Source organism: Nilaparvata lugens, chromosome 1 (assembly GCF_014356525.2).
Source record: "Nilaparvata lugens isolate BPH chromosome 1, ASM1435652v1, whole genome shotgun sequence".
Classification (NCBI taxonomy): domain Eukaryota; kingdom Metazoa; phylum Arthropoda; class Insecta; order Hemiptera; family Delphacidae; genus Nilaparvata; species Nilaparvata lugens.
In genome coordinates, this window is record NC_052504.1 from 70,112,345 (window position 1) to 70,256,523 (window position 144,179).

The 144,179-nt window shown below is 33.3% G+C and overlaps 5 protein-coding genes across 6 annotated transcripts; 3 read left to right on the plus strand and 2 right to left on the minus strand.

Annotated features, from left to right (window-relative positions):
• Positions 1 to 2,966: 2,966 nt before the first annotated feature.
• LOC111052642 (post-GPI attachment to proteins factor 3) lies at positions 2,967 to 24,314 on the plus strand. The gene is made up of 7 exons (XM_039441653.1): positions 2,967 to 2,988; positions 9,747 to 9,901; positions 10,641 to 10,793; positions 19,237 to 19,361; positions 21,132 to 21,268; positions 22,785 to 22,989; positions 23,937 to 24,314. The coding sequence occupies exons 2-7, from the start codon at positions 9,839 to 9,841 to the stop codon at positions 23,989 to 23,991; spliced, it is 738 nt and encodes a 245-aa protein (XP_039297587.1). The 5' UTR covers positions 2,967 to 2,988; positions 9,747 to 9,838; the 3' UTR covers positions 23,992 to 24,314.
• A 3,668-nt stretch (positions 24,315 to 27,982) lies between these two features.
• LOC120354461 (ADAM DEC1-like) lies at positions 27,983 to 87,545 on the plus strand. Its single transcript, XM_039441667.1, has 7 exons — positions 27,983 to 28,237; positions 43,951 to 44,045; positions 57,849 to 57,931; positions 69,290 to 69,365; positions 74,234 to 74,316; positions 86,659 to 86,804; positions 87,376 to 87,545. The coding sequence occupies exons 1-7, from the start codon at positions 28,144 to 28,146 to the stop codon at positions 87,528 to 87,530; spliced, it is 732 nt and encodes a 243-aa protein (XP_039297601.1). The 5' UTR covers positions 27,983 to 28,143; the 3' UTR covers positions 87,531 to 87,545.
• Positions 87,546 to 88,419: 874 nt separating this feature from the next.
• LOC111052645 lies at positions 88,420 to 118,400 on the plus strand. Its single transcript, XM_039438192.1, has 11 exons — positions 88,420 to 88,619; positions 89,280 to 89,495; positions 93,012 to 93,110; positions 94,317 to 94,476; positions 104,855 to 105,027; positions 106,162 to 106,366; positions 108,187 to 108,388; positions 109,295 to 109,380; positions 109,843 to 110,044; positions 112,617 to 112,755; positions 115,922 to 118,400. The coding sequence occupies exons 1-11, from the start codon at positions 88,456 to 88,458 to the stop codon at positions 118,398 to 118,400; spliced, it is 4,125 nt and encodes a 1,374-aa protein (XP_039294126.1). The 5' UTR covers positions 88,420 to 88,455.
• On the minus strand, positions 98,185 to 102,639 carry LOC120354457 (uncharacterized protein MAL13P1.304-like). Its single transcript, XM_039441662.1, has 2 exons — positions 100,205 to 102,639; positions 98,185 to 98,756 (listed from the first exon to the last, which is right to left on the minus strand). The coding sequence occupies exon 1, from the start codon at positions 101,837 to 101,839 to the stop codon at positions 100,253 to 100,255; it is 1,587 nt and encodes a 528-aa protein (XP_039297596.1). The 5' UTR covers positions 101,840 to 102,639; the 3' UTR covers positions 98,185 to 98,756; positions 100,205 to 100,252.
• Positions 118,401 to 128,854: 10,454 nt separating the features above from the next.
• LOC111052644 (laccase-2) lies at positions 128,855 to 143,990 on the minus strand. 2 transcript variants are annotated; one of them, XM_039441674.1, is made up of 12 exons: positions 143,767 to 143,990; positions 141,459 to 141,489; positions 140,591 to 140,811; positions 138,628 to 138,838; positions 137,237 to 137,364; positions 135,480 to 135,632; positions 135,149 to 135,272; positions 134,207 to 134,421; positions 132,711 to 132,861; positions 131,507 to 131,725; positions 129,668 to 129,886; positions 128,855 to 129,259 (listed from the first exon to the last, which is right to left on the minus strand). In XM_039441674.1, the coding sequence occupies exons 1-12, from the start codon at positions 143,851 to 143,853 to the stop codon at positions 129,027 to 129,029; spliced, it is 1,992 nt and encodes a 663-aa protein (XP_039297608.1). In that variant the 5' UTR covers positions 143,854 to 143,990; the 3' UTR covers positions 128,855 to 129,026. The 2 variants fall into 2 exon arrangements, with proteins under 2 accessions (XP_039297608.1, XP_039297614.1); XM_039441680.1 differs by lacking the exon at positions 135,480 to 135,632 and having other exon boundaries at positions 143,767 to 143,956.
• Positions 143,991 to 144,179: the final 189 nt, after the last annotated feature.

The window sequence follows — 144,179 nt, forward strand, 5'->3', positions numbered from 1 at the left end:
CAATGAAATAATATTTAAAACATTACCGTATGAGAAATACAAATTAAAATACCTGAAATGACATTTTAAAAGTTGATAACTAACCATCCTAGACTTCATCCATGCTTCAGTTAGCCCACCCGTATAGGTTAGACCTACTCGTACCGGTATAAATAATATTAAAATTTAAAAAGTCATTTCAGAACTAATCCATTGAAATTACTTATTTTTGAATAGGATTTCTATTATTTTTGAAAGAAATTGGAATAGAATACCTACCAGATAACTTAATTTCTATTGTTTTGAAATTCAGATTGTTGTATCACAGCTTTTCAAATTAGCCGCCATTCCAAGTTTGTATAAAAATCTGATCTCAGTTATGAGAGCAAATATTTGAATCAAATTATGAAAAATTATATTTTCTTGATTAATTTGACATTAAATTGATTATTTTATCAAGGAAATGATAATTATTATTAGATTGAATCTAATGGGATGAATTGAGTAATAGCTGTGTACAGTCAGTGGCAAAATGGAGAGACTTGGCAACGTTTTTCTCCTATCTTTCTTTACTGCCATTATAACGTGGACCCCACTATAATAAAACCAAAGGTATCGCTCAATACAATCATATCAAGTGATTATCATGTTTGAACTTGGTATTAGCAATACCTACTATTACTTGGGTAATAGTATAGTGTGGTCCACGTTATAATGACAGTATTTGATCAACTTTGGTTTTGCTATCCTTGTCTATCATTCTACAAAGCCGGTGGTACTATCCTTCTCTAGGTCCACAACAATGCCAATTATGTTTTTGACAGTGTAGAAATATAATTAATTAATGCGGAGAATCGGCATCGTTATTCTTCTATCTTCATCCTCTGCCATTATAACGTGGACCTCACTATAGGTATTGGTATTAGACGATAATAGTTCTATGACAATCATGAAAAAATGATTTCGTACAACTTATTTCATATGATCTGTATATGACAGAAATATTACCATCTAATACCGGCCTTTGTTTGTTATTTTTTTGACTATCATACTTTGCCTTCTTGTTTTGAACTTGGAGATATGTAGATAAGTACCTTAAGCTGGTATCAAAGAAACATCTTTCTGGAAAAAAACATCTAGTTTTCCGAATTCCTTACTTAAAATAATCCAATCTCTAAAATCATAATTTTTCAGTTAGGGTATGACATTTCAACTTAGTAGAGCCAAAGACGTTAAAGAGGTACCATCTTAAAGGTCTTTGAGTAGAGCACTTGTACGGCTAGAGCCTTCTACTGTTAAGCAGTACCGGCACAGAATAGGTACAGAATGGAAACTGTCAATAAAATGCCTATTTAACCAATGCTTTTAACCAATGACATGTCACGTGACCTTGGGAAGTTCCAATCCTGGTCTTCTGATTGGCTCGTGGCAGTGAATGAGATCAATTGATCCAGATCATTAAAGTGATCCGAACCTACCATCAATCTATTACAATGCGGAGCTTCCTAAGAAGATGGCGGATTTTTGCGACAGGCCACAAAGTAGAAGGAATTCTACTTTCTTCTCTGTGCGACAAGGTACTATAGTGAGGTCCACGTTATAATGGCAGTGGATGAAGATAGAAGAATAGCGATGCCGATTCTCTTCATTAATTAATTATATTTCAACACTGTCAGAAACATAATTGGCATCGTTGTGGACCTAGAAAAGGATAGTACAACCGGCTTTGTTGAATGATAGACAAGGATAGCAAAACCAAAGTTGATCAAATACTGTCATTATAGCGTGGACTTCACTATAGCCAAGTTTTCATACTGTATGTATACTGTGGTACCGGTATTAACACTGTAACTTAAGGCTACATTAATTTCACCAAGGCTCCAAGTGAAGCGATTCAAACAGTTAATTTTATGGATGCATAACAACACTGTAATACATATATTTAAAATGCTCAATAAAAATTCAATGTAGTATTTATTTAATATAACTGATTTGCGCCTTTTTTTTATCCAAGTTCCCATTACCATATATCAATAGGGCCATTCAAATTTTCCGCCGCTTCTTGCCTCTCTCTGTCATGGTTGCCCATGTTCAATTCAAAGACCTTAAGAGATAAGGATCCATCTTTGGTTCATGCTTGGTCTTTGGTTCAATTCATAACAGGAATAGCCAAGGAAGATCCTCCTTGAGAATAGCGGCTATTCCAAAGACCTTAGAGAGATATAGACCCACAATGCCTATGCCTTCCCAATGATAGCTCTTACTTGAAATTGATGGCCGTCATTGGGGTATTTTAGCACGAGTATTATATCTATATATATTTGTAATACAATAGATCACAAAGGCATTGGTATTGGTGGCATATGGGTTGCCCCCTCAATGGCGGATTTCAATTCCAAGTACGATACTAGCGCTGTATGTGAGTCTATGCATCTTTAAGGTCTTTGGGCTATTCAGCCACTCTACTATATTTTAGCTCATTGGTGTATTCAGTGAACGGACTGTCTTTTGTCGTTTGAACTAATCCCTGAACAAGAGCAAGCTTCAACTCATTCATGAAAATAATCAAAATATTCAATTGGTTCATACTCAAAGGCCCATAAATTAAACGAAATGTTCAAATAGATCAAAATGAATTGAATCAAACATATACTGATATTAATCATTAGAATGTTTCATTATTTATATAAAATTAATCTTTTTTATGTAATCTTACATTTGTTTACTTATGGATTCAATGTTGATTTAGTCAATGGTTCATTGGGAGATAGTTTTCCATCATACAAATTATGTGTTAAAACCTGCAAAGATAAATCATGTGATAAAGGTGAGTGGCCAAAATCAGGAATATCTGCATGTACTCTTAATATTTTTGGTTGTAATCTAGTTTTGAATACTGTGCCAGTTCATAGGGTGAATAGGTTATTCGGGGCTTTGGGCCTTACTATTTTGTATAGGTCTGCAGATTCCCTGGTCAGCAGACTGCGGGGAAGACGACAGAAGTAACAAGTAAGGTCTAAGCTTTAGTGACCTTAAATATCTAGATGAAACCACTTTGTTATTTATTAATCACGGTAACCATTTCTCATTACAAACAAAAAAGTACCTATATTTCAGTTCTACCGGTAACTATTCAAGGTAAAAACAACATAACTTACATTATAACTTAGAATATAACAATTCTACAATAAGCTTCACAGTTATAAATATGGTTTTAAAATATAAATTTGTTTAACCAACTACGAATGCCTGGCTATGTTATTATTTCTTATAGCCTAGCCTTTCAGAAAGATATTCCTGAAAGTTGATTTTCCTTCTTCAGCTTTTATTAGAGTAGCCTATATTACTTGTGCAATGCAAAACTCACAACTTTTGGGCCCGTATTACATTAGAAAACTAAGCTGGGTTGCCAGTGGGACAACAGTTGTATCCGTGTAGGTATGTAGCTAGCTTGTACATTATAAGTGAAACTACAAAAAAGTGGAGACCGGTCTGGTGATCCAAATTGGACATCAGCCGGTCTTCATGATCTGGTGTTCCTAGTGCCTAGTGTAATAAACGCAATAAGGACGCTCTTCTCTTCATCAGCCACGGCAGTTTAGCCTACTGTAGTTGAGTAGGCCTGACATTCTTTTGAATTTCGGATAATGTCCACATAAGTAAGTTGCTAGAGCATGTGTAACGGTAAGCTATGAGATGATCAAACGTCCAAGCCTACTGGTGGGATTCGAACCCACAACCAGGCAGGATGGTACTTGGTTGCAACCTGTTTAGTTAGTTCACTCAACCAAACCACCCTGCTCGGCTGAAGTGAATATCTGAGCAAGTGGAGAATAGGTATCATTGTCACCATAAGGTAAGTCAGTTCTTGATAAGAAGATGGAAATTGACGATTTATTTCAATTTGAAGGTTTTATTACACAAACATTTATTCTTGAAGGAAAATCTTGAACAATCATGTAAGAAGAAAATGCAATGTCATCAGAATTTATGGGTGAGCAATTCCATAATTCTTTAGAACAAACTAGACGCTCAATATTAAAGTACAATTATAGTACCCACTTATAACATCAGACAATACAACTGTAGTAAACACATCATAAGTACAGACTTTCTAATGGCATATAGGATAGGTAAGTTATGGCTCCCTGGGTAATATTCACGGCTTTGCAAAAACATTAGGCTTCAGAGTCGCTAGATCCCTAGATGCAGGAAGCTCCCTACAGAGCTTCCTTGAAGGAAACTCCCTACACAGAGATTCTTCATGAATGAGAGAGTTGCAACGTATCACCAACAATGGAAAGAGCACGTTGAACGAATGTCAGCTGTGTTGTGCTGAAAGCTACAGGACCCGGACTGTAAAGCTGCGTTTACACCAAAGCTATTATATTAACAATAGTATATTTCGCACCTAGAGCAGAAAATGAGATTTTTCCAGCTCGAAATAGGTTTTCAAGTCCGAGGCCGTAGGCCGAGGACTAGAAAAGATTGAGAGCTGGAAAAACATTTTTGCCCGTGGTGCGAACGATATTTTTCGCCACACTACAGGTATTGCTGACAAAATAAATAGTCTAAAGAATACAAAATAAAGAATACTCGTTAAGCTATCGTACCTATCTCTTGATTTTAGTGGTAGAAGGTGATTTGCAGTCATTTGGTGAAGGTAAGATTTGCAGTCAGGATTTCAGATTCTTTTAAAATTTCACTTGGAATACCACAGTCATCTTCAAGCATTTTTGAAAATTCGGAATGCACTAATCAACAATAAATAATTGAATAAAACTGGTTGCGAAGCGAATTAGTTTGATTCGAAACTGGAACTGAAATCATGGCGACTTTAGCTGATGATGAAAGTGGCCACTCGCCCGATCTAGCGGATGACTTATTAACTACTTCCATGAGCGGCTGGAAAGAGACAACTTTCTGGCCTAGCCCGGAAAAGAAACCCTTTTCTGACGTCGTCTGCAAACAAGGTCTTTCAGATCTACGTAGGGACTGGAAAACAGCTGCTTTCTGTGCAGTGTGGCGAAATAGTTATTTGTGCAACTAGTGCGCAAAGTGACAGTTTGCTGCACTGAAAGAAAAGGCGAGGGCGGAATGGCTTCTTGAGAGCAGCAGAGGAACTTTGCGCACGTATTTCACATTTAATTTTTCCTACAGTTACCATTGAATATGAGAAGTGGTTGATTGAATGATTATGGGTAAAATGATGGCTGAAATCCATCAAATGTTTGTGTGTGTGTGATGCTGTCATTAATAGCAACTTCAATTCATTTAAAAATTAATAATCCAATTGAAGTTGAAAATTCTCAGCCAAAGTTCTCATTTTCATTCATTCAAGAATCAGGAAAAATACAGATGGAACAAAAACTTCACATTCAAAATACACGCCAACAAGCTGGCTGAACCGAGATGCAAGATGGCTGAACCGACAAGCGCGCGACCTAGCGGGAAGAATCGTACCTAAGTTTGTTTCATCCAGCTAAAAATTACTGAAACACGATTCAGAAAATTAGACTTTTGCTCAAATTAACGAAAAAAATGCTCAAAGTAAACTGAAAAATATTTATAAAAATAACATAGACAACAGAGAATATTTATTGTAGTATTGTTATGTTTTTTATTATTTTTATTTATATGAATATCGAACGGTAATCATTTAACCTCAAAATTCGAATTTTGTAATGTATATTTGCTACTTTTCTCATTTCTTGGAGTTGAAATAATAATTATCAATAGAAAAGAACTATTATTTATTATTTCATGATGAGAATTCGTAAATGATGATTATTTAATTATGATTTGGATGAACATTATTCTTGTTTTGGATTTCTAGATTGGGATTTTATCATAAATGTAGAGTAGCCATTGAAATGATTCTTATCTAAATCTAACCACAGTCATTTTTACCAACTCAATTTTTGTTTTCGTGCACTAATCCTCCATATAACCCACCAACTATTTGTGTTGCCATGTTGCAAATCTGGAGTGCAGAAAAATTTTTTCCCGCACTAGAGCGGAAAAGTGATTCTTTGCGTTCTGTAATCAGTGCAGGAATAGTCACTTTTCAAGGTAACTGTAGGAAAAATATTTTTCCGTCCTTATAGATTCTATTACATTGAAAACAGAACTTGACAAACACATATGTTCATCATGTGTATGATAAGTTATGTTCAATCTAATAGAATCTATAAGGACGGAAAAATAAACATTTTCTTAATTACTTTGGTGTAAACGCAGCTTTAGTACTATAGATGTTATTATGAGTAGGTACTAAATAAATAAAATTCGAGCCTCAAATTTTGACATTCAATAACTTTTTACTTTCCTTGCCCTACTACCATAGGTAAGGAAAGTATTGCTTTCCAAAAAAAATTAAGGTACCCTAATTTCAAGTTTTCTATACGTTTCAAGGTCCCCTGAGTCCAAAAACATGATTTTTGGGTGTTGGTCTGTGTGTGTGTGTGTGTATGTCTGTGAACACGATAACTCCATTCCTAATTAACCGATTGACTTGAAATTTTAAACTTAAGGTCCTTATAGCATGAGGATCCGACAATAAGAAATTCAATTCAAGATGGCGGAAAAAAATGGTGGATAATTACTAAAAAACCATGTTTTTCTCGAAAACGGCTCTAACGATTTTCTTCAAATTTATACCATGGATAGCTATTCACAAGCCCTATCAACTGGCATGAGTCTTATTTCCGGGAAAATTTTAGGAGCTCCGTAATATTCTTGAGAAAAATGGCGGATAATGACTAAAAACCATGTTTTTCACGATTTTCTCGAAAACGGCTCTAACGATTTTTTTTTCAAATTCATACCCTGTATAGTTATTTATCAGCTCTATCAATTGGCATGAGTCTTTTTCCTGGGAAACTAATGGGGGGGTCCACCCCATCCTTGAGAAATAGACTTTGTAACCTGCTTCTCGTGCATGAGGTAGGTAGAGCAGTTTATAAAAAGAACACAGTCATAGTCAAGATATTTCATCTGTAGAACAGCTGTTTTGACGACTTTTAAAAAAAATCATCGAATTTCACAATTTTATTTACACAAAGGAAAAAGTACTCTGAAAACAATAATTATAATATACACATATACAGTAGTCTGATCGTAGTTGCAAATATGTTGCCGCCAATCGTCATTATGTTATTCCCCTAAATTATTCTCGTTTGAGAATGAGGCTTGCAATTCAATGAGCAAGGAAAGTTTTGTGAGTGTACCACACCAGATTTTTTATTTGTGCACCGAATTTGATGATTTTTTTTTCTTAGTTGTGTTTGTTATGTTCAGGACCAGGTTTATGGCCTAACAAATTTATAATCCGACTTCAGGACTCTTTTCTACGGCCCTTTAAAGTTTACATATAATCCTTATGGGAGAAGATTTGTGAGCTGGCCACACACATAAATAAAAATAAGCTGTTATAATCTTTTGCATCATCCAACAGCCGTCGATAGATCTGTTTTCCAATTTTATTTCTACTGATTCACAAAATTTTTATTTGAATAATGCCACGGTGCGAACGACGTCCAAACTTCGGTCGTAGAACTCAAAATGCTGTAAATTTAGAATATGCACGGGAAAATCAGCAGCAAGGAGATATACCATTCAATTCCCAGCAAGCTGCATTTAACTATAACTAAAAATACAAACTGCTGCACAAACTAACTAAGCACATAAGAAGTCCATATTGAGATATAAATACTGATTGTTGGATAATTTTAAATATAGTGCATCAGATGGAAAATATAGTGCTAAGGCAGGACTTCCTTTATACCGGACCTGTGCCTACAAAAAAAAATGGCCGCCGTAGGTGGTGGCCGGCATTGATATTTTAAACGGGAACTTAGAAGAACTGAGATTTCGACAAACTGAGACGCTCTCTAACAGCTGATTAGTGATTTTTTTCTCAGTAGGAATTTCTATAAGACCACCACATACGGCGGCCATTTTTTTCTAGGCTCAGCTCGGCTGGTATAGGAGGTGAAGACCACATACGCCGGCCATTTTTACTTTCCTTGCCCTACTACCATAGGTAAGGGAAGTATTGCTTTCCAAAAAAATTAATGTACACCAATTTCAAGTTTTCTATACGTTTCAAGGTCCCCTGAGTCCAAAAACATAATTTTTGGGTGTTGGTCTGTGTGTGTGTATGTCTGTGAACACGATAACTCCATTCCTAATTAACTGATTGACTTGAAATTTTAAACTTAAGGTCCTTATACCATGAGGACCCGACAATAAGAAATTCAATAAAATTCAATTCAAGATGGCGGATAATTTCTAGAAAAACCATGTTTTTCAAGGTTTTATCGATAACGGCTTTAACGATTTTCTTCAAAATTATACCATGGATAGCTATTTATAAGCCCTATCAACTGACATGAATCTCATTTCTGGGAAAATTTCAGGAGCTCCGTAATATTCTTGAGAAATATGGCGGATAATTACTAAAAAAACCTGTTTTTCACGGTTTTCTCGAAAACGGCTCTAACAATTTTCTTCAAATTTATACCATGGATAGCTATTCATAAGCCCTATCAACTGACATGAATCTCATTTCTGGGAAAATTGCAGGAGCTCCGTAATATTCTTGAGAAAAATGGCGGATAATTACTAAAAAAACATGTTTTTCACGGTTTTCTCGAAAACGGCTCTAACAATTTTCTTCAAATTTATACCATGGATAGCTATTTATAAGCCCTATCAACTGACATGAGTCTCATTTCTGGGAAAATTGCAGGAGCTCCATAATATTCTTGAGAAAAATGGCGGATGATTACTAAAAAACCATGTTTTTCACGATTTTCTCAAAAATGACTTGACTGATTTATTTCAAATTCATACCCTGTATAGTTATCTATCAGCTCTATCAACTGGCATGAGTCTTTTTCCTTGGAAACTAATGGGGTCCACCCCATCCTTGAGAAACGGACTTTGTAAACTCCTTCTCGTGCATGAGGTAGGTAGGTAGAGCAGTTTATAAAAAGAACACATAGTCGAGATTTTCATCTGTAGAACAGCTGTTTTGACGACTTTAAAAGAAACATCTAATTTCACAATTTACACGAAGGAAAACAATTATTATATATACACATATACAGTAGTCTGATCGTAGTATCAAATATGTTGCCGCCAATCGTCATTATGTTATTCCTTTAAATTATTCTCGTTTAAGAATGAGGCTCGCAGTTCAATGAGCAAGGAAAGTTGTGTGAGTGTACCACATCAGATTTTTTTCCAAGTCCTGGCTAAGGCTAAGCTCACCTGAGGAAGCGCGGCTTGTTGATACTAAGTGGTGATCTTTTGGAGATTGCCTTATCACACCGTTCCACGCCATGCCCGATTCAGTGTGTGTGAGTTCTTCCGCTCAAACCAATAAGCAAGAAGCACCTGGATGCAGAATGCCTCATCGCGCCTCCTCAGGTGTGCATCCAGCTAAAAATTGTCACGAGATGCATGAAATATTTGGCGGTACGAAGTTTGCCGGGTCAGCTAGTTGTACAATAATATTGATCTTATATTTCTTGCTTACAAATCCTCATACCATTGATAGTATTTTGATATCTATTATAGTATGCTTCTTATTTTCAACTATAAATGAGTTGTTTTGAACCGATTGAAAAACTGTGTTTTGCTTGACGTTTAAGGGTGGAGTGTTTAGATGTCTCAGTTTCCTATGGGAACTAATTTGTTCACCTTATTTTGGGTATAACATAAAATCAATAACTAATTACTTACTATTAAATTTATTACAGATGGATATAATTTTAAACGGGAAAACAGCACATTTCCAATCAACATATTCGATCTGCGGTGGCGTTGTTCAGATGATTGCCAATATGATTGTATGTGGTATGTAGTCGACAGCTTTGCTGCTAAAGGATGGCCTCCTCCGCAATTCCATGGAAAGGCAAGTAGTAATAATTCATGTGAAATTAATTATATTCTAGACACCAAACAGTTTATTGTACTAGATTTTAGAACAAGTCTAGGGCTTTGGCGCTTCTCCTCTCTACAATCCTCTCGCAATCCCCTTTCATCTTCACAAGCCCTAATTAAATCATGGTAAGGTTGATTTTCCATTTTCCAACAGACATTGTTAAAGCAAAGGTGACTGGTCAGTGGTCAAGTCACATCAGTTGAAGTGTTGTCGAGAATAATTTAATTCGTGTGACCAGTCACCTTTGTTTTATGAATGTCTATTGGGAAAACCATACCATGATGTGATTATGAAAATAAAGGGGTAGAAACTCATCAATTTCAATTTATATCTAAATCGATTATTGTCAAACAAGTCAACCTTATCGCGGGTTCTATCAATAGGTTTCACATTGTTATTTTACACAATTTTAATTTATTAGCATTCAATTCATTTTATTATATACTAGCAGGTAATCCGTCCTCCGAAAGGGTCTGATTGAAGACTTGACAAACTGAAAACTCGACCTACTAAAATCTTGAAGAATTTGAAATAGGCCTGCTCGGTAAATTAAGAATCTATATGCAAAATTTCAAGTTAATCAGTCCAGTAGTTGGTTCATATGTGATGATGCGTCATTCTTGATTTTCCTATTCCGTACGTATAGGTGTATGAGCCAGTTCTTTCCTTTATTATATCATAGATATATTATTCAACTTAATTTTTGCAGTGGCCGTTTGTGCGATGGCTTGGCCTCCAAGAGCCGGCTTCTGTGATATTTTCGCTGATGAATCTCGCCGTTCACCTCGTGATGCTGCACCAATTCCGTAGTCGAGTGCGACCTGGGGGACCAATGTACAAATTGTGGTATTTCTATTTTGTTGTAAGTAATTCATCTTTGACAATATGTTATAATAATCTAAGGCGCACCGCAAAGTAAACCCACGCCGTGGGATGTTTTGTAAACCATTGCTAGGCTTCTCTAGACATCTGTGTAATATATGCAATGAATAATCCACTTTTCAGCTGATTGATTATGAACAATTCTATAGCAATGGTTTACAAAACATCCCACGGCGTGAGTTGCTTTTCGTGGATTAGCGTGGGTCTACTTTGCGGCGGGCCTAAGGGCCGATTTCCGAGCTCGGGTTTTAGCTAAATTCTAGATTTTAAACAGCTGTAGTCAGAAAATTGGCTTTTCGAAACAGGGCGTAGTCGAAGACCAGTTTAAATTCTCTGGTTACACCACAACACAGGACAGTGATTTACAATAGATCATTTTTGGTGAAGGCAGTTAGATTGTGGAATGCATTGCCGGACAATATTAAGTTGTTGGGTGGTGGGGCTCGGTTCGCGCCTGCAGTTGTTGGTTGACAGTTGGGTGGCGGTGGGCTTCTTTGAGTCGGTAGAAGGGGCTTGATCTTGCTATCATTAAAGTTATCAGTATCCTCATAGGATGCTTACGAGTGTGAATGTAGAATGTCTGGTGTGTGCTTGTCCTTTAAATTTATTATTTAAAGGACCTTAAATTAAATTTATTATTTAATGTCCTTTAATCTATTATTTTTGCTTTGCAGTTTTTTCCTTGAATATATAAAACATTTTATTCTGCAAAACGTATTGCATTGCAATTCTGTATCTATTACAATTCTCAAAAATATGTATTGGTTAAGTGGTAGAGTGGACATTATTGTCCAAACTTCGCCACGTCAACAAAAATGAACAAATCATTCATTTAGTCACATACAATTATTTTTACAGTTATATGAGAAGGCACATCAGGCTTATACCCAAATCTGTCCCTTTTCAAATTTATACTAATACAGTCCAAATCAAAATCTAGGTTAAGCTATCACTCATTAAAATAACAATTTATTCACACTTCAGAAAACAAACACATCATCAATTACAAATAGATATACTATGAATTCGATTTAGAATGATATACATTAGGGGTATTCACAATGTTGGAGTTAGCAGGCTAAGTCGAGCTATTCGCTATATCCAGCTATTTGCTAAGTCTGTGTTAACTCAATGCTATAGTGGTACGTTAGAAAAAATTAACAGACGAGATAGCAGATAGCGCAGGTTTGAGTCCGCCAACTCTAGCTATCTCTTTTAAAACGGCAGCCATATGTTTATAATCTTACTTTTTCAAACCTTAGACCAGTTATAGAATAGACACGCCCCATTTTATATTCATACTGAAAGTCGATGAAGCCAACATCTACTGCCATATCGCTCCATCGTGACGTCAGCATCGGATAGAAAACTTTTCTGTAGAGTTTGTTTACATTGTTTTCCATAGCAGATTGCGTGGGAGCGCAGCGGGAGTTTACCATTTTTATAAATAATAATTTACTTTCATCTGAAATAGACACAATCTAAGAGTTTTCTATGCGATGATGACGTCACGATAGGGCGATATGGCAGTAGATGTTGGCTTCAGAGGCTAGACTTCCCAGCGTGTCTATTCTATAACTGGTCTAAGTTTCAAACTAACTTTGAGTTACACAAATTATCCGCTTGGATCGCTACTGCAGTTAGCTAATAGCAGATGGTTTTAGATGGGGCGTTCACAATCCAGAGATATCAAATAGCACTTTAGCTGGCTAAAACAACATTGTGAATACCCCTAATGTTTGCTACAATATTTGTTAATATATACTATGTACTATTCTACACTGACAGCATCTAGTTACTTTTTTGGACTTTCTGAAGTAAACATGTCTTCTAAAAAAAGATAAATAAACGAAAATAAGTTTTTTTTGCTGAATTTTTCTTCTCGTGAGATCAGCTGAATGCACTCACACATGCACTCGTTCACTCACTTCCATTACGGTATCGACAGACGACAAAATTTCCAGCTGTTTTTCCAAAGTCCTTCAGTGAGTTATCCCAGGGCCCAGGGTAACAAACAATACAATACAAAATATGCAGAGGTAACAAAAAATTGAAGCAAGAAATGACAATAAAATGTAATAAATACAAGAGATCAATATTGAATAATAAAAGTCTTTAAAAAATAAGTGTTTTTCAATAAACTCAATCACTTCACTGCTGAGAGAAAAAGCAAAAAATAAATTAAAACGAAATAATAGACAAGCTACTGAAGAAAATTAATACAGTAAGAATTGTAATCAAAGATGAATTTGTTGATTTTATGTATAGTGGATATGAGGAAAAAGAACCTGAGTAGGCCTAACAGTATTCAATACGTGGAAAATAAAATAAAGAAATGTGGGGAAAATCAGATAGCAAATAAGAAGATTTCTAATAGGAAAAATTTTGAAAAGAAAGAGGATAAGATTTAGTTACCTAATCAATACATATTTTTGAGAATTGAAATAGATACAGAATTGCAATCCAATACGTTTTGCAGAATAAAATGTTTTATAGACAAGGAAAAGAAACTGCAAAGCGAAAAAAATAGAAATTTAAAGGACAAGCACACACCAGACATTCAACATTCACACTCGTAAGCATCCTATGAGGATACTGATAAATGAATAAATATAAACTATAAATATGTTATAATTTCATCTTTCGTTATAAATTTTTTATGCCTTTGTACTCCAGAGCGAAGCTCGGTCCCCGATATTGAAGATTATCATAAAAACTACGACTGCGCCCCATTTCGGAAAGCCGATTTTCCGACTCCAGCTGTTTTAAGTCACAGCCTATTCAAATCAAAGTAAGTAGACAGTATGTACATTATATTAAATCAATACCATGCAAAACAGAAATGAAATAAATAAGTGGTTTGATTAATACTGTGAATATCTCCGATATTGTAAGATATTCACATTATTAATCAATACAATTTAAAAAAAATTATTCACGCTAAATAATTCAAAAAAACTTGTGATTATTTCGAGCCTGAAAATCTCTTTTGACTTTTTGACGGATGGAAGCAAGCTCAAATGAAAAATACAGGCGAGCATGCTGATCCTATTCTCGGATGATCCAGCCGGGGATTCAGGGGGTGGAGCCCCCTGGCTAGACAGATGAAGCGAGCATGCCGGCTAGTGATTGACATTTCTCAAATGAATAGTTCAAATGAAGTAACAAATGTATTAAACCAATATTTTTGCTTAGTTGCATAAGATTTAAGGGGAAATGTTATTGGAGATAACGCTAACATGAATATCAATTTCAGACTTACAATGTAATATTTTTACGATACATTGTTGGAGAGTTTCTGAAACATCAAAAAATAGGATTGAAAGCTGTTATTTCAACAATTTTACACATTTAAGAGCGTATATCTCGAAAACTGTTGAAGATATCACAAATCACCACAAAACAAATATTGTAGAAAATTTATCAAGCTTCATTTCTGAATATTAGTCTTGTCGGTTGAACGCATTTTACCCCTTTAGCACAAGGGGTAGGGATGAGGACTTATAATATGTTCACCCCCTAAATGGTCTCAATAAAGCTGTGAAGTCAAAAATTGTGTTCAAAACATTCTCTCCAAATTCCTTTGTCAATTGGTCTATTTTTGCATAACTGAAGATCTCACACTCAACACTTAAGCTGCTGCAACAGTCGTGGGGATGTGCGTAAACTTGTGAAATTATACTTCAAATTGAAGAGAATTTGACGTTCTATAAGCTCATGATCAGCATGGATTTTTCCCATCGATATATATTAAAAAAGTTATAAGAGCAAAAATAACAAAAAATTGAGGGGAAAATGTGTTTTTTCAAAAATTTCACATCTTTTAGAGCGGATATCTCGAAAAGTAAAACAGATATAGAAAAAGTTGTTTGTTTAATCAATATTGTAGGAAATTATGTAAGCTTTAATTTCTTATAGAATAGTCATGTCTGTAAAATACATAATTTTCGAGTTATATGCGAGAAACCAAAAAATGGTACCTTTGAACCACCCCCACCCCCTTAGCACAGGAGGTAGGGGTGGGGACTTTTGATATGTTTACCTCCTCACTACCCTAAATAGAACTGCAAGGTCAAAAATTGTCTTCCAAACTTATCCCTCTATACCCTTTTTTGAGCATTCATTGCCTTGACTATATATGTTATGTTCGTTATGATATTTGAAATAATTTTGGAGTTCCTTGTACTAAGCGTTGATCCATTCAAAAATGTTATATGGGATGGAAGTATGGGGAGGCACATATTTCAAAACCACAGCCCAACAATTTTTTTTCAAAAATCATTCATCAGAATAATTTCAAATAAAAGAAAAATGGAGCATACTTTGCCTCTGTTTAGAAGTCTAAATATTTTGCCAGTAAGAAATTCATATATTTATAAAACTTCATAAATAATCTTCGATAGAAGTAAAGAAAAAAAATACATTTTGAGGGTGATAGAGTTTCTAGAAATAAATTGAATGTTGTGGTCCCAAGACCCAACTTAACAGCCTTAACATCTCTTTTTTGCCTCAATGTTCTATAAACATTTACTAGCAGAAATAAAGGAATGCCAGGATAAGTAAAAGTTTATGAAACAACTTCGCAGTCATCTGGTAATTGAGGATGATATTGATAAGGGGTAGCCGTCTAGTTGTCACCCCGACTACTTGACACCTGGTCATTTTGGCCATAGGCGACTACTTGTACCCTCGTAAAAATATGCCATTGCGATCAAGTTGTCCCCCCGACTACTTGACACCTACTGGACCAAAGGTGCCAACTAGTCATGACCGTAAACGACAACTTGACACCTCGCACCCTCGCGTCAGGTTGTCCCCTCGACTAGTTGGCACCTCTTTAGAAAGGGGACAAGTAGACGGGGATGGCTCACGTCTACATGACACCTTGCACGCTGGCGTCAAGTTGTCACCCCGACTACTTGTCACCTACAGAGCACCAGTTGGCACGACTTACACCCCCGCGGCGTAGTGAGGAGGGATCAAGCAATTTTTACTTTCCTTGCCCTATTACCATAGGTAAGGAAAGTATTGCTTTCCAACAAAATTTAAGGTACCCTAATTTCATGTTTTCTATACGTTTCAAGGTCCCCTGAGTCCAAAAACAAGATTTTTGGGTTTTGGTCTGTGTGTGTGTGTGTGTATGTCTGTGAACACGATAACTCCATTCCTAATTAACCGATTGACTTGAAATTTTAAACTTAAGGTCCTTATACCATGAGGATCCGACAATAAGAAATTCAATAAAATTCAATTCAAAATGGCGAATAATGGCTAAAAAACCATATTTTTCACGGTTTTCTCGAAAACGGCTCTAACGATTTTCTTCAAATTTATACCATGGATAGCTATTCATAAGCCCTATCAACTGGCATGAGTCTCATTTCTGGGAAAATTTCAGGAGCTCCGTAGTATTCATGAGAAATAGATAGCTATTTATAAGTCCTATCAACTGACATGAGTCTCATTTCTGAGAAAATTGCAGGAGCTCCGTAATATTCCTGAGAAGAATAAATTTTGTTGAAATTTTGTTAAATTTCTATCACGATTTTCTCAAAAATGACTTGACCGATTTTTTTCAAATTCATACCCTGTATAGTTAGTTATTTATCAGCTCTATTAACTGGCATGAGTCTCCTCCCTGGGAAACTAACAGGGGGTCCACCCCATCCCTGAGAAATTTACTTTGTAACCTCCTTCTCGTGCATGAGGTAGGTAGGTAGGTAGAGCAGTTTATTCAAAAGAACACATGTCGATATTTTATTTGTAGAACAGCTGTTTTGACAACTTTTAAAAAATCCTCAAATTCCATAATTCAAACAAAGGAAAATGTACTCTGAAAACAATAACAATAGTATAATCATAGTTTTAATTATTTAGCCGCCAATCGGCATAATGTTATTCCCTGAAATTATCCTCTTTTAAGAATGAGGCTTATAGATCAATGAGCAAGGAAAGTTGTGTGAGTGTACCACACCAGATTTTTATTACTGGTTATGATGTAGAATTGAATTCTTAGCACTTTTGGTTCACTAACATTTTCCCGTCAAACCCACGGTTCGGGAGATATTCGCCGTCTTTGCTATTTTTAGGACAATTTTTTCCGAGTTGGTTGAAAACAGAAAAAAATGAATAATAAGCCCTTTTGAACCAGATGTAGAACACAAATCTAAACACATTTTGTTCAGTTATATTTTCCCGTCAGACGCACCGTTTACGAGTAAATTGAGCCTAATGCTAGGACAGTCAAATTTTCATCCATCAATGATATGGCAGATGAAGCTATCAGTCTGGTTATCAACTGAGGTATTTAATGAAGTCTGGTAATTAATATAAGGATAAATAATTATTTATACACACTTGCGCTCAGATTGCAATCAGACCATAATAAGGCCAATGAGAATCTTCAAGTTGTGTCTGTGTCTTCTACACTCACAGACACTGTTCAAACAAATTTCATGAGTATGATTATTAAGAAGAGTAGCGTGTTGCCATATCTGTCACTGCAAATATTGAAAGAAAGAAATTATTTCTCGAATTCCTGGGCATATTATATGAGAGGCAATGAGAGTAAATATGAGATTGAAATTGAGGCAAACAAATGAGACAAGAAATTTATTTTTTAAATATTCAAGATAATTTATTGATGAAAAATTAACTTTGATGAAATAAATACAAATAATATAATATTAGAAGAAAAAGAAATAATATTATGATAGTTTGGCTTCATTTTCCAACTTCCAAATGAAGAGCCAGCCGGAATGGTGATTTCTAGTGGAGTGGAGTGGTTGTCGTGACCGTAGACGACTACTTGTACCCTCGTAAAAATATGCCATTGCCGTCAAGTTGTCCCCCCGACTACTTGACACCTACTGGACCGGAGGTGTCAACTAGTCCCGACCGTAAACGACAACTTGACACCTCGCACCCTCACGACAGGGTGTCCCCTCGACTAGTTGTCACCTCCTCATAAAGGATACAACTAGACGGGTATGGCTCACGTCCACTTGTCCCCTAAAAACCGGGTTTAAAAGGGGACAACTAGTCGGGGTGGCACCTAGTCGCGTACTCTTGATAAGTATTTTAATTTTCTTATGTAGATAGTCCTATGTCAAGAATGTGTACACGTACAAATAATATAAAAATAGAAAATATTATTTTTTATGTTCTGAGAATAGAATGTGTAACTCATGTATGTTGTGTATCATATAGATTTTTTATTATTAATGGTGGATTAAAATCCTTTTCATAATATTGTATGATTTAAAATTTGATAGAATTTTTTTTTTGTATTGAGAGATGTTTTAGAAGATAGTTTTTAATTTTTGTTTGTATTTATTTTTAAGGCCGGAAGTTTAAGTTTTCTGAACTATTCTTTTCTTCTAAATTCATTTATTTAGTTTCCCAAACATGTAATATACCTCTCTGGCTTTATTGTTTCTGAAGGATAATATAATTATTTTGTAAATTGTTCATGTATGTAAACTTATGGGACAATAAAGAAGTTTCAAAATCAAATCATTCAACTTAAATATCTGACTCCTGCTTGCCCTCAAGTGATCACTTAATCACTTTGCAAATCAGTATTTTATTCCATTAATATTTTTTGTTTCTATTCTCTTCATTTAATGAAGTAGCTAGCTAATGATAATAGCATTGTGCCTGAAATGATTAATCTATTTTCAAACTATAATAATTATTTCTTAATATTTAATGCTAGCATTTTACTACTTATTGAACGTTTTCTTGTGTTATTGTAGGTTAGTCAACGAACGTGCTATGAAGTAACTATATTTTTTGTGATTTACTGTTTATAGAGACTTCCATTACAGTATTGGTGTAGCAAAAATTTGATTGTAATTTTTGTACAGTACTTCCTATTATCATGTAATTGTTAAAGAGTGTGACTATTGCATTTTATAAGTATTTTGGTGAAATAAACACCTATTCTATTCACTTCTTTCGTTTAAGCTCGTTTCTCAACTTCTTGCTTAATATTATTTTATTGCGTACATAGACAAGGTATGAAATCTATGAGTACTGTGAGTTCATGTCTTTACAAGTCTTCAGAGATTCAATTGCCAAATAATTTGTTGCTATCAACATAGTCTACAGTATTTGTTTAACAAGAAGAAGAGGCAGGCCAAGGAAACGATGGCTACAGGACGTTGATACGGAACTGGTGGGGGCGGCAATGTTAGTGAGAGGCTGGAAGCGAAAAGCAGGGGACGAAAAAGAAGAAGAAGCAGAAAGAGAAGAAGATGAAAAAAAAACATTAGAAGAAGAAAAAGTAGAATAAGATCCATAGAATTTAAGTGCCTATTTTCTTTATCAATTGTCTTTGATCATATTTTTTCACATCAAAGTAAATAGTTCAGAAATATTCATTTTCAGAAAATTGATTGATATTTCTGTGATTGTTGCAGGTGTGTGCTAATGCATGGATTTGGTCAGCAATTTTCCATAGTCGAGACTTGCCATTCACAGAATGCATGGACTACTTATCGGCTTTCTGTATGGTGTTCTATTCTTTGTATGGTATGTTAATGAGGTAAGCTTTATGATACTCTCAACAATGTTTTCAAAGTGCTATTGTCATCTGTGTTGATAAAACTGGTTCAGTTAAACAATCTCTCAAAGTGAGCTATTGGGCAAAAATTGGCATGTTTTTACAAACTTGTTCCATATCAATATCACTATAACTTAAGTTCTGGTCGTTTATAAATAATAAAACATTCTAAAAGGATTCAAGGATACTTCATTCGAGCAAACCCAAAGAAAAGAACTATGTACAATAATGTTGTTCGTCTGTATTTATCAGTGGCGGCTCCTCTTAAGGTTGCAAGGTTGCACAACCCCCAACAAATCAGGCAATAAAAAGAGACTGTCCCTTTTTAAAACGTCCTAATAACACTGCAATTTGATGATCATATTATTGAAAATTATTTTCTCAATTCTGACAAAATTCATACAGCAGAAAGCCAGAACAGATTGTTTCAACATTTTGAATTTGTGCGGTTCGAAGAAGGAACGCATAGCATTTGCAACACCCTATGACGCGTCGCTTATATGGGAGACTAGCATTGGAAGCTATGAAGTACTGGAAAACCAGTTGGTTGCTAAGACAACGGAAGGCGTTTTGATGATCGCATGGTTGCAGCGTTCCTACAACCAGTCATTGTATAGAAACTAACATTACGATACCAACAATATCGATCTTTGAATATGTCTTCGTATCGATAGTCAATAGTATCACACTACAGACGACAGACCAGGTTGAAAAGTTTTGTTTGTTTTGATTTGAGGATTGTAAGTGATGGAGTAGGATAATAAACGAGGATATGTAAGTGATCGTGTAATAAACGAAAGCTATTTTTATTCTATTGAAAATTTATTGGATGATTGGATATTTAGTTTATAGCAATTGAAAATGAAATTGAACTTGATAAGTTTGTAAGACCTTCAAAATTGAGAATTCCACACAAGCTGTAAGGGTTTGCGTGAGCGCGTAAGTACAAGCGGCAGTTGAAAAAATAATTGTGCCATTGTATTTCCAGGCTAATAATATAAGACTGATCTGATGTAAAACAGTTTGGGCTTTCTATTTCTATTTTATTGTTTGAATCTCTCAACTTATTCATATACTCACTTATTGTTATCTCTTACAGTGACTTGGAATTTCGTTGGAAAAAAATGATAGCCTATAATTCAAGTTCTATGTAATGACAATTTAATAATGCCTGTTTATTGCTTTCTTATTTACTGTGAAAGTTAGGATTGGTATCTGCAACCTCCAAACTATATTTACACCAGCCGCCAGTGGTATTCATTATTTTATGCTTATCATACTCATTAATCCTCTCTCCATTCTAGAGTCTGGATCTGAATATTAAAGAATCTTTAATAGAAATGAGCCATAGAATGAATCGAATAAAGAGTCTTTAATCTTCAATACAAAATTTGTTTAAGAGAATCAAGTTCACTTACTCTATCGTTTCCGCTTCGTTTCTAATTCTTCAAATTTCATTTATTGTTTAAATAATTAGCATTTTTGATCTCAACGTCTTAGTTGTTATATGCTGATACCAATATATTTAAATATGTTTCTCTCTAAACTATTGTAACTATTCTGGCATTGATTAAATTTATGAATGAGAAAAAAATAATATTAATTGAATCAACTGCTTCCCACTTCTAGGAAATTGGCTAATCATTTTTGAATACCATCAAATTGAGTGGAAAAAATAATTCAATTATGTTCAAACCCACAAACTTTAAAACTACCTACAAAGTTTGGTACTAATGTTATTTTTGTCTCTAGGATGCTGATTGGTGCACCATTCATGATATCATTGCTTCTGACGTTGGTCTTCTTATCCTTCCTTCTCAATCACGCTGCATATCTCATTTTGGATCAGTTGGATTATCATTACAATATGACTGCCAACATTGTGATAGGCAAGTTCTAATCCTCTCATCTATACCCATTCTGACACAACCGTATTGTATCACGCATAAATTGTCACAAAATTATTTTTGTACTTCAGTTTTTTAATTTTTCATTTACGTTTGTGAGACTTTGCGAAATATCACAGAGAATAACCAATGAAAAGAAATATTTTACTATTGAATCTTATCTTGGTTACATTTTTTCTCAATATTTAGATGCATTATTCAAATAAAAAATCAATTAATGAAGGTTCTATTGATATTATTACTTTATTATAGACTAGCTGGTAACCCGTGCTCCGCAAGGGTCTCTTTTAAAACTTGACGTAATGAAATCTTGAAGAATTGAAAATAGGCATATAACCATCCACGGTTAAATAAGAATCTATATGAGAAATTTCGGGTAAAACCTATCTGGATGGGGGCATGGAACGGTCAAGAGAGAACAATACCCCTCCTTCAACGCCGGTGGAATGGGGAAACAATAACTGTCAACCCATGTCAATGTACTGTCAATATTCAACAATAGATCTCTTTATGCCCCCATTCAGATAAGTTTAGCAACATATAATATATTTTCAAAATTTATTCCAAATGGACACTGGTCCGCAAATTGCAACTCGACATATGTATCGGTTCAAAAATATCAAGTAGTACTAAGAAATTAGTCTTATACATTCAAATGTATAAATTTGTAAGTTCATAATTAATGACGTATTCTCTTCAAGTTTATGGTTTACCATCATAATTTTAATAAACGTAAAAACTAGCATTACTCATTGATATACCCTTATCACTCACATATAATAATTAATTGTAAACGCACTTGTGCTGGGCCACTATGCAGTGATGCTCAAGTCCTATTACAAGTCCTATATTACTCTGGGCCACAAAAAACATTAATTGTTTGACATATATAATAAAACTGCCCAATCAATCCATGGAAACAGCGGCCCAAAGAGCCTTGTCCTCATGTTTTGTTTTTTTTATTCGATGACTATTTTATAAATACTACACTACATACCATACTATAATATACCATACTATACTACTCTACATAGTATAGATATTCTGTTATTAGGTAATAGAATAGTGAAGCTATACTAAAATATTGTTCTTTGATAATATTAGAATTGGCTCAAAATTGTGTTGCATAATGATGAAATTCAACTATTTTTCTAAATAAGCTTTATTTTTCCAAATCCAAGCTAAATCCTAAATGCTAAGTGTCGAATAACGTTACTAAACATAACATATGCTTCATTGCACAAGGGTCGAAAATGTGCTAAATCTACCTGCCAAAGGGTCTCGCAGTTGTATTGTTCTCGCTTGACCGTCCCATGCCCCCATTGAGATAGGTTTTACCCGAAATTTCATGTTAATCAGTACAGTAGTTCAGACGTGATGATGCGTCAAACATAATTTTCCTATCCCGTACGTGTATAAGCCAGCTCTTTCCTTTATTATAGTATAGATTGGGCCTCATTTACAGAAAACTGTTACATAATATTAGTATGATTTGCAGGTTTTATATCTGCCGCCTGCTCAGCTATGTGGTGCATTTTGAATTGGAAGAGACACTCACATAGTCGCAATCTAGCTGTGTGCCTGACATGGGGCATTCTCACCACACTTCTTGAGATATCCGACTTCCCACCTATAGCGTGGACATTTGATGCTCATGCGCTCTGGCATTTATCTACCACTCCAGTTCCATACTTTTTCTGGAGGTAAACATTTTCTCTCAATTATTGTTCTCTTTTATAATGAAGATAGAAATGTCCTCTATAATCAACAACTCATATTTATTTTGTTGGGTACAGTTTATATTCTATATTATCAACAAATTAGTTCAATTGATTAACGAAACAGTGTTTCAGAGGATTAAAATCCATATTTATTCATGTATTATTATTTATTTAATCATTTCATCTACACATCCACATAATCAATATTGTTGGTTATATTACGGTAAGATCCGGATATTCTATTGATTTTCTGGAACTCATGGATTTTTATTGTTGAACAATTCTCAAACAGGGTTTATCGCGTTGCTTCCGATTTTTAAAAAAATGCTTTAATTTCGAGTTGATGTCATAATTATTCTGTAACGACGTTGTGTTCAATCATTTTTATCTATTTATTGCATTTTGTACAGTTGAAACTTTTGAAATGGCACAAGAGGCTTATACCTTTTAGAAAATATAGCATAAGAATCCCATGATATAGGGCGTTCATGTTCCAAATTTTGAACTCGAGCAGATAGTCCTAGTAGTTATTTTTCGTGAAGCTACGTGACGCTGGTAGTCTCTCATAATGTGTCGTTCTTACATTCTCACCCGCCCAAAGCAGTTATAATAGACAGTAGTCGACAGTAATCGGCTTGACCATAGAGTAAAGATAATTTTCAAGTTGTATTATACAACTATGTTGTTATACTGTTTATTTGTATTAGTTGTCACTGGCTGACTTAGCGAAAAATTGGCTTGAAACTTGGAACATAAACTACCTATACCATGGGATATCTTCTCATGCTATCTTTTTTCTATGTTTATACCCATAAATCTTATTTAATTTCCATTCTGTTTTTTCAATTTTCAGCAAAACGTCTTGGTTTTTCAACAAGACAAATTAAAAGTATCGAGGATATGTTAGTACTCTGCTTGTGTTGTTTCAGTTTTGTAATAGAAGACTGCAAGTACCTGCGGAAGACTTACATGAAGGAGAGGTGACCGGGACTGAGCTGGCTGTTCTACCGGGTGGTGCGGCGCCGACCGAGTCGTACGACAGGCAGTCGGTCGCAGACGCATCAGCTGCACCAGCAGACGTGTGCGGTCAGTTAGCTGTTGGTTTGCCAGCGCTGCAGCCTTCTCTGGCCCACCGCCACTGCCACCGGCCAGCGGTATGCCTTGGCACCAGCGGCTGGCTTATGAGCCCAACCAACCCCAATTTGGTTCACTTTTCATGCATCCATCTAGACATTTATAGTGCATTTATAATAAATACCGGGTGAGCATAAATTACCCTATCCACTTCATAGGTGAACAAAGCTATATTTGTGGCTAATACATTCATTAAATTTATTGCCCATAACTTCAAGCTTCAAACATTCAAGAGAAACATTTCTGAGAACAGCAAAATAGTATCCATGAAAGATCTTGATATCGCAAAAATATATAATATTATTTTATTTGTTTCGATACTTGGGAATTACATAATTGGTCGAAATTTGTCGTGTCTTTGAAAAAAGAAAGAACGGTTCTAGTTTATTCAATCAAAAAACTGATGAGTATCCCTGTGATAAACCATTAATAATTATATTCAATATACCGGGTAATCCGTGACCGGACATGATAATTATAATTATAAACCCTTTCTTGATAGGTAAATAAAGCAGTCTCTTCGGCTAGTTTAATACAGTTCAATATTCAAATTATTTTGACACTTAAGAATGACATAATCATCCGAAACTAGTCATGTTTAAAAAAATAAAGAAGTGTTCTAGTCTATTCAATAATAAATTGTATGAGTAACCCTATAAAAATAAACCATGCTCTAACTGAACGAGTAGGATGGTAGACAATGGAGTGTAAAATGAACTTCTCTAGAAAGAAAAGGCTAATGTGTGAGTAAGCGCGTCAATTGGGAGAGAGTGGTGCTACTGTAATAATGAACTTTTTCAGAAAGAGAAGGCTGATGTGTGTGTGAGCGCGTCATTGTAAAATACAAGCAGAGGTAATAGTTATTTGTGCAACTAGTGCGCAAAGTGAAAGTTTGCTGCACCGAAAGAAACGTTTACGCCCGAGCCGTAGGCGAGGGCGGAATGGTTTGTTGAGTGCAGCAGAGGAACTTTGCGCACGTATTTCACATTAAGTTTTTCCTACAGTTACCATTGAATATGAAAAGTGGGTAATTATGGGTAAAATTGCCTGAAATGCATCAAATGTTTTTCTGTGTAATTTTATTATTGATAAAAACCTTAATCCTAAAATCCTAAAGTCCTCGTTGTCGTTGGTTATAATATGAGTATTAATAATTTGCGCGTTGTGCTTCGTTGCACCTCTGCTCACTATGGCAGCCACAGCAGTCACTGTTACCAACTTCATTTTGATTTTGCTGCACTGTTGCTCCATATAACCTACTAAGTATTTTTGCGTTGCCATGTTGCAAATCTGGAGTGCAGAAAAGATTTTTCCCGCACTAGAGCGGAAAAGTGATTCTTTGCGTTCTGTAATCAGTGCAGCAATGGCCACTTTTGAACGTAACTGTAGGAAAATGAATTTGTACATGAGTAGGCTTCCTATTTTCGCACAACAAGATTTCATATCTAACATTTTTCATTTTTCCCTAAGGGTGATGCCCATATCCGCTTCAGGCTTGTGCGTGAGTAATGAGAAGGATGATGATGAAGACGACTGTACCTACATATTTAGGTTGGTTCCGAACCACCGGGAAGCTATTTTTAATCTCTCAAAGGATATTTAGCGGAGTCGGCCCTTCGAGTGGTCACTCGTCCAACGAGAGTAATAGATGCATACATCTCAACTTATCCGAGCAAAAGCTTATCAGAACGACCACGGAGTCAACCGTTTCCCATTCCTGATCACCCTAATCCCCATTGATAGTGATCACCCTAATCCTCCAAATTATAACATTTAACGTTTCTTCAAATTATTGTCCATAATTATCTCTCAATTTTTAGTAGATGAATATAATCTATTATAATATTCCATTTGATATCGAATTTTCAAAAGAGAATCTCTATGATACTCGAAACGAAAATGGCTTTAAATGATAATACAGTAACTAATTACTCTTGTAAAACTGCAAAGATTCAATAATTACCGTACTTAGGTTTCTTGTGCATGGCACGGATGCTCTGCAGTCACCACTCCAGAGCACACTGGGATCAATTGGTGAATTAACTAACATATTCTATTCTATTCAATGTAGTTCATCACAAAATCTAGGACGTACAGATGCTAAGTAGGCCTGCTAAAATAGATGCGCTACCGCTACTGTTACTCCTTTGTTCACCTACGAATTGCCCATAATTCATCCAATAATAATTCATGCTCACTCTATACTAAAACAGAATCTTCATAGTTTGAAATCTATTCAATTCTAGAACCAATTATATTACAGTAACCTCTCAAATTGTCTTTTTTCGTTAGGGCTACCTACTCTAACTATCTTCAAGTGATTCTGATTGAAAATTATAATTGTGATTTGAAATTTGAAAATGAAAAATTCTGACATTTCAATTGTGATATGAATTCTCCTTTCAAAACTCAGTTTTGTTATCATAATTTGAGTTCATGAACAGCCTATTGTGTTCCAATTAGCTATTGATACTGTTGAAAAGTAAATAGTTTAGGACTAATATAGATAATATTAATACATTTTATCACAAGATTGTTTTTTTTTAGTGACACTGTATTATGTTGTATAACTGTGCAAAACTACTTATTCACTATATTATCTAGAATAATATTGTGAAAAACTTTGAATTAAAATAGGAACTGTCATAGTAAATCTTAGTATCGAATATAAATGCATTTTTACATACAGTTGCTTGTATTTTGGAGAAAACTCTTCTTGAATCAAATGGTGAAACAATATTGGAACTGTTGACTATAGTAAACTATTGAAGACTGTAATAATAATATAAATTTCTTTTGTGTACGTTATATTTGTACTCGAATGAAAATAAAAATATTATTAAACCTGCCGTCTTTTTTATCATTCGATAAAAAAAAGTCATCCTCAATAGAAGTCAAGAAGGACTTCATTTTGAAAATGAACCACTTTCCCAAAGCCTGTTTCTATTATTGTTCCGATTATCGACTTTGCTCTTTCGAGCAAGGTGCATTTCATGAGTAGAGAGATATGAGAGCATCCTAAATCAGCCTATGTCTCTATTACAGGCATCTAAATCTTTGGCAATGAACTTCAAATTACTTGGGACTCCAATCCAATTAAAAATAATTGTCTAATCTTTTAAAAAAGGTGCGCATATAATAATGATACTTTGGGACTACCGTATCATTAAGAACTCATGACAGATTATTTCTCCAATAAAATAATAGAAAAATTTATCTTTTGTATTTTTCTGTTATAGTATCTAGAATGTAGAATCACTAATTTACCTGTGTGATGTATCTATTTTCTATTCTACATTGAAACAATATACCGTACCCATCTACTTTACTAGTAGCCTATAAACTTGTATGCTGTCGCTTTATCTATTCTACATTGAAATAATACAATAAATCATCAAGTATCCTTCTATTTTATCATAACACGGACAATTATACTACTTACAGATTATTTTTATTGTGTTCTAATAATATCAGTAGCCTTAGAGAATTCAATATTCAGTGACTAAAGCTGCGTTTACATCAAAGTTACTAACAAATTGTTTATTTTTCCGTCCTTATAGATTCTATTAGATTAAACATTACTTATCATATTTTGCATGATGTTCATATGTGTTTGTCAAGCTCCATTCAATCTAATAGAATCTATAAGGAGGAAAAAATAAACATTTTGTTAATAACTTTGGTGTGAACGCAGCTTTTGTAGCCTGCTTGGAAATGTTTTGTGTTATTTAAGTTTGGCGCCACAAACGCTGTTAGTTCAATTTCGATTTGCTAGAAAGCGCTGTACGCCTCAAGAATTTTATTGTCTGTTTTGTACATCTTCTGGCTGTTTGTCCCCAGAAGCCAGAACAGAGCCACACAGAGCTTTGGCTTTGGGAACACATTGTGCTCAGACTAGCTGCTGTTGTTCAGTTTAGTTTTCGTTTTCATTTAGTAAGTTACGATGTATGTCGATAATATGTTGTGTGGTGATGTGTGAAAATTCATGTTTTTTATTCCATCATGGCTAGTGTTGAGAAATGGAAAGTGATATGGTGTGTCTGTTTTGTGTTTTTGAGGACTTTGAAGACTGAATCAATTGAAATCGAAGGACAAGGTGAGTAACGTACTAGGAATTCTATGTCACTTTAAATGGGTACTTTGACAGTTTAATATTTGTCAAAAACTTTTAAACTATGAATATAGTAATTTTTTAAATAATACGGTATCTTTCAATTACATATTGAATTATTTAAAATCTTAAAAGCTTCAAGCATGCATGTAAACAAGAATGTTACAGCTTTCTGTATTCATAACCTCTAAAGTTGATAGATTTGTCCCAAATCCTTGATAGTTTGTTATTACTGAGTATTTCTCATAAAATACCTTATATTAACCTTAGAAACAGAATATCAACTTTGGTTCATTTTTGGAACTTGGGTCTACCTTTGTATTGAGTAAACAGTTTAAGCTTAGTTTCTTGAGATGTGAACTACTTCCAAACTATTTTTTTTGTTCCTAAGCCAATTAAATATAACAGATTAACACTTTTCTTTGTTGACATGGGTTCTTACAATGGGGGGCGAGGGGCTTGGACGCAGACTCCTTGAAATTCTTGTTAGGAGATTATGCTTTAAATCAAATTTTAAGGGGCCCAAAAAGTCAACAGTGTTTAGATGACTGTTGCCAACATTTCTTTGGTTTCCAATTCAAGCGGGTTGGTGGTAGCAGCTGATCTTTTTGTAATATCAAGGGGTGGTTGCGTTATAATAATAATAATAATTTTTATTTGTTCAATACAGTACAGTCATTATGAATCACAACTATACAATTGAACATTGTCATGTACAAAAAAAATCTCTTCAATATTTAACAAAATAAAAATATTTAACATAATAGAAATATAGATATAGCCTATATGATATTACACATAATTTTCACATAAAAATTCATTTACATTATAAAAACTTTTTTCAAAAAGGAACTTATGAAGATCTTTTTTGAAAGTCATGCTCTTAAAATCTATATTACCAGGCAACTTGTTGCCTTTTTCAGGCAACACCTAATAGCCCGCTTTTGCAGAATGAATATCTTATTTATGTTCTGCAGAGACGTGTTACCCCAGAGCTCAATTCCATATGCAATATGTGAATGAATGAGTGCGAAATATAACGTTTTTCCTGTCTCAGGGGGCACACACTTGACTATGTTTCGCAGAACAAATAAACTGCTACTGATTCTGTTCGCCAGTCTGTCAGTATGGGCATTCCATGAGAGATCCTTATCCACAATCAGTCCCAACAGACTCGCCTCTGTCACATTCTCCACAATAGAATCACCAATGCTAATTACTGGTTCAAATACATAATGTTTGAAACCAAATTGAAGGCACTTACTTTTTTTAGGGTTCACTGACAATAATGATTCATTATAATATTGTACAACAGAATTTGTCTGTAGATTTGCTTCCACCTCCAGTTCATTGAGGCTGTTGTTGTTGAACATTATTGTTGTATCATCAGCGTATAATGTGATACCCATCTCTACTGGGACTGACGATTGCAAATCATTTGTATAAAGAATAAAAAGCAATGGACCCAGAATGGATCCTTGCGGCACAACTCTTGTAACACTCAGTCGCATTGATTCAGCTACCTGGGATTGAGAGTCAATAGCAACAAATTGAAATCGATTTATCAAATAGGACTTGATTAAACTACAACCGATTCCTCTAATTCCTACCTCTGAGATCCTACTGATAATTATATCAACATCAACACTGTCAAACGCTTTGGACAAATCCAAAAGTGTACCAATAACAAAGTTGCCATTATCAAACTGATCAATAACACTCTCAATAAAGGCTATAGCCGCAGTTATTGTTGATTTGCCTCTCACAAAACCATTTTGACAGGACGAGATTAAGTCAAATCGCTCTAGATAATCCATTATTCTGTTATAAATTAGTTTCTCAAACACATGGATAGAGCTGGCAAAATAGAAATGGGCCTATAGTTATTCACATCTGTTTTCACACCCTGCTTGAACAATGGTTTAACCTTGGCAATTTTTAGTAGATCTGGAAATATTCCAGTTTCTAAGACATTATTTATTATGAAAACTAGTGGATCAACTATTTCATTACTACATTTCTTAATTACATCCACCGGGATATTATCAAATCCAACGCTATTTTTTGATTTGAGACTTCTTATTATTTCGATTATTTCTCTACTACATGTTGGAAAGAAGAATAGGCTATTTCTACAATTTGATTTATTTGGAGAGGGGGCGTCATTAATTCGTAGATTTGATTTTGAAACATTGATACGAAGAAATTATTAAATGCATCAGCTACCTGCTTAGAATCTGTTATAACTTTCCCATCTTCTAGTTCTATATTTGGCCGTAAAGGTTTTTCCTACCTCTTAATTCATTTATGATCTTCCAGCTTGTTTTTGATTTATTTGAAGATCGTTCATGAGAATGTGTGGATAGGGGTGTTTAACCTCTTAGCCTAATATTTTTTATTCAAAATATTTGTAGACTGATACAAAAACTCACTTTTTATCAGCTTTGCAATTGCTTTGAATTACAAATTTGCAATGTGTTTGACCGAGCAATTATGACTTATCTTATTGTTCAGATAGTTTGTGCCTTGCTTTGCCTCTTATTTGATGGAATGCCTGCTACCAACTCATTATTGCTGTCTTGGGTATTGCGGAACCTTATTTCACCACAACTATACGAGCGTCATAGACGCGCTGAATTTTCTCAGCTCGTTTAGAGGATGCATTGTCTCTTATGAGGAAAACTATACCTGCCTAAAACGCGCCTCATAGAAAACCGAATAAATTCATCGCGCCTTTAACGCTAGTATTATAGTTAAGGCCTTAAAACAAGACCTTAAGCTTTATGTATGTTAAGTTTATGTATGTTAAGGTTGAGATATTGGAATCATTCGGACCAGGATGTAAATGATCAATTGCCTCAACTTCAATGTAAAGTAAATTAAAGTCTGTAAATTCCTTTTCTTTTTGCAACATGTTCTATTTTTATCTCATGAATGAGTAGTATGCTTGTGGATTAAATTTGACTCCAAATTGCAAGTCTGCTATTTCTCTCAACAAGTACGTTAGAAACTATATCTAGTCTAGGCTACCTTAGCTACATAATGCTTGATGTCTATTATATATTATGAAGAGTGTTGAGGAAATGTCTATGAGACATGATAGTGTGAACATATAAAGATTTTACATTTATGTACGATGTACATCAATCCATGAGCTCTCAAATATATGATAATACTTTGGTATAATATAGGTAGCTGTAAGTTATTCAGTATGACAGCGATAATCAATGAAAATTCATCCGATTGATAAAATTGAATGAAAGTTGAATTTAAGATTGAATGAATTGGAAATTGAATCCGATTGAATGAAAGCATTCATTGACATTATTACCTACTCCCTCCCTTTAATTTGAAAATATAACTGCATGCCATCAGAGATAAGGGAAGTTCTAACTTTTAATTACTAACTTCTCTCTGATGTGATGCACTCTGCCCCATAAAATTCAATTTATTTTTTTAAAAATGGCCGAAGACCACAAATAGTTTTTCTGTTTTAATTCTCCACCATGAAATATGATTTACAACTAGTCTAGCTCATTTTATCCTGTATTGTGTAGGCTATAATATCATCTAGTAATCTTGGACACAATAAATAATAAGATTTCGTAATGAGCACTAGAGCATTAAACTTAATTGTATTTTATCAATTCCAGTGTGTTATCAATAAGTATGGTGTGTTGTCTAGTTCAAGTGAAAATATGGGCTTGGCAATGTAGCTAGTGATCGTTTGGTAAACACAGAAATGTTTATCAGTGTGTTCATCTGTGGGCTCTATGGATCCTCCCCTCATTTGGCCTTGACGTTTATGTTTGTTATCCATCTTTGGGCTCAGTTTGCTTCCCCTCCACACATGCATTCAGCCCATTTACACACATGGTCTATGTCTCACTTTTCTCTCTTCTCTGTTCATTGATGAAATCCATTGATCTCTTTAAATAAGTCGACCTGCTTTCTGGATAGTTTTCACCTCTAATCTAAACATAACTTCCATGTGTATAATAAATTTGATACAAGAGTGAGAAAAGATTAAGTACCTACAGTCTCAGAAAACGAAAAAAGGGAGAAGCTGCTTTTTATCAGAGAAAATGGTTATTAACAAACAATTATTATTGTGAGCAGCTACAGTTATTCATTATTGAGATGTTTTCATGGATCATTGTCATGATCCATTGTCACGTGATTCTATATTATTTATAGCGATTTATGTAAAAGCGTAAAACGCGATTTAATTGAGCAAAACAGTTATCGCGCGACATAATTTAGTACCCTATTGCTTTTTTTGCATAGTATATCTGATTTGTGGGTAGGTAACCTATACTTTACCGCTTGCTCGAATTGAGGAATTATATTTTTTCGAACGCGGATCCGCACAAACGAAAACCCACCTTAACGATTATCTGTCACTGCCACCTATAAAGGGTAGCTGATAGGCTACCATGTAACTAATTGTCCATGCTTGTTTAAAATAATAAATTATATTTTATTCGTCATGGAAATATATTCTTGTTTTTCTGTTAAAAATAAGATTCTAATAAAAGAAAAGAATGATTATACTGGAGGGAACAATTATGGACATGGTCATTGTAACATACATGCAGTATTCTGAGTATTATGACATGAGACGTTACTATACATTTTTCGTGAATACATTTTCTGTGGTGTTTTTTGATGAGCACATGTGTGATGTATCACATCAATCTTCTCATAATTATTAAATTGCAGTATGCGATAAGCTTGGAATCGTTTTCCATCAACCATGCAGAATGATTTCATGTCAGTTCAGGGATGTGACCTTGTTTGAAACATCTCTAACTGTGCTGACAGTTTCCAATTCATACTTATGATAATACAGTATTTTTACTGGTTACAAGTTTCATTTCAGTCTTTGAAGATAATTAACAATTAATTGAAGCATAAAAGTTATCATTGACTACGGCTTAAAACCAAATATTCATTCTCTATGTTCAACTGAAGGCGGTTTTTTCATTTATGCGTCTTTTCGCTATTTTCATTGATTTATTCCATTAGATCACCAATATGCATAAAAAAGACAAACACCATCATGAAAACAACTGTTCAAACTGGATAAAATTAAATATTGATATGGTATTACTTGAACCGCAATGTGACTAATAAATTACTCTAGAACAAAAATAATAGGAGTAGGGCTATAGGTTCCGGGTCGCAAGAATAATAGAGGTTGCATTTTGTCGGTTTCATGCAGTTTTGGCAACGATCGGTGAACCTAGATTACGCTGCGGCATTATAAATCCGGGTCTTCATGAAGCTACTGTTCTTTCACTTTTTAGTAGTACAGTGCAGTGTATTGTGTTGATCGGTATTGACCGCTACCAATATTGTTCAAATACTGATAAATAATGATATTGGGATATCCTACTCAAATTATGCAACGTCTTCTGTACTTTAAAGTAATATTTATCATGGTCAAATTATTACGCAAATAATTATTTCTTAAGTTTTTAGAGTCTCAGAATAAAGTTGTAGAACTAGTTTTCTAATTTCTCACTAATCTGTCATCTGACAATGTAACAGTCTTGTTTTCTCATGATTTTTATGGGTATTTTTGTTATCAATCTTCTTATTAGTTTTATACCATAATTTCTGCAGTATTTTGGAATGCAAAGGAGGAAGATCCATAAAATGATAGTCGAACATGCAATATGTTTTGTTGGAGTTGAGCCCTCACTTACAACCATGCATGGAGACATAAAACTAGGAAAATCTACGCTATAATTAATCCAAAAGATTTGCTAAAAGACAACTACACATAATCTTGTAGAGTGAATCCTTGTTTGTATTTATAAATGAACCATTCATATCTACTATTACAAATATTTGATAAATAAATAAATTGATTTCTATTTGGTTTAAAATCAAATCGATGAAACATCCTCTCTGGAATAAGATTATGTAGTAGCAACATATTGTAGATAGGTCTGTAAGTCAACAATGCCTGCAAAACTGTTTCAAATGGGATAATTGCAGCTTTACGAGCTGTTGCTAGGACGTGCCTCATCTGCAGTGTGTTACTGCAGCTGCAGATCTCCATTGGGTAGGTGGGTAAATGGACATGGCGGCATGCCCACTGCCCAAGTCAAGCACCTGCTTCTGCTGGACAGCTGTCTCCAATTGTTTTCCAAACATAAGAAAAGTAACTGCTTTTTGCAGTAATTTCTCAAACTCTAGTGTATCTTGCATTTCTATTTGAATAGGCTTCTGCAGCGTTGACCATTTATCGAATCAATTTACTGCACATCATTGTCAAATTTTCATTGTTTGTCGAAAATTACTGCCACTTCACAGATGGACATTAATGAGAAATGGCATTTATTCAAATGCTAATGATTTACAGCATTCAGTTTGGATTTTCGTTTAATAATAATTATTCATTATTTAGCATTTGAATAAATTCAATTTCTAATTAATTTTAATCTGTAGACTGGCTGGCCACGATGGCTTCGTATAAAATGAGCGCTGCTGCTATCCAGAGATTTTTAGTTTGGTGTAAGGGTGAACATAGGTACCTGATTAGCAATTAGGAGGTACCGGGCTCGATTCCCGGGCTTGCAAATAATTTTTGGATTGTAGCTCTCATCGAATTTCCTACTAGCTGTTGACCCTGTTGTCAATATTTGCATTAGCAGAAATCTTCAGAGTGATTTACAGCATTTAATTTGAATTTTCGTTCAATAATAATTACTGCTACTTATCAACGGTGGGATAAATAATGAATTAATTTTGTAGTCCAATTTTAACTCTTTGCGCACTGCAGTACCTCCTGGAGTCCTCTTAATTGCACAAAATGAAGAGATCATAAGTTTGATTTATAACATGCATTTTCTGACTATGCAAGGTGATAAAATGAAATTTTGGCCAGTTAAAAATGATTGCGCTACACAGAATGCAGTGTTTGGAATTTGTGGTTCATTTACATGAAAAATTGCTTCATATCTCTTTTCATAGCTCTGAACAGTTGCATAATGACCAGAGACTAGTCTAATCTCCCAAATCAATTTTGGGTTTGTGTTTACTTTTTCATCCGACATGCAAAAACGCTAGCGAAGTAGAAATTGAGCTATAAATAATATAGAGTGAGATTTACTTCACTGTCAGCATTCCTATAATAACATTAACACTTCCCATTTAACGAATGCTGTCAGTTTGAGGTGAATTTCACTATCTTACTTGATTGTTGTCAATAATTACCTCCATGCAAATTTTTTATTTATATTCACATCCAAATTTTTCAAATTGTTGTTACATTCAACTACTACGTACATTGCTGTCCATGAGAGATGACAAGACCATTTACCTCACCCGTGCACAGTACAGCATCATATTATTTTCCACTTTTTTCCTGATTTTGGGCTGATACACTACTAGATTTCTTCCTTCCAACACTATCACCATAACTGCACGACTTTTTCTCAATAATATTATTTGAAAAATTAGGCTTATCACTTGAAACATCACTTACAGAATTAGATTTATCACGTAACTGCAAGTTTAACTGATCACTTTGAGACACTTTAGATGCCGGTTTTAGTGAAACAGATTTTTCCACTTTTTGAAGTCTATCACTTGAACTTAAATAATTTTCACTCATTATATATTCAGTTTCTTGAGAATTTCACCTACTTGAAAAGATCCTACGACTTCAGGATGCGTTTTTTCAATTTTTTTTTAGATCAAACTCATAACCTCAACACGACACGCAGCACACACAGTACCAAGAAGTTATATCAACAAGATCTTGAATTTTGTATCAATACAAACTTTTTGTATCAAGTATCAATACAAACATTCCTTTTAAAGCTATTTCATTTTTTTCAAATTTATTGGATCCCAAAAAGCAAATGAAGTTACAAATATATAATTTCAATTTTGTAATGTTGAGTTCATTTTGGGCAGTCATTGTTATTCATTGGACACTCGTGAGGTATTACCGCAATGCTCGTTGGTTTTATTCTTGCTTGCTGTATATGCACTTGAGGACAAAGATAATTTATCAAGGTGCTGAAGCAATGGCAGCTTACTCCATAAGGAAATCGATGACGCATTGGTAGTTAGTTGCATGATTGAATAATTCACCTCGGCGAATAAACTGCAGGATATCACGAAGCTGAAAGGAAATTATTATCTCACCAAGTTCCGTTCTTGAAGAATCTTCTAGATTAGGTCAAATCCTCACTTATGTTTTGAACAATATTATTTCAAAGAAATTCCGGCGACGAAAAGGTTTGGGTTGAGTCTGTTTGGTTGTTCCGATACCAATAATCACCATGATCAATTTGTTATTGTAGACTAAAAACTTTAATTTGATCACAATAGACCATTCAGATGGGGTTTATAAATATTTGTATCTTTTCCTGCATCGCAAAGAAAAAACAATGGATGTTCCAATTAAGTAGGTCCTATAAACCTCTCAGTTTTTCAATGGGATACAAAGTTCTCAAGAAAAATAAATTGACACACTTTCTTAAAGTTTCTAATTGAACTTCTATGACAACGATTCCTCAATGAGATTTAGTTTATTATCACTCTAAATTAAGGTATTTTTTCATTTTTTTTCTAAAATGTATCAGATTATCCATAGATGTGTCATGTTTAACCAACACAACTAACGAAGGTCACCTACATAAATATAAAATGCAACACGCAAAACCCCTGGGCGAATATAACTCGTGTTGACTTTTACATCATGCTAACGGACAACCACATTAGTTATCTATTAATGTTGGTGATGTTCATAATCTAATTACTCAAGTTAATACTCCAAGGATTAGGCCCACTTGACATTTTCATTACTTGAATTTTTTATAAACCCTTGCTATGATCACTAGGATGTAACCTTATTGATTAACACCCAGGGAATCATGATGTTTCTTATCAAGATCATTGATGATTGGCTAAGGAGTTTTAGAAAATAGTAATGTACCTAGAATACTTGGTACAATGTATTCTAGGTACCTTGGAAAATAGTTTTCTTCTTTGAAATTTTTGCTGATAAAGTACCAATTACAAATGATAGGTCTACCCGTCTACCATTCATAGGTGTCACCATGGTTCCCTCTTCTCTCATTGAAGATTATTTTGTAGTCGTAGTAATATCTATAATCAACAAGAAATACTCTAGTAAATGGCTGAGTTTTGTACCATAAGCAACATTTTTAATTCCTGCTATATCTGTAATCTCATCGAATTTCCATCTAGCTGTTAATCCCGTTGTCAATGTCTGCAGTTGCAGAAGTCTTCGGGGTGATTTACAGTTTTTATTTAGGATTTTCGTTGAATAATAATTATTTAGATGATCTTACTGTTACTACATCTGTCTCTGGTTTGATTGATGGTTTCCTTCAGAGTAATATTCCACTCAATCATAAGGGCTCGAAGTTTTAGAAAGTAGGGATACTGTATGTCTTAACGGCAATTCGGTTCATTTTTTTCAATAATAAAATACACTGTACAGTGGTCTGTATCTTGTGAGAAGTGGCGCAATACGTGCGGGTGACAACAAAATCAATTGAGGGCTAGACAACAAATCGTTGCCCATTTTCAATTGACTCCAGTGTTGTGGGTTTGACAAGAAACCGAGAATCCAGCAGTGGCCTAGTAATAGCTCAGTCGAAGTTGTGTTGATCTCTTTAGCAGCGTTGGTCGCTGCATGACATGTGCTTAATTTAAGACCTCATTCCTCGGTATTTGCTGAATTCAAGACACCCTATGACCCTCCCCCCCCCAACTCACTGTCCACACCAATGCGTACCGCGTTCGCTTTTTGGCTACTAGCAGAAATCTTCAGAGTGATTTACAGCATTTAATTTGAATTTTCGTTCAATAATAATTACTGCTACTTATCAACGGTGGGATAAATAATGAATTAATTTTGTAGTCCAATTTTAACTCTTTGCGCACTGCAGTACCTCCTGGAGTCCTCTTAATTGCACAAAATGAAGAGATCATAAGTTTGATTTATAACATGCATTTTCTGACTATGCAAGGTGATAAAATGAAATTTTGGCCAGTTAAAAATGATTGCGCTACACAGAATGCAGTGTTTGGAATTTGTGGTTCATTTACATGAAAAATTGCTTCATATCTCTTTTCATAGCTCTGAACAGTTGCATAATGACCAGAGACTAGTCTAATCTCCCAAATCAATTTGGGTTTGTGTTTACTTTTTCATCCGACATGCAAAAACGCTAGCGAAGTAGAAATTGAGCTATAAATAATATAGAGTGAGATTTACTTCACTGTCAGCATTCCTATAATAACATTAACACTTCCCATTTAACTAATGCTGTCAGTTTGAGGTGAATTTCACTATCTTACTTGATTGTTGTCAATAATTACCTCCATGCAATTTGTTATTGTAGACTAAAAACAATACAAGCATTCCTTTTAAAGCTATTTCATTTTTTTCAAATTTATTGGATCCCAAAAAGCAAATGAAGTTACAAATATATAATTTCAATTTTGTAATGTTGAGTTCATTTTGGGCAGTCATTGTTATTCATTGGACACTCGTGAGGTATTACCGCAATGCTCGTTGGTTTTATTCTTGCTTGCTGTATATGCACTTGAGGACAAAGATAATTTATCAAGGTGCTGAAGCAATGGCAGCTTACTCCATAAGGAAATCGATGACGCATTGGTAGTTAGTTGCATGATTGAATAATTCACCTCGGCGAATAAACTGCAGGATATCACGAAGCTGAAAGGAAATTATTATCTCACCAAGTTCCGTTCTTGAAGAATCTTCTAGATTAGGTCAAATCCTCACTTATGTTTTGAACAATATTATTTCAAAGAAATTCCGGCGACGAAAAGGTTTGGGTTGAGTCTGTTTGGTTGTTCCGATACCAATAACCACCATGATCAATTTGTTATTGTAGACTAAAAACAATACAAGCATTCCTTTTAAAGCTATTTCATTTTTTTCAAATTTATTGGATCCCAAAAAGCAAATGAAGTTACAAATATATAATTTCAATTTTGTAATGTTGAGTTCATTTTGGGCAGTCATTGTTATTCATTGGACACTCGTGAGGTATTACCGCAATGCTCGTTGGTTTTATTCTTGCTTGCTGTATATGCACTTGAGGACAAAGATAATTTATCAAGGTGCTGAAGCAATGGCAGCTTACTCCATAAGGAAATCGATGACGCATTGGTAGTTAGTTGCATGATTGAATAATTCACCTCGGCGAATAAACTGCAGGATATCACGAAGCTGAAAGGAAATTATTATCTCACCAAGTTCCGTTCTTGAAGAATCTTCTAGATTAGGTCAAATCCTCACTTATGTTTTGAACAATATTATTTCAAAGAAATTCCGGCGACGAAAAGGTTTGGGTTGAGTCTGTTTGGTTGTTCCGATACAACATTTTTAATTCCTGCTATATCTGTAATCTCATCGAATTTACATCTAGCTGTTAATCCCGTTGTCAATGTCTGCAGTTGCAGAAGTCTTCGGGGTGATTTACAGTTTTTATTTAGGATTTTCGTTGAATAATAATTATTTAGATGATCTTACTGTTACTACATCTGTCTCTGGTTTGATTGATGGTTTCCTTCAGAGTAATATTCCACTCAATCATAAGGGCTCGAAGTTTTAGAAAGTAGGGATACTGTATGTCTTAACGGCAATTCGGTTCATTTTTTTCAATAATAAAATACACTGTACAGTGGTCTGTATCTTGTGAGAAGTGGCGCAATACGTGCGGGTGACAACAAAATCAATTGAGGGCTAGACAACAAATCGTTGCCCATTTTCAATTGACTCCAGTGTTGTGGGTTTGACAAGAAACCGAGAATCCAGCAGTGGCCTAGTAATAGCTCAGTCGAAGTTGTGTTGATCTCTTTAGCAGCGTTGGTCGCTGCATGACATGTGCTTAATTTAAGACCTCATTCCTCGGTATTTGCCGAATTCAAGACACCCTATGACCCTCCCCCCCCCAACTCACTGTCCACACCAATGCGTACCGCGTTCGCTTTTTGGCTACTAGCCCACATCTTTATTGCAAGTTCCACTGCAAGTCATTCACATACCAACTGCTAATTTAAATGTGAATTTTGCTATCACAAAGCACGAAGAACATCCTTGATCAATAACTATTTATAATCTATATAACTATGATAATCAACGACAATGGTTGATCAGTTAATCAAACAACACTTCATTTCCAATTCAGAATATGTTTTCTTTTAATTTCTATTGCAATATAATCTAAAAAGACTAAAGAGCAATTTTTCCCTAATAATTTAATAATGCGTTTAATTAATTAGATAGGTAGTTCTCATCAGGACTATTACTTCCAACAACTAACTTGAAATTATAGCAACAACAACAAATATTAGAAGATATAATATAATAAATAATAATAATAATATTTAAATAAATAAGATATCATTCATTATAGATACACATTCAGTTCCGTTAGACGTTGGAATATCCTTGCATGAATTGAGCTACTACATTGTGTCTAATGAAAATTTAAATTTGTTCATTTATTTATTGGATGAAGCAAGCAAAAACAATGTAGGAGAATCAAGTCATAATGACAATAAGGCATTATCGAATAGTTCTTCGTTCATCAGTTTACATAATATAAGTTACCTGGTAGTTTTTAATTTCCAATCACATAATATGATTATTTGACTAGTTTACAGTTTTATATTGTTCTTGATAATCATGTTAAGCTGTGCAATCAATTATCTATTCAATTCATTGGAATTTAGTTCATAGTTAGTATTCCAGGTTTCGGAAACACATAGGCCTAGGCCTAACTTGTCATTGAGCATTGAGAGACAAATCAAGTAATTGCCCAGCTAAGTCACACATATGCCTAACTACATTAAGTTACTGGACTGTCATTTTTGAAATAGCTCAATTATTATCAATCCAATAAACATATTATATCTGCTTGATTGTGAAAGTGTCTATAAAAATCAATGATTTCTGACGAATGAGAATATTTTTTGGTTGACTGTGTTCTGGTGGCAAGTAATCAGGAGATTGGAGAAGGAATTGTTATTTGGTGTAAAAAATGAGGTCAGCCATTGTCTTCGTTGACTGGATTGAGATTGAGACAAGTCTAGTAGAACCACTGCGCTTGATAAGTCAACGTTTCTTGTAAAGCTTTCCATCAATTTCCTTCAATATAACAGTTTTATGTCAATCGTTCCTACAGATTAAAAAATCCATGAGAGTTAGAAAGGGAACTTAGACAATGAAAAACTTTGAACTTCCAAACTTGACATCTGTAATGTTAGGAATGCACCACATCCTAATGTAAGCAGGCTCTCTTATGACGTCATACTATCACAACCACGTCACGCATCTTCTAATCCATACTCTCTTAATAATCATTCTCATCACTAAAGAGTTGTATCTAGCGTAGACTTGAAGCGATCTTGTAAGGTTACTCACATCCTTATCTTATCCCCCAATAAAATAGTGACTCATCTTATACAGTTTAATAAATCTAATAAAACAGATGGCCTATTGAACTAATGAAAAGCATAAAGTGATTAAACAGTGGTCGACGAGTTGCAAACGAATCAGCTATATTCATGCATTTATATTCCACAATATTTTTATAACCCAAGTATCCAACTCAAGAGCCTATTTATGAAGTATTCAGTTATAAAACGCCAGCTTTTTAAAATCTAATTTCTCTTAATTTGTTGAAACTATCCATGACAATGAGTTCGAACACTAAAAAAATGGAGAACGGGGTTTTCTCTCATCATATACCAACTAGGTATCTCTCTTCAGAATACCGAAAGTGTATTCATGCTGCTGGTATTTTAGTTTAGAAAAGTATACCTACACATTTTCTTTATCAAATATGAGATCTCATATCAGAACAAATAAGCCCAGGGAAAATGTTCACGTTGAATTGAGGTAAATTTTATTTGAATCAAAAGTACTGAGCTAGTATTATACTGTATTTGAAAAACTGATTTGCTTGACATTAGCGTGCTTCAACCCAAAAATAATCTCAAAATAACAAACGAAATTGTGCACTTAAATGATCAACGGTATTGATTTGTGCATTGATGAATAGAAATAAGATTCTCCTATCATTTTTATTCTTTTCATTGATACTGTAGAATCAATATTGTTATTATTATTCCATAATAATTTATTATATAATGGTTAAACGTTTTTTGGGTGTAAATTTCAAACAGAAATTCTATATTTGTAGTCTATTGTTTTTATGTGATAAATTAAAATTTGAAGCAATTTTGGATATTTGTAATAATGGTTAAGATAATTTTGAAAATGTTTTTTTCTCCATGGTGCACATTGGGTAACGCTAAATGGACTAGCATATAATGGCGGTCAGGCAAACTTATGTTCTCCTGCCCAAAAACCACACATCTTGAAGAAATTGGAAAAATATAATGTATATGTAGACATTTGAGACTCATGAGCTTTATATGTGTTGTGTATTTGCCATACGCTAAATAAATAAATAACATGACTTATTCTATAGTGAAGAATTCCCAGTTCCCACTATATTCTAGAAGAATCTACTGTATAGTGTAAAAAATTAACATCAGCTTAGGCTTGGACGATCTTCCTTAACTGAAAATTATATCTCTCAACTTTTATCAACTCTCCAATCCTTCTCATATTTATTTTTGTTTGTTAAAATGCTTTTTTCTTCATTCATGATTCATTTCCGACTGCACTCAGCTAGAAAATTATTTCTAAAAATACAGTAAAACGCCAGATTCCAACTGGAAATAAACAACAGAACAGAGAAGTCTGCTTATACTCAAAATAGATAGTCCAAATTTCAATCTTAATATAGATTCCCAATTGAAAATTAAATTAGTTCTTTGAATACCAGCAGTGAGATGATTGAACTCTGTGTATTTGTTTTTGTTGTTGAAGGCGTGAAGGAAGTTGAATCGCTCAACAATGTCGGGAACATTTGTTGAACATGTGTTGTTGTCGCGGATCTGTGTGCTTCCTTCCAGGACGTCTTCCATGTTATTTACGTCGTTGACTCTTGGGAACTGTTCTATCTCCCAGTTGAAGAAATAGACTTACTACGTGAAAATAATGGTATAGATTGTAGGTTGAAGAATATAGTAAAACTGTAGTCATGAATTCAATATGTTTCTGATTAACTTAACTTTACTTAACTTAGGTGTTAATTCAGCTTATCAAATATTTTCAACGTAACAGTTGTTGTGTTGAAATATTGATTATATAATCTACTAATACTTTCTTGTGAGTTCTGGTTTTGCGTTGGGTTCATGTCAATTCACAGCAAACTTACATGTAAAGAGCCAAGTCTACATATTTTGTTTGAGTGAAATGACAGTGTGAGAAACTCTTGATAGTATAATTGCATGTGTAACAAAGAAAATGCAGTAATTTACTTATACTATGAAAGTTCATGTTGCAAACAACTGAATTAGGTTCTTTTTGAATGTCAATAAACCAGTTTTTCGGTACTTTCGGTTGGTGTTGAATCTTTCTCTTTTGTTGAATATTTTTGATCAATCTTATCATTGCCACACTAGTGATTAATGATTACAGCGTTCCAAAGTCTTCAGATTTATTATCAGGTTTTGTATGTTCCTATAGGATACTGTTACCTGAAACTCATGTTTGAATGAGTTCTTCAATTAATAATCTTTTTCTTTAATTGCAGGGCCAGCACCTGAATTTTACCGACATGTTGTTGTTAAGCCAAGGATATTCCACGGAAGGGAGAAGAGAAGCATTCAGTCTACTCGAAAACATCAGGTGTGTTCGCCTATTCATTCATTTGATATAGTTTTTTATGCGGAAGATAAATCAGAAACTGTAGTTTCTCTTCCATTCTATGATCTACTTCAAGTTATCACTCTGGTAAGGTTATTTGAAATCATACCAACTAGCTTACTAAGATTTATTCAACGGATATTAGTGAAGTAATTCCATACAAAAATAGGAATTTTATATTTATCATTCACTTTCCAGTTAACCGAATTCGCTCCTCTAATTAAAAGTAAGTAAGTAAAAAAGAAAAAAAAATCGTACACTCCTTATTTAAAAATGTCTCACTTTCAGCTGAAAACGCTCTTCAATCTGTTCAATTGCCACTCTTAGGGCCGTTTGCACAGTATAGATTGCTGAACTCGATTAACTTAATATGAAAGTTTAAACTTGAATCGGTTTTCTCAGTGCATTTACTAATCCAGTTTAAGTTAAACTAGTTTAGCGTTAAGTTGGTAATAGAATGTCATTGTTTATAATATCAGGAAAAGCTGATTTTTAAAGAAAATTTGTTATTTGTTTACAAACCATCAGTAAATTGAGGTTATGTAGCTACTATTTCCTTGTTCAAAATCCACAGAGCTGTAAGCTGTACGGTAATAAAAGCGGAAAGCGATCAAGAAATTCTTCAAAAAATGATGAAATGCTATATTACTATTAGATACGGTGTAAGTGCACGTCCAGTGCCAACATACCTGTCATCAAATTTTTGGTTGGGATCAATTTAGTATGTTATTTTGAGCACAAAATAAAAATAATTAAACGGCGGTCACTATTGTTTTTAAAATAAACTAAAGTAGCACAATTATACATGCATTTAACCTATGAGTAGCAGCCATTTTGATTATTGAAATCATCAAATTATGATATTCCTAATCTGAGTTTTCCTAACTTTAGCCACTTATGGTTGCTACTTATAGGTTAAATGTATGTAAAGTTGTGCTACTTTGAACTTAGTTCATTTTTAAAACAATAGTGAGCGCCGTTTAATTTTTGTGATTTTGTGCTCAAAATAACGTACTAAATCGATCCCAACCAAAAATTTGATGACAGGTATGTTGGCACTGGACGTGCCCTTTAGCCTTAGATACAAACTTATATTTAGTAGGCACCAAAAAATATATATTTTAGAATGTTTTCGAAAGAGCGATTTTGTTACGCTTAAGTCTACTACGGTCTTCCTCGTTTATTAGAAATCTCTGGAAAGCAAAATATCCCAGTTATGTGTTATTAAAAATATGTTTCCTAATCAAAGACCACTGTTGAAAATTGTCTCATTTTCTATCAAGTGGTTTATTTAATCAAATACTGGATTGGCAGTTGCTTTACTCAAGCAAAACCGTTAAGAAAATTCTCTATCATCCCAGAAATTTAAATCATTCGTTTTTGCCCAATTTTTCTCAGTTTTAAGATTTCTTCGCAGTCATCTTTATCAATCGCATCAAAAACTTCTATCAATTCCTCCATTATAATTATTTTTACATTCAAATAAATAATTCACTATAACCTAAATTAATAATAATAATTATTGTCTACAGAGGCATTAAAAACAACCGTCGAAAAATAATTTACTATCAGCTGTTTCCCCATCAAATCTTTACAGATGTCAAGTTAATCCAAATTATTTGGTCTAAACCTCCTGCTTTGGAGGTTTAAACCTCCTGCTTTGGAGGTTTAAACTTTCCCAGAGTTTAAACTCAATACAGAGTTTAAACTGATACTGTGCAAACGGAATTTTAGTTTAAACAAAAAAAATCCAGATTTGGTTTAAGCTTTAGCTTAAACTTACACTGTGCAAACGGCCCTCAATAATTAATTATTAATAAATTTAGATTAGGTATGATGTCTGATCACAGTTGAAATATAGATTGATGGTTGTTTATTACTAAATTTGTTTTTAATGTATCAAAATTAATTTTAATCTTTTACATCATCTTTATGTGCCTCAATTATTTTTTTCGCAAGCACCTCTAGTCTTTGTATTGAGAAGACTCAATATACCAATGGTGTATGCTGTAACAACTGCACATATCCTTTTTATTAAACTCTTTTACAAAACTTGACCTAATCCCAGATTTTTGAAAACATGGCCGAAGATAAAAGTTAGTTTAAACTCTGCAATGTTTATCGACTGCTAAAAATGGATTCTCTCATGAAATGCAACTTTAGTTCTCTTTTCTCCACCAAAAGAAGACATATGCATCTTTATATTAATGGATTCGAGACAAAGTCAGACTTGCTCATTGCCTTAAATAATGTGGACTTGTTTGATGGAGTACCCACTTGCAAGTTGCAGGAGTGAGGTGATACTCCAAACAAGGCTTGATGTTTTCGCAGGTAATGTTGGCAGTAGCTATCAGCTCGCATGTCTTTCCTTATCGGTGTGACTTGAAGAATGTGAAGCAATCGGGAGTCACAGATAAAGTATAGTTCAATACTGGATAGAATGTATGGCATTGTATATCTATATCGTATGTATTGCCGTTCATCTCGAATCTCAAATCATAGCGGAATGGTGAGGTCAGTTCTGGCTGGAAGCGTTCTGCGGACGTCTGCACGTCAACGGCCCGTTTCCGGACGTTGGCCGACCCGTGAAAGGGTAGAAGAGCGGTCTTGCTTTGTGTCCATTCAGTTCCAACGACCATAAGGTCTTTTGCCGGTCACCGACGTTACCAGTCCCAGTCTCCCCCAAGCGCATTTCCTGTTCTCCCGAATCAGTCACTCTATCATTCTTTCTTTCTCCACCCACTTTTGTTTTTCTTCTTCTTCTCCTCCTCCAGTGCCTTGTCCGTTTTCGGCTTCCGGTTGCCAGAAGCACGCGCCGTGTCCTGTCCGTCGTGTCTAGGCCTCCTCTGACCTTCTCCTCTTCCACCTCCTCCTCTACATCCATTCTCGTGATGGAATCCTCTACTTACTTTTTACAAAAATCTTGCGACAGACGCTCTGCCCTGCTTGTCCTTGGCCGATGCAATAATATTTTACGCTTGCCACTTTCACCTGTTGAATTTGCCTGTCGTCATCACTCACAAATTGTCACTGGTCACGAGTTGATGAAATTCCATGGAAATTGGGTTTCACCGGGTTTGATGAAAAACAATGCAATGACTTTACAATATGTAGTCTCTGTTTAATTAATTCTGTAGTCGATTTCTCAAGAGCTGAAAGTTGAATGAAAAAATCAATCTTATAATTTATTTACTTGAAATTTATTCTACACTACATTAATTTGAATAACAATAGGCTGAATAAATACAATACATTGTAGCCAAGCTTGGCTACCTCATGTGGGCCTACTGTAATAGATAAAGCAGAGAAAATACCACCTTCTCATAAGATACGGTAGGTATCCTGCAGGTCACGGTTAATGTGAAATAAAGATGAGGTTGTCAACAGTCTGAATGTAGTTTACTTCTCAATAAAGCACAATACTCAGATTAGTGAGAAATATGATTGTTCCACTTTGAATGATTTATGGTTGAATATTATTGAATATTAGTTTTCCTGAACGGAATTGATGTTCATCTGTGTTACAATGTTTGTCGATGAATAAGAATTTCATGACTTGATCTATGGAAAATGGATCTGTTGCTGAAATGATACTTCTAGCTGCATAAAAAATAGTGAATTCGTCGTTTTATAAGAAATCAGTGATGTAATGGAATATTGTAGCAGGGTACGTAAACTCAATCTGCTGGGCCTTCGCACCCGTGTCTCATCATCCTATATTCAGGTAAATCCAAGGAGTATTGAATATTTAAATGTCCTCAGGGTAAACTCATGAATACATTAGGGCTTGTTTACATGACTAGCTCACTGAAGAGAGTGACACAGGGTGTTACTGAAAAGTGTGGTGAGCTGTCCGTATTTCCGTTGCTGGTTCTATTTGCGCATAGAAACTGTGCATTTTAGTTTATGTTTCCTTTCAATTCAAAATTTAGTGCTGTGAATCAGATTTCGGAACTATTGAATAGTAAAACAATGATTCACCATCGAGATTCCCGTCTACTGTTGCATGTTAATAGAGGCCTTTTGTTGAATGAATCTCTACATTGAAAAATTGGTACAGAATAGTCAATAGCAATTCAACGGGTGTGGTGCACATTTGGCTCTGGGCTTGGTCGTGTTCCACCGTTCTAATGCTTCCTACTGAACTGTACTCTCCCATAACATGCAACTGCACTATTTTAATGCACCTAAGTGCGTCATCTATCATCCATGAAATTTTCCTGTTAAAATACTATCACTGTGGTTGCTTCTTGACCACTAATTCACCTTGTTACGTTTTCAACTTCTTTTTATAACATTGTGTAATACGTAGTTATCTAGTGCAAACTTCATGTTAATATAATTGTCATTCAGTGCTAATGATCAATTGTCTCTTATTAATAGCAGTTAGCTCTTCACATAGTTTGTAGTTAGATGTCAGTTTTCATTGAACTGTCTCTTAACTTTCCTGTAACTTAACTAAACTATATCTATGTAATAATACTCGTACAGGATTTCCTTTTCCTGGTGTAATCTTTCATAATATCTTGTGGTAATTTTTGTATCACTTAAACCAGAAGTAGAGTGTAAAATCTCGTTTTGTGGAAACTTTTGCTCATCCTTTCATGCTCCTTAAGCGTATTGTGAGTACATTCACATATTCCATTCACAATTATTATTAGATCATTCAAAAATGGCTCTCACGCTTTCCCCGTTAATAACACAGTGTTATCTTGAACAAAGATGCCAGAAACTGTTGTGGTTGAGTTTAACATAACGGAAATATTCGTTGAATCAAACATTTTTTCCGATATTAAAATGAATTTGCTTCATTTTTTTAATATCAATTATTGTTAATGTACAGAATTTATCAGTTTTTGTCAACATTAAATAGACTACAAAAATATTATTCGATACAATATTGAGTTTTCATAATTTACTTTACTATAATTATATTTACCAATATTAAATAGACTACTTAAATATTATTCGACTCAATATTGAATTTTCATAATTATATTTACCAATGTGGTGAAGTTGAAATGTAGCTCTGTCTCAGCTTTGTTGGTAGCCTTTGACAAATCTAAAGCCGTGTCCACACTGAACAAATGTTTGACATACATGTTCGGCAAACATGTTTGTTGAGAAGCTCAGGGACAGACATTTTAAAAAGGTTGGACAATCATTGTTTGTCAAACAAAAAAATATACTGTCTTTGCAAACATTTTCAGTGTAGCCAGCTGTAAAACAGCTGTAAAACATAAAACCTGTTCTTCCCACTTACAAATATTTTGTTTGGTGACGCATCCACACTGTCCACGGGCAAACATTGGTTGTCAAACATAATAAAATTTGCCCAAACTTTAACAACAAACATGTTTGTCGAACATTTGTTAAATGTGGACTAGGCTTAAGTTTTGTTTCTGATGAAGTTCACATTTAATCATAGATGTTACTTACATTTTCCTTCCATTATTACTGAATGTTGATAAACCAGAATAGAAAACTTTTGGGTTTTGGGCATGAGCCTGTTGTAACTTTCTAAAAGTTGTTCAATTGTTAATTATTGAATATTGTTTTTAAAAAATAAATTGCACCTCCCGAAGCTGTTAAATCAGTTTAACTAATGAAGCTGGGCATGTCTATATTTATGAAATAATAAATAATGTATAAATGATAACAATGTATGAATTCATTCAAATGTTTGTAATGAACATTTTGATACAATCATGCAATAATTGACAGTCAATTGAAACAATGTATGAATAATTGTATAATGTAAACATTACAACAATGAAACTGTAAAAAATCACGGCATAATATTCAATCACGCTGATATCAACTATCATGGTACTATAATGCAAGAACGCCAAATGGATTCCACTTGTATAATGTAATCTTTATATCAGTAGAGATTACGTTGTCAGTATTTCCCAACATTAGATTATTTCTAATCAGTTAATTAGATGTGTGTAATCTACTGCCTAGCTAGAGTGTTGTACTGATGCAATACAAATGAATGATGATGAAGTGGATTCTCATAACAATAAGGTGAATAGTTCTAGATTTAATATTATCGTAAGATGAAAGATGTTAGTGCAAGACCTCTCCCAGAACTCTACTTATATTATACTGTCTCATGTGATAAGTATTCCAGTCGATTTTTGTATTTATTTACCGAGGCATTCAATGAATAGTGGCTCTCCTTTCCCGTTAATAACACAGTGTTATCTTGAACAAAGATGCCAGAAACTGTTGTGGTTGAGTTTAACATAACGGAAATATTCGTTGAATCAAACATTTTTTCCGATATTAAAATGAATTTGCTTCATTTTTTAATATCAATTATTGTTAATGTACAGAATTTATCAGTTTTTGTCAACATTAAATAGACTACAAAAATATTATTCGATACAATATTGAGTTTTCATAATTACTTTACTATAATTATATTTACCAATATTAAATAGACTACATAAATATTATTCGACTCAATATTGAATTTTCATAATTATATTTACCAATGTGGTGAAGTTGAAATGTAGCTCTGTCTCAGCTTTGTTGGTAGCCTTTGACAAATCTAAAGCCGTGTCCACACTGAACAAATGTTTGACATACATGTTCGGCAAACATGTTTGTTGAGAAGCTCAGGGACAGACATTTTAAAAAGGTTGGACAATCATTGTTTGTCAAACAAAAAAAATATACTGTCTTTGCAAATATTTTCAGTGTAGCCAGCTGTAAAACATAAAACCTGTTCTTCCCACTTACAAATATTTTGTTTGGTGACGCATCCACACTTTCCACGGGCAAACATTGGTTGTCAAACATAATAAAATTTGCCCAAACTTTAACAACAAACATGTTTGTCGAACATTTGTTAAATGTGGACTAGGCTTAAGTTTTGTTTCTGATGAAGTTCACATTTAATCATAGATGTTACTTACATTTTCCTTCCATTATTACTGAATGTTGATAAACCAGAATAGAAAACTTTTGGGTTTTGGGCATGAGCCTGTTGTAACTTTCTAAAAGTTGTTCAATTGTTAATTATTGAATATTGTTTTTTAAAAATAAATTGCACCTCCCGAAGCTGTTAAATCAGTTTAACTAATGAAGCTGGGCATGTCTATATTTATGAAATAATAAATAATGTATAAATGATAGCAATGTATGAATTCATTCAAATGTTTGTAATGAACATTTTGATACAATCATGCAATAATTGACAGTCAATTGAAACAATGTATGAATAATTGTATAATGTAAACATTGCAACAATGAAACTGTAAAAAATCACGGCATAATATTCAATCACGCTGATATCAACTATCATGGTACTATAATGCAAGAACGCCAAATGGATTCCACTTGAATAATGTAATCTTTATATCAGTAGAGATTACGTTGTCAGTATTTCCCAACATTAGATTATTTCTAATCAGTTAATTAGATGTGTGTAATCTACTGCCTAGCTAGAGTGTTGTACTGATGCAATACAAATGAATGATGATGAAGTGGATTCTCATAACAATAAGGTGAATAGTTCTAGATTTAATATTATCGTAAGATGAAAGATGTTAGTGCAAGACCTCTCCCAGAACTTATATTATACTGTCTCATGTGATAAGTATTCCAGTCGATTTTTGTATTTATTTACCGAGGAATTCAATGAATAGTGGCTCTCCTTTTCTGTGATATCATCATTTAGTCATCATTCCTGATTATGAAGTGCATTGTACTTGATCATACAGAAATATCCAATAAGTGCATCATACTTGAATGAGCACACAGATAACCGAACAGTTCAGTTGCTCATAGTTACCGTTTCTCTTCCTCCTCTCATTGTAATTGTTGCATCTACTTAATTGAACGAAAACCAACAGTCTCAGAATTTATATCATCTCACAATATTAAAAAATTCCAATAGACTCATTCTAAGATGAAAAGAAAAGCTGTTATCTTGAGTAGAATCAAAGAGAATAGGTATAAAAGTGCACCTATTCCTACTTGGGAATTTAATTCATACATCCCATTCTCTTTGGTAGAATGAAGATAATGTAAGATGATTCAAGGTCCTGGATTAGTCATTGAATGACTTTTTCATCTGGAGTTCTCGTAATTCATCGCCATTATTACTCGAAATTCTCTGTGATACATAATAATTCAACCAACTATAATTATGATTATAATGAATAACAAGGAAAACTAAGGGAAATTTTCCAAGTTTTTCTCTGAAAATTCAGATTGTAAAATCATGTTTCCAACTGATGCTCTCCACTAATTTCAGGATTCAATGAAACAGACGTTTATTCAAGGTTTCCTCTCAACTTGTCATTAACTTATCTCACCTGGGACATTCCCATCAACAATCATGATTATTATTGATTATCGGTGATTCTTCTCCAAATTCAGATTCTTTTCTAACCATACAAAATAAAATTTTAAACTGATTCTGCTCTTGAAGTTATTTTATTTTCCTACAGTTACCTTGAAAAGTGACCATTCCTGCTCTGATTACAGAACGCAAAGAATCACTTTTCCGCTCTAGTGCGCAAAGTATTACTTTGCGTACTCTTAATACTTTGAGTATTATCTTGCAGCCATCCCAATCAGCTGTTGACATTATTGGCGAGTATTTTGAAAACGACTTTGTTCTATCTATATTTTTTCTGATTTTCAAATAAATAAAAATGAGAACTCTTTAAATTATACATTTTGAATATTATTAATTATTCATTATTCAAATAATATTTTTTCATTCATAAATTGATTGATTGAAAAATTATTTAGAAATTAAGATTTACTCAAAATTATTCATATTTTCAAATTAATTGGATTAATTTAATTTTATTTTGAATAAATGATCGATTATTAATTTTCAATTGGGTTAGGCTATCAAGTTTAAAATAAATTAAAGTTGTTATTGATGGAATTAAATAGAGAATGCATTTATTCAAAATAAAAATTATATATAATAAAAATAATAATAATTAAATAATAATAAAATTAAATAAATAAATTAATTAAATAAGAAAAATAAAGAAATAAATTTAATTATATATTAAAGTTGTTATTAATAACAAAATTATATAGTCAAACATTTGATGGATTTCAGCCATCATTTTACCCATAATCAACCACTTCTCATATTCAATGGTAGCCTAACTGTAGGAAAAATTTAATGTGAAATACGTGCGCAAAGTTCCTCGGCTGCACTGAAGAAACCATTCCGCCCTCGCCTATGGCTCTTGCGTAAACGTTTCTTTCGGTGCAGCAAACTGTCACTGTGCGCACTAGTTGCACAAATAACTATTTCTTTTAAACAGTTTTTCAACTTTCAGAGATTTTCAATATTTATTTTCCTGTTTATGCTTTTAGGCAATGTTGAGGCTGGATAAATCAGGACTCAGTGTATCATAATCAATCAACTATTGCTGTAATTCATTTGTTTGAATGTTCTATTGTGAAAAAAACATGAGTAATATTCTGTGTATATTTGGTGAATGAATTAATTTATTAAGCGCCCATCTTTGAAATAAGGTACTGAGTTGTATTCAAAAAAATTAGTTTTTAATTTTTCAGCAAGCACAACATTTCAAAGAAGTCGATCACTGTATGTTTTTCTGGTGACGAGGACTTTAATAAAGTTTTGGGGTGATCCTGTTGAATCTCTCCCAATCATTGACTTGATTATGTGTTTTTGTAAATGGGTAGATGAATGAATGAAACCATAAGTGTACCTTTATTACATTTTTATGGGTGGACGTTTCCTATGTGGTTATGGATTCCCCTCCACCATTGGTAGAAAATATCAATTATTGTCTCAATAACCAGTGATACAATGGTATACAAGAATCAAGTTATCATATCTGTGGAATCCTCTTCAAATGTGGTGTTTATCTATTTATTTGTAAAGTAATGTAAGCATTCATTTCGAGTATGAAATTTATAAAAAAATACCCTAAAAGTGTCATTTTACTTAATAATATCGGGGCACCGAGCTTCGCTCGTTATTTATTTATTGATAAACAGAACTCAATTTATTCTTTAAAATGATTGGGGAAGGACTAACAGGCACAGCCCAAAACGGGTTCTTCCCCGATTTTGATTTATACATCATAGTCCAAAAAGTAGGTTATATTCCATACACTTGAATTCAGGTCAAATTTTCAGTCGAAAAATTTGAAAACAGAAATGTTCTAATTTAGATTGTTTACAAACCAAATTATATAACAAAATAACTCTCACTAATCACTTAAAAATGTAAAATAATGATTAACTTTTGAAATTATTAAGATATACTCTAATTTAGAATGATATACAATGTCATGTCAACAAATCAGATTATATTGATCAAGTTGATTGAAATTTCTAAATTAATAGTTCTCGTGAAATAAGCTGATTGATTGGAAATAGTTGGACAGCTGAGCATAATTCTGTCTCTCTCCTAATCAGGCACGCACGAATCTTCTGTTATACGTCGATATATATTATCATTAATCTATTATCATCTGTTTTTCCAAGGATGAATAATTATTATCCTTTTCATGTTCTTTAGCGAGTTTTCCCAGGGATGAGACCTTGTCCAATCGAATTTTTATATCATAAACCTACTATGTTCTAAATTTCGTGAATATCGTTAGAGCCGTTTTCGAGATCCGTTGGACATACATAACCAGATATAAAAATAACCAGATAAATATAAATGTATATACATAAATTACTCGCTTAATATAATAGGATATGATCATAGAATAACAAATCGATGTATTAACCAATCTATCGATAAGCCAATTCTGTTTATAGCATAGAATAACCAATCGATGTATATTCTATTATCTGATAATATGATGTGTGATGCAGCACTCTCAGGTTACGGAATAAGTTACATTGAGATTTCTGACCATCCTATTGAAATTTACTACAGTAAATCATTTTAATTAGAAGTACGGGCAGTTGATACTGTATTTGTAGTGTAGCAATTCTTCATTAGTGTAATTTTGTAATTTTGGGTCAATCACTCGAGCCGGATGTGTCATTAATGGTGTGATTGTCCGTCCGTTCGTCAGGCCGGTGAGCAGAATGAGGCTGCACTGCGTAATAGTTGTGATTTAGACCACTTCTCCGCCTGTCGACTGATGATGCAATAGTAATAGTATACCTGAAGTTAAACTTTAATGGTTCAATGGTAAACGATAATGGCTTAATGCTAAAGTACTTATTATTGCATTAAGCGTTGTAGACTGTAAGCGAATGTAACGACATGACTTTTCTTTTACCATGCCTGAGTCACAGTCCGTTGTTTGCTGGTAGGCTGTTACCTGCTGAGTTGTAGCAGTACAGTGGCGATGACTCATCTACCTTGAACATGGGAAGCGTTGACTCAAACCTGTGGATCAATAGGTTTTACCAGCCCCGTACTTTCTTTACACTCGTTTTATCGTGGATAACGAACTAATCACGAACTCTCTTCCGAGCTCTTCTACATCGAAAGCTTTTAGCATTTAGCCTTTGATCGTCTAAGTTCAAGTTGAGGCGATGAAATGCTTGCTTTGAAAGTTCAGAAGACTTGAAAAATGTCAAATACGGCTGTCATCTTAATTTTCCTGAGAGCTTGTTGGTCTTGTATTTGGATTTTCCCTGTCAAAGCTCTGTAGTCTATGCATCCTATTTAGCTTATTTATGTCTATAAAGCTATTTTGCCTATTTATCTGTTGGCATGAAGCATTTTAGTGCTGTACTATCGTTTAATCTAATGCAATTTTGATATTATCAATTTTTCAAAAATAAATTTTGGAATTTCAAAGATTATCCTTCATTTTAATTGATAGTTAAAGATTCATTCATAGTTATCGTGGTTGAGTGGTAGAGTGGACATTACTGTCCGAACTTCGCCACCTCAACAAATAAACAAGTCATTCTATTCTATTTTATTCATATTGCAATCATATATAGAAAATGTCAATTTTGTGGCAATATGTGGAGGAAGTTTCGAGTTTATCAGTGCATAGCGCTGTTTGTAAAGTATAAAGCAAGCAGGAAGTGAATTTGGAACAATGAGATCCACTCAGTAATAATGAGTTGTGTTTCATAGACATAGACAGTAGTTGATTTCGAATTTTCTCCGAATGACAACAGCAATGCAAATCACTCATGTGCAATTTTGTTGCTCAAGGTAGGTTGCAACTTGGAACTTGGAGCACTATTTCTGCATGGAATTATTATACTATTATTGTTCATTTTAACTGCTAAGAGAAAATTGTTTGTAATAGTAGTTATTATCTATTCCTGACTCCTGTTATTTTTCTATCTCTTAGCTGAAAATTGATATTGCTGCAATCATTTGAGTCATAAAAAGTCTCCAGTTTTGAAATCACATAAATACAATTTGGAATGATAAGTTATCTAATCAAGATAGCTGCAAGTATCAATATTATCCATATTTCTTATTAAAAGAAGCTTGCTTTTTGAAAACGATGGTTCATCGCTTTTCAATGTCACCTAGTAGTTGAGTAGGCGCCTATGTTACAATCAATGTCTATGCACAACAATTTGTTTTTTTATATTCGATGAAATACACATGAAGTAAAACTTTTGTTTAATATTTAATTGGAACTCAATCCCATTCATCAATATAATCCTCTAATGCCCTAAGAAGGTCTAAAAAATGAAAGTAATTTTTGGTCTAGAATCCTGTTGGCTTTTTTTGCTACGATAAGAATCAACTCCTTGCAGCAAGAAGAATATTGTAGCGAATCAAAATACAGATTCAAGATCATAATAATTGTGATGTTCTTGACCTGTAAAAACTTCGTGTACTCCTGAAGATCTGTTACATCATGGACTTGACCTGTATTGACCTCGAAGGTTGAACAAATTTTATTGTAATCAAAGTTTTTGCTGGAGTGAAATAATCACTGATTCAATGTGTAATTGTAGGGAAGAAGATTGCTGCGGAAAGAACTGACAGATAGGCTAACTAACTACAGCGGCAGAACTCAGAAGTCAGAACATAATTTCATGGACCGGTCACTGCTCTTTCTACGTCATTTCACTGTCTCTTTGTGCTCAGTGCACAGTGCACTCACTGTCTTCCAAACACAGAACACATCTGCTATTATGAGAGAAGCTATCTTGACTACCTTGGCACTAGACATCTTGATCTACTAGCGGAGATATCTTCTTTTTCAGAATGTCATATCACTCACATCCGCATGAGGCTAGAGTAGAGTCGTCATTGATAAAATCTTGTGAAGTATTGCCAATTACCAAAAACATTTAACGGTTTAGTTTTCGTTTGAAAAATGATAGAGCTAACAAAAACTATTCCTGACATGAAGCTCATATACATTTTAAGTTTGAGCGCCTTGGAGTTGAAATTCTAAGAAAACATCCCGATTCAATTTTTTTTGTAGCTGCTTGTGAAAGCACATTAGAGGCTAATGTTTCGAGCTCATCTTTATTGAGCAGACTACATTGAACATATTGAATTGAATTCAATTTATTGCCAAGAATCACATACAAATACTTGTACAATACAATCATTCGAGTATGTAATATACAATTACCTACAAATAGATATTGATTGTAACATAGGCGCATACTCAAGAGACATTCAAAAGCGATAAACGTTTTCAAAAAGCAAGCTTCTTTTAATAAAAAATATTGATAATTTTGATACTTGATTAGGTAAATTATTATTCCAAATTGTATTGATGTGATTTCAAAACTTGAGACTTTTTATGTCTCTTTACTATTTATTTATTTTATGTCAAGCTTTATTAATAGATTACGTTTTTACAGGATGGAGTGGAGCATCTTCACGACGTAACACTAGCTTATAATCTAAATGGAAAGGAACATTTGATTGATCTCAGACTAAATAGGTGAGTGAAGATCATCGTCTATGTGAACAATAATATTTTTTGCTGTAAGTTTCACGGCTTCTAGTGTAATGGGTCTTGAACTTCCGCCCCTTGAATTTTAATGAGTATAATTTATTAATCTAATATATTTGATCTTATTACAGTTTCTAATAGCATGACTCATTACTATCATAGTAGGCTTCATAGAAGGCAAATCTTGTTTTGATTCGTTCCGAATACAGAAGCATTAAATCACTATAAAGAAGGCGGAGACAATGTAACCTGGAATTGAATCAGTCTGATGGCTAATGGAGAAAAATGCTACAAAATTCAAACTGACATAATTTCCTAGTTGAAAACTTTCTAACGTTTCACTTTCCTAACTCACAATGAAATCATGAGGGAATATTGTCACTTTCACAAGTAATGCCAACAGAGAATTATATTTTGTGACAATTTTCTCCATAAGTAATAAATAATGAATGCTATTCAGTAGTAGCATCATAGTAAAATAATGTACTGTTTCCCCAGGATGTTGAATTGTTGTTGAATGTTACTTTCAAAAACGCTTCCAATGCTTGCTAGCAGAGAAATTAAGCCCCCCTTTTCCATTGGAGAGTCTTACGAGAAAAAATGATAAGAATATAAGCTCACTTGCCAATAACAAATTTTTAAACGTAAGTTGACTTCAATTAAAGTTGAATTTCATTAGATATTTTCATCATTATTATATTATTATTTATCATTCATTGATATAAAATATCAACTTTTTAAATATTTCTTCTCCATATGCAGGCATATGATGTCCAATCTAGTGAAATATTCTATGTATAGACACGCTATCCTATACACACTTCAAAGTCAAACAATACTACTTCCCTCCCTTGCTCATAAGTATGGACCAAAACCAGAGGCCACATGTAAGCTCCACATCACCCAAATCATGTGTTGAACAGTAAGCTCCACATCATCTTCATGTGAGTGAAATGTTGATGAGCGAATATAAATAAGTGCATTATCTTGCATTGCATCCGCCTACAGTGCTGTGATGTGATGGGAAGGAAGTGGTGGGAATGACGAATGATTGAGAGCTGTTACAAATTGCCGGAAATCGATGCCATGACCTCGAGGTCATTAGCCAGATATGCTAATCACTCTGAATTCAACAGATTATATGGAAAAATAGAGTTTTCGTCTGAAGGTTATATCACTATGTGTAAACAGTCTGCTTCCAGGATTCGATATGAAGTTCAGCTAGGTCCATCATACAGTATGGTGATAAAGGGAAAAAATCCAAAGAGACTAAGAGAGACTCACAGCAACTCACAGCAACTACCTTGCAAGGCATGGTCTGTCTGTTTATATACTAGAACCACGATTTTCCACCTCTCGTCACCCTTCGCCCTCTAGCTCCGCCTACACTCAAACTCTTCAGCCTAATATTCTGCTTACAAATTGGATTCAAATATCAGTTTAAATCTACTATAATGTTTATTATGTTATATCATTTTAAACTATGGCTCCCCTTCATTATTAAAACAAATTATATCATACATTTTACCAAGATTTAAACTCTGAAGTTTGGATACTGATAATTGAATGCATTGATTTGATTAATACAGTAATCAATCTTATAAATCTAATATGGCAAATACTTCAATAATAAATACATGAAATGAACAAAATACAATGTCATACAGTACATCATTACAATTGAGTTGAATAAATCAAATAAATAAGATACCAATTAATTACTACTTAATTAATTAAGCAGGTTTCTTATACTCATTGTCAACATGTTTTAATCAAATATACCTAATTTATTCTATTTACAAATTTGTCCTTAGCCTATGAATTCGGATTCAACTAACTTAATTAGCTTATAATAATTATTAAATTATAATTCATAGTACAACATTATATTTGTTGAATACTTTATACATATAGCCTAATCTACTTCATGCCCTAGTTTTTATAAACATGTACTCGTTTCATGTTTATGGTTTTATTTATGTGATCACCATTCAAATAATTGATCATCAAATAATTGCTTCAAAAATATTCATATGCTAACCACGTGGTAAAATGGTAGCATATGCTAACCACGTGGTAACATTGTAAACTACATATCTATATTCTACTACTCTCCCAACTATATATCTATATTGCTATACACTATCTTCATTTACCTGCCATCAACTTATGCTATAATAATAATAATAATATCGAGTGACCTGGCTGGCTCAGGTCTGGTGTCAGAGTTTTCAGGTCGCAACTGATCAATTTCAGGGCCTCTGACATGACCTAACGACTGTTTTTTAGGCAGCCGGGACCGACGGCTTAACGTGTCCATCCGAAACACGGGATTACAACTTATGCTATAGATATATACAAAGGTTAACACAAAACACAGTGGGCCATGTGGTTTCTATTGTAAACGTGTCTGTGACTGACGTTAGGAATATTGTTAGCAAGTTTCAATGAAAGAATGATTTTGTTTCAAACTATTTTGAAAAGAATAATGACCCCTTTCATTTTGCTAGGTAGGCAATAGTTTCGAGAAACGGTTCTTTTTATTATTCTAGCTCTTCGAGCGTTCATATTCTTAAATACAATATGTTCAGAGCACGTGTTACAACAAATAACAGAAATCTACAATTTTTCAACTTTAGGAGAGCACGTGGTCGCCATTTGTGGCTCAAAGTTTTACATTGTTTTTATTAATTTGAATAAAGTAGCCCTTATAAGTGGAGTGATTTTAGGAATTTTGATATTTGCTTCGAAAATTCGTCTAATAGCATCAATTTTCCTCGTCTACTTAATTGTTACTTTCATATGCTTGACTTTTATTTTATCAAGCACACGATTCAACTTGAATGTGAATGTGGAAGTCGAGATATCACAATAATATACGAGTATTATTTGAAGTATTCAAGAAAGATCTCTCCAAAAACAAATTAGCAACTACAGAATAAGATTTCATTAGTGTCACCATTCACCACCAAACAACTCCATTCTTTTGGTCTCCAAAAATTCTATAATTTTCAATATCAATTGAAACTATTTCAACACCAAACTATTTCTCCATTCTCATGCGAGGTCCAACTGCCCAAGAATTTTTAGTTTAATAGACAACGGTATGACGTAAAACTGTTAGCTATACTGGTCATGCGGTCAACATGTAATAGTACAATTTCACGGTTAAATGATCATATTGTAGATTTTATGAAAGTAGTCCCTGTAGTGGCTTCTCGTAAAGCTCAATAAAACCCACTATAGTATGTAATGACTCTCTCCGCGTTTGCGAAAGCTCTTGAAAGTATATAGTGCATTATTTGCCCATACCAACCACGTGTCCGTTTATCCATGTCAGTAACCCGTGCCTTGGTTGAATGGGTTTCTTGCTTCCATAACAAGAAAGAGGGATCTCCAGCAGCTCCTGAAAAAACTTTCAGAAATCAAAAGCATTCTATTCTTAGATCCATTTCCAGTAATTGGTTCAGTCTTCCAAAGTCTATTTTTGTCTCTCCTTTTACGATTTCCAAGAATGAGCCTTCCACCTGGCTCACTCTATACATATCCGTTTAGCAGTTTATTGTTTCTTTGGTTCTAAAGACTTACTGACAATTAACTAAGGTAGTGACTACTCAATTTCTGAAAATATCCCTTTCTAATCTTTGTTAAGTGTGTGTGGAGTTCGATATTGTATTGTTGAGCATTGTATTGTTCCTGTTTTGTAATTATCATTGTTCCTGCATATGATCATATTTCCTGTTTTGAATTAGCATTGTACTAACGGTAATTACTGTTGGTATTAGTATAGTATTTAAACATTTTGAACGGATTATTAGATTTTCCAGAATGCAAAAACTATTTTTGCACTGATTCCTGTAGGTATTGATTTAGAATATAAGGAAAGTCAACGAATATTCGGCCATCTCTTGACTTTTCAGTCTGATCTCGCTAAATTGTGCTAATTCTTTGCACCGTCTAAAATGTCTATCGAATTCGAGCTGTGAGACTGGAACCTTGGTCTGAAATGATATTACATTTTAATGATATGATTTATTGAAAGCCATGCATTTTTTTAGTCATGTGCTATTAACTTCTTCTCAATGGGTTGGCTATAGTATAAGTCAGTGAGCTGGTCAGTTTTCCTCATCTTCTAATTTCAATTAAAAATTTAAAAAAGTTGTATAACCCGTTTCGTTCTTTTGCACTGTGTAGTGCACTCCAGATCCGTGATAATGATAATTCTTCAACACTAGTAGACTTTCTTGATCATTTACCTTGGTCACTGATTTAAGCTTGATTCATTTTGTTTGACAACACTCCATAACTCTTGATATTACTTGATAGTTTATACAACTATTATTTGATTTGATTTTATTACCGAAGCTATTCAGTAAGTTATTACAGTATATTACAGTATGTATCTGTAACTACGTTTAACAAGAGTCTCAAAAAATGACTATGTCAAAATCAATCAGTAATAGCAATAATTGAATTGCGTGATTTAGGCTACCATTTATCTCTGCATTCGTTTACTCTTGTCGACATGCCAATATAATTATTGTTATTAGTCTAATTTCCAATAATATATTGATAGTTATAGGCTAAAATTATTACAGTGTCTATTACTGTAGGGTAAGAATGGCTCTAGAAATGTGACTCCGATTCGTTATGTAGTCAGGTATTCTAGTTTTTATATTAAACCTAATTTTGAAAATTATAAAAAAAACTTATAAGCTCAAGTTTCAAGATAATAATTCAGAATAGCTCCAGGTAACCGAATGCGATTGTAATAGTTGCCCTTCCGTGCTTGTACAGAAGAAAATCTCGATATAAAGCTTAGAAAAAATTATCATTAAACTCAACGACGTTATTAGTAATAGTGATAACTTACTATCTGCTTCTTAGTATTTCAGGAAAACTGTAATAAAATGGATTTTCAGTCATTACAATCGAAAAAAATTGAGGAAATCGTTAGAATATTGCAATAATATGGTGGTAATAATAATTTTCTGTTAGAGGAAATCTACTTTCTCGATTCAAGCATCCTAATTACTACTTGTTACATTTATATCAATCAATTTTAATTCGGTGCAATCCTTATATTAAGTATCCTTTCTCCTGTCTGTTGAGTGTTGTGTCTTATTACCATTCCTGCGACTACAGATCAATTTTAGCATCGTGCATGATGATTATTCGGCTCCTAGCTTTCGCAAACTTAAATTCGCACCCCTCAAATTGAACTCAGTTGCTAATAATTGAGCTGTACTCAATTTAGTGTTTTTCATGACCACAGCCCCTCATCAGTTGTTGGAACGATGGTGTTCGTCATCGAGTTACATGAATTAATTCGTAGAAACTCGTTCTATTGCGCGTCTAACTCGCTTGTCAACTGTGCTAACTTTCATATCCTCTGCAAGCGGTTACAAATTGGACTTGTTCGAGTCGATGAATCGAATTCAGTCAGCTGTGAGCTGGTTGGAGCTTGGAGGCCACATTAGATCGACCTCAGTCCTCAGTGTGTGTGTGAGAGAGTGAGTTCCATTGCAGATTGCACTGCTTGTGTATCACTTGCATCTCGCCTCCAGATACTCCTACTCTCCAAGTTGGGCTCTAATTAAAAGCTGATCCTATCAAGCATTGAAGTGGTTGGTTGCTACTGCAGGCTTTCAAGAACATCCCAACTCGAGCTCCACTTTGAATTCTCTCTCAGAAACGACAAGTGTATGCTGGATCACTGTACAATTTGCACTGAAACTCAATTTGAAACTTCAACTAATGTAGGAAACGATATAGCTATACAAATTCTAAGTGTTTGAAACTCTAACATTCATTGTTGCTGCAATGGATTACGGTATTCATTACAAAACTCCGCGTTTTGAACAGGGTTAATAAATCTTTTCTGGTTATTTATGTTCAACGGATCTCGAAAACGGCTCTAACGTTTTTCACGAAATTTGGAACATAGTAGGTTTATGATATAAAAATTCGATTGCACTAGGTCTCATCCCTGGGAAAACTCGCTGAACGACATTAAAAGAATAATTCATCCTTGGAAAAACAGCTGAGACTTTCGCCGTCTGTGGATAATAAAAAGTGAGTGAGCAAGAGCGTCTGTGATAAATCAAAATATCTCATCCCTGAAATTCATAAGCTGACGTATAGCCGGCTGTAAAATATAAACACGATCATTTTAAAGAATTGTCGTCTGTTCATCAATAAACTAGTAGTCCTGTGTGAACAGTAGACCTCACGCAGTATTCTCATCTAAAAGTACCTGATTGAAACTATAGACCTTATGGAAATACAGCAATAGACTAGACTGGCTTCTCCACACATCTCTGTAATCACTTGTCAGCTGATTTATTATGAATAATTCTATAGTCTGATTTTTACTATAATATTGGAGTATGAAGGAGGCTCCTTTTTCCTTTTATATTATCCTTGAAATGCAAAATTTCCACAAACCTTGTATATACGTCGACGCGCAATTAAAAAAGGAACATACCTGTCAAATTTCATGAAAATCTATTACCACGTTTCGCCGTAAATGCGCAATATATAAACATATAAAAATTTTAACATTCAAAAATTTAAACATTAAGAGAAATGCCAAACCGTCGACTTGAATCTTAGACCTCACTTCGCTCGGTCAATAAAAAATATCGGTGCACCGAGCTTCGCTCGTTATTTTTATTTATTGATAAACAGAAGACAATTCTCTAAAATGATCGTGTTTATATTTCACAGCTGGCTACATGTCATCTTATGAATTTCGGGGATGCGATATTTTGATTTTTCACATACTCACTCGCTCACTCACTTTTTTACTATCCACAGCTGTTTCAGCCAAGGATGAATCCTTTTAATGTCGTTCAGCGAGTTTTCCCAAAAATGAGACCTAGTGCAATCGAATGTTTATATCATAAACCTACTATGTTCCAAATTTCGTGAAAATCGTTAAGAGCCGTTCTCGAGATCCGTTGAACTTGAATAACCAGATATAAAAATATATACAAATATACAGAAATTGCTCGCTTAATATAATAGGATAACGAGCGAAGCTCGGTGCCCCGATATTCTATTAAAACAGAACACTTCTATGATACAAATATTTTCTCGGTTCAAAAATTGACCTCGTTCAAAAAAATCTAAGTATTTTTTTTGAGGGAACACCAAGTAACTCATCTTCATAAGAGAGTAATATAGGTACTTTCTTTCTCATGTTTTTAAAAAAAAGGTGTGTACGAATGAAAAAATATTGATATTGCTCCTTGAAATGTATAGTTTGTACACGCTCAACACTCTCATACAAATTGAATGAGGATGTGTGTGATTTTTAATACATCAAAAGGTAATTTGGACTTTCTCCTTTCGGGTGTTGACATTTGATCATTGACTTCCCAGTTCAATACCTTCTAGTAGCCTTCACTTTTTTCAAGTAGGAACAAGTTGAAGCTCAAATGACAAGTTTCACATCTGAGTGCAGATGTTAATAATGGCTGAAAACATGAAGATCTTGTTTCAGTAGTTGGTAATTGATCTGACACCGGTACCAGTGTTCCACTTTATTAATGCAATTAGTGTTCATGACTTCCAAAACCACTTTACACTGCTATTTTAGTACCACCAGAGAGCATAGAATTCTATTCTCTGTACTCTACGTCAATTATTTTGACTTGTGTCTAGAAGATGCTCTTGTGTAGAAGCTGATTTCAAAGTTTCACACTAGAGTAGAGATGTGACATTTCATTGTTTCATAATACTTAGTCTCAAGTCAGCGCCACAACCGTGATAATTCTGATTTTTCTTTTACGGCGTTGCATCGGTTGCATAAATATGACAAGTATAAATTGCTGATGGAAAACCATTATTCTTCATTATTATTATAGTCACGTCTTATTTCTCATATTACCTAATAAATTCTGTACTACCTGGTTTCTGATTTATCATACTTTCATGAATAACTTATTGTTTGATTCTCCAGTTCTTCAGTCATTAATTTTATAATAAATTATGTAAAACGGGGCTAGTTATAGTTGACTATAATTCAGTAAAATCTCAAAGTTACATGAACTCAATCACGTCTACAATAAATAGAATTGAATTGCAATTGAGTGCAGTTTCAAGGCATTTTTTAAAAGTCTGAATGCTATTTCAAATTTTGGCATCACAACATTCGTATATAGTTGAATCTGCTCCAAAAACAGCTTTGAACTGAGATTAATTTCTATCAGTTTATACAGTACTGCTAACCACTATAATTTGTTGGTTCGTTACCTTCCTACATAGCAGAGACGCTGAAGGAAATTGAATTTCTGAGACGTAATGTGTAAACTGGTTGAAGAAGTGACTTTTTAGAGGTTCAAGGCAAACAGATTAGGTATTTGCTTACTTTACTTGTACAGTATATCTCAAGGAATTGAATAAGTTATCAAATAAGTGTGCTTTGAATCGTATTCAGTTGACGTTCTTCAGATTAACAGTTATTTTTCCAGAACAAAAAATCAATTATGTGCCTCTGAATTAATTGAACAATTGGGCTAGTTTTGAAAGAATTTACTACATTGCTCTTATCTCTACATTGTTCTCTCTCGGCAGTCTATGATTCCTTGACCTTGCTCCTTCAGTAACATAGTTTCAAACAACATAGTATAAACTATTTTTCCAGTTTACATAACACAGTTTGAACTAACATAGTTTCAAAAAATCAACATGCAGAATGATTAGAATGAGAAAATAAGATTTACTTGTATTTCCACTCTCCGTAAGTGCAGTAATTAATTCATCAATTTATTCTTATTTTATCTTTATCTTCACTACTTGATTATCAGAAGCAACGCGCTAATAAAATAGAGGCCGGATTATAACTGAATTGCCTTTTCTTGGAAATGCCAATTTCTGCATGAGCAGAATTGCAGGGTCACCTACTAAATGTCAAACGCAGATGCGAGTTGGAGGTCACATCTCAAACATTCACAAACAAGTAGATTGAGTCATTCATCTGAGTTTCTGTTCAGTGTCTTGCACAATCTCCCATCAAGCTACTTGTTGAAAATGTTGATTGCTTTTCATGTAATATTTCAGATACATAAAATAGTGTCTGAATCAGTCTGAAGTACCTACCTAGCTAAATAATAACTTTTTTAATACACTTACCATGCAATTTTAGGTGGGATCTCCGATTGATAAATTGAAAAAATAATTAAATAAATTATAAGTAATGCAAATGTCCCCCGATGCGCTTTCCCCTTTTCTATACTAGTTTATATCGTAGGTATCAAAAATGAGAGTTGAATCGAGAAAACTTTATGATTTTCCTTGTATGTTTCAAGGAATGATCTCATGATTTTCCTTCTATCAATTGATGATGCATTTCAGCATTTGACATGCAGTTTCTTGTAATTGCTTGTAACTATTTTGAGCCATGTTAATGCTGATCCAATTGCATTTTATCGCTAGTCTCAGATGAAAGCTGATTCCTGATTCTGTTTGTAAATGTCTGGCGGTCAAGGGCGAGTCACTCTCCAATCTCCATCTAACTACTGTTTTAGTACGGATACGGTTACGGTTCTACAGTTATCTGGACGACAGCTAGCAATAAAATCCAGTACCTGATATCCTTCATTCTTAATGTGATATAGAATTTATTAGCAAGAAGTAGACCTATCACTCCGTGCAGTTTCAACTCACCAAAGAACATGACTGTTTATGGCTGAATATTGATTGCTCATTGAAAAGATTAGACTTGATATCCAACTTGAAATAAATTTCTTCGATTATATCAAGAATACTTTTTCCTGAAATAAAATTAAACCTGTCATAATTAAATGATCTTGTTAATCAATTTAGTTCATGTTCTTTCATCAAATCAGTCGATTCATCAGTTACTTCACTAGCTTGGGAAGTCAATGATTCTTAGCAAATTTTGAGTAGAGAACTCAAAAATATAGTTCTCACAAAACAATGCTTAATCATATGCAGGCTACTAACTTTATTTACTTGATGTGGATCATAAAAAGAATAATGAAAATTGACAACAATTTGGAAGAATAAAGCAGTTCAACTGTAATCCAACTCAAATTACCTCTCAAATAACAATAAAGTATTCATAATAATTAATGGGCTCACTGTAGTAATCTGAAACAACAGATTCATCCTCCCATTTGAGTGTTGATTCGTTGATAGCCTCTTGTCCTGTCGGTTAACAAACGGCGTAACAAGTAAAAACGATTGTCTATGTTTGGACTACCGGTGGGTCAATTCATGCAACACTCAACTAGTGGGTCAACGGGGAGGAGTGTGTCATACTGATTTGACAGCTGAAGAAAGAAAGTTAGCTCTTTCATTTGACACAAGAGTAGCCTATTCGTGCAAGGATCGTTCTTTCAACATCAGGACATGTTGAAGAATAGAATTTACAACATTCTCTATTCCTCTATTCATAGTCAATGTATTCATAATGTAAAGCGTTCGATCTTGTTAAGTATCGTATGCTATTCACTCAATGTAGATAATTGCAGATTGACACTTTATCCAGAATGCTGACTACATTCAAATTGCAAGTTACCTTTCTATGGTGATAATACTAGCTCTGATAACGCATACGTGTTACACTTGGTCTATGTCTACAGAATTCGAGAAATGTTTGAATTTGTATAGCTACATACGGTTCAACCGTTCAACAAAAGCTCAACAACTCTGAATAGACAGCTCTTATCTACACGAAATAGGTTCCAGTCGATTCCAGTAGACAGTATACTAACGTTGGGTTCCAGTAACATTTTTTTTTTTTTATCTTAACACAATAAGCCTATTCATAAATTAGGTGCTACTCAAAAACCATTCTGTTGAAATCAATGTGAATAGTTTAAGAGCTCCACGGATAAGAATAATATAGTTGGAGCTCCCTCCTGAAAGGTTGTCAAATAGCCTACATGATTGAAAAGAATGTAAGCGTCGAATTGAAATGTATAGAACAGTTGTGGCTCCTTTTGTAATTTTTCAAAACACTTCAAACTCTTCAACTGAAAAGATGAATTTGTATTTTCTCTATTGTTGGATTTATTCCTTGTGGTCTGTGTTTGCTAAGATCATGTGTATATTGTAGAGGAGGGTAGAATCAACAATTCCTGCACCAAAGATTCACTTCAAATCGCAATATATCAAACAGCATAAGTGTATCTACTCCTACAGTTGACGTTTTCTGTAGTCGTTACCAAATTTCAACGTGAAATGTAAATTGAAAACGTGAATTTACCGAATTTCAATGTGAAATGTAAATTGAAAATGTAAATTGAATTTTATATTGCAATATATATCTCTAATTACTTTCATCATACTAATCAAATTTGTGTTTTTTTTCAGGGACCTTATACCAAAAAATTACTTTGAACGTCACCATAAAAATGGTTCAACTGTGATAAATCGACCTGATCCCAAGGTAAGCAAATGCTAATTCCGGTTCAATATCAATTCACTTTGTGCCGGAACTTGTACTTGTTGAGAAAGTACCCAACTTATAATCCTTTATCCTCTATTATGCAGTAAGTCCTGTTCTTGAAGTATAGTTGATTGTTCAAGTGAATACTAGTCTACTAGTCTAGTTTCCAATGTCTAGTTTTTACTTTCACTTGGTGAAATAATTCAAGTGCATTATTCCAAGTCGAAGTTCATGTAAACATCTGTGTGATTTTTTGCTCAGTGACATTTTTAAGTTCGGGTACGAATTATAATTGGCATCTTCATTTGTGTTAATTTAGGTTTATATATTATATGAAGTAGATAAATATACATTGTTCATGTATATTTATCATGTCATATATCCCGATTCAATGTGATTGTGTTTTCTTATATTTATGATCTATTTATTTATTCGGGCAGAAAGTATAAACTAGTTGAAATCATTTGAAATCGAATAAATCATCATTTCAAAGTACAATCCCATGCTATCGGATATGCACGTTAAACTGTCGGTCCCGGCTGAAGTATGACAGTCGTAAGGCCCATTGACGGCTTAAATTATAATATCGGAGCGTCGCTCGTTATTTTTATTTATTGATAAACAGAACACAAATGATCGTGTTTATATTTTACAGCTGGCTATACGTCAGCTTATGAATTTCGGGGATGCGATATTTTGATTTTCCACAGAATCACTCGCTCACTTTTTATTATCCACAGACGACGAAAGTCTCAGCTGTTTCAGCCAAGAATGAATTATCCTTTTAATGTCGTTCAGCGGGTTTTCCCAAGGATGAGACCTAATGCAATCGAATTTTTATATAATAAACTTACTATGTTCCAAATTTCGTGTAAATCGTTAGAGCCGTTTTCGAGATCCGTTGAACATAAATAACCAGATATAAAAATATAAACAGATTCACAGAAATTAATATAATAGGATATTCAGGCGGTGGGACCTTCCCGCAAGGGACTCCCCACCAACAAAAGCTATACGAATTTACTTTACTTTCAAAGTACAATGAATATTATTAGTTTATCACCATTATCATTTTATCAATTAAATTATTTTTTCATGGCAATCTTCCCCAATCACTATTTTGAAGTATTCTTGAAGAATGGTTTATGGTTTTCGTGTGATGCAGTTAAATAATAATTTAAATAAGAATCCACTTAGTTTGAAAGAATCCGTTGGTTTGACTGTTAACGGTCTAGTGGCTCTTTTGTATTTGGAAGCGATTTGAGGAGTTTCGTTACGCTTTTCCAGGCTTTCGTGCGTTAGGAGCCCAGTCAAGTGGAAAACAGGTCAAACTTTCGTCAATAACTCACTTAAAATGTCCTACAATTTTCCGTTTTTCCTTTCTTGTCAGCCTCTTCTGTTATTCAGTGCTAGATCGGTGAAGGAGCGATAAGCTCTCAACGTCTCCTTGACTCCATTCTATTTTTGCTTGAAATTTGTAAACAACCCTCTCGAATAACTTGGTAAGTTCCAACTGGAATTAGAATTGCTATTAGCCTGATGGAAGTGCATTCAAGAGGCACTTAAATGGATGATGAGTGCCCGTATACCCACCCTCATCATTCTATCCCTTCTCCCTAACTTTTCAATATTTCACCCTTATTAAATTCTCCACCCCATATCAATTAATTCGCCTTATGCTATGAGATAATAAATTATCTAAATTCTAAATTCTCTAAATTCTAAACTTTAAATGTCCTTAATGATGTACATTTATTGCATACAAATTAATTATGGCACTTGATTGATAAATAATTCATTGAAATTGAATTGAAAATCTTGATGATGGGATGAATACCCGAAACCAGTCGTGTCATCGAAGAAAATGAAAGGGTGCTAGTAGTTCTGTATAATAAAATGGTAAAGTATATTGTATATTGAACTCTGTAAATAGCGTAGATTTGGGCTGTTTGCATGAATTAGACTAGAATTAGATGTAGGCGAAGCCTGATGTGCCTTTTCAAGTGACAAATTGAATATAATCGAATAAATAAGCAGAATACAGTGTGCAATATAGCATTGTCTAATAATTTACCATGTGTGAATCTTACAAAATCTATTTCTGAGACAACTACATTATGGGCTGCAGACGTTGATTTGTACCCTTCTTGTCATCCGTCAGTTTAAATATAGATAAGCTTCTGCATCTTGACTCGTGGGGTTTTCTTATGTGTCTCACTTGTAGGCATTGGTCAGATTTTAATTTTGTTCACATCTCCGATGTATTTTTCTGAGAACTCTGATCCAATAGCATATTCAACAGGATTACAAATTCCTATAGATTGGTTACAACTGATGAAGTTTCCTGTGCTGCTTCAAATATCAAATGACTCTCGAATTTAATGAGTTTCTCTTTATTCTATTTGAAAATACGTTAATCGATGAAAATAAAAACAATCTTAACCCCTAAATTAATAATAATAATAATATGTTGTGTAAGAAAGGAGATTGATAGGATATTTATTTTATGAGATATCATTAGAACCATTCAAACAACATTAGATCATTTTTACCAGTAGGAATTTTAATAGTGAAACGGTGTCGTGCGAGTTTTTTTAGAAATTCACTAGTTTCTCAAATAGGCAGATGAAACAAAGTTTTGAGCTTAGTGCTCTGAAAACTTGAATCTCAAGCTAGAAACTTTTCCAATAAAAACAGGGTAAGCTCTCCATTTATTGGATTACATTCTTGTATTCGAAATAACCCAAATGATGGGATCACAGATAATCTTTTTATCATAGCTACAGTGCTAGTTTTTATATTCTGTGATGAATTTTCCTTTGATATTCAAATTGAATTTGATAAAAAAACTTATATATACTTATATAGAATATATATACTGTTAATACTGTGAATCATTCTAGTAGAATATTAATACAATGTCCATGTGATACAATAATAACAATGCTAAAATTAGGTTGGGAAATTATATAACTAGTGATTTAATAGATGATTTAACAATAAATTTGTCAGTCTCATTAATTATGATTCTGTATTATTTCATTAACACTTCAAATTCCTGTCTACTAATACAAACAGTTTCTTCATTGTAAGACACATTGGTAATACAGATTTGTTAATCCATCATAAAATGTTGTACAAATTCAAAATGTGCTTGATAAGAATATTGTCTATACTAATCGATAAATGTTAGGGTAAACAAAACTAAGTGATGAATTATTGACAAATCTAAAAACAAAAAATGAAATTCCACGATCAAAATAATTATCCCAGAATTCATTTTAGTCATCATTTTAATATTGTTATTATGATACAATCAGGTTGTGAAAATATTTGTGATTATTGAATAGACTTGCTGATACCAATTTAGCTGAGTATGTTTACATTAATTCAATGAGGACTGTAAACAGACCTGTATTTCTCATGAATTCTGTTTATGATGTGGATATATTATAATATAGGCTATGGTTGAAGATGAACAGAGTTGAAATTTGTGTGAGAGCTACTTATGCAATTGTATCACAACGATTCTGTTTCCACAATAGTGAACGAAGAGCTGCTTTTTCACGCAGTTCAATATGTAAAGCATTATGTAAGTCTCAGGAGAATGATTTTATTCAGTGGATAAATCCACTCCCGGAACATTCTACACCCTTTTCCATTACTTTATTTCTGTTGAATGACAGTTATGGTCCCATATAATGCGGGATTGTATCTTATTTTCTTTCAAAATATTCCATCTCCATTGCTGAATAGTGCTTAAGTTAATCCCAGATCCAAGTGAAGAACCCAATTAGTTCCATCAAATTATGTTGTTTGTTTATTTCAGTTTCACCATTAGTGGTAATGGGAATTATCATTCATCCTCCCTACCTGCCCCTCTAATGATTTCACAGCGTCTCCAATTTGGGATTCCCATTAGTATATATTGTTCAATAGGTACTTGGTCGGGAATTTCGGTTTAGAAATAGGCCTTAATGATCTAATGAGGACATTATGAGAGACAATGTCATTGCAATCGAAATTGTAATAAATAAAGAAAATACATTTTGAAAACTCCCGTCTTGTTTCAAGGTCAATTACCAATATTGAGGTTTTAAATTTCAAGTTCCTACTTATTCCTTCTTCTCCCTTAATCCTTGTCATTTGCTGTACACTCTTCAGAGGATACCATATCTTCCTTTCTACTAATGCATATTTTTCTGAATAAGATCGTATATGAAACAAGTTTCTTCAAAAATTATTTCAGTTTTTGGTATTCTTCTTTCTTTATCCGGCGCTACAGCCCTAGGTGAGCCCTGGCCTCCTTCACAACACGCCTCCATTCTTCTCTGTTCATGGACCTTTCTTTCATCCTCTCACCACCATCTTTCTAAGGTCATTCATTACTTGGTCAACCCACCTGTTCCTTGACCTACTTTTTTTCGTCTGCTGTGCAACTTGCTACTGAATACTATTTTGGCCATTCTAGCCTCACTCATCCTCATCACATGCCCCAACCACCTTATTCTTTGGGCCTCAACGAAGCGTACTATATTTTCTCCTTTTATTAAATGTTTCTATTTCTTCATTTTTTCTTATTCGCCATTGCTGTTCATTAACCTGAACGGATCTGTAAATTCTTCTTAATATGGATCTTTCAAAGATTCTTGAAGCATTTTCGCCAACCATATTCATCACCCAAGTTCCCGCCGCATATGTTGCCACTGGACGCACCAATGTTTTATATATTGTTATCTTGGTGCTCCTGCCGACCAAGTTTTTGGTGTTAGGTTTCATTATTATTTATATAACATATAATACTTCATGTATAAATGTTGGATTATTGATGAATATGAGAATCAACATTCCTTTTTTGTGTGTTTCAGAATGTGGAATTATGCCATTACATTGGGAAAGTGCGCGGAGCGAAAAACTCGTGGGCTGCTCTATCCACTTGCTCTGGCTTGAGGTAGGCGAATTATGTAACTTCATCATTTGTTATTGTGGCATTCATTTTCCGTATAGAAATTCCTTCGTTATCATATTGATTGTGATATCAAACGAAAATTCATCTACATTAATAAATACATAAGAGTTAATTTGCTAACGCTAAGTAAGACTCATTCATTTTTTGAATTTAGAGTTTTTAATTTATTTAAAAATTGGTTTTCAATACAAGCCATTTTCTCTCTTAGCTCTATTCATTTATCACTCACCCAAAATCCTCAAAGAAATACCCTCAAATTATATACGAAGACTATAAAAATTGAATTAATCCATTTTCACTCGAATTCATTGCAATTAAAAGTTGTCACTCCAATCTTACGCTTAATCTATCTGTGACAGTATGACTTTCAAACCTACCTTCATTCAAAGTGACATGTGACCTACCTATATTCTCACCCCAGTAATTATCGTCTAATATTCGAATTGGCAGGTTAGTTAAAGTGATGAAAAATTCATTCGCTTGCATGATGTGTGAATAGAGATATTATCTTTCCATCGATGCCCTTTAAACTAGAACATGTAATGCTTCAAAACATCGTGTTTTATATTCTACAGGTTTTCCTAAATTAATATTCGATGAAACTTTATTTTAAATTATTATTAATTTCATATTTTTGCTAAATATCTTGTACAAAATGTATTATGAGAGATACATTTTTTCAAATATTTCATCCCATGCAATGTTGAATATTTCTTAAAAAAACAAAAACAATTTCACCTAAACTTTGATTGGTTTGGATGGTAGCCTAAATACTAAATAATTCAATCCAGATTTTTCTATTCTAATCCTATTGTTTGTTTAGCAGAGTTGAAATTGATCTCGAGCTGTCATTCTATAACTAGGGAGTTATGAATTACTTCAATACCTGATAAGAAAGGATTATTGTTTGTTATTCAGTATGTGCAGTCTATGTGCCTGGAATATAAATGATTGCTTATTGTTTAAATTCCAACCGTGTTCCCCTTTCCTTATTGCAATTCGCCTGTTGTGACAATTGAAAGCTCTTCTCATATTCAAGTGCCGCTTTCCTTGTTCTAATTATGTGTTGAAATTGAAACTTCTTTTTATTGATGATATCATGAATGGGGTATATAACAGTAAATAAATGAATCAAAGGTGTATGCCTAACTAATTTTATGAAAATTTCCATGAAGTTTCATTTTATTATTATTTTTTGTGTTGAGAAGTATGAAGAACCCATATTTCAATGAATAACTTTCTCTGCAATCTTGATATATTTTGATTGAGTTTTTAATACTTTTTCAAGTATTAAGAAATACAAATGAAAAATCCAAGTACCCTTTTAAAAAATGTTTACTCACAATATGTTTCAATATGAATGTCATTTTCAAGTTAGTTATAATATTTTATAATTATTCATTGTACATTTTATAATTATTCATAAATAGAGAGCTTTAGACCATTATAGTTTATCCTAAGATCTGAGAAATTGCACTGCAAAGCAGATCTAAACCCTAATAGTGAAATAATAATTGCCCACAGGCCTGATGGCCTGTTCGTGGGTCAATGAGTTCAGAACTGTATATTATTTATTATTCTACTGATATATTATATGTTATTAATAATAAGACACACACACACAACACACACACACACACACACACACACACACCCACACCACCCAGACACGTTGAATACGGAGCAATCGCAATGGCATGGGATATATCCATGAGAAAAGGGTCTACACTTGACAGTCTGTTGACAAAGAGAGAAAGGGGGAAAGAAAGAGGAAATTAGGTAGGCCAATTTAGTGTTGGTAGGCAGATTGTAGCAGCCGCTCACATTGATCTACATCCATAGTCTTCAGCCAGTTTGAGACGATTTTTTTGTATTTGGATATTTTATATATGCCAGGCTGACTAATTTCATGAGGAATATTATTCATAATGGTGTGACACAGAATGATATATTCCTGTCGCAAACTGAGCGTAAGTTACGCGGGAGACCCGTGATGAAATCGCGCATGCCTAGTAAAATGAGGGTGATTGGCTCTGAATTGAAGTGTATTTTATTCTTAAACATGTACAAAAGAACTGCCTTGATGAAGAGTTGCCTAATTCTGAAAACATCAAAAGTCAGGAACAACTGATCAGATGGAAATCTTCTGCAAAGGCCAAGGCCAGCTTTTATAATTGTTTTCTGGGTGACTGATAATTCATCTAGTAAGGTTTTGGGCGCACCTCCCCATAAAACAATACCATAGGACAAGACAGACTGGACATATGCAAAATAAACGGTTCTCAGGTGATTTATACTTAAGATTCCCCTCAGCTGGCTGAACACATAAATCATCTTCCTCAACCTACTATTGAGATATCTAACATGAGTGCTCCATGTCAGTCGACTATCTATGCATATACCTAGGTATTTGTAATCATACACGGTTTCTATCACATCACAGCTGCAATCGTCACACCAATCAGCACCGCATGTATGAACCCTCAGTTTAATGTTGGTAGGAGGAGCACGGCTGTCACGTAGAAAAATAGGCAAACATTTGGTCTTTTAGTGTTCATGCTGAGTATATTTGTATTGAACCAACTTTTCAATTGCCTCAGCACTTGAAGCGATTCTGTAGACATGCTCCCAGCTGTTCCCCTCAAAATAGATTGCGGTGTCGTCAGCAAAAAGCATCATTTTCCCAGACATATTTTCCTGAATGATATTATTGATGTAAACCAGGAATAGAATCGGACCAAGGGTGCTACCTTGGACCACACCATATCTAATGTCTTGTACGTTGCTTTCTACTTCTCCAATGGATACCAATTGGCGGCGGTTCGACAGAAAACTTTTGACCCAATCATGTGCTACACCAGTAATTCCTATGGCCGTTAGTTTATTTATCAGCAAATCATGATCAATAGAGTCAAATGCCTTTGCCAGGTCAATAAATAGTAATAGGATATATTTGTTATTATTTATGCCCTGTCTCAAATAATCACTGAGCTGGAAGAAACAGTTGGAAGAGTTGCGGTCATCCCTAAACCCAAATTGGTTATCTATTAGTATGTTATTATTCTTCAGATATTTGATGAATTGCTTCTTGAAACATTTTTCAATAACCTTAGAAATGAAGCTGAGAAGGCTGATTGGTCTGAAATTATTCAAATCGTCTTTGGCACCAGATTTATAGAGTGGAATGACTTTTGCTAGCTTGAGAACGTCTGGAAAAGTACCCGTAGTGAAGCTTCTATTAATAATGTGTCGGAGGGGAACTATAATAGAGTTAATATTGTTTTTCAAAAGACTTGCTGGTATACCATCGCAGCCGGTGAAGAACCACCACGCAGCTCTGTAATGCAATTTTCCACATCCAACTCACTTACTTGTTGCAAGACAAAAACCGAGTTGATTGGCGGGTAGTTCATGTGAAGTGGGTTATTATTTTGGTTTTCATTTTTTATAACATTTGCTAGAGCTTCTCCAACTTTAGAAAAAAAAATATTGAATTTATTAGTTATGTCAAAGGTGGTAGAACAACTCTCTGTCTGGGGGTTCCGGTTAGCATAATTACCATTTAGAAATTTTTGAATTGGGAATGAGTTATTTTGAGGATTAATACCCGATATCTCATTAATAGTTCTCCAAAATGATGGGTTTAGTAGCGGATAGTAATTTTTGCCTGTAGTAGCTATTTTGGTATTTTTTAATGATCTGTTCAAGGTTTTTCTATAGTTATTGTAGTATAATTTTAATTGCAAATTAAATGGTTGTCTGATAACAAGCTTACTCAATTTATTTCTTTTTTTAATGGAGTTAACAAGCGAATCGGTGATCCAGGGTTTTATTTTTTTAGATTTAACGGTTTTTGATTTGTGAGTAGTACAACTATCTTGTACTTCTTTGATTTTTCTGATAAAGGATTCAGTACATTGATTGACGCTATCTATTGTGGTTATATCATCCCAGTTTTGTCGTGAAACAGTCTCTGATAATTTCAAGTAGTCAATGGAAGCATAGAGAGGTGCAGGTCTCATGTTGGGTGAGTAGTTCTTATTTTTAATTAGTATTGATGTCGCATAATGGTCGGTAATGTCAGCACGGAAAACAGCTGGACGGAGGGCCTCCGTATCAACGTGCTTGACAAAAATATGGTCAATGCAGGTCGAAGCGAAGGCCGTCCGCCTTGTAGGAACGTTAACACAAGAAACAAAACCGGCCTCATAAAGCGCATCTAGGTATCTATTACTGATATTGTTTATTTGATTTGAGAGAATATTACAATTGATATCACCGGCTATAATCTCGATGGTGTCGTTAAAACTATTTCTCCTATCATCATACCTATCTTCAAGTCCACCGATAAAATTTGACAAGTCCAGGCCCTGACAGCGATAGACACATAAAACTCCAAACTTCTGCCCATCTCTATAGCATTCCAAATCTAAACAATTTACTCCTCCAATATAATCTCTTTACAGGACGCATTAAGTTCAGATCTTACATAAATCAACACTCCATCATTCTGATTGAATTTAACTGATGTACGGAAACTACAGTATTCCTCTAAATGTGTTATGTTCTCATCAAGACTCAACCAGGTTTCTGTCAGTATAACTATATCAAATTGTGTGTTAAGGCATTCCAAAAGAATGATAAAATCATCAAAATTTTCCGATAACTCCTAATATTAAATGTATAATACTTAAAGCATTCATGCCATTCTCTCTCAAATAGTCAGCATACACACCACATTCATCAAACTCCTCACATCCAACGTGTCTGTAATCACTCAATTCATCTAACACATTCATTCAGTTACTGCCCTTGTTCAAATGGAAGTCGAGATTGAGCCAGTAGACTCCGGCTAGTGGTATGATAATTATATCAATACTAATAATGAAATAGTAAACAAAACTACACAATGTAAATGCAGTGATAATTATAGAGAATAGCATACATGATAATAATTACCAGTCCAAGAGTTATTCAGTGAAATCAATAAACCCAAACTACGAAAAAATAATTGTTTGAATTATCAAAGAGTAAAAATAAAATGATTTTTTTTTTAAATAATATACAGTGCTTCAAAATCCAGCTCAGAAAAATAATAATAGCGATTGAAAAATATATCATTCCTTTTCTAGAGAAAATAAAAATATTCCAAGAAAACAATATTCTATGTTCAAATGTTCAGTTCCGAAGATTTGATATTAATTTACTCAACGTAATCCCAATAGGATAGTTGTAGAAAATTCAAATAAGAGAATAAAAAGATTGGAATAAAAGAGATGAGTTATTATTGATAACATAATAATACTATATACTATATACTATATACTGGTATTCAATTGTAAATCAGAACATCGTCACAGAAGGTGTATATTTTCTTTGCTCATTGAATGTGACAATAATCTCTTACTACAGATCAAATAAAATTTATTTTATCAAATAAATAATTTCTGGATAATCTAAGAATATCAAATGTATTGTAATAATTACTAGAGCAAAAATACAGAGCTTCTAAAGTGTTCAGCTCCGTTTTATTTATTAATACTTGTAATATTACATTTTTCTTCTCACATTGAATCGATCTTCAATTCGAGATCTATGGAACTTTATAGTAAATGTCAGAGTTATCAATAGACGGACAATTTTTGACGGAGAATTTATTATCGTAAATGTTTGTTGCATTGTTCCATAATGTCACCGAGGTAGGGTTAACAAATTATTAAATAAATCGTTTATTTAAATAGAATATATGTATAAAAATTTAAAATAACATTTTCAAAATAAAGTTTTATTGAGAACAGATGTAGAATGTGAATTCTAAACTTATAAGTTATAATTTTGTGTTGACGTGTCTGTAAGATCGATATTGAACAGGGCGTTGTCTTTCGTGACTGGCAACTTGTGTCTTTTTCCTGTTGGACCTTCTTCTGAATATATGGCTGGCTGTTGCTTGTATATTTTGTGCTCTGAATTATTGTCTGTTTAAGTAAATTTATTAATGTTTTAATGAGTTTTATATAAATTTTGTGCTGTGTTGGTCAGATTTAGTTGTTAATGTAGTAAGCCAATAGCCACTGTGTTTCAACTGTAAACTATATAAGTATTTTTTAGTTCGTATAACTCTGAAATCATTAGGCTTGTAAGTTATAATTGTTCTTTGTATATTTCTGTGTTTTGTCAAAATTTTCATCTGAAGATTATAAGTTAATTTGCTCTGAAAACTGGACTTCTCATTCATAGGCAATAGATCCATTCACAGTTTATCAAGAATCTATTTTATTGGAGCCGACAACTTTCCTTAGTGATAGGTGTTAATGCTAATCCAACCGTTTAAGGAAAAATTGGTAGCACGGCAAATGGTACCCCTGGTGGGACTGAATCACCACATTTGTTCCAAATGGTACGCCTGTGGTGGGACCGAATTACAAAATAAATATGTCCCAAATGGTACACCATGAAATCCCTGGTTATAGAAATTATTAGTAGATAGATATCTTGATGGGTTGTGAATGGTTTGTTGCTGAGTGGGAAGTCGGTTCAAGAGAGATCAAGTCCTAATGAATATATTATCTGTGCAGACTAGCAAAATGGCATACAATATGAAAAATATTAAAAATGATGATGAGTTAATATGCTGCCTTAACACAAGTGTTTGATAATTTTAAACAAGATCAAAGTGCTAGTTTGATGATATGAAGCAAGAATGTACTAGCATAAGACTAGAGCAGGTTAGTATAAACCTTCTATTGAAAATGCACATGAACATTGAAAGATGAAAACAAATTGAAGCAGATAATAGTAGTGTTAAGATACAAGATCAGCTCATTCAAGTTTCTGACAATGTAGGCCTAGTTACTGTTGTTGAAAAAGTCAACCATAGTGAAAGTGTAGAATTGAGTAAAGAAGTAAGTAGGGAGTTGTCTTCATTGAAAGTCAACTATCAAGAAAGTACTATTGCTACATTGAAGGTTAGGAAAACAGTAAACAAATCAAATGTTTCTATGGATCAGATTACTACATCAAAAGTTAGGAAGATTGTAAACAAAATGAATGATTACATGAGACAGGTTTCTGTGGAGGTTAGAAACAATGTGAACAAAATGAATGTTGCTTTGAGTCAAGTTGATGAGTTCAACTTTCAACTGAGAATTGAAAAGGGTTATGCTATGCATTCTCAAGTGAACATGACAACTTTTGTAGGCAAAACTGCTTGGTTGAAACAAATGAACTCATGAATAAAATCATGCTATTGAAGAAAACAAAACGCAAAGTTTCCATTGATGTATTAGTATTCAAAGGTTGTTTCAAGTTGCTTATTTACAAGATTATGACAGTGAGTCACATGATGAAAGGGTATTCCCCAGCACACAATGATTAGGAATCCTGTGTCATGCCGGGATTCAGAATAGCAATGACCGTAAATACTACGTATGGTAAGAGTCCATAATTGTATCTTTTTTCTTTCCTGTAGCCTATTTTCTTGGCCCTTAATCTTTTCAATTTTCGATTCTTTCCTGTCTTTGTGTAATATTCAGTAAATTTCTTCTATGATGCATATCTTAACCAATCTTGTCCATAGTCATTTAAATTTGTATTTTTTCTGAAATAATATTAGAAGTTGAAATAGTAGCTTATTTTCCTAATCTTTAATTGTTGATAAAACCTAACTTTTCCAAAATCTATCCATTGTAGTGTAAAGAATTGTGTGCTTGCAATATATTTTTTCATCATGTATCACTTATGTGAAGTGTATCAATTTTGTGTGTGTTGTTTTAGGGAATTTATTTACCCAGTTTCTTTTTCCTCTTGTTTGTATTTTTTAGGGAATTATTTACCCATATTTCATCTTGATCATCTTTGTATTATAATCTTGAAATGTTTATACTTATTATACAGTCTTTAAATTTTAAATTATTTTAAAAAATAATTGGTTCAATTTAAAACGTTTTGTTATATTATTAATTGAAATAAGTGTTTGTAATTGATTTTTTTTTTTTTTCAAATTTTAAAACTGTTTGTTCTATAAATTTTGATATGATTGATTATCGTTTGAAATGGATGCTGGAGTGTATGTAGAATTTTTAGTGGGGTTGTTGATTAGAATTTTGCTGGTATGTGATTGTTTTTTGAGATGGAAACCCATTATTGCCTAAAGAAGGAATAACAGAGGTTATGACTTAGAGAGGCAGTAATGAGATAAATTTTTGTGTTGATTACTTATGTTGATTGCCATAGATAAAAAATTAATGATTAATAATGTTGATTGCCATAGATGCAAAATGATGATTACTTATGAATATTGTTTGCCTTTGAAGCAAAATATTATTGATGTTTTGAATGGTTTCTTGTTTAATGTTTGATAGTAAAGTTTTGTCATGAAATGTAGTTTGTGTTTAGAACATTGAAGAGTCGAAATAAACTATAGTATCCAACAAACGATGATTAATAATATTAAATAATTTGCTTTTTATACAATTTTTGAACAAAATTAAAACTAAATAATTTTGAAACCCTGAATGATAAATCATAAATGTGAAATGAACATGCTATAAATGAAATGTTATATTAAATAATAATGAAATGCAAATATATTATGAAATGATTGAATAGAAGACCAAATGTCTGAAATTATTGAAATATGTATTGAAATTAAATTTTTGTTGTGTTGTTATGATGTTTGTTTTTTACAATTTTGATAATGATACAGGGTGTTATGAAATTCTATTTCTATTTTGAAGAATGGATTAAAATGTTGATATTTGAACAGTGAATAAATGAATTTTTTTAAATTTATCATTGATATGTCCATATTTACAATTTATGTATTGCTGACTGTATAATAAGATGTTAACAAATTTCAATTTCATAGATACTTAAAATAATTTTTATGTGTATTAGATTGTATTGATAGCCTAATCAAGTTTTTCTTCTTAGTTTATAAGCATTTTAAGATAACAGGTACAGCACAGACATTAACATTGAAATAGTTATCATGTGAATCTCGAAATCAGTAACAAGTGAACGCCATGAAGAGTGTTAAGAACATTTGGGTGATTTTCAAACTAGTGTGACATAACTACGCCAATATCTACGCCTAAATCAACGTTGCGGCCTACACCAATAACTACGCCAAAATCTACGCCGATGCCTGTGCTGATGCCAACGCCAATAACTACGCCGATGCCTGCGCCGAAGCCAATATCTGCGCCAATGCTGATGCCAAAATCTGCGCCAATGCTGATGCCAACAACAAAAATCAATGCCAATGCCTGCGCCAATGCCAATAGCTACGCCAATGCCAAAATCTGCGCCAATGCCAATAGCTACGCCAATGCCAAAATCTGCGCCAATGCCAACACAAAATCAACGCCGATGCCTGTGCTGATGTCAATGCCTGCGCCATGCCAATAGCTACACCAATGCCTGCGCCAATGCTGATGCCAACACCAAAATCAACGCCGATGCCTGTGCTGATGTCAATAGCTACGCCAATGCCAATAGCTACGCCAATGCCAATGCCAATGCCTGCGCCAATGCCAATGCCTGCGCCAATGCCAATATCAACGCCGATGCCAAAGCCGACACCAAAGCATACGCAAATAGCAATGCCAATGCTTATTGCTGACTCTGTATCTCAAACTTCAACACTACTGCATTACCTGGAGGTAATTGCCATCCATGTTCACATTCACAACTTTGAATTCAGAAGAACAGTCACAGTATCATGAAAGAATTGATTCAAAAAATCCTCTCCTAAATTATTCCTGTATGCAGAACTCTAAACCTTGAAAGCTGAAAATATCAAAAAACCAAACCTTACCTAAATTAATCCTCACCTAAATTAATCCTGTATGCAGCGTCTATCTCTTTTCCAAAAAAAAAATGAATTACATTGTCATTTCAAGCCTGAAATGTACATTGTATAATTACAAATATGATACAAAAGTTATGTGACTCTGTATTGAATTTGGAATGCAGCCGTCTACTACAAACATGAAGCAATGCTAACTGAGATGTCACCTGTATCGAGTTTGTATGCAGCAGTCGACTACAAGTATCAGCCCAACACTACGTGCATCCAGATCAGCCCAACACTTAACGTCATCACATTGGAGTCACACTTAACTGAAAATCATACTGAGTGCCTTAACGGACTGTTTTCCAAAATGTGCATCAATAAAATCAACCGCGTCAATAGTGAAAGAAATGAACATTTTTTGATTTATTGAAATTTTATGTGAAAATTAAATGTAACAATTCATCAATTCATTTAAAAAAAAAAAAAAAAAAATAATAATAATAATAATATTTTTTATTCAACATACTAAATTTTTTTATGCAATAAAAATTAAATTTTCTATCTATTAAATTTATGTGCAATTTCAAAAAAACTATTCTTTACATATTAAACTTTCTGTTGAGATATTTTTCTTTAAATTATAAAGCTAAATCAAAAGTAATATTGATATTCTATATTTTGAGATATTGTTTGGAAACATATAACAAACGCTATTGATGAATTTTTATAATAATTTTCATATTTTTGGATGACATGTAATGTTTTTCTAGAAAAAATTGTTACTGTTCTCAAATTTAAATTTCAACAATTTTCATTAGGGTCAATGTAAATTTTTTCTTTAAATTTTCAAACAGTAAAATTTTTTTTATGTCAAGAGGGGGGTATTTGTAATATTACATTTTTCTTCTCACATTGGAATCGAATCTTCAATTCGAGATCTATGGAACTTTATAAAAATGTCAGAGTTATCAATAGACGGACAAATTTTTGACGGAGAATTATTATCGTAAATGTTTGTTGCATTGTTCCATAATGTCACCGAGGTAGGGTTAACAAAAAGGAAAATTGGTAGCACGGCATACTCTAAAGTATCCTGAAAGAGCTCCTATATTTTTATAGGAAGAAAACGATAGACTAATAATCGATGAATAAACATGATAGCATTATGCTAGTATTACTAGTTCAGTGATAGTTAAATAAATTAATAAAAGCGTTGAGCCAAACTCCAAATAAATAAAATAATTTCCTAAATTATATCAAATGAACAAAAGTAAACTTGAGAAGAGAAATATTCCTAGCTCAATATTATTCTGCTCAAAATAACATTTTTTTCATTTTTTGACTCAAAAATAATCGTTATGGAGAAATTCAGAATGTTAAAAGAAGAAAATAAGTAAAGAAATATAGATAATAGTGTTGAAAAATAATAGTATTCTTGTTGAAATAAATCCATATCCAACAATAAGCACACTAAAGATGATTGATGATGATCTTTCTTTTCCACTAAAATACAATGAATCCAAAACCAAAATTAACCTGACAATCACCTAGCTAAAAATGAAATATTACAAAGGATAATAATTAAAAAAAAAAAAAATCTATGCTCAGTTTATGTTACATATTCAGCTTGTTGGTTTTTACCCTTATTCAAAAGTTTTAAGTCTCATCACTGGCAACCCTCTTTGCTGGGAGTCCGGGGTTTGACGTATGAGGATTTTTCCATCCTTCACCACACGAATTTCAATTTGCCCTCCCTCTTTAGAAATCTCGCTTTCCCTAACAACATTTTATTCGCCGTTGTTAAGTGTTCATTTATGTAGAAATATACTTTTACTTATACTTTTATACTTTGGCTTCATGATTCCATGACTTCATTCTCAAAATTTATTTATTCACAAAAATGCTTACAGGTATGGGAACAACAGGCATTATAGCCCAGAACTGTTCCCGATTCAATATCACAAAGTTCTTCATAAGTAACAAAAGAATGAAAAGTTGATGAAAAATTAAAATTAGTACAAATAAGAAATAAAATAATTGGAAATATTAAGAATAATAAAGAATATGAGTACAAATAAGTAATAATACAAGAAATAATACACAATATGATTTAGTAATGAATATGAGAGTACAATAAAACATAATTTTGTTCCACTCCAAAGCAACACAGTTAAGAGGAAAAATACTAATAAGAAAAAATCATAATATGTTATACTGTAGTAATAATAATTAAACTACCATCAAGAGACAGGCCAAGACTACTGATGCGTCACAGACCACATAGGCGCCAACCCTACTTCGACACGCGCGCACAATCGAATCAACCGAAATATGTTGAGAATATTGAATAAGCAATAGGAAATTGATAAAATAAATAAACTCTAAAATATTTGTAAACTTCAATTTCTAAATAAAGTATCTTAATTAATTCTATCAGCTTATAATGATAAATGTTTGTCTTTTTCATGAATAGGCTATATGTATGATTAGGCTGATTTATTTATGAATGTTTTTTCTGTCTTTGATAGCGGTATGGTGTATACGGGAGAGAGTTTACACTACATTGAAAAAGCCAAAGGAAACAACAGCAATGAAGATGACGACGATGATAAAATTCATGGAAAAGATCATTTCGTTTATGATCATAACGATCTCAAAGTCAATCATACTTGTGGTGAGTATTCGTTTGCACGTGTTGAGTATCCTTCAACACAAAGAAATCAATAAATTAAAACTTGTTTTTAAATTTTCAGTATTATTCTAGTATACTGATTTTCTCTTCAGAATATCCGCAATAAAAGTTTAGTAATTTATTACAATGATTTTAACTTATACCATGATCTATTCAATGATTATTTCTTTAGTTATAAATTAATTTGAGTAAAAAATGACTAGCTTCTGATGATTTGATTGATAATCCAATCTTGGAATTCTTGGCATGTGAAATTGTTGTGATATTCTATTTCCTTTTCGAAATCCCTGTAGATTTTTATTATTTATCTTAATTCATTATTTTTTGCAATAACTTGAGCTGCGTTTACACCAAAGTCAATAACAAATTGTTAATAACTTAATCCTTATAGATTATGTTAGATTGAACGGAACTTGACAAACACATATGTTCATCATGTGTATGATAAGTTATGTTCAATCTAATAGAATCTATAAGGATTAAGTTATTAACATTTTGTTATCCTTTAGTTACCCTTCAACACTAATTAAACCTTCTTATTTATTCCCAACAGGTTACTCAGGTACAGCATTCCACCATATCAATCCAGATATCAATCTGGAAAATACAAAACTCAGGGTAAGCATACTATCTGGCATTTCAAAATTGAATTTTTCCTTGTTAAGCATGCATCTGTGCTACAAACAAATAATAAGAATTCATACATAGATTTCAAGAGAGAATGAATATTCCAAATTATAGATCAGTTGATTTTGTTCAAAAGCATTGAATTACCTGTTTTACTTTGTATTCCAATCTGAATCCTTTTTCAATTACTACTTCAACTTTCTGACGCTAAATTATTTGGCATCAAATGGCTTTGTCATCAATATTATGACAGTCCTATCACGTCCCAATCATAAGTCCTAATTTTCTTTGTATATTTTCGTGGTGCTTCTGCAATCTGATGAGTTTAGCCAGATGTTTCTCATCATCCTCAGTTTATTTATTTATTCATATGACTTTTATTGGCAGAGAGATCCTTTTGGATGTTCTGCCTTGCCGTATTACCCAATGTCATTTCTTATTTACACTCAGGTTTATAGGTTATATATTGGGTTCTTCAAGTTTTCTCACTAAAAATCTACACTTTCACTTCCTGAGTTTTTATTTTATGAAGTTTAAAGTTGAGAAAACTTATTTCTAAACACAAATTCACTTTAAAAAGAGAACAAAAGCATTAAATTACCTGTTTTACTTGTATTCTAATCTGAATCCTCAGTTATTATGCTATTATGCAATGCTTCCAGAATAAATTCAATGAATTGATCAATTATGTGAATTCAAACTCACTGATACTACTTAATTCTCTACAAATACTAAACTTTTTCATATTGGCAAAACTATCTAATGTATTATGAAATATTCTTCCAAAGAGTACTTCACATTGATTCATTTTACATTCTGAAACCTTCTAATAAATAATTATATACTGTTTACTGGTCCAATTTAATTGAATACATTCAGCGATGGACTGCTAGATTACCCAGTTGACAATGGTTAGTCAAGATGATAGTTACTCATTATGATTTGCTCCTCGATAGAATATTTTTTGTATAATTATCATGAATTTGTCTTTATTTTACAGCTGTACATGCCTTTAAACATCTTCATCGCTCTTGTTGGTGTTGTTGTTTGGACAGAGCATGATGAATTTCATATAGACACCAATGGCGATACTACTCTAACAAATTTCCTCCAGTATAGGCGGACAACACTTATCAAAGAACATCCCAATGACAATGCTCAATTATTAACGTAAGTGAAAAAATTAAGTTGCTAATTTAATTTTCCTGCTGTTTGAATTAGAAAGATCATTTGGAAGTAATTTCCAACTGTGGTAAATATTAACAACAAAATATCATTTATAGCGTATATAGCATATATTGCGTTACAATTTGCGCTTAGAAGAAATTCAGAATTGAAAATACAGGAGTAGGATACAAAAAATACTTCAACAATTTATGAATATCCTTTATTGTAGACTGATAATAATATAATATTTGCTTATCGATAAATAATGAATATTCCACATAATATTCTCTTATTGATGAATAATTTTTCAAAGATTCATAAACGCCAATTGAATTGAATATTGCTGTGGAGCTGTAAGATATACTCGAAAAATGACTCCATAAAAAAATCCAGCTCCACCTATTTTACTCTTGTAAATTACATGAACCTGGAACATTATAAGCAATAGAATATGAGAGTGAATCGATAAAATAATGATGTGGAAAACCTCTAATTGTCGATGAATTCCAGTTTGTCAGTCAACAAATGATTCCAATGATATTGTAATTCTTCATTTTGTGGAATGGGTTTAGAGCTAAATTATAAATATACCCACTATAAAGTTACTAGTGAACGGTATTGTAAAACTCTTACAGACTCCAAATAATTTTCTCTTTTTTGTAGGCGAGTGCAGTTCGAAGGTGGTGTAGTAGGCAAAGCTCTTAAAGGACCGATCTGTACGTACGAATTTTCTGGAGGTGTGAATATGGACCACAGCCCCGTGGTCGGCCTAGTCGCCACAACTGTTGCCCACGAAATGGGGCACAACTTCGGTATGGAGCATGATGGCAGCTCTTGCGAATGCCCTGAAGAAAAATGTATTATGGCTTCATCTAGTAGGTAGGTTGGAGGTTAACAGGTATTTTCCTATCACAAACACTTATGGATCGAGTGATTCGAACAATAATACATGATGTGATAATCATCATTGGAGGAAACAATATACAGTTTTCCTCAACAGCTTTTAGACCTGTTGGGTTTTTTATTATTGTCTTAGACATTTTAGACTATCTTAGACAATTATATCTTAGATAGATACAAGAATTACAGTTATGAAATATATTCGATGCAAGAATCTTAAAACTTATCCTTTATCAATCACTTAGTAACAATAAATAATATTTAAATACACCCGATATGAATATCTATGTTCACTATTCAAATCATTCTCAAATTCTGCAAATTTCTTCAAATTGATGAGATTCAACCAATAGAGTAGATAGTAGTGTACTACAGTACTCTACAGTAGTACTACACTCCCTTACCATCTCGAAATGTGATGTTACAATTGGTCACTTTCGAATACCTACTTGAATTACGACATAGCAGTCTGATTTTTATTAATAAAAGCTATTAGCTTCTACTCACGTTTGTGTCGGACACTAGGCTCTGTCTCAACACTGGTAGACACAGAGTGTCTAGTGTCTGAAAGCGCTCCACAAACGTGAGTAAAAGCTAATAGTTTTAACCTTACAGTTGTGGTATGAGTGATGCTGTGGTACTTTTCCATAATTAAAACACAAATTGAAATTGTCAACCACTTTTATTATTATTATAAAATATTATTATGTACACAGAACCTGGTTTCGTGGCTTTACCAACCACATCTTCAGCTATAATAATATTCACCTATATTCATCTTCCACTTTTATAATAATAAAAGTGGTTGACAATTTCAATTTGTGTTTTCACTAATAGTTTTAATTTATAGAAATCAGACTAGTATTCAAAAACTCGACTAGTATTGAACAGGAGGTTGTGTATATGGCTGTTAGGTTGAAGAAGAAAATGTCAAGTGAAATTGATGACATACCATCAAGGATACTGAGGGAATTCTTTCAATGTGTCAGTGGTCCTGTGACCCAGTTACTAAATGAGTCACTTACCTCTGGATCGTTCCCGTCTTGCTTCAAAATTTCCAAACTCAAACCAGTTTTCAAAAAAGGCTCTCGGAAGGAAGTTAATAATTATAGACCAATAGCTAACTTGAACTCATTGTCAAAGATTTATTCATCTCTAGATCGTGGTCACAAAGTACTGGGTTTCTTTGTTGATCTTGAAAAAGCATTTGACAGCCTGGACCATGAGATTCTTATCAGAAAGCTTTATTACTATGGGATCCATGGTAACTGCCTATCTTTGATAAGATCCTATCTGAGTGGGAGGAGCCAAGTTGTGGAGATTGAGGGTATGGAGGGTGCAGTTGTGAATGCTAAATTTAGATCTAAGCTTTGTCCTATAGGAAGGGGAGTTCCACAGGGTTCAATACTGGGTCCAATGCTGTTTCTTATATATATGAACGACCTCCCTGCTAATGTTCATCAGCCAAGTCTGTTCTTTTTGCTGACGATGCAAATTTCCTGGTAACGGCTAAAAATATAGAAGAACTTCAGTTGACTGGAAATGCTGTTCTTTGTGAGGTGACCAACTGGTGCAGGGCAAATAAGTTGGAGGTGAATATTACCAAAACATCTTTTATTGAATTTCAGATTCATAGATCACCTCCAAGCTTGGTCCAATTCAGTATAGATGGTGAGGATGTGCAGTCCTCCTCTTCTGCCGGTTTCTTGGGATTGGCAATTGACCAGGGCTTGTCATGGACTGTTCACATTGATTAACTCCTGAAAAAACTGAATTCTGCAGCTTTTCTGGTGTCAAGGCTTTCTAGTATGCTCGACCGAGAGGCAGTTGTCACTGCCTACCATGGATACTTCGAGCCTCTACTGTCCTATGGAATACTTCTTTGGGGGGGCTCAGGAAACTCTCTGCCGGTCTTTACGGCACAAAAGAGAATAATTCGAATTATATTTAGAAAGCCACCGAGGTCCTCATGCCGTTCTCTCTTCCGATCATCAGCAATAATGACTGTCCCTGCTCTTTATATATATTATGTATCTATCTTTGCCTTCAAATACAAGACAAATTGGACAACAGGGTCAAATATCCATAGTCATAACACAAGATCCAGAGAAGCGTTGAGAATTGAGCCACACAGAACGACCTTCTACAAATCTAGCTCACAGCATATGGGTAAGAAAGTATTTAATTCGTTGCCGAACCACTTGAAAGACGCTCAAACACTGACAGTTTTCAGGACAAGACTGAAAATCTGGTTGATAGCCCAGTGTCCCTATAGTTGGCAATCCCTAATAAACTGATTAGAGAAAAACAAAATAAGACTGAAAAAAATGTATTAAGAATCTATCGTGTTACTTTCGAGTGCAATGTTAATGTTTCCAGATTTTATTGTTTCTATATAAGTATGAGTTGTAACTGACATATTATTAATAAGTTTTCAAATGTTATATTTTCATAATTTTAAAAATTTATCTAGTCTTACTTTGTAAATGAATGTTAAAATTTGAATGTATGTGACTATTGTCTATGCTTACCATTATTTAGCCATGACAAGTAATAAATTGAATTGAATTAAAAAGTGATTATTAACAAGCAGTTCATAACGGAAAGAAACATTGAAGAGTGTTACAATTTTAGATTAGTTCACTTGAATCAAAGTGTTGAATCTAATTGTTGTAAAATCATTTGGACATTTTTAATTCTAAGAGCTAAGCCACATAAGGCGTTTTCAAACGAATCGGCAGGGCAGGAAGATTTCCGAATGGGTTGGCGTTTGGGAATCAGCTGATAATCAGCGAATCAGAGAGCTTCCTGCCTTCCGACTCGTCTGAAAAACGCCTCATGTGGCTTGGCCCTAATACTGTATCTTCACTGTACTGTTAACCTTTTCGTTAGGCTGATGTTATTTTTTTTCTGAGACACTGTATGAGTATATTATTATAAAAGTATTCAATGTATCTGATGAATAATATTTTCAGCAAAAACCAGCTCCTATTTTACCTTACTTCAGATTTGTTTTTACACAGATAATCGCAGTCCTACTATTTTCGATTAGATTGATCTTCCTTATGCTCTTATCTATAACATTTCAGAACGAGTTTAGTTCAAACCGTAAAAATTAGGGATCCTTGAGTTTTCCTAATAGTTCGAAATCAATATTCCTTAAATATTCCTGTCACAGATTCAACCGCTCCTATTAGTGATTAACTGATCCAGTTAACGTTAATCATGACTGCTTAGATAGTTGAGATTGAGCTATCGCAATATAATCCCTAGATATTGTTCACATTCTTGCGTATGAATTTTTAATATCCTATAGTATAACATCTGATATCGTTGTTCAATCTTTGACAATCAATAATAAAAACTCTTAAAGGAAATTAGCAGATTTATGAATCTTTCCACCTTCGAAACTATTCTGAATAGTCTATATTGTTCTGTATTCCATCAATTTGATGTTCAGCTGTCAATTCATATTCTAAATTTTATTTTTGACAGTTCGTCAAGCCCAACGCATTGGAGCAGTTGCAGTTATGAATACCTGCTGTTCGCATTCGGACATGGAATGGACTATTGTCTGCGCAACAAACCAACTAGGTAATGATTAATCTTATCATTATTGTCTAATGACTAATAATTATTATTGCCATTTTCTGAATTCTATTCTTTGGTATCCTTTAGGCGTCTAACAGTTTATCATACCTCTATGGTATACAATCATAGAGATCATACAAAAATAAAATAATTTACTAATTTTCAACAGCATTTCACTATTGTACATTGTAGGGAATTAAAGGTGAAGTAAATTATAGATTTATGAATCTTATCTCCTTTCATATTATATTCTGGATAGTCTTTATTGTTTTCTATTCCACCATTCTAGATTGCTCATTTCTATAGAACAAATTTTTCTTGCTATTAACTTTGAGCAAATCAATTTTTCCAATTATAAATTTGTTTAGATCAAGGTCTTTAAATGCAGGTCATGACACGATTCCGTGATGCATTGCAAAATCGCCATTTTGTGGAGTTCTAGTTCATCAATTTTCAAATTTATCAGCTGTTTTTAGATTAACAACATCATGTGTTATTTGTCATATTTTTCAAGGGATATTGCTTGGCTTTGAATTGGAAAATGAATTCTTTCGACAGAATAATAGTATTGAAATTCTAACTAGGAACTGAATTGTCGATTTTTAGATTTGTTTGGGAACTTTCAACTGTTTTTGTGGTTAGCCTCTTGTCACAATGCCTTATGAATCATAACATGTTTCAAGAATAAGAACAATTTTTATAATAAATAAATTATTGAACCATTATTGAAATTTCATTATTTAAAAATCGAAAACCTAAATTTACATATATTATCTGAACCAGAATATTGTTTTTAAAATGCTAATGCATGATTTTGTTAAGAACAAATAGAATCAGATTGGATTTTCAAATGTACCGCCATAAAAACCTCACAAAATGGCCGCTCCATAAGGAACACAGGTGTCTTGACCTGGTTTTTATAGACTTTGGTTTAGATTAATTCATAATTATACATTTGATGAAGAGCAAATAGATTTCCCTATACGTATAGTTTCCATAACCATAGTTTCATTAACCAATGTTTCCATAACCATAGCTTCTATAACCATTGTTTACATAACCATAGCTTACATAACCATAGCTTACATAACAATGGTTTCCATAACCATTGTTTTAATAACCAATGTTTCCATAACCATTGTTTCCATACAATAGCTCGCATACCTATTTACCTTTGGGTAAGTTGACTTGTATGTTTTTTGCTTACAGTCTATTTGACAGTCCTGTGTGTGGGAATGGGTTCGTGGAGCCGGGTGAGCAGTGCGACTGTGGCTTGCCAGGTCATTGCACAAATCCCTGCTGCAACATGACCTCTTGTATGCTCTACTCAAATGCATCTTGTGCTACTGGCGAATGCTGTGATTTCTCGGTAACAATATCTTATCATTAACATAATTATCATTACGTTCTTTTCATTTTGAAAATTAAATAATAGTATTTACCGGAACTTCTTCGTTGTGTTAGATAGGAATTATACCAATGTCACTATTATAATGTATTTCTCTGCATCATTAGTAATTTCTCCCTCGACTAATAATAATATGTTATTTATTCTCATAAATAAGTAGATTATGTTGACGAAAATAATATTTCTAACTTCTTATTCTTCTTTTCTGATTTTATTTTTCGTGAATCGTGATTTTAACATTGTTACTTCATAATTTTTAATTCTTCCTGTTTTTATTGTTTTTAAGTGCAAAGTTTCACTATTTATTGTTTACTCCGCAATAAAATACAAGCTCCTGCTTACTAATATTCTAGACTTCAGCTTCATTATTAATTCAAATAGTTACTCTCATTGCTGACTTTATAATTTCGATTATTGAGTTAGTAATTACTATTGTAGAATATTTGAGTGATGTTCTGTACTGATTGAATAAATAAAGTTTAAACATGAGCTACTAGATTATCCAATATCCGCTTCGCCAGATTGCTACCTTTTCATGCAAGCCTAAATGACCAAATGTACCCTATATCAATATTCTGATTTATGTATTGTTATTTATTCCAATAAAAGATTTAAATTGGACAACACAATCGATGTCTCATTGAATATATACAGTCATATGGGATTGCATGAGAAAGTTTTACTTCCTCTCATTCTGGGATCGCGGATATTTATGATCTGAAATACCAACTTGCTTTTTGACTAGGAAAATAATAGTTGATAGATAAATACTAGTAAAATGATAAAATATAAATAAACATAACCTGAAACTCTCACTCTGGGTCGTGAATTTGGGATTTGTTGAATAAAACAAGAAATCAATCAGTTATTGCTAAACTATATTGAGAATTCAAATAGACGAAAATGAAATAAAGTTGCAATAATGCTGAGAAGCCTCACAAATGAGAGAAAATTAAATATGAATAGAGCTTCAAAACTAAATTTACTCAAAAATGTAATCAATTTAAAAATTGAAAATGAAGTTTTCAATTTGAATTTGATAATAACATAGAATCCAAGAAATGCTAGTGAGTAATTAAAATCAATATATACAATTATCAATAGAATTTAAATCTTTCAAGAAATGTTCAAAACTGAAATTCAAAAGCAATAATTTAAAATAAATTTGAAATCTATGGAATTGAATAAAAACTCTTCCTCTGAAATTACTAATAATTCTTTGTTAAACCCTACTTGAAAAAGGAAACTGGAAGGTTGTTGCTATTTTTGGCTTTAGTGGAGTCACAGATCAATAATTGAAATCCTAGTATGTGTCAAGAATAAAACTGATGATAAGACTCACTGTAGCTTGATCACGTCACTCTCCTATGAATTGTGACATCTGATGCTGCTGTTTGCCAATCCCAGAGAATACCTCAACACAGGACACTTGACACCTCTCAATGACCAATTCTTCAAGACTGGCTTGGGACGTTCTCGTTCCTCCATATATAGCCTAATGTGTCAACCTGTCGCTCATGTGTGGGGTTCCTCTTCATAAGGGATCTGTGACTACCACCACTACTTGCCAATATTTATCTTTCCAGTATTTAACAATATTGGGGACTCTACTTCAAACTTTATTAATTACTCGCAGTTCTCTTTCAGAGGAATAATAATCTAGAGTTTGTAATAAAAAAATAGGCTGAAGCTCATTCAAGAAAAAAATTATCTTCCCTGACTCTCAGCTATGAAACTGATTCTTTAACAAGACATACAATAATTCTTTACTCTCTTAAAGATTTAATCAACTCCGATAATATGAATATATACATCAATATTACATCAAAACCAATACAAAACAAACAATACAAAAATGAGAATAAATGCATCAAATTCACAAGTGCCAAATACATCAATCTAAATTCAAATGTGACATAGTAACATAACATCAATCACATAAAGTAATAAATTGTAGTCTACAGTAAAAATTTAAAATTTAATACATAATTATTTGTAGTGCACTACCCTATATTATAAGAAACAGCCTACCTAATACTCATGAGTAATGTAACATATAATATGGATTACCGGTATCAAAATACAGCTTTAGTGATCATTATTTACATTACCCTTGATATTTCATTATTTATTCAATTACAAAAAGGTCTTTAAATTCCAATTGAGGCTTGTCATTGACCTCTCAGAATATTAGTTTTGCCACATGCTTGTCAAAAATCCTCAATTACCACGTGCACAACTTTCTAAAATTCCTGGTTGAAAGTGTTGAAATAACCATGCTTGAAAAGTGCTGGTCGTCATCCTATGAAACATGCCATTTCCCACATGCCATTCAAACTACACATTCACAATTATGCATTCATGCATGCGTTCTAACAATGGGCCTGTCCTTTCTGATCCTCTGGTTGTCTTAATACCTGGAAATGCTAAATAGGTCTCCTCAAAATGAGGAGAAGGCTTCGAAATTAATGACCACCCTGAAATTGAATGTTGGAGAGGTCATTCACCCACGGTAGGGTAGCATATTTGGTGCAAAATCCCTCGCTTTTTGGATATTATTTTCTTTGGAAATGATGTGCAAAACAAAATAAAGGCATGTTATATCAGATTACATAAATGGTAAAATATGCATGAAAATAAATTTACACAAAAATTATACAAAACGTGATTCCTATAAACGTGTACACAATTAATCAATAATAGTCAAAAAAATGTTCTGTAGTCTAATAAGTCAAAAGTTAGTCAGTAATCTTTCTTGAGAAATTCATATCACTCTGTAAGTGAATTGATTATATACAGCAAATTTTAAATAACTCAATCAAAATACCACAATATGAACAATCATAATCCGAAAATCGGAATTCAATAAAAATGCACCATTACAATTTATCCTGTACTTGAACATGATTAGCACTCAGATTATAGTTCATAAAATAATATTCATACACTCGTTACAAATATGCAGCTATTAAAAATTAACCTGTAGACACACTGCTAATTATATGCAATTCATGGAATTAATCAATCATCAATGATAGCCTGTAATCAAACAAAGTATAATTATTCAAATGTCATCACAATGTATGTACATAATTCTAGCTTATACTAATATGTGTAAAACTCTTAATGACTAATTTTCTAGAATATAGATCAACCCTCATCTAAGACTAAAACTTTCTTGAAAAAAACTATCACGCAAAAGGAACAAAAAACTAACCCTCTACAATATACACAAAAGAAAATGATAATGACCTCACACAACTACTTCCCCTTTCATCAACAAGATGTATTGCCGATTGTCGTCATCGATGATGGCATGTATAGACTGTAGCTCTCACTATTATTCATGATTAATTTTATTCACAAAGCTATATATTATATACAACTACAATATATTGAGGCATGATATATACATGATACTCCGTTTGTACTGAGTTTCCATCATACAATTACCTACTCAGTCCAGCAATCATATGATTTCCACTCAATACATAGGTACTAATTAATCATATTCATATTCCTTGCTGTAGTAATTGAATAATCTCTTTACTACTTTCATCATCTTGTTGATAGGACTTTATGTTCTTCATTTTCCGTCTCAAGTCAGTACTCTCAATTTTGAGCCGATGAACTTCATACGTCTTGTCTTCTGCTAATTGTTATGCGATTTCAGCATTACCTCTTGATAGACAGTCAGCGGCCTTATTCAAAGAACCTTTTAAAAATTCCCATTTGATGTTGTAAGCGGCTAGTAGTAATGACCATCTTGTCAATCTTCCCGCTGGCAAACGACATGATTTCAGAAACGTAATTGCTCGGTGGTCTGTTCTGACGGTTAGATCGTTTCCAAGTATATACTCTCGGAATTTTATACAACAAAAAACTACACTATACAGTTCTTTCTCCGTTGTGCTGTAATTGATTTCTTGTTTATTAAGAGTCTTACTCGCAAAGCTTATCACTTGCTCTTCTCCTTCATCATTAATTTGTGATAGATAACCGCCTAGCGAAAATCCACTAGCATCACACGTGATAATGAACGGTTTATTAAAGTCTGGATGTTTTAGCATGACACTTTCCAAGAATTTATCTTTTATGTCCTGGAATGCTTGTTCCTCCTGTGGTCCCCATCTCCAGGTATTCTTGCTACTCAAAACGTGTTTAAACGGTACCGTAGCCTCTGCATATTTATCTTGAAATCGGCGATAAAAATTGCACATACCAAGAAAACTTTGTAGTCCCTTCTTGTTCTTTGGACTGGGAAAATTTTTTATCGCTTCTACACGAGCCTCATTCATTCTTATTCCCTCCTGTGAAACAATATGCCCTAAAAATAGCACTTCTTTTCTCAGTATCTTCGATTTTTCAATGTTTACCGTCATTCCATTTATTTTCAACTCTTCTAACACCTTAGCTAATATTTCCAAATGTTCTTCATAACTCTCAGTCATAATTAGAAGATCATCAACATAGATAATGACTTTATCTGAGAGCTTATCCCCTAAGACTTTCTGCATTGCTCTGACGAGTCCCGCTGTTGAAACAGATAATCCAAAAGGGAGTCGTTGAAAACAGAATACCCTACCTTCAAATCTAAAAGCTGTGAATTTCTTCGAATCTTCCGTGAGCTTTATTTGCCAAAAAGAACTTTTGAGGTCAATACTGCTGAAATATTTTCTATTGTGGAAACGTTGAAGAATATTATCAATTGTGTGTGGAGTCGTGTGATCTTTTACTAGAACATTGTTAAGACTACGTGCGTCGACACATAATCTAATTGATCCATCTTTTTTGTCGACGATCACTAATGGATTGATAAATTCCGAGTTACATTCTTCAATGATACCCTGTTTTTTCATATGCTCCAATTCTGCTCTCACTGCCTCCTTCTTAGAATTCGGTACGGGATACGCTCTACATACGAATTTCTTATCAGTTGTTATCTCTAATCTATATTCAAAATCTTTTACACAACCTATCTGTTCTCTGAATACTGATTTGTGATGTTCTAGTATTCTTAACAGTGGTTGAGGGTCAATGTTCGAATAGTTCTCTCTCGCCCTGTCTACCTGCCCTTCTAAGAAGTCCTTCCACCTATTGTCTTCCTCGTTTCTTTGAATGTCAACTCGACAACTGGCTACTATCTCTCGCTCTTCATCTGTCAATTGTTCAAGCTTCGCCGTTACCCACTCTCCATCTATATACAATCGTATTTCCTCTGTGTCAATATTAACTAATCCTCTGTACAATTTCAGCGTGTCCGTTCCAATTATCATTTCTATATTCAAATTATCTACAACTAAGAAATTCGTTGGCATGCGTTTATTATTTACAAAAATATCTATCAAAACTTGCTTTGTTATCTTCTTAGCTCTAATTCCCGTAACACCAATAATAGAAATTCCAGTCGCAGGAAGATGTCTCAATTCTCCTGTCTCTTTCTCTATCTCCTCCAATTTACTTCTCGTTAATATTGAAACAGCTGATCCTGTATCAATTAATACTTTCATGTTTTTGCTTCCTATTTTTACATTCAACATTAGTGCTCTAGCTAGTTTATCATCTATCAATTTATTTACAGAAATATATTCATCTAATAATTCTTCTTCTATGTCCGTCGTTGTTCTTATTCCTATACTATTTACAGTATAATTTTTTAATGGGGTAGACGTAGAGTTTTCTTGTCGCCCTTCTCCACCTTTTTGACACTGCGATCGGGCTCTCACAGGTACATTAATTAGTTTTTTGTCTTGTTGCTCTCAGCTACTTTCGCGGTTCCCGTTTTATCATCCTTATTTACATCCTCATTGCTTCTATTATGATTCCTTTCACCATTATTTCTCCGACTCTGCTGGTAATCATTATTTCGCCGATCCTCGTGATAGTTCGAGTTCCATCTTCCACCTCTTCCACCTCCATTGAAATGATTATTATGGTTGTAATTCTGATTACCATAATTCCTTCTATCCTGTCGATTATCATTCTGCCTTTGTTCCTGTTGATTGTCGTAATTCCTTCTCTCAAACTTCGGGCTTTGGTTGCTTCGTTCCATCGAATTCTGATTGGCGATCTTGTTCTCCTTTTTCCCAGCCTCTTTCAAACCTTTCTGATCAGCATCAATGTTCTGTTCAGTCCATTCTTCTAGTAACCGCTCCATGTTCTCAACCGTTTTAATATTTCTATTAAATCTGGCACTCTCCAAGCCTACTCCGTAGTGTTTAGCAAGTTTTACAATAATTTCTTCTTCTGACATTGCTGGTTCCAAATTTCGTGCAATGAGTACTTGTTTGATGAAATACTCATTAGCATTCAACTTTCTCCCTCTCACAAATTTTCCATTTTTCATCCTATCTCTCACAGTATCCTGTATTTTCTCATTCCAGAATTTTGCTTTAAACTTCTCCTCAAATACTTCAAACGTTGTGATAGTCGTTTGCACAATCATCCACCACGCTGCCTCCTGATTGTCGAATGATTTCTCCATCACACCGGCCTGTTCTGCCCAAGATTCACGACTGTTTCGTTGGAGATATTCCTTAATTTTTATGAGAAATTGTATAGGATTCTCGCGGAATTTGTCGAACTTAGGAACGTCATCAAATCCACGGCAATTCGTATTTACAACAATAGGTCTGTTCCTGACTATTTCTAGAGTATCACAAATCCTATTTTTCTCTTGCTGGAACTCGTCTAATCTTTGTTCTACTCTTTTTAACGCCTCATTGTCAATCTCCACGGTTTTTCCAGACAATTCTCTTCTAACTGAAGCAATCTCTGTTGTTATTCTCGCGTCAACTTTTTCAACGGTGTTTTCAATTACTGAGATTTTCTTAGAAATTTCATTACGAATTTCTTCCGTTTTTTCTACAATCTTATTCTCAATCTTCTTCTCTAGAAAACCTACATCTTTTTGTATCTTCTCAACAATTGTTTTGAGAGATTGTAAATTTTTTACCTCTTTGGAAACTTCTTGAATCTCTTTCCTGTTTTCGTCCAATTTCACTGCTATTTCTCTTCTATTTTGTTGAAATAAGGCACCTAACTCTTCTTTTAACCCTGCCATGATTATTTTCAATGGGTCCTCTTTTCCCTCGCTAGTTGAGTCATGGGTTTGAGTCGTGTGAGGATCATTAACTGCTCCCATCCCTACTTGGTCATTAGAGGCTTCAGAATTATCTTCTAAATTATCTGAATCTACCGGGCTGCTGTCACCTGAATATCCCTCGCTAGTTTCAGTATACTGTTCATTAAGATTTCCCTCGCTATCAGCCATTTCGGTTTCAGAATTAATAATACGCCTATTTCTCAAATTATAAACTAACATACCCTAAAATACATGTCCTATATCACTAGGTACTATAGAGCCCACTGATGAAGATAAACTTTCACTATAACTTAACCAATTATAATTCCCAGCACTGACTTAAGAATATTCTACCCCACTACACAAGTTTAACACAAGAATATATATAGCCTACACAAGAACACAAGAACTACCACAAGAACATGTCATAATAAACGCATAATAAGCGTAATTAATCCAATAATAAACAATATGAAAGAGATATAGATTAGACACTAAAAATAAATACTAAGGGAAATTCAAAAACAAAAAAAAACTTTTGCTTTAATCAACAAATCCGATTGATTAACATAAGAATCAATGCCTCACGTTGGCGGCGACAATTTGAGCTCTTCGTCTACTTGCTCTTTACATAAAGTACTTGAAATTAAAAATAATCATATAATGAGTAATTCATTAAATTCAATGGATAATTTGCCAATATAATGGTTTCTGTATGGGCGCCACCCAGTCTTTTTTGACTAGGAAAATAATAGTTGATAGATAAATACTAGTAAAATGATAAAATATAAATAAACATAACCTGAAACTCTCACTCTGGGTCGTGAATTTGGGATTTGTTGAATAAAACAAGAAATCAATCAGTTATTGCTAAACTATATTGAGAATTCAAATAGACGAAAATGAAATAAAGTTGCAATAATGCTGAGAAGCCTCACAAATGAGAGAAAATTAAATATGAATAGAGCTTCAAAACTAAATTTACTCAAAAATGTAATCAATTTAAAAATTGAAAATGAAGTTTTCAATTTGAATTTGATAATAACATAGAATCCAAGAAATACTAGTGAGTAATTAAAATCAATATATACAATTATCAATAGAATTTAAATCTTTCAAGAAATGTTCAAAACTGAAATTCAAAAGCAGTAATTTAAAATAAATTTGAAATCTATGGAATTGAATAAAAACTCTTCCTCTGAAATTACTAATTCTTTGTTAAACCCTACTTGAAAAAGGAAACTGGAAGGTTGTTGCTATTTTTGGCTTTAGTGGAGTCACAGATCAATAATTGAAATCCTAGTATGTGTCAAGAATAAAACTGATGATAAGACTCACTGTAGCTTGATCACGTCACTCTCCTATGAATTGTGACATCTGATGCTGCCGTTTGCCAATCCCAGAGAATACCTCAACACAGGACACTTGACACCTCTCAATGACCAATTCTTCAAGACTGGCTTGGGACGTTCTCGTTCCTCCATATATAGCCTAATGTGTCAACCTGTCGCTCATGTGTGGGGTTCCTCTTCATAAGGGATCTGTGACTACCACCACTACTTGCCAATATTTATCTTTCCAGTATTTAACAATATTGGGGACTCTACTTCAAACTTTATTAATTACTCGCAGTTCTCTTTCAGAGGAATAATAATCTAGAGTTTGTAATAAAAAAATAGGCTGAAGCTCATTCAAGAAAAAAATTATCTTCCCTGACTCTCAGCTATGAAACTGATTCTTTAACAAGACATACAATAATTCTTTACTCTCTTAAAGATTTAATCAACTCCGATAATATGAATATATACATCAATATTACATCAAAACCAATACAAAACAAACAATACAAAAATGAGAATAAATGCATCAAATTCACAAGTGCCAAATACATCAATCTAAATTCAAATGTGACATAGTAACATAACATCAATCACATAAAGTAATAAATTGTAGTCTACAGTAAAAATTAAAAATTTAATACATAATTATTTGTAGTGCACTACCCTATATTATAAGAAACAGCCTACCTAATACTCATGAGTAATGTAACATATAATATGGATTACCGGTATCAAAATACAGCTTTAGTGATCATTATTTACATTACCCTTGATATTTCATTATTTATTCAATTACAAAAAGGTCTTTAAATTCCAATTGAGGCTTGTCATTGACCTCTCAGAATATTAGTTTTGCCACATGCTTGTCAAAAATCCTCAATTACCACGTGCACAACTTTCTAAAATTCCTGGTTGAAAGTGTTGAAATAACCATGCTTGAAAAGTGCTGGTCGTCATCCTATGAAACATGCCATTTCCCACATGCCATTCAACTACACATTCACAATTTTGCATTCATGCATGCGTTCTAACAATGGGCCTGTCCTTTCTGATCCTCTGGTTGTCTTAATACCTGGAAATGCTAAATAGGTCTCCTCAAAATTGAGGAGAAGGCTTCGAAATTAATGACCACCCTGAAATTGAATGTTGGAGAGGTCATTCACCCACGGTAGGGTAGCATATTTGGTGCAAGCTCGATTTGAAAACTGTGAAAAGTGCAAGATTAGAGTGCATTAAGTTATGCAGCTGACAGCTGATTTTATATCCACTTCACAGTTTTGTCAATTCATTAGGAATGGCATTTCGTTTAGGAGGTTGTGATAACATGCAATACGTCACTCAACACAATTCATCCTATCTTGGACTTTCCACTCGTTTTTCAATTTTTTCAAGTAGGTCGTTCAGTTTAATAATTCTACCAATTAACGCGACAATGCCGATTAGGCCGGGGGCATGAAGCTATTAAAAGCTGTGATACTTGTTAATGGAGCAATGCAAGTAATAAACTAGAACGCTTTTATGTATTTAAGATGGAAGCTTTTATTAGAAATTGAATTTAACCAACTTGATTTATGTATTTGTTTAGCTTCGAAAATATACTGAATGTTCTATGAATTTGAAATACAACTGCAGAAATAATTTATTATTATAATGATATCTCTCAATCTTTTTGACTTTAAATCTCCAATTTAGAAATAATTGCGAAGAGTTACTTCTTAATTTGGTAACATGTATGCCATCCAATTGTAATACCACTTCAATCTTTATTTTCTATAATATTGCTGTTGGATTTATTTTCAAATAATTGAAAAATATGAATAATAAGTTTGAGAAAAAGTGGAGAATCTTTCAGTTGAATTATAAATTATTTGTTGAAAGTATTTACTGAAGCTACCAATGTTTGATTGCGTTGCAGGCTTACTGCTATCAAGGCTCGTGCCGCTCACACTCTGATCAGTGTAAACTTCTGTGGGGTCCGTCTGGCATGTCTTCCGACACTCAGTGCTACAAGATGAACTCAAAAGGAAATCGTTATGGAAATTGTGGATACAACAGGTTGAATCAATCTTATCTGAAATGTGAAGGAGAGTAAGTAATTGTTCATTTTTTGTTCACAATTAACACACCAAATTAATAATTGGGAGATAATGAACAGGGTAAACTCAAAACTGTTCCACTCCCCAATTTTGATAAAAATAGTCTAAATGAGGTTATTAAAACACTTATCATGATGATCACAAAAATTATTCTTATTATTCAGTTATCTAAGAACAATTAGTACCTATTTTTAATTTAGTATTCAGCTGCTTTCAATCACGGAATTTACGATAATGTATCTTTTAAAAATGCCATAATTTGTATGACAAATCATTAATTAAACTATAAAAATATATAATAATATACACGCGTTAAGCATCAATAATATTATTATAATAATTTGTATCATTCAACATTTAAAATGTAGAAGCAGAAAAATGTAAAAGCATTGGTGTCGAGCTATTATAAACCTTGAGTTTCTGTTGATGCTGTGAATGAAACATTGGAGGGTCTTACATAATAATTTACACGAAATCATTTCATGAAGAAATAATTTTTGGAAATCGATTTTGTGGAAAAGGTATAATTTTCCAAATATTACCCAACCAAACATTGTCATGTTTAATCTAGATTATGGCACTTTAGTTTTTTCAACTTCATCAGCTATAGAGCCTATAGTCTAGTGAGATTCACATTTCAAAGTCAGCGGAAATGATGGGAACGCATTGTTGCCAGTTTTCTGTTTCCACCGCCTCCTATAATACCTACAGCTATCACCTGTAGCTGTGATTCAAGTTATTCCAATATATGGTATGCTATTAATTGTTGATTCTTATTAATAATGATCAATTCCATTTCAGGTATATTATATTCATCGAATAATTATATTTCTATAATTGAGATTGAATATTTTGTTAGTTTATTATATTTCTTCATAGCTTACCAATAATTTTGCAACGGTGCGGAATTGGAAAAGGATAGAGCTATCTGCATTATCTGATGACAGACAAAGATAGCAGACCGATTTCGATCAGGTGCTGACCTAACAGGAACCTCACTATAGTTCAATGCATTTTTCTGTTATTTCTTTTCAATGTGATACTTTCACATCAATTAATATTTTCTTCTAATAGTGATACATTTTGTGAATGAAATCCAGTGTCTGATTTGGTTGATTTGTTGCAGTAACGTTCATTGTGGGATGTTGCACTGCAAGCATTTGAACGAAAAATTGGAGTTTGGTATGGAATCAGTGGCGATTCTTTCGCATTCGTTCATCAGTTCCATTGACAATGAAGTGATTCCCTGCCGCACTGCCATCGTAGACCTGGGTCTCAATGAAGTTGATCCTGGTCTGGCTCCTGATGGCGCCAAATGTGGAGTTGGAATGGTCAGTAATTCGTTACACCTGTCTGAAAAATATTTAAGATCTTGCGAAATGATGTTCCAGTATGGTATTCATTACAGTCTTCTAGAGACTCGTCTAAACAGTACCTAATAAAGTAGTGACAAAAAAGGTTCAGGTGTGATATTCATTGCCGAAAACCAAATATTAGCATCTTGTGGCAAGTTTTACTAATAAAGCTCAGAAAACGTAGAAGAACCCTGGTTATTTTAGGGCCGGTTTCCGAGCTCGGAATTCTGATTAGCTCAGAAAATTGGCTTTTCGAAACGGGGCGTAGTCTTAGTTTTTATGATAATCTTAATTTTCTTATTTCTTTTGGAAACAATTTTCCTTGACGAAATGAAACATTCCTAAATAATTCAAAATAGCTGAAAATTTACACTATTTTCTCTTTATTTTATTTTGTGTTCAATTTTCTAGTTTTTCAAAAATTAATTTAAACGTGGACTACGACTATGCCCTGTTTCGGAAAACCAATTTTCTGACTCCAGCTGATTGAAGTCTAGAACTTAGCTAAATAACTCTGAAGACGTTTGAATTTAACATCTCTTTATCTTGGTGGAACATATGTGTTGTGTACCAGATTTCATAATTTTATGCCTATTAGGCTCAACTCATACTACCTCGACTCGAATCGTACGACACCAGTCGAGGGTACTCCAGTCTCTCTACCTTACGACTTTTTCGCTCATTATCACAACTTCAGTTCCATGCTAGTGTTATCACTATTTTCTAACCATACTTTATTAAAAGTATAAGATCTAATTCGTCACTAATTTGCATGTAGCAAATTTTATAATAATTATTATGAATATATTGTCGTATCTAATTCGTATTATTGTCATATCTAAAATGATAAAACGTCACTTTTATGAAACATGACCTCACTTTCATAAAAAATGCACGGTACTTCGCAACTCCAGTCGAGGCTCGACCAACATGTCGAGTCTACGCTCGACTCAGTATCACAGTCATGAGGTCGCGGAGACTAGAATCGACTGCTCTGAGTATCACCATTTGAAAACACATGCTGCGTCGAAGTCTCTTCTCGACTTGAGTCGCGTTAGTGTGAGTTGAGCCATAGTTCTCACATAAAAACGCCTGTTTTGGGCGTATGTTTGGATGCTTTCCAAAATATATTCCTAGTGTTCCTCTGTAGTTCCAACTGAAGGTTCTTGGTGCGATAGATTTACAGTAGCTGTGTTGATGAGTGTTTGATTTTGAGTGAGGAAGTGAGTATTATTTCGCTTTGTATAGATAGCGTCTTACCTGACTGTATCACCGTAGACGAAACTGCAAATGCAAATGGAGAAAGATCTACAGAGCTACAGTGGGCGTTTTGTCTACTAAAATGACAAATCTCCTGAATAGAAATTCTTAAATCACATAATTCTGAATAATACTGGCTTATTGCCATTTAATATCAAAATCCTAACCCTAAACCTTTCCCTAATCTAACTTTAACTATTAACTAACTATTTTCCAATCCTATCCTCATTTTAATAAATATGACTTCTCCGTTTGGATTTTTAGCCTTTCGCCACTGTAGTAATATTCCAATCCTATTTATTTATCCTATCCTCATTTTAATAAATATGACTTCTCCGTTTGGATTTTTAGCCGTTCGCCACTGTAGTAATATTCATAAACATTCATCATAAACATTTTATATCATCATCATCATCATCATCATCATCATCACGTATCTATCCAATAATCATGTACAAGTAAGTGTTTGTCTCGTGTGTGCACCATCCTCAGCTGAATACTTTTGAAGGAGTGAAGTGTGCTTTGTTTGATGTCAGATGTGCGTGAACCAGAAGTGCATGAACGTGAGCTCGCTGCGCGCGGCGTCACTGGCCGGCGACTGCCCCAAGGGCTGCAGCGGCAACGGGGTGTGCAACAGTCTCGGCCACTGCCATTGCAAGGTGGGCTTTGCACCGCCGCACTGCGATTACCCAGGCACTGGCGGCTCCCTCGACAGCGGCCCTGCCACCGACCCACATGGTCAGTTATTTTCTAAAAATTTTCTCTTGCGAAGAAAAAATGATCTTATCTTTTCATTTGGTACGGTAGTCATTTTCTCTTGTTTATTCATATTTATAGTAATATAGTATAGTAATATAATACATGTAGTATAATATAATATCATATGTATAGGTTTTATCACTAGGCACCACACTAGTTGTTCTACTTTGTTCGACTTTAGCTACAACATTTCTCTCTTTATTTATTTGTTGTCATTTTCTCTTGTTTATTTAATTTTTTATGAATATAATAATGTATCTCTAGTAATATAATACAAGTAGTATAATATATATATATATAATATATATATATATAATATATATATATATATAATATATATATATATATATATATATATATAGGTTTTATCACTAGGTTCCGGCACCACCTTAGTTCTTCTACTTTGTTCGACTTTAATACCGTGCCATCTACAACGAGCTAACACAAACACAAATGAAAAATTGATAACCAAGAACGGTAGAAATCAGAATAGTATTCTACTTCAAATTTCACTTTGAAAAATAGTGGTTCAACTATAGGCTTGGGATAACAGTAAAAGTTGCGACATAAACGCCCTATACCATGTGATATCTACTCACGCTATCGTTTCTCTATGCTAGAATCGACTGGTCTGAGTGTCATCATTTGAAAACACATGCTGCGTCGAAGTCTCTTCTCGACTTGAGTCGCGTTAGTGTGAGTTGAGCCATAGTTCTCACATAAAAACGCCTGTTTTGGACGTATGTTTGGATGCTTTCTAAAATATATTCCTAGTGCTCCTCTGTAGTTCCAATTGAAGGTTCTTGGTGCGATAGATTTACAGTAGCTGTGTTGATGAGTGTTTGATTTTGAGTGAGGAAGTGAGTATTATTTCGCTTTGTATAGATAGCGTCTTACCTGACTGTACCACCGTAGATGAAACTGCAAATGCAAATGGAGAAAGATCTACAGAGCTACAGTGGGCGTTTTGTGTACTAAAATGACAAATCTCCTGAATAGAAATTCTTAAATCACATAATTCTGAATAATACTGGCTTATTGCCATTTAATATCAAAATCCTAACCCTAAACCTTTCCCTAATCTAACTTTAACTAACTAAACTATTAACTAACTATTTTCCAATCCTACCCTCATTTTAATAAATATGACTTCTCCGTTTGGATTTTTAGCCTTTCGCCACTGTAGTAATATTCCAATCCTATTTATTTATCCTATCCTCATTTTAATAAATATGCCTTCTCCGTTTGGATTTTTAGCCGTTCGCCACTGTAGTAATATTCATAAACATTCATCATAAACATTTTATATCATCATCATCATCATCATCACGAATCTATCCAATAATCATGTACAAGTAAGTGTTTGTCTCGTGTGTGCACCATCCTCAGCTGAATACTTTTGAAGGAGTGAAGTGTGCTTTGTTTGATGTCAGATGTGCGTGAACCAGAAGTGCATGAACGTGAGCTCGCTGCGCGCGGCGTCACTGGCCGGCGACTGCCCCAAGGGCTGCAGCGGCAACGGGGTGTGCAACAGTCTCGGTCACTGCCATTGCAAGGTGGGCTTTGCACCGCCGCACTGCGATTACCCAGGCACTGGTGGCTCCCTCGACAGCGGCCCTGCCACCGACCCACATGGTCAGTTATTTTCTAAAAATTTTCTCTTGCGAAGAAAAAATGATCTTATCTTTTCATTTGGTACGGTAGTCATTTTCTCTTGTTTATTCATATTTATAGTAATATAGTATAGTAATATAATACATGTAGTATAATATAATATCATATGTATAGGTTTTATCACTAGGCACCACACTAGTTGTTCTACTTTGTTCGACTTTAGCTACAACATTTCTCTCTTTATTTATTTGTTGTCATTTTCTCTTGTTTATTTAATTTTTTATGAATATAATAATGTATCTCTAGTAATATAATACAAGTAGTATAATATTATATATATATATATATAGGTTTTATCACTAGGTTCCGGCACCACCTTAGTTCTTCTACTTTGTTCGACTTTAATACCGTGCCATCTACAACGAGCTAACACAAACACAAATGAAAAATTGATAACCAAGAACGGTAGAAATCAGAATAGTATTCTACTTCAAATTTTCACTTTGAAAAATAGTGGTTCAACTTTCGGGCTTGTAATGAATGATACCATAGATAAAGGATAAGCATAAGTTCCTATACTATATTTCTTGTCTCTGATGATACTGATTTTAATACCTTTCAAAATCACTTTTCCGATATTTCAGAAGTCTCTGAATCAATTAAACTATTAATTAAACCAGTTTCCGTCGATAAATTAATCATAAATTATTATAGCTAGTAAACTTTAGACTAGACCATTTAAAATGATTGGGAGAGGAAGATCTGGCGAATCTTGACTATTATTTCAATTAATTCATTTCACCTACTATTATTTCACTTTCCACAAAACCCATTGATTTCCAGTTCAATACTACAAAATTGAAAAGATTAAATAAGCAAGAATATTGAAGTATAACATTTCGTGAACCATTTAAGTATTGAATAAGTTTTTAATATAAAAGACGATAAAATATAGCATAAGAAGATATGTCATGGTATGGGTTGTTAATGTTCCCAATTTCAAGCCGATTTTTGTTAACTCAAGCTGATTATTGTCGAGTACAGTCTACTATTACTGTTTTGGCCGGGTGAGAATATAGATAACGGTATGAGAGACTACCAGCGTTACATAGCTTCACGAAGAAGAACTACTAGGACTATCGGCTTGAGTTAACAGTGAAATTTGATCACATAATCGCCATATCAATGGGATATCTTCTTATGCTATCTTTTTCCATGGTTTTTTCTTCTTTTTTATTCAAAGTTGATTCAATATTTAAATGGTTCACGAAATGTTTGTTATACTTCAATGTTATTGTTTAATTAATCTTTTGTTTAATTGTATTGTTCTTTGTATTGTTTAATTCCAAATTTCGTGGTATTACTATTTTTTGGACTGGAAATCAATGTCTTCTTTTAGGACCGGTTTCCGAGGTCTAATTTCTAGACTTTAAACAGCTGGAGTCAGAAAATTGGCTTTCCGAAACGGGGCGTAGTCGTATTTCTCGTTCAAATTAAATTTCGAAAAACTAGAAAATTGAACACAAAATGGAATAGAAAGAAAATAGTGTAAAGTTTCATCTATTTTGAATTATTTAGGAATGTTTCATTTCGTCAAGGAAAAACGTTTCCAATTATAGAAATTGACTTTCCGAAATGGGGCGTAGTCTTAGTTTTCATGATAATCTTAATTTTCTCATTTCTATAATTGGAAACGTTTTTCCTTGACAAAATAAAACATCCCTAAATAATTCAAAATAGATGAAACTTTACACTATTTTCTCTTTATTTTATTTTGTGATCAATATCCTAGTTTTTCTAAATTTAATTTGAACGTGGAATACGACTACGCCCCATTTCGAAAAGCCAATTTTCTGACTCCAGCTGTTTAAAGTCTAGAAATTAGCTAAATCCCGAGCTCGGAAAGTGAAGTAATAGTTGATGTTCAGTATTACTCTTCCAATTATTTCAAATAATTTAGACTCAAGTTTACTAGCAATAATTAATGATTAATGTATCAACGGAAACTGGTTTAAATAAAAGGATAATTAATTTTTAATCAATTCATAGAGTGCTGGGTCGTAGCTTAAGTATTGAAATAGTGATTTTAAAACCAGTATCATTCATTACAACCCCGAAAGTTGAACAATAATTTTTCAAAATTCAACATTTTCAATGTAATTTGAATTAGAATACTATTCTGATTTCAACCGTTTAATCATCAGTTTGCCATTATTTGTGTTTACATTAGAGGACACGGTATTGAAAGTCGAACCAAGTACTGTAGAACAACTAGTATGTGGTGGTTCACTATGGTGACTGAAATAACCGAATTTCTACTATTAAGTTCTATTTCTATTGCAAAAATAAAATAATTATTATATGTAGTATGTAATGTAGAGTATTAAGTATATGTATTTGTAAAATTTTAATTTATTATATTCCTCATTTAGAGTATAACATGAAAAAGATCACAATGTGTGGAATCTCAGCAAGAATAAAATTGATCTTGATAATAATCAGTTTCGAATTGCGTAATGTAGTTTAATAATTAAACTTAATTAATTCAATTATTGAATAGTTTTGATTAGTTTTTTGTTTGTTTTTGTTTCAGCTCACTGGGAAGTCGTCACTGCCTTATATGCAATTTTCTTTGGAATTGTGCCTTTCTTGACGATAGTGGGATTAATCACATACCACTTGCGTCACAAGCCTTCTCCGTTCTGGCGCAAAAAGCCAAGGTCGATCATCATGTATGTATCCAAGTGTGGCAAGTTGGACTGCATGAAAAGTAGGAAAGGTAGTGGTAGTAACAGTAGAAAAGCAACTGGCATGCCAACCAGCCATCGAACTCTCGATATATCAGTTGTTGGTTGTCCTGTAGTCAATTCTAACTCTCCTATTAAATCTCACCTGCACAATACCCCATCACACCAGTCCTCAAGCAACGGATTCACTCAAGCTAGCACACTGAGCTCCAACTCATACGGTCACAAATACAACAATTTGCACATCGCTACTAATCCACCACTATCTGGCCACACATCACAACATGATTCAAATACTGAACATATCTATGCAGAAATAAAGGATGTTAGAAAACCAGTTAGCGAGTATTGTTCGACTGATATCTTGAAAACCGAACCAATCTATTCAAACATTCCTCCAACCTCTTCTCATAAACCTGGCTATGTTCCAATGTTGTCACCCAAAGTCGATGTTGGCTCTAGTGCCCAAAATAACGATTTCTTATCCACTAAGCATGAATGGGGCTCAATTTTTAGAGACAGCAGTCTGTATAAGAAATTTAAAAAGAACATCTCCAGTTTGAAAAATGAAAAACAAGGCACGACTACTGAGTCTGAACCTGCTCATTTGCAACCTCCTCAAAAACCGAATATTGAAATTATAAAATCCGATCTCATTTTCTCTACAAACCCAATGGTGAAGACTCTCATGGAATGAACCGTCAAATTTTAAAAAGTTGTACGTTCAAATCCAATATACAACCCATATTCTTGTCATATTCAACTGCATAGCACCGTTAGATGAATTTATTACTTGGAGCTTTTTCAATCTTCTCAGCACCATATTTCGCTATAAATACTTACTATTCTATTTTATCTTTTAGATGTTTTTTTTTTGTTTTATTTTCTATAAAAACATTTTTGTGATGCTTTTTTGTGATATTATCATTGTGCAATGTGCAATAATACTTATTAGATTCATTGTAGAGATTCCCTTTTGAATTTCGGAACTCACTAATCTTGATATTTCTGCAAAAATTTTAACTTTATCTTAATGCACAAATATATTGTTATTAGTTTGATATAATTTTCATTATCTAACATAGAATTTGTTTGTGATATAATTATTACTTTAATACTAATTATTGCAATTTAGCAATTGCAAGAATTTTTTGACCTTGATTTTGTAACACGATTGTAATATAAAATTATAAATTATGCTAAACTCACAAAATAAAACATCTCAATCAACTGCTTGAAGAAATGATGTTGCTAATATTTGTTGTAGAGTATCTCTGGTTTGAGTATCAATGCTTCAGTTTCCTCTGTATTAATCATTTATCTATTTTGTTTGTTTTTCTTCTAATATCGATCAAAACTAACTCTTGAAAATCTCTAATGGTTTTCAGTAGTTTTTATATTAATAATTGTAATAATAAATATCAAAATATGACTATTTTATCAATCAAATGTACATTAAAAATAACTGTGATAAACGTGTAAGTTGTATAGAAATCAAAAAAAGACGAATATTGTCTTTTTTATAATAGCCTTTGTTAATCTTATTTTATCCCAAGGTACTTGTCCATGACAGATAGTTCTAGGTATAAATCTTTGAAATATTATTCCGTTTCATTCTTGTAGATCTAACCAACTAATGTAGGAGCTTGCTAGAATTCATCTACTTTGAAATAAGAATTCAATGACAATAGTCACAAAAAACTGTACTCACTGTATTGTATTCAATTTAAAATTGTATGTGTATATAATTTTTGTAAAATTTGTGTATTGATTGTGAATCCTTCATACCATACTGTAATATTCTTGCTTCTATAATATTCTTATATCTATCTATCCCTATATACATTTAACTTTTTAGATATTGAAAGGAAGAATTCCATCATATTCCTTATTCACCTTTTCAAACCCTGTATTTAATAAGAAGCTATTATTGAGACTCAACGATAAAAGTTATTTATTTCATGTATACTTTTAATTCTGATTTTATTTATCGATTTGCTCTTATCGGTTCAGGCTTCTATTGACAAAACTGTTTGTTACTGTACATTAACAATCTTACAGTGTTGTTACAGTTAGTGGTTTAGTAAATTTCACATTTTTGTTCTATGCTAAAATTGAATTATGCAAAATAGCTTCGATAACTACATCTTGAGTCTTAAATAATTGTATGCATTGACAACACTGCCTATGAACAAACTAATAAGTTTTCTATTCTTGAATGTTTTTCTTCCTCATTCGTTAAATTACTTAGCATGGTTTTTGTATTTCCACTTCAAGCATGATGTAATGATATGTGATCTGTCTTATCTCTGTTTTTTTAAATAATTGTAACAACAATCTTCTTTTCCAATGTGAGATTTTTGAATAAACGCACAATATTTTACAAATTACGAATAATGCAAAATTTCTCCATGAATATAGAAGGAGTAAAAAAGAATTATGTGATATCACTTGACAATCTTTCATGTTTTGACTCAATCAAAGAAAAATTATTGGAGACTTAAATTCTCAAGAGCGATGATATTTTCAAATGCAATGAGAAAAGAATCAAGTTTCATACTAAATATTACATCGGTCATAATTTGAAATTTGAGTCTTATCGAGACACGTTTTATGGGGAAGGCTGCACCAGCATAGTTTGCCAGGCACAATTTGGATACGCCACCTTGTTCAATGCAATCATATATTTAGCTAGGCATAGTCAGAGCATATTTTATTCAAATAAGCTACATGAGAATGATAACATTGATCTGCAGAGCATCTAGGAGACTGTTAAATACTCAGCCCAGAACTAAATATTTTTGAAAATTCAACTACTGTTAATATGTCATAATGGCACGATAAGTCTCTTTGGCATGAGGCCCTAAGAAGTGCCTTCAATGTTTATTTCAATTTCTATAATTTGTATGTCTTTGCTTTATTTGAAGTATTAAGAATTTCAATTTCAATGTATATAATTGAGTATTTATGAAAAAGAATCAATGAAAATTTATATTCTTTAATCATTTTTAAGTATGAATATATAAATAAATCAAAATAAGAAATGTATATGTACATAAATTATGTGTGTATATTTTGCTAGTGATTGCTTTGTGGCTTGTGTATTTGCAATTCTCTGCTTTGTTGCTGACTTTGGTTTCTGATTTGTCAGCATTGAGAAGAAGCCGTCGGGTGGTGGCGGGGGTGGTCAGCCGGGCGACAAGCGACCAAGCACCGGCTCCAGTCAGCTGGCCAGCGACCACTCACGCGCCTCCCTCCTGCAGAGCTCCGACAGCTCGCCAGGTCTACCCGACGACAACCCGGGCCTCAACCCCTTCCACAACAACCTGCTTGGCCAGTTCAAGGGCTTCAGCATCACTCCTCTCCCTCCCAAGTCAACGGCCTCCTCCACGGTCTGCCTGCCCAGTCGTCCCGCTCCTCAGCCGATATCACCTCCCAAGCTACCAAACAACGTGGCTGTTGTAGCTCCGGTTCGATCAGCTCCAAAGCCTCCAACTCTAGAATCACCCGCACCACCCACTCTGCCTCCAGCCAACCCAACCTCTCGCCCAGCTATCAGCTCCCCTGTCCTAGATACCACAACATCGTGTACTGCCCAAGAACTGTTGAAAAATGTTCCAATCAGAAAAGCGCCACAAGTGCCCAGCTGTCCAACTGATCAGGTAGCTGTTGTGTGTGAAACAAACGCTGCAGACAATAAGCCTAAACAAGTGAAAGAATCATATCCAGCACTCACACGATTGGCCTCTTTCATGGCACGATCTCAGAAAGAAAACAAGAAGGATAACATTATGGGAGGAAGTTTACGTGTAAGTAAACTAGACCGTGACGCTCTCCGAAATTTGGAAATATCAAATCCTATTCCACAGAAAGAAATTGATGTTCCTGGAGAGCATGTTTTCCCAGCTGGTCCCGACAAAGCTGTTGTGATGCGTGCACAAAGCTTGCGAGATTCAGAGAGAAAACCAAATGTCCACAGTTTCGGTTCAATGCGTTTCCAAGACCGTTCAAAAAGACCGACAAGCATAGCTGTAAGTGCCCGCCCCTCGTCGCCCCCACCACCTCGACCGCCCAACCAAGTGGAGCACGAGTACGACGACTGCATCAACCTGGCCGACGGCGCCGGCGCCGCTCCACTCGTCGACATCGACGAAGAGAGTCTCAGCAGCCCCAACGACAACATCTACGCCGTCATCGATGAAACTCCAATCGACAGGAGTGAACCGAAAAAGATAGTCCTGCCTAAAAAGCTCTCAAAATCCGAGTACACCTCTCCTACCGGCGAATACAAAGTTCCAAAACCCCTCGACAATAATATGTCGGCGGGAAGTAGTGAATCCATGGGCCTGTTGGGAGAAATTGTATCTGAAATTGAAGCACGAAATACAGAATCGATCTATTCTTCTTCTACGTTGAAAAGGAAGAAAGATCGAGATGATGAAACTTCTTCAACTGTTACGGATATGTCTGACAATAAATCCAATCAGATTTATGTTAATACACCTTGGCAGGCTGGTTACAGTAATTTCAACTCTACTCCAAAGTATTGTGCAAGCTCGAATAGCTCGAATTCAGGCTATATGAGTCCGATAAGCACCAATCGGTTAGGTGAGTTGAAAACTGAATCTGAGATTGGAAAATCAGAGGATAAAAATATTCCGTCAGTGTCAGTACCAGAAGTCTCAGCACCTAGCTATAAGCCTTACAGTTCTACCCGCAGCGGACCTTTTGCAGCTTATTACAATAAATCCAACTCTGATCCTAAGAAATCAACAGACAGTAATGAAGGGAAGACCTCTTCTTTCCAAAATAGTGATATAAATACTAAGTCATCTGCTTCGGGAAGTGATGTGAAAGGTAGGAATACAGAATCAAAAAAAGATACTGTTTCGAACGGATCTAGTGAAAGAGCACCGTTCTTGAACAGAGCTTTGCCTCCTATCAATAACGGCGTCAATGAATTGAAAGCAGCAGTAAAACCATCAGTGCCTCCAAACAATATAGGTCTTAGTACCAAACAAAAATCAGACATTAACAACTTACCATCTAAAAACACCGTAGTTCCCAATCTAAAACCTAACCCAGATAGACTGAGTGAAAATGACAGTGAAAAAGATTCGAAGAAAGATACAAATCTAGTCAGTAAGCCTACTCAAAATAAACCAAAATCTATTGATAACTCACAGCCTAAAACGGTTTTGCCTCTGAGAAATGTGCCTAAGAACAGTTCGTTTAGAACGGGTAGAACACCTCTTCCTGCCCCGAAACCGGTTTCCATCCCGAGTGTTAAACCCAATCCATCCAGTTTGAAATCGTCTCTAGCTCAAGCTAAGGCACCGTTGGTGAACGGCAGGACTCCGGCAACGGCAAATCTCCAGACCAAGGTAGCACCTCCAGTCAATACTCGACAATCAGCAACAGTCAGCGCTTCCAGTGGTGTTAGTGAAGCTGATAAACAAGACAGCAAAAAAATCGTACCTCAAAAACCAGCTGTGAATAGAAGTAGTAATGTAGCATCCTTACAACAAAAGTTTGAAACTAGTAATAATCGTCCCATGAACGGTCAAAAAGTAGTGAACCGACCAAACTTAGCTTCTGTTAAATCAGTAGAAACCGACGCGAACAGATGAAAATCCTAATTGTTTTTTTTAATGCAAGTATATTATGAGTGGAGTGTTGCTTCCCTCATTCATATGCACTTGCATATTGTACAGTATGATAATATTTAAACATTCATTTGTGATATGCTTTTGTACAATATTTTTTATCGTATCACTATCGGTTCTTATGAAAATGACGAATGCCTCACTCCAAAATGACACTAAGTTATAAATTACTTTTTCAAACTTTCTAAATTTTATTTTAAAAGTTTCTTCTCTTGACGTCCCTCTTATGTAGGTTTTCGAACCTATCAGAATAATTGATAATAATTCTCTTTCGAATATTCAAATGATTGTTGGAGAAACTGAGTGTAAAATATGGATTTTAAAGCGTGAAAGATGGGTTCAATATCAACTTGAAATTGCCTGAACTTGCCTGAAATTGAGAAAAATAAATGTAAAGTATTAAACGATCTAATATATCAAATTGAATCGTCATACGGTATATTATTATATCGGTCAATATTAACGATTTTGGGCTTCAAGGCTTGAAGTTCAAGCCTGTTGTTCCTTTCCCAATCATTCATAATGAGTTGAAAATGATATAGTATCTATGAATGTATGAATAAATAATACTAAATATTAAATAGCGGGTTTTTCGTATCATAACTTCAATAACTAGAGCAACAAATGCCAAATTTATTATCTATACAAATATCAAATTCAAGTATAAATTCACATCGATGATACAGAAAATTGTTGTAATTTTTAAGAATTATATTAATCCTGGTAATTTTTTTTCTAATAAAATAATACTTATTTAAACTGTTGGATTATTTATAGACAAGTGAATGAATTTTCAGACTATAGCCTTTCATTCGAACTTAAACAGTTAGTGATATAATGTATTTCCCTAATAACAATTTATCTAGTCTCATAATTTACTGATATTATTCATAGAACTCTATCAGTTTTATCTATAATTTGATAGGTTCCGATGTTGACCAGTTCAGTAATTTCACTTCATCCTTAGTTTTAATGATTCTATTAAACACATTATCATTCCTTGTATTATACAAATATTGTGTTCAGATGTATGATTTTCTAGACATCGTATGTAAATAAGTTTATGTTCATGCTTCGTATGAACAATAGAGTGAGTGTCCTGTAAATTATTTTGTATAATACTTTATTGTAGGTTATGAAGACAGTATGAAAGAATGCTTCTTAGTTGACGTCTTGTAGCACAAGTGTCTTCAAGAATAATTTTTCATTTCACATTTCATTGCACCATAGTTTTTATTTAGACTGATTAGTTTCCATTTATTTCTTGTCTTCGAGACTACTCATCATTGTACATTGTATAATTCTATTGAAAATAAATCATATTATGTATTTGTATGTATCTTACAATTCAACTTGTGAATTGGTTCCGAGTTTACTCATAAACAAACCGCTTATTCTTTATTTGCTTGTAAAGGAAAACTTACTTAAAATTACAGATTCCATAATCTTCAAATTTGTTAAAGAATGAAAAATCTTATTCTTTATTGCCTGTTATCGCTGAATATTATATTACTCATGTCATTTTACTCAATTTTCAATAAGTTGTTGAAGTTTTTATACCTTTTCACTATCACAAATATTTATTTATTTTCTCAAAATGACTGAAATGTATCAATAATGATGAAGTAATCTTCCTTTTGGTCTATATATTATAAAATGATTTCAATTATTGCATGGAATTGAAGATATTGTCATGGGTTTTAGCTTATGCTGTTTTATAAATTTGCTTGAGCCAATGTTTTATCTTATCTGAACTATACACTAAACATTGTCTATATACTTGAGGATTTAATTGAATTAATGATACTAAATTAGTATGAACTACAATTAATTGTAGAAGAAAACATAATATGTTTTCTGTCATTAAACAAAAGATTGCATATCTTACTAATATTATTAGTATAATATTTTGTTTAATGACAGAGCCAAATTCATACTTTCTTACCACTAAGATTACTAGTAAAATCCTGATTTTTCAACTTGTTTATTTTTTATCCAAAATGTATTGTGGGGTGTTTTCTATAATAATATTATCATTTTGAATACATCATCATAGTAATCATTAACAACACTGTGGAAAAGTTTTAATGTTAAAACTTTAATAGTACATCATACTATTATAGTGGCTGTCATTTTTTTCAATTGCTATATCCTTATCTCTCTATTTCCACTGAACTTTCTACTAATCCATCGAAACTTCCGATTTTTTGTACTTTTCCACTATAATCTTATAAATTATTCATTTTGTTCACTCTATTATATTATTCAAGAATAAAAATCATTCAATCATCTTGAATTCAACCATTTATTGTGTTGTTTTTTTGGCTTTAATTATTGATTAGTATTATCTCAATCTAAAATATTTTCGAATACTACTTATTTTCATTATAATAAATTTCATTTAATTAAAATACTATATTTATCCAATTCAAGTGTCTCATGAATTATCTAGTTATAGAAGTGAGTTTGAACTGGTGTTATTTCAATTATTTTTCCATTACTGCCATTCTATTTTTAGTAATTTTCAAAAACTTCATCAACCTATTTAGTTTTCTACTTTCATAGTTTTATTTGCGATTTACCCTAGTATTGGTAAAATAAGATTTGGATATTAAAAATATTCCTAAATTAATGAAGGCCTACAATCATTATAAATCTCTTCTACTTTCCACAAGATCATCTGTAAATGATTATTTCCATGAGGAAAGTAAATTTTGCGACAGTTTGTAAAATCTTTATCTTCAAAGCTTTTTCAAATAATATTTAACAATAATTATTACTGAAAGTACTCTAGAACTCACATCATCTATTACTTACATGATAATGCTCAATAGCATTTCATTATCATTGTATGATTGTTTATTGAATTGATGATATTATTGATGTTGTAGAGTCAATATTACAAAATAGTTTGTTGCAATGGTAGCATATTATGGCTCCTGGACATGTATTTTCAATGAGAAGTGTCATCGATGTTTAGAAAATCGCAGTTTGGGTAGTTGAATGATTAGAATACATTAAACGCATACATTTTATAAATTTGATTCCAGAATTTGCTCAAGTCAGTTTTTAAACAGATACATTGATGTGTAGATCATTATAGGAATAGATGCTTCTTTTTTACACCCTACACCTAAAATTCATTGTGTGTTATGCAACAGTAAGTTTTATAGAATTCTTTACTTTGTTGAATTCCTGATTGTCTGAAATTGTGTGGTGTTGCAAGTTTGTGGTTCTCGCAAGTTATTCTCGCAGAATAATAACTTCTGGGATAACGAGACACTGAAAAACATAGAACTATGTACTCAAATTTTACGTAGAATGTAATAATTTATATGAGACTAATGAATATTATAGTATTATATTCATTTATTTATTTTTATTACAGAGCTTATAATATCAAATTACTGAAGATTGTCAGATAATCAGGAGTTTATCGAGTACAAGAATTGGCAACAGCTTGGTTTCTATACGTATTGTGTGTTATCAATGCATATTATATATTTGAAGGATGTGGAAAATATTTCATACTATCCATGTTTCAATTTTTCAATCAATGTCATTTCATCTAGAAATTGAATAGTAACGCCCACCTTTAGTCAAAGACATTATTGTTGCCACATAAGCGTTTTTATGACAAACTTTGTAAACTAGCTAAATTGTGTTTGTAAAGTCTAATGTTAGATTCTGCTTATTTTTTATATCAAACATAATTGTTACTTTTTAAATATTTAAATAAAATGAAAAGATGGAAACATACAGCCTCTTTAATAAACAATCATGAATATGTGTACAGGATTTTTTTAATTATCCTTCAATCCTGAATAGGTTGACGAAAAAATTCAAATAGAGGAGTTAAGAGATGATCACATTAATAGTGAATGGAATCATGGTGATTATAAAGAGAAAGATAGCTCAATAACACAATTAGTAATGTTGCTACATGTTACAAGCTTGTGATTGATATTCAAATGATTTTCTCTATCTTCTTCTTTTACTAAAATACTGGTTTGTGATAAATGGAGAAAAGTTTTGTAGGAGCTCTCACTCCTTGAAAGGTATTGCTATCATCGAGAAAATGTTGGGTTTTGCACTTGAAAACATTTAAATGACGTAGGAATACGCGTTCCACATGATTATTTTGTACCAATGTAGTACCTAGACTAGAATGTACCATGTATTCTAGGTACCTCGATTTTTACTGTCGGCAAGCATTGTTCTCACTTGATTAAACTCGTATGGAGTTGATAATCTTCAAATATATGTGAACTAGCAAGAACCCGTGCTTCGCAAGGATCTATTTTAAAACTTGACGTAATGACATTTTGAAGAATTGAGAATAGGCCTATAACCATCCTTGGTTAATTAAGAATCTATAAGCAAAATTTCAAGTTAATTATTAGTCCAGTAGTTCAGACGTGATGATGCGTCAAACATAATTTTCCTATCCCGTACGTGCATAAGCCAGCTCTTTACTTTATATAATCATTATAGATATAGTTAACGACTGCAAGAGATGTGGAACTGTGGGACTGTGGAACAGAATAGTGGTGAAACTATGATAGCGCCAGAAGTGTCTCAAACACAATAGTAGGTACTACAAGTGTTTTGAAAAAATGATAAAACAACAGAACTGAATCCTTATCTACCTTCATTTAGAGAGGCTTTTGTTTGAGCCGAATGGAAACCTATTTATAAAAAAATGAATGTCTGTTTGATTGTTCCCTGTAGACTTGAAAAATACTTGACATAACGGCATGAAACTTTAGGAATATGTTGTGTGAATATTGGGGATGGTTTCTGAACAGAAATTTTAATAGGGGGGTTAATAATATTTATTTATTAATCCATTTTACAGACATATATGTTTTCGAAATTTTCGGCCGAGCGGCTACTGAAGAACGAAAAGATGATCATGATTCAAGATCATATTGTGATAATATGACTTAGCATCTAAAGTTACCAGCTGTAATAAACATATCACCCTGTTATAAATTATTGTGTACTGGTATTAAAACGGTTGTTGGTTGTTTGGAGTTGAAGTGTAGTTGATTGGTACCAGCTGTTGATAATGGTTCTTTAGAAGACCTATACAAATAATTATCACTCCCCTATCATTGAGAAACTGGAAAATGTTGAAAAAAATTATTCACCTAATGAAAGAGAGTATATATATATATATATATATATATACATATATATATATATATATATAATATATATATATATTGTATAGTATTCATATTGCATTCATAATTATTACTGAAGAATGAAAGAATAATTTACAATTTTTTTAATTTAGCTTAGCTTATATTCATCCTAAAATGGAAAGAATATGGAATTCTGTGTGATTCATCGTACATCGCATATTTCCTGGACCATATATCGACAATCTACAGCTATGAAAACATTGAATATTTTTCTATAAAACATTGATATAACCCTTTCTTTTAATTGAAAACTTTACTGATAGATATTACTACCAATTCATTGAGAAGAATAATATGTTTTCGGAATAATGAATGCTGCATGACTAAGCACATAGGAAGTCCGTATTGAGATGTAAATGAACATGTTGATTGTCAGATAAATTTAATGATTCACCAAATAAAGTCAAGTGTAACATGAGATACATTGGCGGTACAAAGTTCGCTGGGTAAGCTAGTTGTAAATTAAGCTTTATTATTAATAGACAATGCTGAAAAAGACAGGCTCAATCACCAGTAATACTATAAATCTATGAGGGACCAGTAAGCCATTAATTTTGAGTAGTTCAATTACTTCCATTATGGACACTGGATACATTATGGTCAATCAATACGTATGGAATTTATTAGCTCTACAAAATAAAAAACTTTGATTACAGTGACCCCGACTACTGTATTATGTATCATTCGGATCAAATATAAGGAATTACTCGCATCTCTCATCAACTCGTAATTTTTATTCACAAAATATTAACAAAAAATGTAGACTATATATTAAGTTATATTTAATAAACTCACGGCTAGTACTCAAGTTTGTCTTTTTCTGGCCGTGCTACAAATAAATGTAGGTATATGTTTGACATTTGGTTTCTGTAATCTTGTTGTCTATTAAGAAAGTTTTCAATGCGATTTTTGATGGCAATAACATTTGATTTAGAAAAAAGAATTATCAACAAACTCCTAACCAGAGAAAACCTTTGTGCTCTGTTCTAATCGGAGTGTATGAGACTCCATATACAGCTGATAGAAGGCGCAAACCGAACTGGCCAAGCATACAACGATGGAACAAACACGTGGTAAGCTCGCGCTCTCAATCAACGCAATCAATTCGATCAGCTAATTGATGAAATTGTTTTAAGCTTACCAATGATTACTACATATGTTAGAATATCATGTGTCAATTATCTCAGTTCCATATGGAGTTCACCTTACCATAAGCTTACTTAATAGGATCCTTTGAAATCCTTAGAGGCAAAATATCTCAAAATCCGTTCTTAGTGCGCATCTAGCATGTTTGAAGAATATTTGTGCAAAGTTTTAAGTCTGTAGGCCAATTAGTTTGAGCTGTAGTGTGATTTTACATCAACATTTTCGGATAGTGCCCTCTCCTGAACCCCCCTGTGCTCCTGATTGGAATTTTTCTGCATAGATCTGACAATGAACGGTTAAAAAGTGAAAATTTTGGGGGGCCCAGCTCCCTCAGGGGGGGGGCAGATTTCTGAAAATCCTTTTGTAGTGGATGTTTTGAGGCTACAATAAACAATTGTGCAAAATTTCAAGTTTTTAGGCTTAGTAGTTTTGGGCTGTGGTGTGATTTCAGTTTGTCGGGGCTTAGCCTTTTAGATATAGGTGGTAGAAGAAGAAGAAGAAGAAGAGGAAGAAGTGGAAGAGGAAGAAGAAGAAGAAGGAGAAGAAAAGAAGAAGAAGAAGAAGATAGATTATTATGTTGCTTTGGCCTGTGATCTGTATAAATGTCCTGTAACAACTAAAGGTGCGTCCACACATGCCGAACCGAACCTCGAACCGCGCAGCAATCCGTGCATTCCTCCGAACACCTTGCATTTCAACGAACATGAGCATATGTTTCATAATGTTAAAAATCAGCTGTTAATCATTCGCCGTACCGTACCGTAATCACTTTCGGCCTCCATATGACGCACGTAAACCAGCTCATTACATCCAAGTGGGGCGAAAACACATTTACTGAACTGACACTGACTCCAATAGGTTATGTTGATGTTGACGAATTCTAGAATACAATATCGACTTGACACGAGCAATATTCGATATTGGGAAACTGATCCACTACACCCCGGCGGGTGACGCTTTTAGCACAGAGGAAAGAAACACTACTTTATGCTTATTCCGTGCTTTTAGCTTTAGATCGACTCTATTCATTTTGATAATCAAGTATCGATCTATCGATAGGGGGAAACTATCGAGATCTATTCAGAGAGTCGATTGCAGGTTACAAAGAGATTAAAAATCTTACCGATTTGCATCACCAGCTGTTTGTTTTTACCTCTTTTGTTTTCTGATAATATTAATGTCTTCAAATAATTTTTTTTTTGAACCACAAGAATTTTTTTTCACGATTTTTTTTAGAATTCAAATAGGCTATATCACTATGAATAATGAACATTTTTGTTTTTACATATCAAGCTATCTATGACATAACAGACGACAGAAATGAAAGTGGAACACATGTGATCCACTTCACCCCACCCGAACAATTTCACCCCAGATTACGGTACTCCGAATCATTCGCCGTGCCGCTTGCCTCTGTTCTAACTGCTCGCCTCACCTCACTCCGAACGCTGAACTTTTCAGCCAATCAGAGCCCTCGATTACATTCGCCGTGCAGCTCACTCCACAATATTTGGCTATCATCACAAGTGGAAAACATGCGAACATGAATACAGAAGTATGGACAATTTTTTATTTGATTAAATTCATGTTTTGAAGAATTCATTGTTACGAATGATAAATTGATAGGAGCTTTTAAATCTTTTCTAATTCAAATGAAATAACTTCAGAAAAAAATTATGATTGGATAAATACCAATATTGAATTATCATTTCAATATTAAAATTCTCGACTGACTGTACAGTGAGTCAATCATTCTATCAAGGCTTGAATAATTTCGAAATTTTAATTAAATAAAAATGATAGAGAATAATTATCATGTAGATATCAACACCTTTATTTAAAGACATATTAACTGCATGCGTTTTCATATTGCCGATACAGCATTGATAAAAACTGTAGACGTTTATTTAGCAGTCTCAAAAACTGTTCTATATAGTGAGGTCCCGTTATAATGACAGTATTGATCAACTTGGTTTTGCTATCCTTCTCTATCATTCCACAAAGCCGGTGGTACTATCCTTTTTAGGTTCACAACGATGCCAATTATGTTTTTGACAGTGTAGAAATTAATTAATTATGCAGAGAATCGGCATCGCTATCCTTCTATCTTTATCCACTGCCATTATAACGTGGACCTCACTATAGCTGAAAAATTAATAATACATGTGACGTGTAGGCTTATACATTGCATCAGGAAAACGAAGTTCAAAACTATGGTTTTCCTAAACATATGTTTTTGAGATAATTCTTTGATGCAGCTGTTTCACATTCACCATTATAAATTATACAGAGTTTGTGAAAATAAAATATTTATTGATTACCAAAACAATACTATTATTATATTAATGATCATAATTGATTATTGAAACAATATTTTTATTATATCAATAATAATAATATATTATTAAACATATTTATCAATTATCAGAACAATATTATTGAGGTTGAGTGGAATCAGGTAGAAAGCAATCATAGAACAGATGTTTTTTTTGATTTCTATCATATTATTTTGTTATTTCAATTATTACAACATATGTTAGAATATCACATGTCAATAAATAAATTATCTCATTTCCATATGGCACTCACCTTACCATGTTCATAACCTTACTTAATAGGATCCTTTTTCATCCTTTGAAACCCTTAGAGGCAAAATATCTCAAAATCCGTTCTTAGTGTGCATCTAGCATGTTTGAAGAATATTTGTGCAAAGTTTCAAGTCTGTAGAACAATATTAGTTTGAGCTGTAGAGAGATTTTACATCAAAATTTTCGAAAAATGCCCTCTCCTGGACCCCCCTGTGCTCCTGATCGAAATTTTTCTGCATAGATCCAGGATTCATTCATCTTTGTTTTTCACTTTATTGGCATAGTTGGCATATTGGCATAGTTGATTCGTAGCTAATTGAAGAGTGTTGGATGTTTCTTCTATAGAGGCGCCTGTAGTCAGAAGCGTAGTGTCGTCAGCAAATGTAGCAACAGTGATGTCAACACATTGAGAAATATCACAAGTTTACAACAGGTAGCCTATAATATGGGCCCTAGCTTCCTTGAGGTACTCCTGTTCTAATTTCTCTCTGGTTTTAATAATCATCATTCTGCTTTACTCTAAATGTTCTGTTTGCAATGTAAGAAGAAAGCATCTCCACATTTTTTTTAGGAATATGTCGAGTTTTTTAATAGTCCTTCATGCCATACTTTATCGAAGGTCTGGGTTACACGAAGAAAAATAGCATATTAACAAATATTTTTCTCTTGCTATGACTTTTCTATTATGTTTGTTATTCTGTGAACTTGTTCAATTTTAGGATGTTTCCTTCTGGATCCAAACTTGTGTGCTGGTTTAATAATGTCTTTTTTCGTCTACCAATTGGTTGGTACCTAGTAATCTTTTGAGAAAGAGTTTTTCATGTTTTTTATGAATGTATGTACGCTCATGCATGCTCCGAAATTACGGCGAAACGTGGCAATAGATTTTCATGGAATTTTCCTTTTAGAATTGCTCGCCGACGTCTATATAAGGTTTTTTGAATGGAAAAGGAAATCCTCCATAGTCCAATATTACTGTAAAAATCATACTATAGAATTATTCTTAATTAATCAGCGGTCGAGTGCATTATTAATTGCATGCAATTGTAATATTGTATTTTCTTTCAACCTTTCTCTGGTTTCAACTGGGCTGACCAATTGACAGACAGTTTGTCTAGTAATAAATTGGCTTTTGGTGATAGTTGTTCACAAAATATAGCATTGTCGATACGTCAACCCAATCAGCCCTTGGCCGTTTTCACACGACAGGAAAAAATGTTACTCTGATGGACATTATGGCTATGGTTTATTGCCGCGCGAGGTCTACTGTTCACAGAAATAATAGTAAAAATTAGGGTACAGATGGTTCAGTTTCGAAAACTACTAGTAAAAATTAGGGTACCGGTACAGATGGTTCAGTTACGAGAAAAAGCTTGAAATTACAGCAGCCTTATGGGGATCGAGCATTTTCTCGTGACTATGATACTTCTGTAGTCAACTTTATTTCAAGGGCACAACGATAAATACAAACCTATTTTGTAAAAATATAATTCATAGAATATTTATTATTTTAATCTATGAAAAAGAGGTTCTATAAATACCAGCATAAATAATTTATTTTAAAACAGAACCAGTCTTGAAGGATCAATTTTGAAGCATAGGGATTTTTCCAGTTCAATGACCAGTGTTGAGTTAATACTATAGAGTCAATTCACTAAGACATGCATTATCAGTGTTGTCATTAAGATAACAAATTGAACTTCATGATAGACTCCTGCATTATTATTATTCGACTCAATTTCAGGCTCATAAACCCAGTTTCCACATCTAGGAAAGTTCTTAGGAGTTTTGACCATGTCTGAGTGTTGTCCGACCTTGAAAACCATCGCCATACCTAGTTCCATGTGATTGGAGACATGGCAGTGGAATAACCAATATCCTGAAAATTTGAAAATAGCAACGATATTTCAATTTAAAATATTGTTATGGAAGACAATAATTTATCAAATTTCTTGTACGTACTGAACTACTGTATAATCGTATATAGGTAGTTTCTATTAAATGTTAACAATAATTTCCATCTATTGAAATTTCACATCCAGTCTTCAATTTCTTTTAAACCCATTTCTTAGGATCTTCATTCAATGATCTTTGGGATTTTTATCAGACACAATATTGTATGAACATACAATACTGTTCTGTGAAAATACGTAGGATTTTATTTATGTAAAATTATCTTCAAATAATTTAGTTTGCATCACTTTAGCGACAGTATATTTTGAAAAATACTGTAGTTTACTGTTCAATTATTATAACAATAAGTAATGTAGAAAAAAAGGTTAATCACCTGGATTAGTTGTTTTGAATCTGATGACAGCGTATCCTTTGTTTGGTACTGAAATTGTGTCTTTGCTGGGCACGCCTTGTAGAACTTTGCTTATATTTCCTTGTTCATTCATTTCTTTTATATTTTCGAATGTTATATTCCTTCCTACCGCTTCAATAGCCACTATGTAGAAGTTATTGCCATGCAGATGAATAGGGTGATCTTGTTTTCTCTCTATACCTGTTAAAAATCAAACACACTAAATAGAGAGGTCTACCTAAGGTACGGTACTAAAATAATACTTTTATACCGTATTGATAATTATATTTTTTGAACAACATTATTGTATCCAGTTTCCTGAATCATAAATTCGTAAATAGTAGCCTATTAAAACCAACAAAGAGTATTGAGAGTTTTATTAAATTGTATATATTAATAAAAACAATATAACAAATCTTGTAGTACTCTTTATTTAAAAAAAACTTTAAAATAAGGGGTACTACAAGATTTTTTATATTGTTTAATTAAAAAAAAAACTTTAAAATAAAGGGTACTACAAGATTTTTTATATTGTTAATTAAAAAAAAACTTTAAAATAAATGGTACAACAAGATTTTTTATATTGTTAATTAAAAAAAAACTTTAAAATAAAGGGTACTACAAGATTTTTTATATTGTTTTTATTAATTTGTTCAAAAGTAGCCCATGTAAGTGAAGTGTTTTTAAATTGTACATGGGTATTATATTGTTGATTGTGAACAATCGAAGTAGGCTTCAGTTCAATAAAAATTCACGCAAGACGTAGGCCTATTATCCATTTCAAATGATTTATTGGTTCAATTGCTATAGTAAGGTCCACGTTATAATGACAGTATTTGATCAATTTTGGCTTTGCTATCCTTGTCTATCATTCGACATAGCCGGTGGTACTATCCTTTTCTAGGCCCACAACGATGCCAATTATGTTTTTGACAGTGTAGAAATATAATTAATTAATGCAGAGAATCGGCATCGCTATTCTTCTATCTTTATCCACTGCCATTATAACGTGGACCTCACTAAAAGTAGCCCATGTTAGTGAAGTGTTTTTAAATTGTACATGGGTATTATATTGTTGATTGTGAACAATCGAAGTAGGCTTCAGTTCAATAAAAATTCACGCAAGACGTAAGCCTATTATCCATTTCAAATGATTTATTGGTTCAATTGCTATAGTAAGGTCCACGTTATAATGACAGTATTTGATCAATTTTGGCTTTGCTATCCTTGTCTATCATTCGACATAGCCGGTGGTACTATCCTTTTCTAGGCCCACAACGATGCCAATTATGTTTTTGACAGTGTAGAAATATAATTAATTAATGCAGAGAATCGGCATCGCTATTCTTCTATCTTTATCCACTGCCATTATAACGTGGACCTCATAGTGACACTTGCGATGAGTTATCAAGAGCAGGACAATTCTCCTACTGGGTGCTTAGGAAGTTGAAATGGTTGTTATCTTGAAATCGATTGTAGTATTTGATTAGTTTGTAGATTTATAATGTGTATTAATATTATATTTCAGTGACGATATTCAACTTCATGTTTTTGTTTTGCTGTGTTGAATAAATAAAATATTCTATTCCATTCTAAATGTCTGGTAGTATTTTCTTACAGCTTTTTGTAAAACTTATCGGAAATCTGATAACAGTGTATCAAAGTTAGTTGAGAACGAAGCTGTAATAATTCATTCACGTCATAAAAAATTGTTCATTTTTATTTGTGGCATGAAAGTAGGGAAAAGTCTAAAAGTTTGTCAATAAGGAATGAGGAATCTATTTGTTATGTAAACATGGAAAAACAATTTCTGATACTCACTAACATCAACCAATACCAACTCAACTAGAGCATTTAGCGGCAAATCATGCGTGTAGGGACAAACACAAAAATTTCCAATACAGTGATTGGTTTTGGCAGCCATTTCAGAGCAGGTATCATTCTCATCGAGCTCCTCCTTCTGAGGATACATAGGCTTGGTTGGAAAATCGAATGTTATGTCATTGAATTGAGGCCACGACCCTGGATACAGAGCATCATCTGCAAATACATAAATAGATTCAAAATTGCACTGCAAACAATAATTCACCTAGAACGTAGAATACTCAACCTTGACTATAATAATTGTCGAGTTATAGTAAAGAAACTTTCTACAGTGAATACTTAAGAAAGCACTGGATACTGGGACAGTTTCATGTTTGGAAAAGTCTCCTTGCTGCAAAAACGTGTATAGTAGGTACTTATATCTTGAAAAATGAGAATGCATATAAGTTTTATTGAAAATTGATTGATGAGATTTGACAAAAAATTTCTAAGAAAATTACAGAAACAGAGGTGACAGTTTTTTGGATTTTAGTAATTGCTGAAAATGTGATGTATTTACTGTATTTGCTTCAAAAATACAGTAATTTATTATTGCTGAAGATATCTAATAATACATTATCAATATTATTCTAATCTCACACTTATAACATTATATAGTTTATATAATTTGATATTTAATAATTGATAAATATAGAATAATTATTAATAAATTTGATTATTCAATATTTAATACGATTCATCATTTATGAATAAGTAATTCAATATAATATTGCAATAATAGCTTAAATAATTTTCATTGAAAAATATTTAACATTATAGTTATTTTAAACACCAGTTCTGTAGAATTGGTGGGAGGGAAGAGATTTTAATCCATGCTATTTCACCATTTTGAAACTTGCATGTTGCAAAACCGTTAAGATGGGATGCTCATTTACCTATTTTGATCATCAGTATCTTATTTTCAAACAAGCTTCTTGAATTTAAATTTAAAATAAATAACTATAATATTTTGTGCTCTTTGGTGACTTTTAAAAATTTGAGAAATATAATATAATAGGAATTTAAGAGCTTATTTCTTACATGCTAACTAAAATTCGATATTGGTCTCTCTATAGAGACAAAATGAAGCAATTGTCTTCCATTTCTCTATGGTTTCACATATTACAGCTAAAAGTTAATTATTAAATCAATTTTTACTTACTGTATATTTTAGCATCTAGTTTTACGTATAAAGTAACCACTGGTGTTCCTCTGATGTCCAATTCATTTTTTTCTGTACTTTTCAAGTCAGTAACAGAAACCAATTCATTTTTATCATAGTTTGAAGCTGCTACCTGGATAGCATTGAACAACTGGAAAATTACAATAAGGTTGAAGTTTATATTTATTATGATAGTCAATTCAATTTTCACAGAATCTAATGGTTTCTTTTGTCATACAGCTGTGCTTCTAGAATTAAGTTTGTTTTTTCAGTTCTTTTTCAAAATTATTTCTTAATATATGAATCTTCTCTATTCAAGTGATAATAATGTGAAATATCTGTTCTATTTTTTGTTTTGAAGCATCTAAATTTGAAAATTTACTTTGTGACTGAACATGTTAGTGGTCTGAAAATTTTGCGAAGTGAAGAGCTACAAGACTTAACCTATTTCGGACTATGTGTAACCATATCTAAATTGGGGAGAGGAATAGCACAAGGTTACCTTATTTTTCCTCTCCCTATCATTTATATGATGTATACTTATTATATCAATCAATAAAGAATAAAGAATAATCAAATAATTTCTTAAGTAATAAATTTTGTTCACCTGGACAAGAATGTTACCAACCAAGGCTATTATAACAGGGGGGACCACCCCCTGAAATTGGGAAAAATTCAGCTGCAACCCCCCTCCTTTGAATTGGAAACCCAGTCAGTCACCCACCAAGAATTTCAAGGATGCCGTCTGTGTCCAAACCCCTCTTCCCTGTGGTCACCCCTGATTATAAGCAATGTTGTTGGAGTATTGAAGTCTATTTTTTTAGCGAAATATGCTGGTTACTCCTTCACTGATTATTATTGATTATACAAATGACTCAGAAAATGACATGAGAACCATCAATGATGAACACAAGGCTACTAGCTGTAAATTTCACAAAGTAATGTGTCACAATAGTGACAGAACCCACTCAACAAATTTATAATTTTAAATAAAATATTTCTCATTGCAATTTTTCAATAGTAAGAAAGTGTAAAGCACAGAGAGAAGGATAAAAGAAGAGAGAAGGAGAGAAGGTTTTTGGATTATGTTCCAAAAGGTTGAAGACTTAACAGATTCACTGAGCAGTTTTCTCTGTTCAACCAAAATGTGCTCACTTCTAGTGCAGCAGCGGTTGTGACAACTTCACATTTTTGGAGAAGTCATTATTTGTGACAATGATCGATGCACCTATCTTTTGTTATTTTTGACAAAGTTAAAAAGTTTATCAATGTAAACTGCAGTATCAAATTTGAAATCAGTTACTTCATACACTTCACTAATTAACGATTAGTAACTTTATAAACTCTCATTTGAGATAAAAAATACGAAAACCTATGTAAGGATAAGAAAACAAAATTCAAGATTGAATTTTGATCATTAAAGAATCAAAGTACTGTACTGTATAATTGAAGCAATAGTTATTTTTGTGTCATTTCAATGTTTAAAATTAACATACTCTGCCTTCCCTCCTTCCCAGGTCGTATGTGAATGAGTATTGCTTATTGAGTTGAGGCGTCTCCCCATCATAACAAACGAATGCTTCTTGATGAAGTCCATTCTCATCTCCACAATCCCCAAATGCTCGAAACCTCATCAGATAACAATCATTGGTTTGATTGCTTGTTAAAATGAAATTGAACCTCTCTCCAGCATTCATCATGAAACTGTCAACTAGAGAAACAAGACAAAATTAATGCTCATTTTATCTTCGATCATTCTATAATATTATTAGTAAAGGGCACATCCAGAATCCAAGAAGAGATTATAAAATCTTAGGTTTATATTTATATTTTTGTCGTTTATCGATAGAGATATTCAAGAGAAACAGTATCCACATCTCAATCTCTGAATCTCATACCTCATACGTATTCGTAATGTTAGCCAATTCCACAGTTCATTCCTCCCTCCTCGAAATGAAAAGCTAGTGAATCTACTAGTAGGGGAAAGTGCAACCATCCTTGCCTTTTCTTACTATTATTTTGCCATATTATTAAAAAAACGCTTATGCAATTTTCCACAGGATATAATAATAAAAAATAACATACTTTCAGCTTGTTACGGTAGTGAATAACTTGTTACCGGTATTCGTATTTTATACAATGTCTTCGAAACTTGATTAATTCTTCAATTCACGATGATTATCATTACAGTTTCATTTTTTCTGTATACCTTACATTCAGTACGGTACGTTATTTCGGGAGAAATATTCATTTACTATAAATAATCACAGCAGATAAAATTAATATATAGATTAATACTTTTGCATTTCCGTTTTATTAAGCATCCATTATGTAAATTATCATGTTCTGAATAAAAAAACAGAAACAATAAATTTGAATTTGAAACAAATCTGAGGATTGGATCATTAAATTTATTGATAAATTTATAGCCTACTGACCTGTCAATGGTTTAATATTGCTAGTACTTGTTGACACCATTTCCAGCGTATGGTTGTCTACTGACACTTGGATTGGGCAATAAATTGCACTGTTCAACGCAGCTCGAAACAAATACCTTTTTCCCTGAAATTTTTAATGTATTATTTTAGAGCTATTACAATGTTTATAGAGTAAAATGAAAGATTTTCCCACGTTTACTCTAAAAATCATGACATATATCTCAATTTGAACAATTAATCTGATAAAAACAATAATTTTCAGTAAATAAATACACAACAATTATAATTGGAATGAAATGAAGTTATTTAAAAAAAATTAAGCTGAACTCACTTTGGTAACATGGAATACTTCTCTGGGCGTAAATACTCTTCGATTTGAGCTATCTTTGAATTCTTTAAATGAGCCTTTCCCATTAATAAGTATACCAAATGGCTTAATAGATGTGTTTGTGTGTAGTACATTCTCTAGAATTCCTTGGCTTTTCTGGAATGAGAATCGAAAATTAAAAAGATAGTTCAATTTGGAAATTCATTCTGAGAAATTATAAACTTTTCTACATCATCCTTATATTGCAACTGTTTTCAAACCCTCTTCAGATTATCATATTTTTTACTCCACTCAACATGAAGGTCATGAACACGAACATTATTATAATATTCATTATCACAGTACCGTATTATACAAAAAATTCTGTCTTATAAACAGAGATTGGATATTGTTACTTTCCATTTCCATTATGGGCCACTAAAACTAAAATGTCTCTTATTCAGTATGGTCGACAGTTGATATTATAATTTAATGATTTTCATTTTAGGCAATAATTGCTTGACAATTTGAATGGAAAATATTATTATTATCATATATAACGCTAGGCTATTAATTTTTTTATTAAGATACTACTGTAATAGAACTACATAATTTTTATTATTTGCCATGAATTTTCACAATGAATAGATAAATTGTTGACGACGGTGAAAATTCATGACAAGTAAAATTATGGAAAAAATGAGAGGCTCTAGGCAGTCGGTGGTAAGGACGGGACCTGGAAACATCTACAGCAGATCAACCAGCCCGACTTCTCCCTACTGAGAGGGTCTCCCATTTGGGCAGAGTGAGTGCCAAATTAATTATATTATTTTTATCTGAGCGTATATCTTGTCAATATTATTTGAAATCATATTTTATCTTTTGAAAATAATTCTTTTTAAATTATCAATAAAAATTATATTATTCATTCTACATTTAATTATTTTACAATTAAAACCTTGACCCGGCGCCTCCACCATGTAATGGAATTGATAAATTGTTGGTTGAACTAATTTGATTTATGATGTAATTTAAAATTTGTAACAAAATAATTAATATTGATTGTATTCAACAAGAATTACAGGTCCTAACTCTCTAGGAGTTGGATACAGAAATTAATAAAAGATAATGCTGTTATATTATAATTGATAAATAAGATGTACTGATCAAATAAATGAGGGGTTAAATATCGCTTGGCTAACGAGAGGTTAAATTCGGATCTTACTCTTTATCTCATGAGAAAGGTTTTAATTGTAAAATAATTAAATGTAGAATGAATAATATAATTTTTATTGATAATTTAAAAAGAATTATTTTCAAAAGATAAAATATGATTTCAAATAATATTGACAAGATATACCCTCAGATAAAAATAATATAATTAATTTGGCACTCACTCTGCCCAAATGGGAGACCCTCTCAGTAGGGAGAAGTCGGGCTGGTTGATCTGCTGTAGATGTTTCCAGGTCCCGTCCTTACCACCGACTGCCTAGAGCCTCTCATTTTTTCCATAATTTTACTTGTCATGAATTTTCACCGTCGTCAAAAATTTATCTATTCATTGTGAAAATTCATGGAAAATAATAAAAATTATGTAGTTCTATTACACTACTTTAATACTACTAAATAATAATCCACTTCTTTTTCATAAAAGTTGAGTTTCTAACCGAGACATTTAATAAAAAAATAATCACAAAACAATAATTATTTTCCCTCAAGCAATTTTAAATTCTCTTGTCTCAATTTTAATGATCTAAAGCAGTACATAAGTACTCACTTACCCAATGGTACCAGTGCCATATTATTATACTATGCTCTGGTAGATCAAAGTCATATAAGTCTCTGAAGATGCTGGGCTCTTGCCTTCTCACAACAAGTTTGCCATATAAACCGTCGCAGTCTTGAAATCCTAGAAACAAAATAAGTTGTTTTTAATTTTTTCAATACATATTTTAAGGAAAAAGTTTTTTAATAGTTAGAAATTTTCATTTTTTGTGGGGTGAAAGTTTCACTCTGCTTTAACATTTGTGTACCAACGTTTAAGGCGCTAGAGCACACAGCTAAGAATAATCTTTAGTCATGATTTATATTGAATTTTCCGGTTTGAGTTGCTGCTTTGTTGGCTGCTAAATGAGGAATAATTCACATTCTTTAATTAAAGGATTTTAAATTTAACGTTGCTTTTCAAAAGGAGCTTTAGGAGCTCATTAGGAGCTCTGTTGGCTCCTAAATGAGGAATAATTTGGATTTTTTAAAATTAAAGTATTTTTTCTCTGTTTCTTTTCAATAATTGGTCGTAGTTTTATTCACCGAGCTCTCAAAATAATGTTTGCTCAGTCAATATATCAATAAATAGAATGAAATATGAATATACTTTTCAACTACAATAATTATTATTTAGCTTAATATGTACCGTATATATTATATGTTTTTAAATAGAATCTAAAAAAAAACTTTTTGTTAATTAAAAATAATCAGTACCTACTGGTATTTTATAATGTTTACAGTTTTGAGCTCTGAAGAAATACAGCGTGACACAGAATAACGGGAACGGAACTTTTAAAAACGCCATAAAAAATTAGGGCAAAAATGATTTTATTCAAACTAATGTAAATTTCAAGACTTGCTATTTGAGAATTATTAATTACATCTATCACTTTTTGACAATTACCTACTTCTTCAAGATGGCTTCCTTCTGCACGAATACACTCTTGAAATCTGTGTTGAGATTCCTGAACGATTGCTGCAACATTTCAGCTGGGATATTGTTGATTCTTATTTTGAATTGTCTGTTATGATTCAACCACAGTTATTGGTCAAGTTGTGAAAACGTTTGATTTGAGATAGCTCCATAAACAGAAAATCGAAGATGTACAGATCATGGGACCAGGAAACGCAGATGTTGCAGCGATCAATGAGGAATCGTCAACACAGATTTCAAGAGTGTATTCGTTCAGGAGGAAGCCATCTTAAAGAAGTAATTGTCAAAAAGTGATAGATGTTATTAATAATTCTCAAATGGCAAGTCTTGAACTATACATTAGTTTGAATACAATCATTTTTGCCCTTCCCACTAATGTTTCATGGCGTTTTTTAAAGTTCCCGTTATTCTGTGTCGTCCTGTATTATCATACTCATGCTTAGATTAAAATATAATTGGAAATATATTTACCTACATGACCATGCCACATATGCGTTCCATGAGGCAGAGCTTTGAACTGGTAGCGGAAAGAATTGAATGGCAGAATTGGACATTGCGTTATGTACGGTGTACCATCCATGAAAGGTGTGTTCACTTGATGTAGACCATGCCAGTGGATGGTTATTCCTTCTGATTTTAGTGTATTCACTACATCTACAACTATTGTATCTCCTTCACAAACCTGAAACAGATAAGTCGATGCGTGTTTGTTTTTGTGAGGTAAATATTTCACTGAAGTTTCCTCAAGCTCAAGATAAGGAAATTCACGAAGTAACTTATCTGGATAACTATGTAGGAAATACATTTTGAAACAAATATTTTTCCTACAAAAACTCTCCATAAGTATTGTGTGGCAGAGAGGACCTAGAGTCCTAACTCCTGAAGCCAATTATTCAATTCAATTCATAAGTCTATGACTGATTAGTTTAATCTTCTTTGTGAAAGAATAATAAATACCGTAACTAATGATTATCATCTCAATATTTTCAATTTTATGACCTAATATTATAATAAATGGTCAACATTTTTTATTTGACTATTGACATGGTTTGATTTTTATATTCAATTGACATTAAGTTTTATGTTTCATACCTAACAAATATATCACTCGTCCATCATAACTATTTCCACATTGATTAATAACTTCAATACGATTAATTTTCGAATTGATTTGTGAAAAATGCCATAGCTTTCAACTTGAATGTCGAGAAAATGTCTTATCTAAAAAATGCACTAGCACATAGATCTACAATAAATTTGCTAATAGACTATTGTGAGAAAGAATTTCATGACAAAAACATCTTCACGTTTTCAAATTTCAAGCATCCCACCAGTTAGGTCCGAAACACTTGAGGCGTTTTCAGACGAGTCGGCACGACAGGACAGGATCTCTCAGATGTCTGATTCTTGATATGTCACCCCAGTCAGTCAATCAGAGAGCTTCCTGTCCTATCGTGCCATGCCGACTCGTCTGGAAAACAACGTCCGACCTTGTGTGTTTCGACCCTTTATTGTACTACCCGCCAAATCATGAAATCTATTTAGAAAATGATTTTTTTGGGAAAAATCATTGAGATAGAGTAATATCGCAGAGAAAAGATAGCATTGGAAGATATCCCATTGTATAGGGTGATTATGTTCCGAATTTTATTGATAACTCAAAGCGATATAGTTTCAAATATAGTTTCACTGATAGTTTTTACTGTTCAAATCCATTTTATGAAGCTTTATGATGCTAGCAGTCTCTTATACTGTGCCGTTCTAACACTCAGGCGGCCAAAACAGTAATAGATGGTAGTCGACAGGAATCGGTTTGAGTTTAAAAACTCGGCCTGAAATTTAGAACATTAACGACCTAAACCATGGGATATATTCTTATGCTATCTTTTCTTCATGGTAATACTAAGGTAAAGATTTGCTTTGGTATCCACATACTATCTCACGCTATTAAATGGTATTACATGCTATCTACATTGTATTACATGGAATCCCTTATCATTATATGTTCCATGGTAATGGCCCTACTTGCTCTATATAAATTAAAAAAGTACCATCTGCATAACATCACATCTACTAATGGAGTGGAGTTAGTCGAGTGGATTAGATGTTGGTTTTTGTAATCCAAAGGCCCGGGTTCGAATCCCAGCCGGGGCAAGATATTTTTCTCGGGCCACTCCCGTGCTTCAGATGGACACGTTAACTCGTTGGTCCCGGCTGCCAAATAAGCAGTCGTTAGTCATGTCAGAGGCCCTGAAATTGATCAGTTGCGACCTGAAAACTCTGACACCAGACTGAGCCAGCCAGGTCACACGATATTATTATTATTACATCTACTAATTCTGTATTTGCAGCTCCGTATTTTTATTATACATGATATTGAGTGATTCAATATTTTTCTATTGAAAGGTATCTAATTTTTGTTTGCAGTTATTACTTGTATTTCAGGACCTGGAGTCTGCCTGTTGACTGTGATGATGGGCCTCTGGACGCCCCCCGCTGGGTTGCACCCTGGGCGCCTGCAGTCGGTCTCATTGAATGGACAGTCGCCGCACGACAGGTCCATACTCGTCGAATCTTCAACTACAAATTTGTATTGGCAAATCATTGTCTGACCAGTAATGCATTCTCTGACACAAGGATGCACTGGAGATGTACCTGCTCAATGAAAAAAAACAACAACAATCACTTGTCAGCTGATTTATGATGAATAATTCTATAGTCAGATTTTTACTCCAATATTTGCGTACCTATGAAGGAGGCTCCTTTTTCCTTTTATATTATCCTTGAAATGAAAATTTTCCAAAAACCTTGTATATACGTTGACGCGCAATTAAAAAAGGAACATACCTGTCAAATTTCATGAAAATCTATTTCTGCGTTTCGCCGTAACTGGGCAACATAATATAAACATTTAAACATTAAGAGAAATACCAAACCGTCGACTTGAATCTTAGACCTCACTTCGCTCGGTCAATTAAACTTGCGCTCAAGATAAAATTATCAAATTATTAGATAAGTATTTCACTAGTACGTTTCTCCACCAATAAAAAATTGTTGCAATCTACATTTATTATATACTGAAGATAGATTTAATTTTTATCGTAGCTATGGGACAACCGAGCAGTTGTGATTGAGTCATATATTAAACAACATACATGCTATATGCACGTAAACACATATTTGTATATTATTGTATTATTATTCATATGATTATAATTAATTGTAAAACATAATGCGAGAGCGTATTATGCATAACGAAACAGATCAAGAGTCCCGAGTGAACTGAACAGTAGTCTACTTACCAGAACGTCTGAGTAGCTCTCTTGATTCCCTCTGTAGAAGAACAAATATCAAATTATTCCGTGTTACCACTAGTATTATTAAGTGAATTCAGTGTAGCCTTTAATGGTGCTTCAAGAATGCACTTATATATCAGATTTACTGGATTCATGTACAAAAATATTTTGAATAGAATAGAATTCTATTAGTCATTCAATATTTACAAAAAATACATCGACTTCGTCAAAATACATCTTTTTTAAATCACTATTATTCATTAGTCAGTCTTAAAAATACAATTAACAAGTAATGTAAAGCATAGATCACAAGTTACTCATTATATCATAAGAGAAATGGTACCCAGTTTATAAAAAAGAAATCATTTACTGTGTACAAACATTCATTAACTAATACATATTTAATTTTATTTTTAAATTGAGTGAATGCTAGTAACTTCAATTTGTCTGGTGTGGAGTTATATAATTTTATTGACATGTAGTGCCAGTTTCTCTGAGATTTGGAATGGCTATATTGCGGAATTTTAAGTCTATGTCTATTTCGTGTATTTAAATTAAGGTGTTGGTAGTATAGTACCTTGATAGGTACTTGTTTCATAAACTTAAATGAATTGTGAGAGGAGCCCTCACCTCAAAGCTAATTTTATACAACAAAATTAATCAGAAATATACCAATAATTCAAACAGTCTAATAATTGGTATCTCATGGATCTTTGGATCGGTGTCTGCTTGAGGCCAGTTTTGTAAAGAGGAAGCTGAAAAATTGCCTCCTGGTCCATGTGGTTCGGAACCATATTAGAATTATTATAGGTCCACTCATATATCAATTTATCATCATAATATATCTCTCCCATTACCCACGCACAAGCTTAAGGTTAACCCTCACCAAGACAGATTGAACAATCGCTAACAGTTTCTTGTAATTTTAAAAAATAGACCCAAGTGATTCTAACTGAGCAATTTTTTCAAGCAATATGGATTATATTACACTACTTAACAGGAAGGTTGTCGATAAATTCAATGTTCAAAAGATTGAAGCATTGCACTTCCATATGATGGAAAACTCAAATCTTGAAGTAGGTAATACTTTCCCAAAATTGTGAGAAATTAAAACATTATCTATATCGGTCAAGTATTAATATGCATTATCTATTGTATCAAAGCATATTCTTTCAAACTAAACCAAAAACCTTGAAAACTAATACAATGTCATCACTGTTAGACAATGTCATTCTGTAGTTGTATACTACATCTGCTCATTATTTGACAGATTCAAAATATGCATTGCATTATTATTTTTCAAGTGTAACATCTTACATATTTGTTCTCTGTACAATACATATATTTTCATATTATTTCTACCCATGTAGTTTCAATGAGATCCATAATTACTTATTAAATTAACTTAATTTCATCCATTAAATTGCCATTTGAATATTATTGAGAGGTTCTGTGGTATTATCGAGACACCCTTCAGATTTAAAAATGATTATCAAGACATTGGAATCAGAAATAGGCTTAACAATTTCACATTTTTGCAAAGATTATGTGTATCAATAACAGATATACCGAACCGGGAAAATGATGAGACTTTAAAATTAAATTTCTCGAAGTTTTTGCAGTGAACTAAGGCGAAGTCACTTTGTCAACATTTTTGTTCGTATTAAAATACAAAAATACAATAGTTCTTTGGAAAAAGAAGCCTTGAGCTCCAGCCACGAGTTATAAGAATAAGAAATACATTTTTCAATCTAATAATAGCAGTGAAAATGGAACAATTCTGTTGATGGATGATAATCCATGGATGTTCAACATTACGTTAGAAACAAACATAACTTGTTTTCCAACTACAAAATGATACGATACGTAAATTCGAAATCATCAAAAATAATTTCAAGATTGAAATTTCTCCACAGAGATCGACTATATAAATAATGTAATCGCATTGAAAATTGCATCAAGGAATGAAGAATTGAATAGGAAATTAGCATTGCAATTTGGAGTGGAGAGTGGACTTATTCATTCATGAATTTAAATTCATTCAATTCACTGGAAAATTAATCTTTAAATATAAATCAATTAGGCAGGCCCACGGTACATTACTGGAAAATTGATCGGTCAATTGTAAAGGCTTCATGTGTGGAAGGATCTGCTTTAAAATCGCTTGCGTTAAGACTGTTACGTTGATTGGAGAGATTATGAGGTGCCCAGGACTATCCACTTGATATTTTGATTATGAATTTTATTTTGCTATACAGTAATAATAGGCTCAAAATTGTAAACATATTCCCAGAATTAAAAAAAATCAACTTACCATGAATTTGAACTTTGAGGTTGAGATCATTTGTAGGTTATTGCAGAAAGTGAAGAAATACATGAAAAATACAACTTGTAATTTCATTTTGAAGAGACTAGACTAAGATTTGAGTTATGTTGTAGCTGCAACAGATCTGACATTGCCAGTTTATTGCAGGCGGCTCGAGTGCCTTCAAATAACTTATCACTTTCAAAAAGGAGTAATATGCCTATAGTTGAGAGTATTCAATTTCTCTTATGAGATTGTCTCTTTATGTAACTTGAATGAAATCTTCGCGCATGCTTGCGTAAATGCTGATCTTACTGATTGTAGGATGGTACAATCATATAATCGAATAATATAATTATACGACTTTTCTTTGTCTACCAGTATTAAGGAAGCGCTAGTAATATTATAGTGATTGAAAACTT

Excerpts from the sequence above, each read along its gene's own strand:
- LOC111052644 (XM_039441674.1), bottom strand. The coding sequence starts at position 143,853 with ATGAAATTACAAGTTGTATTTTTCATGTATTTCTTCACTTTCTGCAAT. Across the intron at positions 140,812-141,458 it reads AGAGCTACTCAGACGTTCTG|GTACATCTCCAGTGCATCCT; the intron begins GTAAGTAGACTA and ends TTCATTGAGCAG. Across the intron at positions 129,887-131,506 it reads GTTGGTATTGGTTGATGTTA|GTATAGAGAGAAAACAAGAT; the intron begins GTGAGTATCAGA and ends GATTTTTAACAG.
- LOC111052645 (XM_039438192.1), top strand. The coding sequence starts at position 88,456 with ATGCCTTTAAACATCTTCATCGCTCTTGTTGGTGTTGTTGTTTGGACA. Across the intron at positions 93,111-94,316 it reads CTGCGCAACAAACCAACTAG|TCTATTTGACAGTCCTGTGT; the intron begins GTAATGATTAAT and ends TTTTGCTTACAG. Across the intron at positions 105,028-106,161 it reads TATCTGAAATGTGAAGGAGA|TAACGTTCATTGTGGGATGT; the intron begins GTAAGTAATTGT and ends GATTTGTTGCAG.
- LOC120354457 (XM_039441662.1), bottom strand. The coding sequence starts at position 101,839 with ATGTTAGTTTATAATTTGAGAAATAGGCGTATTATTAATTCTGAAACC.
- LOC111052642 (XM_039441653.1), top strand. The coding sequence starts at position 9,839 with ATGTGGTATGTAGTCGACAGCTTTGCTGCTAAAGGATGGCCTCCTCCG. Across the intron at positions 21,269-22,784 it reads GACTGCCAACATTGTGATAG|GTTTTATATCTGCCGCCTGC; the intron begins GCAAGTTCTAAT and ends TATGATTTGCAG. Across the intron at positions 22,990-23,936 it reads GTTCCATACTTTTTCTGGAG|TTTTGTAATAGAAGACTGCA; the intron begins GTAAACATTTTC and ends GTGTTGTTTCAG.
- LOC120354461 (XM_039441667.1), top strand. The coding sequence starts at position 28,144 with ATGGCTAGTGTTGAGAAATGGAAAGTGATATGGTGTGTCTGTTTTGTG. Across the intron at positions 44,046-57,848 it reads AGTCTACTCGAAAACATCAG|GATGGAGTGGAGCATCTTCA; the intron begins GTGTGTTCGCCT and ends ACGTTTTTACAG. Across the intron at positions 57,932-69,289 it reads ATTGATCTCAGACTAAATAG|GGACCTTATACCAAAAAATT; the intron begins GTGAGTGAAGAT and ends GTTTTTTTTCAG.